The sequence below is a fragment of the Schistocerca serialis genome, chromosome 3 (assembly GCF_023864345.2).
Source record: "Schistocerca serialis cubense isolate TAMUIC-IGC-003099 chromosome 3, iqSchSeri2.2, whole genome shotgun sequence".
Lineage (NCBI taxonomy): Eukaryota > Metazoa > Arthropoda > Insecta > Orthoptera > Acrididae > Schistocerca > Schistocerca serialis.
Window position 1 is genome coordinate 157,026,642 of NC_064640.1, and position 144,179 is coordinate 157,170,820.

A 144,179-nucleotide genomic window follows, 5' to 3' on the forward strand; every position below is an offset into this window, starting at 1 on the left:
ATAGAATCATAGCAATTTTCATGTAGGTATTTAGACTCATAAATTATTTCTCTTCTGCGACATATGCAGGTATAATTTTACACGAATAACTGAAAACCATTGAGTAATCTCATGTAAAATGACAAACTCGGGCATGAAATGTTTATCAAAAGATGATGTGATCATTTTAGTATAGTCCAGATTTGGTAATACGCAGGATCGTTATTGATAAAAAGAACGACGAAGCTAATTGGAATAATATCGTCATGTTTTTCAATTCCTTTCAACTAACCAAGAATACATTGTTCGTTTAAATACAGTGGCCAAAGCATTTTAATGCGAGGAAATTACGCGTTTTTGTTTAATTCATATGTTCTGAAATAACTTTATCAACTTCAACGTGCTTCATTGTCGTATATCATAGCTCTCTACATCTACTTCAACTTCTACATAGATGTGATTCTTGAGTTTCTCAAGAATGTTTGTTGACTTTTAGGGCTTCCAGCAGGTTGAGAATGCAAGCGTTGTTTGCTAATTGAAGGATATGGGTCTTTGGCAGATAACTGCGACTTTCACTCAGTGCATGTTCAGCAAATGCGGAGTCAGAATTCTGCGACCTACAGCTGCATTCGTGTTCAGCCAGCCTAGTTGATATGCCTCTGCTACCTGACCAATGTAAAACTTGTCACAATCAGAAGAGGTAATTTTGTATACCTCACTGTTGGTTAATAACTCGTTCTTATCTTTGTTGTTGAAAATACACGGGGCTCTTGTGTTCTTAAAATAGTAGGAAAGCCTACATTTGCATGCTTTCAGTGCTTTGGCTGCAATCTGTATTACCTCTCCGAGTTATGGTAATGTTCACCATTTGTTGCACACATTGGATGGGGAAGCAGATGGGACATAGAGGAGGGGTATAATTTTCGGTTTCTTTTCTCCTAGGCAAGATGCGGTCATTAAGGAATGGACTGTAGCCATATCCTGTGGCAATGAATTCTATTGTATCTAAGTCTGCTTTAAAATCATCTGTGGACATGGAGACAGATATGAGACTGTTTACCATTGAGTGAAAAGCTGGATGTTTGTAAGCTATGGGGCGTTGTGAGCAAAAAGTTGTTACAGTGTCTCTAGTGGCAATTTTTCTATAAAATTTTAAATAATGTGTCTGTGTACTGATGTCAAAGGTGACATGTTATAAGTTTATGGATTTGTTGACAACCTCCTTTGTAAACTGAATAATTTTATGTTCGCTGTTTAGGTTTTTCATAAATGTGTAGAACTGCCTGGTAGCACCATTCCGCATTCACAGGACATCATCCACATATTTAAGTCTTACTTTGATATTTGAACTCAAAGGTTCTTTTTCCACAAAATGTTGTTCCAAATGGTTCATAAGAGTTTCAGCCAACAGTGGATTAAAAGGATATCCCATACCTAAGGAACATCAATATTATTCATTTTATCAGTGTTATTTAGACTGATCGCTCCCCATACGTTATCCACATTTATAAATATAAGGACGAAGACTGAACTTTACGTTCACGAATCAGCACTGTTTAAAAAAGCATTGCTCATACGAAACTTAACTTTCTCATTTCTCACTTAATATACAGCAACCTACGGATGAAGGGCAACAATCATATTCTATGTCTGTATATTTCGTAAAGCATTTGACACAGTGCACCACTGTAGATTGTTAACGAATTTACTAGCATCAGGAATCAGTCCACCGATATGTGATACGCTGGAAAAGATCTCAAATAACAGAACCCAGTATGTAGTTCTCGACAGCGTGTATTCATCAGACACAAGGATATCGTCAGTAATGCTCCAGGATAATCTGATAGGACCACTCTTATTCTCTATACACATAAATGGTTTCGCTGAAAAGTGGGCAGCTATCTGCGGTTTCCTGATGATGCCATGTTCCACGGTAAGGTGGCGAAAGTGAGTAACTGTGGGAAGACGCAAGCCGACTTTGACGAAGTTTTCAGTTGGTGTCAGTTATGGCAGCTAGCCCTAAATGTGGAAAAATGTGGGTTAATGCGGATAAGTAGCATGACTAAACCCGTAATGTTCGGATACAGTATCACTAGTGTCCTGCTGGACAGAGTCAAGTCGTTTAAATATTTCGGCATAACGCTGCAAAGGGATATCTGATGGAACGAGCGTGTGAGAACTATGGTAGGGTATGGTCGACTGCGTTTTATTGGGAGAATTGTAGGAAAGAGTGGTCTACATGAGAAGGAGACCCCAATAGAGTGCTGTTGTGACCTCATCTAGAGTACTGCACGAGTGTCGTATCCTACCAGATAAGGCTGAAGGAAGACATCGAAACGTTTGGGAGGGGGGCTGCTAGATTTGTTACCGGTAGATTTGAATAACACGTAAGAATTTGTCATGGTTCATTGATAGCGACCTCTATCCAGTGACAGTCAATCGTAGTTCGGTAGTACTACAGTGAGTATTCACACTATTAAAGAATCTCTCGCCAAGCTTAGAGCCCCAAATAACTGCAAAACGTCACAGGTGTCACCAGAATATAAGAAGGGTGAAAGAACGGACCCTCAATATTACAAACCAATGTCATTAACTTCTTTTTGGTACAGAATCCTTGAACTTATTGTTATTTAGGATATCAATTTTCTTGAGACTGAGAAGCTTATGTGCACAAATCTGCATAGCTTTACGAAAGCATCGCTCGTGCGAAATTCAGCTTGCTGTTTTCTCACAAGATATACTGCTAACTATGGAAGAAGGGCAACGGTGAAGTTTCATATATCTAGATTTCCGGAAATCATTTGACAAAGCCTCCCTGTACAGGTTGTCAACCGAATAACGAGCGTATGCAATAAGTTGACAGATATGATACTGGCTCGAAAACGTCTTAAATAATAGAACGCAGTTCGCTGTTCTCGACATAGAGTGTTCGTCAGAGACAAGCATATCGACAGGTGTAGCCCACGGAAAGGTGGCTTCGGTTTATTGGGAGAATTTTCGAAAGAGTGATTCACGTGTAAAGGAAACCGCGTATGGGGCGCTATTTTTACCTACTACTCGAGTTTTCGGGATACATACTAGGTCGGATCGACGGATTACATCGAAGAAATTGCAGCTAGTTTTGTCACCGATAGGTTCGTACAACACGTAAGTGTTACGGTGTTGTTGCAGAAACTCAAATCGAAATACATGCAGGGAACGCGACGTTCTTTTCAAGAGATGCTGTTGAGAAAGCATTTGAAGCTGACTGCACAACGATTCTACTGCCACCCACATTCAAAGTACATTGCGCCTAAGGACCACGAAGATAAGCTACGAGAACGTAGGGCGCATATTGATGTATAAAGTAGTCGGTTTTCCCTGGCTCTATTTCCGAGTAGGACAGAATAATAAACTACTAGTATCGGTACAGGGTACCCTTCATCACGCACCGTACAGTAGCTTGAGGAGTATCTATATAGATGTTGCTGTAGATGTAGAGATTTATGATAAAGGACAATGAAGATGTTGAAGCTGATAAATTTATTACAGAACATATGAGTTAATCTCGAATGTATTTTACATTAAACAAAAACGCGTAATTTTCTCGCAGTAAAATGATACGTCCCAGTATTTAAACGAATCAATGTAATTGTGGTTAGTTGGAAGCAAGTGCAAAACGAGATGATACAATTCCATTGAGCTACTACTAGGAATGCTTCAGTTTAATTGTATTTGATAAAATTTCGTTCTTTTTATCAATTACGATCATGCGTATTACTAAATTTGGACTATACTAAAATATCACGTGATCTTTAGATAAACATTTCATGCCTCAAGTTTGGCATTTTACATGAGATTACTCTATCAATTTCAATTATTCGTGTAATATTATACATGGATCTGTAGCAAAAGTCATACTTTGTGTGTATGAGTGTTTGTAGAATAAAACGATCTGCTTTAGCGAACGTCGAGTCAGTGTTCTGTCCAGTTATACTCAAGTGTACGTAATACAGTCAGTATTCCAATAATATATATTTCGTTTCTATCATTATCAAATAATCCGATCGTCCCCATGTGATTTCCATACTTTTTGAGCCATGGACAAAGGTGTTCGTGACCGTCGCATTACTTCGAAAGAAGAGGTACATGCCTGTTTACAGTCATCTTTAATTAGGCAAATATTTGCCAATTATTACCAAGAGGGAAGTGATAAGAAAAAGGCAATTGAACCTTGAAAGTTTCTGTATCAAGTGGAACAGAAAGGGCGAATCTCTTTATTAGTGAATGTGCGATAATTTTGTAAAATGAAGCAGTTTTCTCTGTAGTAGTAAAAAAAGTTATGATAAATGACACTGAATGATGTTGAAGGTGAGATAATTATTTCAGAAAAATAGCAGAAAATTCAAACGCATTAGATTTTGCGCTTAAACGTATAACGTTTCTCGCAGTCACATGGTTTGTACCAGCATTTAAATAAATCAGCGGAATAGTGCTTACTTCGAAAGCAAAGAGTAGAATGCCACATTACTGTTGCCATCAGCTCCTGTTAAGAAAATTGTTATAATGAGTTCTATAATACTTCGTTCATTTAATGAAAGTGGTTCAAATGGCTCTAAGCACTATGGGACTTAACATCTGAGGTAATCAGTACCCTAGACTTCGCAAAACTTAAACCTAACTAACCTAAGGCCATCACACACATCCATGCCCGAATCAGGATTGAAACCTGAGACCGTAGCAATACCGTGGCTCCGGCCTGAAGCGACTAGAACCGCTCGGTCACGGGTCACAGCGGCCGGCCCATTTTATCACTTCACATCAAATAGTACTAACAAGGCTGAATATTACTAACACAATGCTATATACTGCAATCACAGTCTTTCAATATATGTTTCGTGTCTCAAGTTGCCGGGTGCAAGTGCTTCTATTTGATGCCAGTTCGGCAATGATGATGATTAGGGCAACACAACACCCAGTCCCTGAGCGGAGAAAAAACTCCGAGAGAGCCGGGTATCGAACCCAGGTCCTAGCGACTGATGTTCTGCCGTGCTGACCACTCTGCTACCGAACGCGGACACACTGCTCAATAATATTCAATAATTCATATTAACTTATACATTCTTAGATCACAAATGAAACGTCACAACTATGGTGTTGACACATGGCAACTGAGTCGAAACAGACAAGAAACATATCTGTCTAAATAGTAACATGAATATGATTATGGTTCCATATCTGTAACTGTGTTTTTTGATTGTGTTTTTACGTGTGTGTGTCTGAAATCACGTCATCCAGCATGGGCTATAGCAGAAGAGAGATTAGCGACGGGTATGTAGGTTACGCGGAAGTATTTGACTAGAACTGAATTACTTTGGCGAAACAGTTGCAGTTTCGGAGCAATAGCCGACCGGAGTGGCCGAGCGGCTCTAGGCACTATAGTATGGAACCGCGCGACCGCTACGGTTGTAGGTTCGAATCCTGCCTCGGGCATGGCTGTTTGTGGGATGTCCTTAGGTTAGGTTTAAGTAGTTCTAAGTTATAGGGGACTGATGACCTCAGAAGTTAAGTCCCGTAGTCCTCAGAACCATTTTCGGAGGAATAATTTCGTTAGTGTTCATCGACAGTGTCCTCTGTCCAGTGATACTCATGTTTGTCTCTGTATTACTGCAGTGTGTATGTTAGTATTAGGCTTGTTGTCAGAGCTACTTAGCTCGATCGCTCCCCATACACTTTCCACATTTTTAAAGAAACGGAGGAACACGTTGGGGCTTTGGATTTGCATCGGATGATGAGATTCAGCCCTCAGTACAATTAGAATTCCTTACCCAAATCTTTACATATTATTACGACGAGGAAAATGATAAATGATGAATACATTTTTAAACTGGCCGTGGCAGTATAAAGATTGACCGAAGGGTCGTGTCATTTTATTAGAGATAAATGCAATAATTATGTGAAAAAAACGTAGTTTTCTTTGTGTGCCAGTCTGGCGTGGCAGTTGAAGCTAACAAAGCGAAAGGCAAGCTTTTAAATTTTACGTTAAAAAATATCGTTCAGACAGGAGAGTCGTACAAATGTACCTTCGCTTGAATGTCTAACAGACTCACGTACGGACGAAATACAAATAACTGTCCCTGGCCTAGGGAAACAACAGAGAGACTTGAAAGTAAATAGATCACCAGTATTGGATAGAATCCGAGATCTGTTTTGCGAAGAGTTCTCTACGGCATTGACCCCTTACCTACCTTGCTTTTTTGGGAATCACTCGCGCAACAAAAACTCACAAGCGACTACAAGAAGGGGCAGGTGATTCCAGTGTATAAGAAGGGTAAAATAACGGAGACGCAAAATTACAGGCCAATATCCCTAAATTCTGTTTGCTGCAAAATCCTTGAACACATTCTCTGTCGAATACAATAAATTTCCTTGAGACTGAGAACCGTATGTCCACGAATTAGCATGGTTTTAGAAGACATCGCTCGTGCTAAGCGAGGCTTGCCCTACTCTAACATCATATACAGCGTACTATGGATGAAGAGGGAACAGTGGATTCCACATATATATAGTTTTCCAGACAGCATTTCACCCAGTGCTCATTGCTGATTGTTAACGAAGTACGAGTACATGGAATAAGTTCACAGATATGTGAGTGGTGGGAGGTTTCTTAAATAACAGAATCCAATGTGTTGTACTCGACGCCGAGTGTTCATAAGAGACGCGGGAACTCAGGGTGGGCAGCAACCTATGGGTTTTTCCTCATGTTGCCTTGGTATATGGTAAGGTGTCGAAATTAAATGACTGTAGGAAGATACAAAATGACTCTGACGAAATTTCCACTTTGTGTGATGTATGGCAGCTAGTCGTAAATGTAGACAGATGTAAGTTAATGTGAATGAGTAGGAACATCAAGCGTGTAATGTTGGAATACATTATTACTAATGTCCAGCTTGAAACAGTCAAGTCGTTTAAATACCTGGGCAGAGCGATGTATGATGGAAGGAACATGTGAGAACTGTGGTGGGGAAGGCGAATCGTCGACTCGGTTTATTGGGAGAGTTTTGGAAAGATTGACTCACGTGTAAAGGATACCGCGCATAGGTCGTTGGTGCGACCTTATCTAGGGTACTACTTGAGAGTCTGGTAATTGGTGCGACCCAATCTAGAGCACTACTCAAGAGTTTGGTAATCGTACCTGGTGGGGCTGAAGAAAGATCTCGAAAGAATTCAGTGGAGGGACATTAAGTTCGTTACCGGTAGGTTCGATCACACGTAATTGCTAATGAGATGCCTTAGGAACTCAAATGAGTATCCCTGAATGGATTTTCCAGAACTGCTATTGAGAAAATTTAGAGAATAGAGATTTAAGCTTACTGCTGAGCGATTTTACTGCCGCGAACATACATTGCGCTTAAGGACCAGAAAGATAACATACGAGAAGTTTGTTCTCATACTGATTCATATAAACATTAATTTTTCCCTCGCTCTGTTTGCGAGTAGGTCAGATAAGGAAATGACTAGTAGTGGTAAAGGGAGCCCTCCGGAATGAACCGTACGGTGGCTTGAGGAGTATCTATGTAGATTTAGATGTAAAGAGTTGAAGATGAAAAAGTAATTTCAGAACTCGTTAGGTAATCTCATAGATGAAAGTTCCTGGCAGATTAAAACTGTGTGGTTCGCAGGAGAGCTTCTGTGAAGTTTGGAAAGTTGGGGACGAGGTACTGGCGGAAGCAAAGCTGTGAGAACGGGGCGTGAGTCGTGCTAGGGTAACTCAGTTGGCAGTTTGGCGCTAGCGGCCGTGCGAATCGGAGGTCCGATACTTCCGCCTGTGCGGCGTGTGGGAGTCTTTGTGTACTTGTGGACTTAGTCTGCGTGCGGGATAGTAACAACGATCATGGCGAACAAGTACAGGAAAACTACATTACGATTCTATTTCTGCAAAGACTACGAACGACCAATGGCTTTAGCAGTGGAACGATTCATTCGAGAGAAAGACATGATACCGCCAAACGATATTGTCGGAATTCACTTGTGAATCATTAGCCGCACGGTGTATGTTAAGATGGTAGATGACGCGGCGTGTGAGAGAATTCTTCAGGCGACAATAGCAGGTCTCCGATTTTGCCATGGTGACGGGAATGTCGGCACGATTACTGTAGTTCATGCTGGTCTGGGTGTACGGACAATTCGTATTTTTGAGCTGCTATTTGAGCTCTTCGCACGGTTGCTAGCGCCCCGATGTCGTATGTTAATTCGTAGCGTTCTCCCTCCAGAACAGACGACAGCGGGCGGATAGGTGAATGTGCAAACAGCTACTGGCGAATGCCGTGATGTGATAGCGCTGGCGGAGAAGTGCCGGCTTAAAGCGGCGATGGTGGCGGTTGAATTTGACAGTGCTTTTGATAAAGTGCGCCACAACTATCTGTACGCTATAATGGAACAAAAGGGATTTCCAGACCGTTTCACTGGCCTCATTAGAAGGATTTATGGGGGCGCACAATCCTTGGTATAGGTTAACGGGCGTATAGCAGGGCCCATTCAAGTTCGAGGATCAATTCGCCAGGGCTACCCCATTTCGATGTTGCTGTTCGCGATAGCGTTGGTACCATTAATTGGGAGGCTAACAAATTCTCTTTCTGGGATGGAACTACGGGGCTACACCTTCAAATGTCGTGCCTATGCGGACGACCTCCTGGTGCTCGTTCGTTCTGAGGTAGAGGTTAAGACGGTCCTTGAACTGTTGTTGGACCACAGTGTGACGGCGGGTAGTGCAGTGAACATGAACAAATCAGTGGCAATGCCGGGGCCTTACGCCGGAAGAAATCAGTCCGTTTCCTTATGTACATCGATTCCTCTATCTCGGCATAGACTTTACCTCATCTGTAAAACATTCTGCGGCAGTTAACACTTATGTGGTTTCTCGAATGGTGCATATTTCGCAGATCCTGCCCCTACCACTCACACTCGGACGTCGACTTCAATCAGCACTAGGCTATTTCGTGATGACTGGATCGCCCCTCAAGGTGCGATACGCAACGCTCACGCTCACGCTCCCAACGGACAAGTGGGGACTCGGACTCACGAATGTTCACTGCCGAGCGACGGCACCCCTTCTAGCCACGATGTACAAGCAACGGCGTAGCGGTGGTGATTCCCTTACATCCCGCCTACTGGATCTCCTCGTTCCAGCGTCCCTCACACCGCCGGTGGCGGTGGGCTACATTACGCCACATTTTGCGCATGTATCAACATTTATCGTGGAACTTAGTTATATCAGAGACGAGCTTCCGCGCGCGAGACCGCCATGCGCGAAGAATTTTTATGTTTGGCTGCTACGACGGATAAGTCGTAATGTCATTGAACTCCAACACATCAGCTTGCATTGGTCGAAGATTTGGAGACATGTGCACCAAAAATTCCTTCCCAACCTCATTTCGGGCACTGTGGTACTCTGTCGCCTGTAGCAAGTTCAACATCAACCAACGGCTCCATGCAATTGGACTAGTGGACACTCCACTATGCCCGAAATGTCGCCAAGTGGATGACGACCATCACCGCTTAGCTTTTATCGCGGTGAAGGACGTCTGGCTCCTGGGAAGACAGATGGTAGCTTGCTACCTCCGTGTGACCCTGCAACATATTACACCTGCTCCCTTATTACATCCGGAGGGTGACTACTTTCCGGCGACTAAATCACAGTCGATCATCTGGGTCAAAGGCTGGACGATAGCGTACGTCTATAGCGATGCTGCCAAGTCGCGACTTGACTTTTGCTATTTCTTGCAGCAAGCCCACAATGAGGTTCACAGATGGTCACACTATCGAAAAACCTTTGCCAACTATCTTCAGGCAGTCTTCCTCGACCCACCACGCAGTTGGGATGTGCCGGGTGCAATCGGTGTGCACATTTGACAGCTGATAATGAATCTCACGCTTCTCTCACCACTCAATATGTAATGCACATACTATACCATGAAATGATCTACATGTTCCTTTTAACAAAGTGATCTTTGTTGAAAATAAATTTAAAAAAAGTTGGTAGAGCACTTGCCCGCAAAAGGTAAAGGTCCCGAGTTCGAGTCTCGGTCCGCCACACAGTTTTAATCTGACAGGAATCTCATTTTGTAATCTCATACATATTCGATTTTATATAAAACGCATAATTCTCTCGCAGTAAAATGCTTTAATCTGGTATTTAGAAGATACAATAAAACCGTGCTTACTTGAAAAGAAAATGTAAAATGACATATTATTATTCCCATCAGCAGCTGTTAATTTTACAGTTTAAATGTGTTTGATAAAACTTCGTTCATTTTTTTCTATTCCGATCAACGATATTATCAAATCTGGACTGTATTGAAATGACCCCATTATCTTTCGATAAATATTTCAGGCAATATGTTTGTCATTTTACGTGAGATTACTTAATAATTTTCAATAATTCATATTAATTTATACTTGCTTATCTCTACACATGAAAAGTCACGCTAAATGTGTTGACACACAGCAATTCATTCGGAAAATAGAAATAGTTTATCTGTGATTCTTGACCATCCACTTCCAGTACCGCCTGTGGCAACGTCAAGACTGAAATTAACTCGACATCCACGGAAAAAAATCGGTCCATTAAGTTCCCGTTGGGCACTGTAGACCGGCAGTACACCCGTGGATATTTTGATAATAGTTTGTCTGTCTAAATAGTTACATGAATAGTACTATGATAATTTATTTGAATTTATTTAATGTGATTTTGTGTGTATGATTGATGTGTAATGAAATCATCTGTCTTGGGCAGTCGGAGTTAAGGCTAGTCGCTTGTATTTTAGAAACATATATTTGTCTAGTAGCGAATTATTTTGGTGAAAGTAAGGTAGCTTGGGAGGAAGCATTTCGTTAGTGTTCGTTGACAGTGGCCTCTGTCCAGTGATACTCAATCGTGCCTCAGTAGTAATATAGTGAGTATTACATTGGTTTTAACATTTCCAGTTAGTCCGATCCGTCACCATGAAGTTTCCGTACTTTTTGAGCCCATGAGAAAGACTTTCGTGGCCGTCGATTTACTTCTGACGAAGAGATACATGTCTTCGTGCAATCATCATTCCTTAGGCAAAACCTTCTCAGTATTTAGTACGAGGGAAGTGATAAAAGAAATAGACAGTTGAAGCTGTAACGTTTCTCTATAAAGTGGTGTACAGGGGCGAGTCCCGTTATTAGTGACACGCGCGATAATTTTGTGAAAAGACGCAGTTTTCGCTGAAATAATACTAAAAAGTAATGTGTGCAGGGAGGAGACCCCCAAGAGTGATCATTGCCGACAAAATTTTATTTAAATAAATTTTCAATGCATAATGTTCGGCCGTAGCCGGCTTGGGCATACTGTGGTGGAAGGTGCTGGCCGGAAGACCATGGTCGGCACGTTCCTGCCACGTGCTCCTCGGTCAGACTCAAGTCCCACGGGTTGGTTGCGCTGACGGGGGCACGCTACTAGCAAGGCGCGTTGGCGGAATCAATCCTCCAATCAGGAACTAATCGTGTGATCACGTGGGGACGCGGCCGGGAGCGGCGAGGGCGGCTTGGGAACAGCTCCGCACTCTCTTAGCTTCTGACCTCGGCCCCGAGTAGTCGCTCCTGTAGTCTCTGCCTCTCTGATGAGCAGACGGCAACCCCTCTTGGGGCTGCTCGGCCCTACGTAGGCACCACTGTACCATCATTACAAGAATAAACTGGGTCCATTCCACTCAATTAATTTTCATTTTACAACGCCCTCCGCTCCTGACTTCTATCCTGACGAACAAATGGTGTCAGAAGTGGGATGCGACCCACCTTACGGTTGTAAAATCAACTCATCAGTTGAGTATGAGTACTATGAAGGGGCCGAGTTTGAGCAATTAAGGGAAACTAGACCGAACGTGGCGAGGCTGCAGCGCGCCATGCACGTGCCAGCCGGTCGCCTGCGTTGCAAAACGTGCGTGGCCGCGCACTAGCGCGCCACAAGCGTGACGCATTTCGCCGCCGGACGCGAGCCGAGGAGGGTCCGCGATGCAGTCACGCTCGCCGCCGCCGCCGCCGCCGCTGTCCGTAGCTGCCACGGGTCACCGCCTGCGCCAGGGTCCGGGGTGCGGCCCTCGCGCCGCCCCGCCGTCGCAGCTGTCCGTGCTGTCGCCCGCCGCCTGCTGCGCCCACGCGTGATCAACGCGCCTGCCGCCGCTCGTCGACACCGCCGCCGTCCGTCGTCTGCACGCCACCAAATAATGTAAGTCGCTAGCGACGCTACGGTGGTGTAGATGCCCACACTATTGTAACATGCCGATCACCAGGCAGCAATCGGAGGCAGGAGCAGCCGAAGTGGATGAAGATCCCCTCTTGGCGCTGCAGTCTACATCTACATCTACATCTACATTGATACTCCGCAAGCCACCCAACGGTGTGTGGCGGAGGGCACCTTACGTGCCACTGTCATTACCTCCCTTTCCTGTTCCAGTCGCGTATGGTTCGCGGGAAGAACGACTGTCTGAAAGCCTCCGTGCGCGCTCTAATCTCTCTAATTTTACATTCGTGATCTCCTCGGGAAGTATAAGTAGGGGGAAGCAATATATTCGATACCTCATCCAGAAACGCATCCTCTCGAAACCTGGCGAGCAAGCTACACCGCGATGCAGAGCGCCTCTCTTGCAGAGTCTGCCACTTGAGTTTATTAAACATCTCCGTAACGCTATCACGGTTACCAAATAACCCAGTGACGAAACGCGCCGCTCTTCTTTGGATCTTCTCTATCTCCTCCGTCAACCCGACCTGGTACGGATCCCACACTGATGAGCAATACTCAAGTATAGGTCGAACGAGTGTTTTGTAAGCCACCTCCTTTGTTGATGGACTACATTTTCTAAGCACTCTCCCAATGAATCTCAACCTGGTACCCGCCTTACCAACAATTAGTTTTATATGATCATTCCACTTCAAATCGTTCCGTACGCATACTCCCAGATATTTTACTGAAGTAACTGCTACCAGTGTTTGTTCCGCTATCATATAATCATACAATAAAGGATCCTTCTTTCTATGTATTCGCAATACATTACATTTGTCTATGTTAAGGGTCAGTTGCCACTCCCTGCACCAAGTGCCTATCCGCTGCAGATCTTCCTGTATTTCGCTACAATTTTCTAATGCAGCAACTTCTCTGTATACTACAGCATCATCCTCGAAAAGCCGCATGGAACTTCCGACACTATCTACTAAGTCATTTATATATATTGTGAAAAGCAATGGTCCCATAACACTCCCCTGTGGCACGCCAGAGGTTACTTTAACGTCTGTAGACGTCTCTCCATTGATAACAACATTATCCAGTCGCGTATGGTTCGCGGGAAGAACGACTGTCTGAAAGCCTCCGTGCGCGCTCTAATCTCTCTAATTTTACATTCGTGATCTCCTCGGGAAGTATAAGTAGGGGGAAGCAATATATTCGATACCTCATCCAGAAACGCATCCTCTCGAAACCTGGCGAGCAAGCTACACCGCGATGCAGAGCGCCTCTCTTGCAGAGTCTGCCACTTGAGACTGCCACACAGAACAACAGTCCCAGTTAAATCAATTAATTCTGACTAACGCGGAGCTTAAGCAACAGATAGATGATCTTAAAATGGCTTCTCCGCAATCTAATGTTGCTAAGCCAGTGCTAGTGGAAGAACAGCCGAAGCAGGTGATTCCACCACTCACTAGTGCTGAATCACCTGTGGCAGTAGCCAACTTTACTTTGGTGCAGTAGCGTTTATTCCGGCGTTCGCTGGAAAGCCGCACGAGGATATTCAAACGCTTGTCCAGAATATCCAGGACATCGGAAAGCTTTGCGGTTGGCCAGATGAATTTCTCTTAAACGTGATGAAAATGAAACTCACCGGCGAAGCGCGGAACTACGTGCAGTCGGTCGAGAGCTTGAAAAATGCCCCTACCTTCCAGTCCCTTGCAACAGGGTTGATTGAAAGGTATACAGACAAACGTGGTACTAGTTACTATCGCGACTTGCTTTCCACCCTTAAGCAAAAAACGGGTGCAGATTTAGAAGCATTCGCGGACAGGATTCGAAGCGTCGCATGCCACACGTACGCACTAAGTGCCAGTTCTGCTCGTAACGAAGTTCTGTTGGAAGAATCAGAATGTCGTGCGATAGACGTGTTTATTCGTGGCATAAACCCTCAAATAGGGGGCGAAATCAAGGTAGCTTCCCCCCGCACCTTACACGAAACCGTGCGATTAGCACTCTTGAGAGAGGAGGCGAGCCGATTTGTGGCCGTCTCCGCGCGGCAAAGTGAGCCCCGACGTGTCTTTTCGAACGATACTAAGTGTGGGCGCTGTAATAGACAAGGACATGTGGCAGAGCAATGTCGCGTGCCATATTGTCATCAGCGCAGGAACATGGGCCACCAAAGCGTGCATTGTCCAAATAGTAGGCCACAACCGCCTGCAAATTCCAGGCGAAATGCAAACCAACCACAGAATTCGGGAAACGGCCGCGGGGCAGGAAGTGCCACCCCTCCCGGCCCCCGTTAAAAATAGTGACCCCCCTAGTTGATAAGGGAATCACGCAGGTGGCAAGCGTGGTTGTCGATGGTGTTAGAGGCCGCAAACCAATACGCGTGCTAATTGACACAGGCGCACAGATCAGCTTGGCATTTTTATCGAAGAGAGATAAAAGAACATTGCAACCGCCGCGGTACCATATCAGTGGTATTGGTCCCGGCATAGTGAAACCTGATGGTAGCTGTTGCGTTGAGTTCATGTTGGACTCCTCAGAATATGCTTTTACGATGGAGGTTGTACGAAACAGGCGCACGGATTACGACATCATCCTAGGAAGTGACTTTCTGCGTCATTTCCAGGGGGTTATTGACTACAGGTTAAATACCGTCCAATTCGGCGACAACGTGCACCGTTTTGGACGTGACTGCACGTTGCGGGCGAGCGGAGCTGGGAAAAAAGGATCCGTTTCCCAAGTTTCGGAGTCTCCCGTAACGATGCTAAAAGCCGATAATCCCGTGGAGATACCAGAAGGCACAGGAAAGATCCTTTGGGTGCCTGTCGGGATACGTGAATCCGAAGAGGTTCATTTCTTGGTAGACCCACTCTGCCAGAATGAAACTCTTGACTAGATGCAGGTCCACGTAAAACGTAGCCTGTGCAAAGCACAGCAAGTACAGAAAGAAAATTGCGTACCCGTGTGTTTAGACAATTTTAGTCACAAGCAAGCTTTAATACCGCGTGGTACAGTATTAGCCAGCTTACAGGTTATCACAGAAAATGAGTTGCCAATGAGAACCCCTTCTCTGAAAAAGAAAGAGACTGCTGCCGCCTCTCAACACCTTTTGACAATCACGTCACATCTGACAGATAAGTTTAAAGCTAAGCTTAGTCACCTCCCATTGCATGAACAAAAGCTACAATAAATGAAGTATTGAATGAGTATTCATGGTTGTTTGAAGACAGGAAATATTTACCAGCAACATATCTAATCCAACATGAGATTCCAACCGGAAATGCTAGGCCAATAGCTCAAAAAGGGTACCGAGTTCCCTATCATCTTCAGTCAGTGGTAGAGGAAACTATATAACAGCAACTAGAAGCAGGAATAATACAACCCTCTTCTAGTGCGTGGTCTAGCCCAATTGTAGTCGTTCCAAAGAAGTCTATAGACGGAGAAAAATCCTATCGCCTCTGTGTAGACATGCGAGCAGTAAACAAAGTTACTACTCCAGATCATTATCCATTACCCCGGATCGATGAAACACTCGATCGTCTGGGCAATTGCCGGTACTTCACAACATTAGACATGCGCAGTGGGTATCATCAAATTCCAATTGCTCCTGAAGATCGAGTTAAGACAGCTTTTGTAGTTCCTGGTGGCTTATATGAATTCTTAAGGATGCCTTTCGGGCTTCGCAACGCGCCAGCAACCTTTCAGCGATTTGCAGATCTGCTATTACGTGGGTTGAAACCTACTATGTGCCTTGTGCATCTTGATGATATAATTATATTTTCAAAATCCATTGCTGAACATGCTGAACATCTACGCAGTGTACTGTTGCGCTTGCAAAATGCTAATTTAAGCTTAAAATTAGAAAAATGTTCTTTTGCTCAATCACAAGTGCAGTATTTAGGTCATGTCATCAGTTCCAGCGGAGTCAAACCAGATCCACGATTAACTGAAGCAGTAGACACTTTTTCTATTCCAACAAATTTAAAGGAATTACAATCCTTCCTTGGCCTTGCAAATTATTACCGCCGTTTTGATAAAGATTATGCTACTATTACCAAACCACTTACTAAATTGTTGAAAAAGGATACTCCTTTTGTTTGGACGGATGAATGTTCGACCGCCTTTCAAACAGTGAAAACTATTTTAACTAGTTCACCTCTACTTGTTTACCCAGACTTCGCTGAACCTTTTATTTTATCTTGTGACGCATCTGATTTTGCTGTAGGATGTGTCCTAAGCCAAGTGCAAGATGGTGAGGAAAAACCCGTTGGGTATGCCTCTCGTCAACTGAATAAAGCAGAAACTAATTACAGTACTACAGAAAAGGAATTGCTTGCCCTTCTTTTTGGAATTAATTATTTTAGATATTACCTCTATGGTCGCAAGTTTACAGTTCTTACCGATCACTCTGCTCTGCAGTGGTTATTGAATCTTAAAGACCCTAGCAGCAAACTTATGCGCTGGGCCATGAAACTGTCAGAATATGATTTTGAAGTTCGGCACAAGCCTGGTCGGTTGCATCAAAATGCTGATGCGTTAAGTAGAAAAGTGCGTGTCATTGAATCAGATGAGGTATCAATTGAAGAGTTAAAAGAAGCCCAGCAGGTCGACGTTCAGTGTCAAAGATACGCCACCTTCCCAGAATTTGAAGTAATAGACGACCTTTTGTATCGAAGAACTCCACATGGGAATCGTTTGGTAATACCGGAATGCTTGCAGCAACGTATAATACGGCAATGCCATGATACCATCCAAGCATGTCACAGCGGAAAACGCGCTACGAACGCTCGAATTGCGACACGTTATTGGTGGCAATACCGACAACGTGACGTGGACAGGTATGTAAGATCTTGCCTGCCGTGTGCACAACGAGCACAAAATAGGCATCCGCGAGTGCCGCTGCAAACACTTCCTCAGGCATCTTCACCCTTCGAAATTCTTGCTTTAGATTTCCAAGGTCCTTTTCCACAGTCGCAACAAGGTAACAAATACATTTTGTCTGTTATTGATCACTTTTCACGTTATCTAATTTTGGTTCCCCTCCCCGACATGACAGCTGAAACTGTGGCGAGAGAATTTGTAAATCGTGTGATACTACCTTTTGGAAGTCCTGATGCCATTTTAACGGATCAAGGAACCAATTTCATGTCTGCTTTATTTGTACAAGTTTGTAAATTGCTAAGAATCAAAAAATGGCGTACAACTCCCTTCCATCCTAAAGCCAACGGTCGCGTTGAACGCGTACACCGTACAATTTGTAAAATGTTATCCTATTATGTTGCAAAAACGCACGCTGATTGGGACAGATATGTACCGTATATTTCTTCTACATACAACACCCGAATACATGAATCCACAGGGTATACCCCTTACGAAGCTGTGTTTGGACGGCCGATGAATTCGCCGTTCGAAATAGACAAACTACCTCAAGGTGTAGAAATAAAGGAAGTAAAAGGTTTAGCCCGCCGGCTAAAAGCGATCTGGTATAAGGTAAAGAGGAATAATATCAAAGCTACTAATAAACAGTTGCACAGGCAGAACAAAAATGCTGTTTTACCGACTTATCAGACAGGTGATTTAGTGTTACTACGAAACCCGGCAATCAAAAAGGGACGAACTAAAAAGTTCTCTCCCCGCTTTGAAGGCCCGTATCGGATTGTACAGTTGACCTCACCAGTCAATGCAGAACTGCAATTAACCGATCGTACGGTGATAGTGCACTTTGACCGCCTGCAACCTTACCACGGTAGGGCTGTGTCACCACAACAGGTCGCAGCCCCCGATCCGCCTGTGTCACCTCCACCTCAAGTAGAACAAAGACGAAAGAAAAAACGGAGGAGATTACCTCCACAGGGTTGTAGATACCCTTTGCGGAATCGACACCCTTATGGGTTGAGGTTGCGTCATTAATTACGCCTAGTTAGAGTTTTATGTTATGTTTTATTGCAGATTAGTTTAAGTCATTTTCTCCAGGGACTTGGAAGCAAGACGTGCTTGACCACCACGGAGTTCCCAGCCATTCTCAATTGTCAACTTCCAGTCCTGTCATGTATTTTTGCTCATTTTTATATGTATGATTATGTTTTATGTTTTGCAAGCAATGCCACGCATTAGACGTCACGCAACTGACTTGCCTCAAATGCAACCATTACACTTGGTGTTGGCAGAACCGCGGCTGCTAACTCCGAATGATGTTCTTCAATGTCCTCTATTGCCATCTATTTGGCAAACCAGTATATGTGGAGTATTTTTACTCCGAGCTTTTCTCAATACTTGTTACAATGACGTCTAGTGTATTGTACTATATGTCGTAGTCCTGTATTTGCTGCAGCTAATCGTAAGTAATCGGAACAGATAAAGCCAGGACTTGAAATGCATACGCCTCGTACGCTTTGTTTACGGGACCAGCTGTTGGCGGGGCAAAACATCAGCTGTCGCCTCCCCTCCTCCTCTTCAGCGCTGTCCCTTCTCCTCGCCAAGAACTGGCCAGCGGCCATCATTCCTTCTCAGCCAGTAACAGCGCTCCGCGCGATGACGTATCTTATCACCACGTGCGCTGCCGCCTCCAGCGTCTCAACACGCGGCGCGTCCTAGTAGTTACAAAAACAAACCGCAAATTACTGCCCTATCCTCCGTGTATGACAGACTACAATGCATTTACCATCATTTTATATAACTAACAGCCTTTTTAAAAAAAAAACACTTATTCTAGATAATTAGCAATTTCTAATTCATCGTTATTTCTGGTACACGCTAAGTGCGTGATATTTGTCGCTGCAGTAGCGGCCGGTCTCTCGCGGCTACACGCCGTCTCACATAACCGCTGACGTGCCGGTGCCTACTCCGCACCTACGCGTGCGCTGCGCGCTCGCTAACAGCTCCAGCTGGTTTCTTTCATGCAGCCGGAAGACACGGCAAACAAAATTCATTCAAACATCCCAATAAATCTTAACATAAATATTAAATAGATGTGATTCATTGTTTAAATTCTTTTCCTCGTTTTGTTTCACATTAGCTGGATAAATCACACGAAGTTCTTAACGATTTACATTATTCTGCATACCTTAGTCTGCCAATCCTATAACTGAAATTTCACTACTGCTTTGATTCATTGTGTAAGGTACAAACTACAGCCCTAACCCTCTTACGCATCGAACTGCCTTGGACAAGGCCAGATATGGGCAAACCAATGCAATGCCACGGATTTTTCACGCTACTGACGAGGCACAAATGACCAATCGTCCGGGCTGCCGTATATCGGTGGACGATTGTTCCTTGGTTGCTACGCAGTTACTTTTGCCCTCCCCATTTATTTTACTCTACCGCCGTGGTCATTGTTCTATCCTGTTTTCCTTCTTCTGTCGATGAGGAGGCCCCTACAACATGTTAGGTACCCTCTTCCGACAGTACCGGTCTTTTAATCTTACCACCATTTACACCGAGATATTGCTCTCCCTTGTTGCAGTCTTGCCCCAAAATATCGGCCGATGATCCATTGTGAGATACGTACTTTGCCTCTAATTAGCCGGTGATGTAAGCGCTATGGGAACTGTGCCTAGTTGTCCTTTCAGTTCAATTTGTTATCGTCAGTTTTAAAACTAACACACACGCAGCCTAGCAGCCAGCCCCAGGTGGCCAGTGTTACATGTTAACGTTGAGCGTTCCGACTACTTACAGCATTATTATTATACATCATTGTGTTTTTATTTACCTGTCAATATATGTCATTGTGTTTAATTATGTCATTATGCTAGCGCTAGTGATTTATAGTTCATGATTTTCATTTTATGTAGTGTTATGTGCTGCGCACACAAAAAGTGACGCTATTTATGCATGTATGCCCCGCCAACAGCTTCGTCCCATAGCAGGTAGAAAAATTTTTCCAGCGAGTTATGCTTAGTCTGTGCTGCGTAGTACTGCCTCCACGTTCAGCGTCTTTTTTGCTGACGCGTGATTGATCAGCGGATACTCGGTGTCGAATTACACCATTGTCTTGCCGCCTTGCTACCCCCACGGCTGCCAAACTGTTGGTTGCCTGCCGTGATTCTACTTCGTGGCCTTCTTCATCAGTAAGCGTGACTGAACGGGTCCATCGTCGCTACTTGCCAGGTAATTATTGCTACAACGTTGTACCCCCTCCGTCATCTCTGAATTACTCATCAAGTAAGCCAGGAAATTTTTACTTCTAGGGTCACTAATACTTACTCTCGCAGTCGACCGTTATCAACATTGGAAGCTGAAAGCAACCTCCGTTCAAATGGCTGTCAATTTATCATCCGCAATGGGCAGCATGTTAATCTCAATGGTTGTCGTCGTCGCCGTTAAGGCGCCTCCATTTCACGTCTACCCTTCCACATCTGGCGTGCTTTTTGGACGTCGTCACAATCTGGTGCATACTCCACATTATGGTATTGTGTTAGCTGATGTCAACCTAACATTATTAGAAGAGGAAGACCGTGCTTTATATGATACACCTCAGCAATTGTCAAAATATGAAACCTTCTTGACGCAGACGAAGGAACATGAGTTTCTCCGATCTTTGTGGGAAGTGACTAGAATTATTTCAACCCTTCGAAGTCAATTGAACAGTATTAGTGATGTAGTACCACTGCCTCGTTTCAAACGAGCCTGGTTGCCCGTTGGAGGTACATTATTAAAATCTGTCTTTGGGACTCCTGACGAAACAGACGCAAAACGCTGGGATTTGGACACACAGCAAGCGCTTTCGGAAACACAAGTTAATCACGAAGTGTTGGTACATCAACAGGTGCGCCTGACACAACTTGAGAATAACCTGTTAGCCACAACTAGACAAATACAAGTTGTAGCCGACAGATTAACACGACACTATGGTGCACTTGAACAATCCTTTAACCAAGAGTGGACTCATCTTCGCTCGGGATTACGTAATCTAACTATCACATTGGACATTATGAAGACCACGCAGATTCTTTTATTTAATATACACACAGCACAGTTACACGTGCACATGTTACACTCGGCCATTCAACTCGGACTGCAAGGAAAGCTCAGTCCACATCTGTTACCCTCAGAGCCCTTCTTGCACATGCTACACAATGTGTTGTCGCAAATTTTGGCCCCTAAACAAATGCTTTATGCCGTGCGGGAAAGCAACCTCCCCTTTTACTATGCTGCGTTGGAGGTCCGACTTAACCGTAATTCTGACGGTATTCGGATGCGAATGAGGTTACCAATCACGTGCGCAAATTGCGAATACGAGTGCTATCAAATATACACTTTTCCAGTCTCTTGGGCTACCCTTCATCACCATGTTGTTTGGCAGACTCAAGAATTTTTAATAGTTAGTCGGGATCGACAAACTCACGCCACTCTCACTCGCGCTGAACTATCCAGTTGCTTCCATACAACACATTACTTATGCTCCACGCTAATTTTACACACTAACACTACTGAGTGCGAGATGTCACTGTTTTTAGCTGAAACTACTACACCTCCATATCCTCGTGTTCTAGTCTCACTTCGCCAACCAATAATTCAGCCTGTTGGCAACAGTTTTCTGTTCGCTGTTCCACAGACTGTCACCGCCACCCTGGTGTGCCACCGTTCAATGTCAGAGACTGAATCGTACCGGATAACACTGAATAATAGTGGCCTAGTGTATAATAGTTCAAGATGTGACGTATACGCTGCTTCTATGAGGATATCAGCTCAATTGTACTCCACCTTTCATGTCACCATTCCCACATTTACCTTATACCTTCCTGAACTCTCTTTTAAAATCCATCACCATGAGAAGCTGAAGAATTTACCGAATACCAATGATTCAGATCTACTCCAATCGATCAATCATCTCCTTACCCAGGAACACAACCAAGTTGCTCTTGACCGAGTGGCCTCACATATTGCTGATTGGCACCAAACCAAGCGATTAACCACCGTTGTGTTACCCAGCGCTGGTTCGGTAATCATCGTTGTAAGGATTCTGATTATAGTATCCTGGATACTCTGTAAAAGAGGGTTTTGCAAATGTTTCACTTCCTTCCGAGAAGTAGTACCACCCCCACAACCTGAAGGTGAATATCACACCTGAAACTACCTGCCAACCTTGGTGCATGCGATCAGGCATGACCCCCCCTTAGAATTAAGTTGTAGTCTAGGTGTCAGGTCAATGAACTAATTTTGCAATGGATTTGTATTTCTATGTCAAGTCTATGGAATCACGATTTAACTGTCGAGATTTAACCCTCATGTAAGTCATTTTGTTTTCTCTTTAAATTTTTGTCATTTTGTAATGTTCTCATTCACCCACTTGGGCAATTACCATTGTAATCCTAGATTTAAGAACTCAAAGTAATATTACGGGGAAAAACCCCCTTGTGACTGTTAGGCCTGGGAGCATTCTCTCACCCCCACGAGGGTGGAGTGTTTCAGTGTGCTGTGCTCCGGTGCCCCTCATCATCGCCCGGGTACCCACCACCACTGATACCACCGACACACACTCACAGCATGGCGACGCCCCACTGCCGTCGCACCAACTTCACAAGTTTGTTATTCAAGAGCCTTCCTTCAGGCCCTTCAGGCCACTTTGTAACTTTTGCACATATTGATATCATTATGTTACGGGACCCTTCATAATGATCATATATTTTTTAAATGGAATAATCGATTAGAATAAGCTCATTCATTTTCATCCAGAGAGCCTTCTTCGGAAGGGGAAATGATGTGCAGGGAGGAGACCCCCAAGAGGGATCATTGCCGACAAAATTTTATTTAAATAAATTTTCAATGCATAATGTTCGGCCGTAGCCGGCTTGGGCATACTGTGGTGGAAGGTGCTGGCCGGAAGACCATGGTCGGCACATTCCTGCCACGTGCTCCTCGGTCAGACTCTAGTCCACGGGTTGGTTGCGCTGACGGGGGCACGCTACTAGCAAGGCGCGTTGGCGGAATCAATCCTCCAATCAGGGACTAATCGTGTGATCACGTGGGGACGCGGCCGGGAGCGGCGAGGGCGGATTGGGAACAGCTCCGCGCTCTCTTAGCTTCTGACCTCGGCCCCGAGTAGTCGCTCCTGTAGTCTCTGCCTCTCTGATGAGCAGACGGCAACCCCTCTTGGGGCTGCTCGGCCCTACGTAGGCACCACTGTACCATCATTACAAGAATAAACTGGGTCCATTCCACTCAATTAATTTTCATTTTGAAACGCCCTCCGCTCCTGACTTCTATCCTGACGAACAAATGACAAAAAACAGTGAATGATGGTCAACCTATTAAAGTAATTTCAGTAAAATAGCAAGCAATTCAAAGGTATTCCAGTTTACACTACAACGTATAACTTTTGCCGTAGTACAGTATTTAAATGAAACAGTGGAATCGTGCTTATTTCAAATCAGATAGTAGAATCACTCATTATTATTTCCATTAACTGCTTTTAATAAACTTGCTGTTTAAACGTGCTTTGTAAAACTTTGTTCATTTCATCACCTCACATCAAATTGTATTATCAAAACTGAGCATTACTAACACGGTTATATACAATGTAACCATAATTTATCGATAAACATTTCCTGTCCCAAGTTTGTCCTTTATTTAATGTGATTTTGTGTGTATGATTGTGTGTGTAATGAAATCATCTGTCTTGGGTAATCGGAGCTAAGGCTAATCGCTTTTATTTAAGAAACATATATCTGTCTAGTACTGAATTCGTTTAGTGAAAAAGTATGTTGTCCTACAGGACGAGTGTTAATCAGAGACAAGGGTATTCTCAGGAGTGTCCCCGGCAAGTATGATAGGGCCCCTTTTGTTTTCTATATTCCTTTTAAATCAGATTGCTCAATAATTCTCAAATAATTCAAATTAATTTATACATTCATAGAACACAGATGAATACTCACGCTAATTGTGTTGTCGAAACAGAGAAGTAACCTATCTAAGATGTTACAGGATTTTTATTATGGGCCCATACCTGTAACTGTCTTATGTGATTTTTTTATGTGTGTGTGTGTGTGTGTGTGTGAAAACAAGTCATCCGCCATATACAAAACTGTGACTATGTAGCAGTTTGCATTAATTAAATGAACCAAGTAAAAAAAAAAGGACAACATTATTTGATGAGACAACTACAAGAGGTATTAAACATGGAAACTAATACAAGTACAAGTTAGAAGAAAGACTTAACAATTGAAACTTAAGTTTATATGGATGACCTAGAGAATTTCAATAAAATAAACAACTTCATGAATACAGAAAAATAGGAATGCGTATGAGATAACAGTTTGGGAATTTATGAAAAACAGATATGATTATGTGAAGTTTAAGAGAGGGGAAGTGTCCTGTCATTAAGGATTGGATCAGGACTGTGAGCTGGATATTTGTTAATTTCTAGGGCTTCCAACAGGTTCCGTTTACGGGAGTTGTTTCCTAACTGAAGGACATGGGGCTTTGGCAGGTAGTTGCTACCCTCACTCAGTACATGCGCAGCAAATGCGAAGTCTGATTTCTGTAACCTACAGCTGCATTCGTGTTCAGCCAGCCAAGTTGAAATGCCTTTGCTGACTGACCAATGTAAAACTTGTCACCATCAGAAGGGTTATTTTGTATACCTCGCTGTTGGTTAATAACTGGTTCTTATCTTTGTTATTGAAAATACACAGGGCTCTTGTGTTCTTAAGGTAGTGGGAAACCCTACACATTCAGGCTTTCAGTGCTTTGGCTGCAATCTGTGATACCTCTCCGAGATATGGTAATGTACATCATTTGCTCCACACATTGGATGGGGAAGCAGATGGGACATAGAGGAGGGGTATAACTTACGGTTTCTTTTTTCCTAGGCAAGATGTGGTTATTAAGGAATGGACTGTAGCCATACCCCGTGGCAATAAATTCTATTGTATCTAAGTCTGCTTTAAAATCATCTGTTGACATGGAGACAGATATGAGACTGTTTACCATTGAGTGAAAAGCTGGATGTTTGTAAGCTATTTGGCGTTGTGAGCAAAAAGTTGTTACAGTGTCTCTATTCTTATACACAGGAATAACCTGCGCCTTTTTGTAGTCGTTTGTGACATTTTGTTCGGCGAGTGGTTCACAAAAAATGCAAGGTAGGTAAGAGGTCACTGCCGTAGAGTACTCTTTGTAAAATAGATCTCTGATTCTATCCAATACTGGTGATCTACTTACTTACGAATCTCTCAGTTGTTTCTCTACGCCAGGGATACTAATTATTATGTCGTCCCTTCCACGGAGAATATGTTCCATGATTTCTGAGTATATAGAAGTTAGGGATATTGGCCTGTAATTTAGTGGTTCCGGTCTTTTACCCTTTTTATACACTGGGATCACCTGCGCCTTTTTGTAGGCGCGTGTGGCTTTTTGTTGGGCGGTTGATTCACAAGAATTGCAAGGTAGGTAAGGGGTAAATGCCGTAGAGTATTCTTTGTAAAACAGGTCTCAGATTCTATCCGATACTGGTGATCTATTTCCTGCCGGCCGAAGTGGCCGTGCGGTTAAAGGCGCTGCAGTCTGGAAGCGCAAGACCGCTACGGTCGCAGGTTCGAATCCTGCCTCGGGCATGGATGTTTGTGATGTCCTTAGGTTAGTTAGGTTTAACTATTTCTATGTTCTTGGGGACTAATGACCTCAGCAGTTGAGTCCCATAGTGCTCAGAGCCATTCAACCCATTTTTTTTATCTATTTCCTTTCAAATCTCTCAGTAGTTTCCCTACGCCAGGGACACTTATTAGTATTTCGACCATACGGGAGTCTGTAAGACGGACAAGTGACGGTACGTTTGTAAGATCCTCCTGTGTGAACGATCTTTTTAACATAAAATTTAAAAGTTTGAATTTCGTTCTGCTAGCTTCAACTGCCACGCCAGACTGGCACTACAATGCAAATTACGTGTTTTAGCAAATTTATTGCATTTATCTCTAATAAAATGGCACTACTCTTCGGCCCGTTCTTATACATCCACGCCCAGTTTAAACTTTCTTCTGTATTTATCACTTTTCTCATCGTAATTATATGTAAAGGGCTGAGTAAGGAGTTCTAATAGTACCCAGGGCTGAACATCATTATTCGATAGAAATACACGGCTCCAACGTCTTCCTCCGTGACTTTAAGAATGTGGGAACTGAATGGAGAGCGATCGAGCTAAATAGGTCTGAAAACATGAATAATAGTAACATACCCACTGTCGTCATACTGAGACACGCTTGAGTATCACTCCACAGAGTTCACTGTCGATGAACACTAATGAAATTATTCTTGCGAAACTGCAACTGTTTCGCCAAAGTAATTCAGTTCTAGTCAAGTATTTGCGCCTAACGTACATACACGTCGGTAATATCTTTTCTGCTATAGCCTATGATGGATGAAGTGATTTCACACACGCACACACACACACACACACACACACACACACACACACACACGTAAAAACACAATCACAAAACACACTTACAGATATGGAACCATAATACTATTCATGTAACTATTTAGACAGATAAGTTTCTCGTGTGTTTCGACTCAGTTGACATGTGTCATCACGACTGGCGTGACATTTCATCTGTGATCTAAGAATATATAATTAATTTGAGTTATTGAATATTATTGAGCAATGTGTTGTGAAATGACAAACTTGAGACATGAAACGTATATTGAAAGTCTATGATTCCTGTGTACAATATTGTGTTAGTAATGTACGGTTTTGATAATACTATTTGATTTGAAGTGATGAAATGAACGAATTATTATAGAACTCATTTAAACAATTTTCTTAACAGCAGCTGATGGCAACAGTAATGTGTCATTCTACTCTTTGCTTTCATGTAAGCACTATTCCGCAGTTTTATTTAAATGCCGGTAGAAACCATGTGACTGCGACAAACGTTATACGTTTAAGCGTTAAATCTAATATGTTTGTATTTATTGCAATTTTTCTGAAATAATTATATCACCTTCAACATCATTCACTGTCATTTATCGTAATTACGCGTTTTTGTTTAACTCATATGTTTTGAAATAACTTTATCAGCTTCAACATGCTTCATTGTCCTATATCATAACACTCTACATCTACTTCAACATCTACATAGATGTGCTTCTTGAGTTTCTCAAGAATGTTTGTTAATTTCCAGGGCTTCCAACAGGTTCCGTTTACGGGAGGTTGTTTCCTAACTGAAGGACATGGGGCTTTGGCAGGTAGTTGCTACCCTCACTCAGTACATGCCCAGCAAATGCGGAGTCAGAATTCTGCAACCTACAGCTGCATTAGTGTTTTGCCAGCCTAGTTGATATGCCTCTGCTACCTGACCAATGTAAAACTGGTCACAATCAGAACAGGTAATTTTGTATACCTCACTGTTGGTTAATAACTCGTTCTTATCTTTGTTGTTGAAAATACACGGGGCTCTTGTGTTCTTAAAATAGTAGGAAAGCCTACATTTGCAGGCTTTCCCTGTTTTGGCTGCAATCTGTATTACCTATCCGAGATATGGTAATGTACACCATTTGTTGCACACATTGGATGGGGAAGCAGATGGGACATAGGGGAGGGGTATAATTTTCGGTTTCTTTTCTCCTAGGCAAGATGCGGTCATTAAGGAATGGACTGTGGCCATATCCTGTGGCAATGAATTCTATTGTATCTAAGTCTGCTTTAAAATCATCTGTTTACCATTGAGTGAAAAGCTGGATGTTTGTAAGCTATGGGGCGTTGTGAGCAAATCTGTTATTACAGTGTCTCTAGCGGCAATTTTTCTATAAATTTTTAAATAATGTGTCTGTGTACTGATGTCAAAGGTGAGATGTTATAAGTTTATGGATTTGTTGACAACCTCCTTTGTAAACTGAATATTTTTATGTTCACTGTTTAGGTTTTTCATAAATGTGTAGAACTGTCTTGTAGTACCATTCCGCATACACAGGACATCATTGCTTCGGGTGATGAGGTTCAGGCCTGCGTAAAATTATTATTCCTTACTCAGACCTTAACAAATTGTTATGACGAGAGATGTCATAAATATATAACAGATAATATATAACATACGTATATAATAAATTATCTTGACAATGAGAAACTTACGTTCACTAATCAGCACTGTTTTAAAAGCATTGCTCATACGACACTTAACTTTCTCATTTCTCACTTAATATACAGCAACCTACGGATGAAGGGCAACAATCATACTCTATGTACGTATATTTCGTAAAGCATTTGACACAGTGCACCACTGTAGATTGTTAACGAATTTACTAGCATCAGGAATCAGTCCACAGATATGTGCTACGCTGGAAAACATCTCAAATAATAGAACCCAGTATGTAGTTCTCGACAGCGTGTATTCTTCAGACACAAGGATATCGTCAGGAATGCTCCAGGATAATCTGATATGACCACTCTTATTCTCTATATACATAAATGGTTTGGCTGAAAAGTGGGCGGCTATCTACGGTTTGCTGATGATACCATGTTCTACGGTAAGGTGGCGAAAGTGAGTAACTGTGGGAAGACGCAAGATGACTTTGACGAAGTTTTCAATTGGTGTTAGTTATGGCAGCTAGCACTAAATGTGGAAAAATGTGGGTTAGCGCGGATAAGTAGCAAGATTAAACCCCTAATGTTCGGATAGAGTATTACTAGTGTCCTGCTGGACACAGTCAAGTCGTTTAAATATTTGGGCATAACGCTGCAAAGGGATATCAGGTGGAACGAGCGTGTGGGAACTATGGTAGGGTATGATCAACTTCGCTTTATTGGGAGAATTGTAGGACAGAGTGGTCTACATGAGAAGGAGACCCCAATAGAGTGCTGTTGTGACCTCATCTAGAGTACTACAAGAGTGTCGTATCCTACCAGATAAGACTGAAAGAAGACATCGAAACATTTGGGAGGGGGGCTGCTAGATTTGTTACCGGTAGGTTTGAATAACATGTAAGAATTTCGTCATGGTTCATTGATAGCGACCTCTATCCAGTGACAGTCAATCGTAGTTCGGTAGTACTGCAGTGAGTATTCACACTATTTAAGAGTCTCTCGCCAAGAATAGAGCCCCAAATAACAGCAAAACATCACAGGTGTCACCAGAATATAAGAAGGGTGAAAGAATGGACCCTCAAAATTACAAACCAATGTCATTAACTTCTTTTTGGTACGGAATCCTTGAACATATTGTTATTTAGGATAGCAATTTTCTTGAGACAGAGAAGCTTATGTGCAAAAATCTGCATAGTTTTACGAAAGCATTGCTCGTGCGAAATTCAGCTCGCTGGTTTCTCACAAGATATACTGCTAACTATGGATGAAGGGCAACGGTGAAGTTTCATATATCTAGATTTCCGGAAATCATTTGACAAAGCCTCCCTGTACAGGTTGTCAACCGAATAACGAGCGTATGCAATAAGTTCACAGATATGATACTGGCTCGAAAACGTCTTAAATAATAGAACGCAGTTCGTTGTTCTCGACATCGGGTGTTCGTCAGAGACAAGCATATCGACAGGTGTAGCCCACGGAAGCGTGACTTCGGTTTATTGTGAGAATTTTGGAAATAGTGATTCACGTGTAAAGCAAACCGCGCAGAGGGCGGTATTTTTCACTACTACTAGGTTCGTACAACACGTAAGTGTTACGGACATGTTTCAGAAACTCAAATCGGAATCCATGCAGGGATCGCGACGTTCTTTCCAAGAAATGCTGTTGAGAAAGTCTAGAGAACCAGCATTTTGAAGCTGACTGCACAACGATTCTACTGCCACCCACATTCAAAGTACATTGCGCCTAAGGACCACGAAGTTAAGCTACGAGAACTTAGAGCTCATACTGATGTGTAAAGTAGTCGTTTTTCGCTGGCTCTATTTCCGAGTAGGACAGAATAATAAACTACTAGTATCGGTACAGGGTACACTCCTTCACGCACCTTACAGTAGCCTTAGGAGTATCTATGTAGATGTTGAAATAGATGTAGAGATTTATGACAAAGGACAATGAAGATGTTGAAGCTGATAAATTTATTTCAGAACATAGGAGTTAATCTCGAATGTATTCGCCATTAACCAAAAACGCGTAATTTTCTCGCAGTAAAATGCTTTGTCCCAGTATTCAAACGAAACAATGTAATCGAGGTTAGTTGAAAGCAAGTGAAAAACGAGATTATAAGATTCCATTGAGCTACTACTAGGAATGCTTCAGTTTAATTTTATTTGATAAAACTTCGTTCTTTTTATCAATTACGATCATGTGTATTACCAAATTTGGACTATACTAAAATGATCACATGATCTTTAGATAAACATTTCATGCCTCAAGTTTGGCATTTTACATGAGATTTCTCTATTAATTTCAATTATTCGTGTAAAATTATACGTACATATGTAGCAAAAGAGAACTAATTTATCAGTCTAATTACCTACATGAAAATTGCTATGAATCAATATGTGAATTTGTTTTACGTTACTTAGTGTGTATGAGTGTTTGTAGAATAAAATGATCTGCCTTAGCGAACAGCGAGTCAGTGTTCTGTCCAGTTATACTCCAGTGTGCTTCACACAGTTAGTATTCCAATAATATATATTTCGTTTCTCTCATTATCAATTAATCCGATCGTCCCCATGTGATTTCCGTAATTTTTGAGCCATGGATAAAGACGTTCGTGACCGTTGCATTATTTCGAAAGAAGAGGTACATGCCTGTGTAAAGTCATCTTTAATTAGGCAAATATTTGCCAATTATTACCAAGATGGAAGTGATAAGAAAAACACAATTGAAGCCTGAAAGTATCTGTATAAAGTGGAACAGAAAGGTTGAATCTCTTAATTAGTGAATGTGCGATAATTTTGTACAATGAAGCAGTTTTCTCTGTAGTAGTAAAAAAAGTTATGATAAATGACAGTGATTTAATTATTTCAGAAAAATAGCAGTAAATTCAAACATATTAGATTTTACGCTTAAACGTATAACGTTTCTCGCAGTCACATGGTTTGTACCAGCATTTAAATAAAACAGCGGAATAGTGCTTACATGAGAGCAAAGAGTAGAATGACACATTACTGTTGCCATCAGCTGCTGTTAAGAAAATTGTTGTAATGAGTTCTATAATACTTAGTTCATTTTATAAAAATGGTTGAAATGGCTCTAAGCACTATGGGACTTAACATCTGAGGTCATCAGTACTGCCCGAATCAGGACTGAAACCTGAGACCGTAGCAATACCGTGGCTCCGGTCTGAAGCGACTAGAGCCGCTCGGTCACGGGTCACAACGGCCGGCCCATTTTATCACTTCACATCAAATAGTACTAACAAGGCTGAACATTACTAACACGATGCTGTACACTGCAATCACAGTCTTTCAATGTATGTTTCGTGCCTCAAGTTCGTCATATCACATCACACTGCTCAATAAAATTGTAAATGTCGTGTGACTAGGGCCTACCGTCGAGTAGACTAATCGCCGGGTGAAAGTGCTTCTATTTGATGCCAGTTCGGCGACTTGCGCGTCGATGGGGATGAAATGATGATAATTAGGGCAACACAACACCCAGTCCCTGAGAGGAGAAAAATCTCCGAGAGAGCCGGGTATCGAACCCGGGTCCTAGGGACTGACGTTCTGCCGTGCTGATCACTCAGCTAGCGAACGCGGACACACTGCTCAATAATATTCAATAATTCATATTAACTTATACATTCTTAGATCACAAATGAAACGTCACAACTATGGTGTTGACACATGGCAACTGAGTCGAAACAGACAAGAAACATATCTGTCTAAATAGTTACATGAATATTATTATGGTTCCATATCTGTAACTGTGTTTTTTGATTGTGTTTTTACGGGTGTGTGTCTGAAATCACGTCATCCAGCATGGGCTATAGCAGAAGAGAGATTAGCGACGGGTATATAGGTTACGCGGAAGTATTTTACTAGAACTGAATTACTTTGGCGAAACAGTTGCAGTTTCGGAGGAATAGCCGGCCAGAGTGGCCGAGCGGCTCTAGGCACTACAGTATGGAACCGCGCGAGCGCTACGGATGTAGGTTCGAATCCTGCCTCGGGCATGGCTGTTTGTGTGATGTCCTTAGGGTAGTTAGGTTTAAGTAGTTCTAAGTTATAGGGGACTGATGACCTCAGAAGTTAAGTCCCGTAGAGACATTTTCGGAGGAATAATTTCGTTAGTGTTCATCGCCAGTGACCTCTGTCCAGTGATACTCAAGTTTGTCTCAGTATTACTGCAGTGTGTATGTTAGTATTAGTCATGTTGTCTGAGTGACTTAGCTCGATCGCTCCCCATACACTTTCCACATTTTTAAAGAAACGGAGGAACACGTTGGGGCTTTGGATTTGCATCGGATGATGAGGTTCAGTCCTCAGTACAATTAGACTTCCTTACCCAAACCTTTACATATTATTATGACGAGAAAAATGATAAATAATGAATACATTTTTAAACTGGCCGTGGCAGTATAAAAATTGACAGAAGGGTCGTGTCATTTTATTAGAGATAAATGCAATAATTATGTGAAAAAACGTAGTTTTCTTTGTGTGCCAGTCTGGCGTGGCAGTTGAAGCTAGCAAAGCGAAAGGCATCTTTTAAATTTTACGTTCAAAAATGTAGTTCAGACAGGAGAATCGTACAGATGTACCTTCGCTTGAATGTCTTACAGACTCACGTATGGACGAAATACAAATAAGTGTCCCTGGCCTAGGGAAATAACAGAGAGACTTGAAAGTAAATAGATCACCAGTATTGGATAGAATCCGAGATCTGTTTTGCCAAGAGTACTCTACGGCATCGACCCCTTACCTACCTTGCATTTTTGGGAATCACTCGCGCAACAAAAACTCACAAGCGACTACAAAACGGGGCAGGTGATTCCAGTGTATAAGAAGGGGAAAACAACGGAGCCGCAAAATTACAGGCCAATATCCCTAAATTCTGTTTGCTGCAAAATCCTGGAACACATTCTCTGTCGAATACAATAAATTTCCTTGAGACTGAGAACCGTATGTCCACGAATTAGCATGGTTTTAGAAAACATCGCTCGTGCGAAGCGAGGCTTGCCCTTCTCTAACATCATATACAGCGTACTATGGGTGAAGAGGGAACAGTGGATTCCCCATATATATAGTTTTCCGGACAGCATTTCACTCAGTGCTCATTGCTGATTGTTAACGAAGTACGAGTACATGGAATACGTTCACAGATACGTGAGTGGTGGGAGGTTTCTTAAATAACAGAATCCAATGTGTTGTACTCGACGCCGAGTATTCATAAGAGACGCGGGAACTCAGGGTGGGCAGCAACCTATGGGTGTTTCCTCATGTTGCCTTGGTATATGGTAAGGTATTGAAATTAAATGACTGTAGGAAGATACAAGAAGACTCAGACGAAATTTCCACTTTGTGTGATGTATGGCAGCTAGTCCTAAATGTGAACAGATGTAAGTTAATGTGAATGAGTAGGAGCATCAAGGGTTTAATGTTGGAATACATTATGATTCATGTCCAGCTTGAAACAGTCAAGTCGTTTGAATACCTGGACAGAGCGATATATGATGTGAGAACTGTGGTGGGGAAGGCGAATCGTCGACTCGGTTTATTGGGAGAGTTTTGGAAAGATTGACTCACGTGTAATGGATACCGCGTATAGGTCGTTGGTGCGACCTTATCTAGGGTACTACTTGAGAGTCTGGTAATTGGTGCGACCCAATCTAGAGCACTACTCAAGAGTCTGGTAATTGTACCAGGTGGGACTGAAGAAAGATCTCGAAAGAATTCAGTGGAGGGACATTAAATTTGTTACCGGTATGTTCGATCACACGTAATTGCTAATGAGATGCCTTAGGAACTCAAATGAGTATCCCTGAATGGATTTTCTAGAACTGCTATTGAGAAAATTTAGAGAATAGAGATTTAAGCTTACTGCTGAGCGATTTTACTGCCGCGAACATACATTGCGCTTAAGGACCAGAAAGATAACATACGAGAAGTTTGTTCTCATACTGATTCATATAAACATTAATTTTTCCCTCGCTCTGTTTGCAAGTAGGTCAGATAAGGAAATGACTAGTAGTGGTAAAGTGTGCGCTCCGACATGAACCGTACGGTGGCTTGAGGAATACCTATGTAGATTTAGATGTAAAGAGTTGAAGATGAAAAAGTAATTTCAGAACTCGTTAGGTAATCTCATAGATGAAAGTTCCTGGCAGATTAAAACTGTGTTATACAGAGGAAACATTTCGTTAGCGTTCATTGAAAGTGACCTCTCTCCAGTGATACACAAGAGTGCTTCAGTAGTACTGCAGTCAGCATTCCAAAATTATTTATTTTATCAGTGTTATTTAGTGCGATCAATCTCCATGCGATTTTCGAATTTCTGGATCCCGGGGTCCTGTAAACTGCAAACACCATCTTTCGATAAACGTTTCAGGTCTCAAATTTGCCATTATTCAATAATTCAAATTGATTTACACATTCTTTGGTCACAGATGAAATGTCACGCTCATCGTGTTGTCACACGGCAATTCAGTCGAAACAGAGAAGTAACTTATCTGTCTAAACAGGTGCATGAATATTATTATTGTTCCATTTCTGTAAATATTATTGTGTGTGTGTGTGTGTGTGTGTGTGAAATCAATTCATCCGTCATAGGCAACAACACAAGTCGGACTAGCGACGTGTAGGTTAGGTAAAAGTGTTTGTCTAGTACTGAATTACTTTGGCGAAATAGTTGCAGGTTCCGAGGAAACATTTCCTCAATAGTCATCGACAGGGCCTCTGTTTGGAGATACTCAAGCGTATTTCAGTATTATTAAAGTGCGCATATTAATATTAAATGGAAAGCACTAGTTTGCTTTTGTTCTACAGTATTACTTTTATTGTGTTAGCCGGTTTTCAGATAACAGGCCATCTTCATACATTTAGTGAGTATTGTCACCAAAGAAGTTACAGCGTTTGTAAACAACACTGGAAGAGAAGGTACACATCTGCACTGAAGCAGAAACGTACAGCAAGTAACCTCTTTGACATTGTGATGGTAACGCAATGCAAAAAGTACAAAATTTGAACAGTAAGTAAATAAAAATAAAAGCAGAGTAGACAGGAAAAAACTTTAACACAGAGTAGAAACAGCATGCCTACGTAACAATCTATTATTAAACAAAAATAATAAAATAAAGTAAAATTAGTTCTTGACTAGCCTACCTCAGGAGATATAAATCATGGACTGTGATACATATACCAATTAAAAGAAGAAAGAATTATCAGTGTAACTACAGAATGTATAAGGAACTCAAACAATATCAATAAGATGAACAGAAATGATTGTATGCAGGAAAATGGATGAGTGTGAAGGAACATACTGTACATGCAAACTCTGAGAGTGTGGTGGTACTGCATTTGAAAAGGTAAAAAAGGCTGAACAGTAGACGAATACAAAAGGAGCAAACAGGAAAAACTTTAACATTATAGTCAAAGCTGTGCCTATGTAACAGTTTGCACTAATTAAATAAATCAAGTAAAATAAAAGCAATATTTGATGATTCCAGAATGAGATTTTCACTCTGCAGCGGAGTGTGCGCTGATATGAAACTTCCTGGCAGATTAAAACTGTGTGCCTGACCGAGACTCGAACTCGCGACCTTTGCCTCTCGCGGGCAAGTGCTCTACCAACTGAACTACCGAAGCACGACTCACGCCCCGTACTCACAGCTTTACTTCTGCCAGTATCTCGTCTCCTACCTTCCAAACTTTACAGAAGCTCTCCTGCGAACCTGGCAGAACTAGCACTCCTGAAAGAAAGGATATAGCGGAGACATGGCTTAGCCATAGCATGGGGGAGAGCTTCTGTAAAGTTTGGAAGGTAGGAGACGAGATACTGGCAAAAGTAAAGCTGTGAGTACCGGGCGCGCGTCGTGCTTCGGTAGCTCAGTTGGTAGAGCACTTGCCCGCGAAAGGCAAAGGTCCCGAATTCGAGTCTCGGTCGGGCACACAGTTTTAATCTGCCAGGAAGTTTCAATATTTGATGAGACAACTACAAGAGGTATTAAACATGGAAAGTATTACAAGTACCAGTTAGAAGAAAGACTTAACAATTGAAACTATAGTTTATATGGAAGACATAGACAATTTCAATAAAATAAAAGAACATCATGAATACAGGAAAATAGGAAATTGTATGAGCAAACAGGGTGGGAAGTAATGAAAGATAGATATGGCTATGGAGAGGGGAAGTGTTGAGCTGTGTCTGGTCATTTAGGATTAGATCACGACTGTGAGTTAGATGTTTGTTAATTTCCGGGGCTTCCAGCAGGTTGAGTTTATTGGCGTTGTTTGCTAAGTGAAGGTCTTGGCCCTCTGGTAGATAGCTGTGACCCTCACTCAGAAAATGTTCAGAAAATGAGGAGTCAGAATTCTACAACCTACAGCTGCATTCGTGTTCAGCCAGCCTAGTTGATATGCCTCTGCTGACTGACCAATGTAAAACTTGTCACACTCAGAACAGGTAATTTTGTATACCCCATTGTTGGTTAATATCTGGTTCTTATCTTTGCTATTGAAAATACACGGAGCTCTTGTGTTCTTAACACAGTAGGGAAGCGTGTACTTGCAAGCTTTCAGTGCTGTGGCTACAATCTGTGGTACCTCTCACAGATATGATAATGTACACCATTTGTTGCAGACAGTGGATGGTGAAGCAGAAGGGACATAAAGGAGGGGTTTAATTATCGGTTTATTTTTTACTAGGTAATATGTGGTCATTAAGAACTGAACTGTAGACATTTCCTGTGCCAATAAATTGTGTTATATCTAAGTCTGATTTACAATCAGCTGTGGACATGGAAACAGATATGAGGCTGTTTACCATTGAGTGACAAGCTGGATGTTTGTTAGCCTGCGTAAAATTATTATTCGTTACTCAAATCTTTACAAAATATTATGACGAGAGATTTGATAAATACATAAAAATAATATATAAAATATGTATATAATAAATTTTCTTGGGGATGAGAAACTGGCGTCCACGAATCAGCACGGTTATAAAAACAGCGCTCATACGAATCTTAGCTTGCTCACTTCTCACATTGTATACAGCAAAGTACGGATGAAGGGCAACAATCATATTCCATGTATCTATATTTCGGAAAGCATTTGACACAGTGCACCATTGTAGACTGTTAACGAATTTACTCGCATCAGGAATCAGTTCACAGATACGTGATTGGCTCGAAAACATCTCAAATCATAGAGCCCAATATGTACTTCTCGACGGATATCGTCAGGAGTGCCCCAGGATAATCTGATACGACCGCTCTTACTCGCTATATACATAAATGGTTTAGCTGACAAGTGGGCAGCTATCTGCGGTTTGCTGATGATGCCATGTTCTACGGTAAGGTGGCGAAAGTGAGTAACTGTGGGAAGACGCAAGACGACTTTGGCGAAGTTTTCAGTTGGTGTCATTTGTGGCAGCAGGCCCTAAATGTGGAAAAGTGTAGGTTAGTAGCAAGGTTAAACCTGTAATGTTCGGATACACTATTACTAGTGTCGTGCTGAACACAGTCGTTTAAATATTTGGGCATAACGCTGCAAAGGGATATCAGATGGAACGACGGTGTAAGAACTACGGTAGGGTATGGTCGACTTCGCTTTATTGGCAGAATTGTAGGAAAGAGTGGTCTACATGTAAAGGAGGCCGCAACAGGGTGCTCTTGTGACCTCATCTAGAGTACTGCATGAGTGTCGTATCCTACCAGATAAGACTCAAGGAAGACATCCAAGCCATTTCGAGGAGGGCTGCTAGATTTGTTACCGGTATGTTTGAATAACACGTAAGAAATTCGTCATGGTTCATTGATAGTGACCTCTATCCAGTGACAGTCTATCGTGGTTCGGTAGTACTACAGTGAGTATCAAAAAATTATTCACACTATTAAAGAATCTCTCGCCAAGCATAGAGCCCCAAGTGGCTGCATAAAGTCACACGTGTCACCAGAATATAAGATGGGTGAAAGAACGGACCCTCAAAGTAACAAACCAATGTCATTAACTTGTTTGTGGTGCAGAATCCTTGAACATATTCTTATTTCGAATATAAACCTTGTTGAGACTGGGTAGCTTATGTCCCGAAATCAGCATCGTTTTGAGAAAGCATCTCTCGTAAGAAATACAGCTTGCTCTTTTCTCAGAAGATATACTGCTAACTATAGACGAAGGGCAACGGGCGGGTTCCCTATACCTAGATTTCCGGAAATAATTTGACAAAGCCCCGCTGTAAAGGCTGTTACGGAATAACGAGCGTATGCATTAGGTTCACAGATATGTAACTGGCCCGAAGACTTCTTAAATAATAGAAACCAGTGTGTTGTTCTCGACATCGAGCGTTCATCAGAGACAAGGATATCGACAGGTGTAGCCCACGGAAGGGTGATATGACGGGGTTGGCATCGATCTGTAGATATTAGCTGATGATGCCGTGGTGTACGGTTAGGTTTCCAAGCTGAGTGACTGTAGGAAGATACAAGACGATTTAGACAATATTTCCAGTTGTATGATGAATAGCAGCTAGCCCTAAAATTATGAAAATGTAACTTAATGTAGATGAGTAGCAAGATCAGACCTGTATTGTTCGGATACAGGATTACTATTTTACACCAATACTTGTACTGCACACTGTCAAATCGCTTAGATACTGGACGTAACGTTGCAAAGCGATATGGGATGAAATGAGCATGTGAGAACTGTGGTAGGGTGAGCCAATTCAAGACTTCGGCTTATTGGGAGAATTTTGGATAGAGTGATTCACGTGTAAAGGAGAACGCTCATAGGGCGTTGGTGCGACCTACTTTTGAGTACTGCTCGTGTTTTCGGGATCCGTAGTAGGTTGGATCGAAGAATTCAATCGATAAAAGTGCAGCTACTTTGGTTACCGATGGGTGCGTACAACACGTAAGTGTTTCGGAGATGTTCCAAGAACTCAAATCGGAATCCATGCAGGGAACGCGACGTTCTTTTCGAGGAACGCTGTTGGGAAAGTCTTGAGAACCAGGATTTGAAGCTGCCCGCAGAACGATTGTACTGCTGCCAACATTCAAAGTAGATTAAGCGCAAGGACCATTAAGATAAGCTACGAGAAATTAGGGCTCATGTCGATGCATAAAGCAGTCGTTTTTTGCTGACTTTATTTCCGAATAGGACAGAAAAATAAACAACTAGTGGCGGTAAAGGTTACCCTCCGCCACGCACCGTACAGTACCTTGCGGAAAATCTATATAGACCTTGAAGTATATGAAGAGAGTTACGATAAAGGACAATGAAGCATGTTGAAGCTGATAAAGTTATTTCAGAACATATGAATTAAACAAAAACGCGTAATTTTCTCACAGTAAAATGCTTTGTCCCAGTATTTAAACGAAACAATTAAATCATGGTTACGTGAAAGCAAGTGAAAAACGAGATGATATAATTGCAGTCAGCTGCTGCTAGGAATTCTAACTCCGTTCTTTTTATCAATTATGATCAACCATTGTACCAAACCTGGAGTATACTAAAATGATCACATAATCTTTCGATAAACGATTCATGCCTCAAGTTTGTTATTTTACATGAGACTGTACAATGAATTTCAATAATTCGTGTTAAATTTTTCATGCATTTGTCGCAAAAGGGAAATAATTTACCAGTCTAAATACCTACATGAAAATTGCTATGATTCTATATGTGAATTTGTTTTACGTTACTTTGTGTGTATGAGTGTTTGTAAAATAAAACGATCTGCCTTGGCGAAAATCGGGTCAGTGTTCTGCCCAGCTATACTCAAGTGTGCTTCATACAGTCAGTATTCCAATAATATATACTCATTTCTATCATTTTCAAATAGTCCGATCGCCCCCATGTGATTTGCGTACTTTTTGAGCCATGGAGAAAGACGTTCGTGATCGTCGCATTATTTCGAAAGAAGAGATACATGCCTGCGTGCAGTCACCTTTAATTAGGCAAATATTTGCCAATTTTTACCAAGAGGGAAGTGATAAATGAAAAAGACATTTGAAGCTTGAACGTTTCTGTATAAAGTGGAACAGAGGGGCGAGTCTTTTATTGGTGAATGTTCGATAACTTTGTGAAATGACGTAGTTTTCTCTGTAGCAGTAACTAAAAAGATACGATAAATGACAGTGAATGATGTTAAAGGTGATATAATTATTTCAGAAAGAAATCATAAATTCAAACATAGTAGATTTTACGCTTAAATGGATAACGTTTCTCGCAGTCACGTGGTTTGTACCAGCATTTAAATAAAACAGCGGAGAAGTGCTTACATGAAAGCAAAGAGTAGAATGACACATTACTGTTGCCATCAGCTGCTATTAAGAAAGTTGTGTTTAAATCAGTTATATAATACTTCGTTCATTTTATCAAAAATGATTCATTTGGCTCTAAGCAGTTTGGGACTTACATCTGAGGTCATCAGTACCCTAGACGTCGAACAACGTAAACCTAACTAACCTAAGGCCATCACACACATCTATGCCCGGATCAGGATTCGAACCTCCGCCAGTAGCAGCAGCGTGGCTCGGGACTGAAGCCCTAGAACTGCTCGGTCACAGAGGCCGGGTCATTTTATCACTTCACATCAAATAGTACTATCAGAACTGAACATTACTAACACGATACTATACACTGCAATCACAGTCTTTCAATATATGTTTCGTGTCTCAAGTTCGTCATTTCACAACACACTGCTCAATAAAAATGCAAATGTCGTGTGGCTAGAGCCTCCCGTCGACTAGACCGTTCGCCGGGTGCAAGTGTTTCTATTTGATGCCAGTTCGGCGACTTGCGCGTCTATGGGGATGAAATGATGATGATTAAGGCAACTCAAAACCCAGTCCCTGAGCGGAGAAAATCTCCAAGTCAGCCGGGAATCGAACCCGGGCCCTGCGGATTGACGTTCTGCCGCGCTCACCACTCAGCTACCGGGGACGGACACATTGCTCAATAATATTCAGTAATTCAAATTAACTTATATATTGTTAGATCACAAGTGAAACGTCATGCCAATCGTGTTGACACATGGCAACTGAGTCGAAACAGACAAGAAACTTATCTGTCTAAATACTTACATGAATATTATTATGGTTCCATATCTGTAACTGTGTTTTGTGGTTGTGTTTTTACGTGTGTGTGTGAAATCACGTCATGCGTAATGAGCCACAGCAGAAGAGACATTAGCGGCGTGTATGTAGGTTAGGCGGAAGTATTTGACTAGAACTGAGTTAGTTTGGCGAAATAGTTGCAGTTCCGTAGGATTAATTTCGTTAGTGTTCATCGACAGTGACCTCTGTCCAGTGATACTCAAGCGTGTCTCAGTATTACTGCAATGTGTATATTAGTATTACTCACGTTGTCAGAACTATTTAGCTCGATCTCTCCCCATACAGTTTCCACATTTTTAAAGCCACGGAGGAAGACGTTGGGGCCGTAGATTTGCATCAGATGATGATGTGCAGCCCTCAGTACAATTAGGATTCCTTACCCGAATTTTTACATATTATTAAGACGAGAAAAATGATAAATAATATAAACTTTTTAAACTGGACGTGGCAGTTTTAAAAACGGACAGAAGGATCGTGTCATTTTATTTGTGAAAAATGCAATAATTTTGTGAAAAGACGTAGTTTTCTTTGTAGTGCCAGTCTGGCGTGGCAGTCGAAGCTAGCAAAACAAAAGGCGAACTTTTAAATTTTATGATCAAAAAATCTTTCGCACAGGAGAATCATACAAACGTACCTTCACTTGACCGTCTTACGGACTCCAGTATGTACGAAATACTAATAAGTGTCCCTGGCTTAGAGAAACAACTGAGAGATTTGAAAGTAAATAGATCACCAGTATTAGATAGAAATGGTTCAAATGGCTCTGAGCACTATGGGATTTAACATCTATGGTCATCAGTCCCCTAGAACTTAGAACTACTTAAAGCTAACTAACCTATGGACATCACACAACACCCAGCCATCACGAGGCTAGTAGATAGAATCCGAGATCTATCTTACAAAGAGTACTCTACGGCATTGACCCCTTACCTACCTTGCATTTTTTGTGAATCACACGCACAACGAAAAGTCACAAGCGACTACAAAAAGGCGGAGGTGATTCCAGTGTATAAGAAGGTTAAAAGAACGGAGCCGCAAAATTACAGGCTAATATCCCTAACTTCTGTTTATTGCAGAATCCTTGAACATATTCACGGCCAATAAATTAAATTATCTTGAGAATGAGAAGCGTATGTCCACGAATTAGAATGGTTTTAGAAAGCATCGCTCCCGCAAAGCGCAGCTTGCCCTTCTCTCACATCATATACAGCGTACTATGGGTGAAGGGGGGGACAGTGGATTCCGTACATATAGATTTTCGGAAAGCGTTTGACCCAGTGCTGCATTGCTAATTGTTAACGAATGTACGAGCATATGGAATAAGTTCACAGATATGTGAGTGACTTGGAGGTTTCTTATATAACATAATCCAATGTGTTGTCCTCGACACCGAGTGTTCATCAGAGACGCGAGTTACTCTGGACTCGCACACGGAGTATGATAGGACCGCTTATGCTCTCTATATACAGAAACCATTTGGCGGACAGGGTGGGTAGCAATCTATGGGAGTGTCCTCATGTTGCATTGGTGTATGTTATGGTGTCTAACTTACAAGAGGACTCAGACGAAATTTCCACTTTTGGTGATGTACGGCAGCTAGTCCTGAATGTGGAAAACTGTAAGTTAACGTAAATAAGTAGGAGCTCCAGGCGTGTAATGTTGGAATACATTATTACTAATGTCCAGCTTGAAACAGTCAAGTCGTTTAAATACCTGGACAGAGCGGTATATGATGAAAGGAACATGTGAGAAATGTGGGGAAGGCGAATCGTCGACTCGGTTTACTGGGAGAGTTTTGGATAGATTGACTCACGTGCAAAGGATACCGCGTACAGGTCGTTGGTGCGACCTTATCTAGAGTACTACTTGAGAGTCTGGTAATTGGTGCGACCCAATCTAGAGCACTACTCAAGAGTCTGGTAATCGTACCAGGTCGGACTGAAGAAAGATCTCGAAAGAATTCAGTGGAGGGACATTACATTTGTTACCGGTAGGTTCGATCACACGTCATTGCTAATGAGATGCCTTATGAACTCGAATGAGTATCCCTGAATGGATTTTCTCGAACTGCTATTGAGATAATTTAGAGAATAGAGATTTAAGCTTACTACCGAACGATTCTACTGCCGCCAACATACATTGCGCTTAAGGACCAGGAAGATAACATACGAGAAATTTGTTCCCATACTGATTCATATAAACATTAATTTTTCCCTCGCTCTATTTGCGAGTAGGTCAGATAAGGAAATGACTATTAGTGCTAAAGGGTGCCCACCGATATGAACCGTACGGTGGCTTGTGGAGTATCGTTGTAGATGTAGATGTACAGAGTTAAAGCTGATAAAATAGTTTCAGAACACGTTAGGTAATCTCATACATGAAAGTTCCTGGCAGATTAAAACTGTGTGGTTCTCAGGAGAGCTTCTGTGCAGTTTGGAATGTAGGAGACGTGGTACTGGTGGAAGTAAATCTGTGAGGACAGGGCGTGAGTCGTGCTTGGGTAGCTCAGTTGGTAGAGCACATGCCCGCGAAAGGTAAAGGTCCCGAGTTCGAGTCTTGGTCCGGCACACAGTTTTAATCTGACAGGAAGTTTCATATCAGCGCACACTCTGCTGCAGAGTGAAAATCTCATTCTGTAATCTCATACATATTCGATATTATATAAAACGTATTATTCTCTCACAGTAAAATGCTTTGATCTACTATTTAGAAGATAGCATAAAACCGTTCTTACTTGAAAAGAAAGGGCAAAAATACGTATTTTTATTCCCACCAGCAGCTGTTAATTTTGCAGTTTAAATGCGTTTCATAAAACTTGGTTCATTTTTTTTTTTTTGCTCCGATCAACGATATTATCAAATCTGAACTGTACTAAAATGATCACATAATCTTCCGATATAGATTTCCGGCAATATGTTTGTGATTTTACGTGAGATTACTTAATAATTTTCAATAGTTCATATTAATTTATACTTACTTATCTCTACACATGAAAAGTCACGCTATTTGTGTTGACACATTGCAATTCTTTCGGAAAATAGAAACAATTTATCCATCTAAATAGTTACATCAATATTATTAAGGAAGTTTAATTGAATTTGTTTAATATGATTTTGTGTGTATGATTGTGTGTGTAATGAAATCATCTGTCTGGGGCAATCGGAGTTAAGGCTAGTCGCTTGTATTTTAGAAACATATATTTGTCTAGCAGTCAATTATTTTGGTGAAAGGGAGACAGCTTCGGAGGAACTATTTCGTTAGTGTTCGCTGACAGTGGCCTGTGTCCAGTGATACTCAAGCGTGCCTCAGTAGTAATAGAGTGAGTATTGCTATAACATTGGTTTTTATCATTTCCAGTTAGTCCGATCCATCGCCATGACGTTTCCGTGCTTTTTGAGCCCAGGAGAAAGACATTCGTGGCTGTCGATTTACTTCTGACGAAGAGATACATGCCTTGGTGCAGTCATCGTTCTTTAGGCAAAACCTTTTCAGTATTTACTACGAGGGAAGAGATAAATGAAATAGACAATTGAAGCTGGAAAGTTTCGGTATGAAGTGGGCCACAGATGCGAGTCGCTTTATTAGTGATACGCGCGATAATTTTGTGAAAAGACGCAGTTTTTGCTGTAACAATACTAAAAAGTAATGACAAAAAACAGTGAATGATATTCAACCTATTAAAGTAATTTCAGAAAAATAGCCATAAATTCAAAGGTATTCCAGTTTACACTACAACGAGTAACTTTTGCTTCAGTACAGTATTTAAAAGAAACAGTGAAATGGTGCTTATTTCAAATCAAATAGTAGACTCACTCATTATTAGTGCCTTTAGCTGCTTTTAATGAAATTGCTGTTTGACTGTTCTTTGTAAAACTTCGTTCTTTTTTCACTTCACATCAAACTGTATTATCAAAACCGAGCATTAGTAACACGATTCTATACACTGCAAACATAATTTTTCGAATAACAGTTCGAGTCCCAAACTTGTCCTTTACTTAATGTGATTTGGAGTGTATGATTGTGTGTGTAATGAAATCACCTGTCTTGGGCAATCAGAGATAAGGCCAGTCGCTTGTTTTTTAGAAACATACATTTGTCTAATACTGAATAAATTTGGTGTAAAAGTATGTTGTCCTAGAGGGCGAGTGTTAAACAGAGACAAGGGTATTCTCAGGAGTGACCCCGGCAAGTGTGATAGGTCCACTTTTGTTCTCTATATTCCTTTTAAATCAGATTGCTCAATAATTTTCAAATAATTCAAATTAATTTATACAGTCATAGAACACAGATGAATATTCACGCTAATTGTGTTGTCGAAGCAGAGAAGTAACCTATCTAAGTAGTTACAGGAATTTTGTTATGGCTAAATACCTATAACTGTGTTATGTGATATTTTTTTATGTGTGTGTGTGTGTGTGTGTGTGTGTGTGTGTGTGTGTATGTGTGTGTGTGTGTGTGTATGTGTGTGTGAAAACAAGCCATCCGTCATATACAAAACTGTGACTATGTAGCAGTTTGCAATAATTAAACCAACCAAGTAAAAAAAAGAAAACACTCTTTGGTGAGAGAAATACAAGAGGTATTAAACATGGAAAGTAATACAAGTACCCGTTAGAAGAAAGCCTTAACAATTAAAGCTTAAGTTTATATGGATGACATAGACAACTTCAATAAAATAAAATAACTTCATGAATACAGAAAAATAGGAATGTGTATGAGCAAACAGGATGGGAGGTAATGAAAAATAGATATGGCTATCGAGAGGGGAAGTGTTGAGCTGTGTCTGGTCATTTAGGATTAGATCAGGACTGTGAGCTAGATGTTTGTTAATTTCTAGGGCTTCAAGCAGGTTGAGTTTACTGGCGTTGTTTGCTAATTGAAGGACATGGGGCTTTGGCAGGTAGCTGCGACCCTCACTCAGTACATGCTCAGAAAATGAGTCAGAATTCTGCAACTTACAGCTGCGTTCGTGTTCAGCCAGCCTAGTTGACATGCCTCTGCTGACTGATAAATGTAAAACTTGTCACAATCAGAACAGGTAATTTTGTGTACCTCACTGTTAGTTAATAACTGGTTCTTGTCTTTGTTATTGAAAATACTCTGGGCTCTTGTGTTCTTAATATAGTAGGAAAGCCTATACTTGCAGGCTTTCAGTGCTTTGGCTACAATCTGTGATACCTCTCCTAGATATGTTAATGTACACCATTTGTTGCAGACAGTGGATGGGGAAGCAGATGGGACATAGAGGAGGGGTATATTTTCGGTTTCTTTTTTCTTAGGCAAGATGCGGTCATTAAGGACTGGACTGTAGCCACTTCCTGTGGCAATAAATTCTGTTGTATCTAAGTCTGCTTTAACATCATCTGGGGACAAGGAGACAGATATGAGACTGTTTACCATTGAGTGAAAAGCTGGATGTTTGTAAGCTATGGCGCGTTGTGAGCAAAAAGTTATTACAGTGTCTCTAGTTGTAGTTTTTCTATAAATTTTTAACTAATGGGTCTGTGTACTGATGTCAATGGTGATACGTTATAAATTTATGGATTTGTTGACAATCTCCTTTGTACACTGAATATTTTTATGTTGACTGTTTAGGTATTTCAAAAATGTGTTGATCTGTCTTGTAGTACAATTCCGCATACACAGGACATCATCCACATATCTAAACCAGAATTTGTTACTTGCTCTCAAAGGTTCTTTTACCAGAAAATGTTGTTCGAAATGGTTCATAAATATTTCAGCCAACAGTGGACTACGAGCATATCCCATACCTAAGGAACATCAATATTAATCATTTTATCAGTGTTATTTAGACTGATCGCTCCCCATACGTTATCCACATTTTTAACGATATGGAGGAAGACGCTGGATGCTGTGGATTTGCTTCGGATGATGAGGTTCAGGACTGCGTAAATTTGTTATTCCTTACTCAAATCTTTACAACTTATTATGACGAGAGATGTGATAAATATATAACAAATAATATATAAAACATGCATGTAATATATTTTCTTGGGAATGAGAAACTGACGTCCACGAATCAGCACTGTTTTAAAAGCATCACTCATACGAAACTTATCTAGCTCACTTCTCACATGATATACAGCAACCTACGGATGAAGGGCAACAATCATATTCTATGTATGTATATTTCGGAAGGCATTTGACACAGTGCACCACTGTAGATTGTTAACGAATTTACTAGCATCAGGAATCAGTTCACGGGTATGTGATTGGCTCGAAAACATCGCAAGTAATAGAACCCAGTGTGTAGTTTTCGACGGCGTGTATTTGCATTCATCAGACACAAGGATATCGTCAGGAGTGCTCCAGGACAATCTGATACGACCGCTCTTATTCTCTATATACATATATGGTTTAGCTGACAAGTGGGCAGCTATCTGCGGTTTGCTGATGATGCCGTGTTGTACGCTAAGGTGGCGAAAGTGAGTAACTGTGAGAAGACACAAGACGCCGTAGACGACGTTTTCAATTGGTGTCATTTGTGGCAGCTAACCCTATATGTGGAAAAATGTGGGTTAGTGCGGATAAGTAGCAATAATAAACCTGTAATTTTCTGATACACTATTACTAGTGTCGTGCTGGACACAGTCGTTTAAATATTTGGGCATAACGCTGAAAAGGGATATCAGATGGAACGATCGTGTGAGAACTACGGTAGGGTATGGTCGACTTCGCTTTGTTGGCAGAATTGTAGGAAAGAGTTGTCTACATGTAAAGGAGACCGCAACAGGGTGCTGGTGTGACCTCATCAAGAGTACTGCATGAGTGTCGTATCCTACCAGAAAAGACTGAAGACATCGAAGCCATTTCGAGGAGGGTTGCTAGATTTGTTACCGGTAGGTTTTAATAACACGTAAGATTTTCTTCATGGTTCTTTGATTGAGACGTCTATCCAGTGACAGTCAATCGTGGTTCAGTAGTACTGCAGTGAGTATTAAAAAATTATTCGCACTATTAAAGAATCTCTCGCCAAGCATAGAGCCACAAATGACTGCAAAAAGTCACAGGTGTCACCAGGATATAAGAAGGGTGAAAGAACGGACCCTCAAAATTACAAACCAATGTCATTAACTCCTTTTTGGTACATAATCCTTGAACATATTCTTATTTCGAATATAAAACTTGTTGAGACAGAGTAGCTGGTTTTGAGAAGGCATCGCTAGTGAGAAATTCAGCTTGCTCTGTCTCAGATGATATACTGCTAACTATAGACGAAGGGCAACGGGCGGGTTCCATATATCTAGATTTCCGGAAATCATTTGACACAGAACCACTGTAAAGGGTGTTGAGAAATAACGAGCGTATGCAGTAGGTTCACAGATATGTAACTGGCCCGAACACTTCTTAAATAATAGAAAACAGTGAGTTGTTCTCGACATCGAGTGTTCGTCAGAGACAAGGATATCGACAGGTGTAGTCCACGGAAGTGTGATAGGAAGGGGTGGGCAGCAGTCTGCAGTTAATAGCTTATGGTGCCATGGTGTATTTAAGGCGTCAAAGTTGAGTAAATGAAGCAAGATACAAGACGACTTAGACAAAATTTCCAGTTGTATGATGAATGGCAGCTAGCCACAAATTTAGAAAAATGTAAGTTGATGTGAATAAGTAGAAGGATCAGACCTGTAGTGTTGGGATACAGGATTACTAGCGTACAGCATTACTTGTGCTGGACACAGTCAGCTCGTTTAAATATCTGGACGTAACGCTGCAAAGTGAAATGGCATTGAATGGTCGTGTCACAACTGTGGTACGTCAGTTGTAGACTTCGGTTTATTGGCAGAATTTTGGAAAGAGTGATTCACGTGTAAAGGAAACCGCGCATAGGGCGCTATTTTTACCTACTACTCGAGTTTTCGGGATCCATACTAGGTCGGATCGACGGATTACATCGAAGAAATTGCAGCGAGTTTTGTCACCGATAGGTTCGTACAACACGTAAGTGTTACGGTGATGTTGCAGAAACTCAAATCGGAATCCATGCAGGGATTCTTTTCAAGAATAGCTGTTGAGAAAGCATTTGAAGCTGACTGCACAACGATTCTACTGCCACCCACATTCAAAGTACATTGCGTCTAAGGACCACGAAGATAAGCTACGAGACCTTAGGGCTCATATTGATGTATAAAGTAGTCGTTTTTCGCTGGCTCTATTTCCGAGTAGGACAGAGAAATAAACTACTAGTATCGGTACAGGGTACTCTCCATAACGCACCGTACAGTAGCTTGAGGAGTATCTATGTAGATGTTGAAGTAGATGTAGAGATTTATGATAAAGGACAATGAAGATGTTGAAGCTGATAAATTTATTTCAGAACATATGAATTAATCTCTAATGTAATCGCCATTAAACAAAAACGCGTAATTTTCTCGCAGTAAAATGCTTTGTCCTAGTATTTAAACGAAACAATGTAATCGTGGTTAGTTGAAAGCAAGTGAAAAACGAGATGATATAATTGCAGTCAGCTGCTGCTAGGAATTCTAAATTCTTTCTTTTTATCAATTACGATCATGCGTATCACCAAATCTGGACTATACTAAAATGATCACATGATCTTTAGAAGAACATTTCATGCCTCAGGTTTGGCATTTTACATGAGATTACACTATAACTTCCAATTACTCGTGTAAAATTATACATACATATGTCACAAAAGAGAAAAAAATTAATCAGTCTAATTACCTACATGAAAATTGCTATGAATCTGTATGTGAATTTGTTTTACGTTACTTTGTGTGTATGAGTGTTTGTAGAATAAACCGATCTGCCGTAGAGATAATCGGGTTAGTGTTCTGTCCAGTTGTACTCAAGTGTGCTTCGTACAGTCAGTATTCCAATAACATATATTCGTTTCTATCATTTTCAAATAGTCCGATCGTCCCCATGTGATTTCCGTACTTTTCCATACATGGATAAAGACGTTCGTGACCGTCGCATTATTTCGAAAGGAGAGAAACATGCCTGGGTGCAGTCATCTTTAATTAGGCAAATATTTGCCAATTTTTACCTAGAGGGAAGTAGTAAACGAAAAAGACATTTGAAGCTTGAACGTATCTCCATAAAGTGGAACAGAGCGGGCGAGTCAATTTATTAGTGAATGTGCTATAATTTTGTGAAATGACGCAGTTTTCTCTGTAGTAGTAACTAAAAAGTTACGATAAATGACAGTGAATGATGTTAAACGTGATATAATTATTTCAGAAAAATAGCAGTAAATTCAAACTTTAGATTTTACGCTTAAACGTATAACGTTTCTCGCAGTCACGTGGTTTTTACCAGCATTTAAATGAAACAGTGGAATAGTGCTTACATGAAAGCAAAGAGTAGAATGACACATTACTGTTGCCATCAGCTGCTGTTAAGAAAATTGTTATAATGAGTTCTATAATACTTCGTTCATTTTATAAAAATGGTTGAAATGGCTCTAAGCACTATGGGACTTAACATCTGAGGCCATCAGTACCCAAGACTTCGCACAACTTAAACTTTTTTTTTAGTCATCGGTCTACTGACTTGTTTGATGCGTTCCGCCACGAATTCCTTTCCTGTGCTAACCTCTTCATCTCAGAGTAGCACTTGCAACCTACGTCCTCAATTATTTGCTTGACGTATTCCGATCTCTATCTTCTTCTACAGTTTTTGCCCTTTACAGCTCCCTCTAGTACCATGGAAGTCATTCCCTCATGTCTTAGCAGATGTCCTATCACGCTGTCCCTTCTCCTTATCAGTGTTTTCCACATATTCCTCTCCTCTCCGATTCAGCGTAGAACCTTCTCATTCCTTACCTTATCAGTCCACCTAATTTTCAACATTCGTCTATAGCACCACATCTCAAATGCTTCGATTCTGTTCCGGTTTTCCCACAGGCCATGATTCACTACCATACAATGCTGTACTCCAGACGTACATCCTCAGAAATTTCTTCCTCAAATTAAGGCCGGTATTTGATATTAGTAGACTTCTCTTGGCCAGAAATGCCTTTTTTGCCATAGCGAGTCTGCTCTTGATGTCCTCCTTGCTCCGTCCGTCATTGGTTATTTTACTGCCTAGGTAGCAGAATTCCTTAACTTCATTGACTTCGTGACCATCAATCCTGATGTTAGGTTTCTCGCTGTTCTCATTTCTACTACATCTCATTACCTTCGTCTTTCTCCGATTTACTCTCAAACCATACTGTGTACTCATTAGACTGTTCATTCCGTTCAGCAGATCATTTAATTCTTCTTCACTTTCACTCAGGATAGCAATGTCATCAGCGAATCGTATCATTGATATCCTTTCACCTTGTATTTTAATTCCACTCCTGAACCTTTCTTTTATTTCCATCATTGCTTCCTCGATGTACAGATTGAAGAGTAGAGGCGAAAGGCTACAGCCTTGTCTTACACCCTTCTTAATACGAGCACTTCGTTCTTGATCGTCCCTCTTGGTTGTTGTACATATTGTATATGACCCGTCTCTCTCTATAGCTTACCCCTACTTTCTTCAGAATCTCGAACAGATTGCAGCATTTTATATTGTCGAACGCTTTTTCCAGGTCGACAAATCCTATGAAAGTTTCTTGATTTTTCTTTAGCCGTGCTTCCATTATTAGCCGTAACGTCAGAATTGCCTCTCTCGTCCCTTTACTTTTCCTAAATCCAAACTGATCGTCACCAGCGCATTCTCAATTTTCTTTTCCATTCTTCTGTATATTATTCTTGCAAGCAGCTTCGATGCATGAGCTGTTAAGCTGATTGTGCGATAATTCTCGCACTTGTCAGCTCTTGCCGACTTCGGAATTGTGTGGATTATGCTTTTCCGAATGTCAGAAGGTATATCGCCAGACTCATATATTCTACACACCATCGTAAATAGTCGTTTTGTTGCCACTTCCCCCAATGATTTTAGAAATTCTGTTGGAATGTTATCTATCCCTTCTGCCTTATTTGACCGTAAATCCTCCAAAGCTCTTTTAAATTCCGATTCTAATACTGGATCCCCTCTCTCTTCTAAATCGACTCCTGTTTCTTCTTCTATCACATCAGACAAATCTTCACCCTCCTAGAGGCTTTCAGTGTATTCTTCCCACCTATCTGCTCTCTCCTCTGCATATAACAGTGGAATTCCCGTTGCACTCTTAATGTTACCACCGTTGCTTTTAATGTCACCAAAGGTTGTTTTGACTTTCCTGTATGCTGAGTCTGTCCTTCCGACAATCATATCTTTTTCGATGTCTTCACATTTTTCCTGCAGCCATTTCGTCTTAGCTTCCCTGCACTTCCTATGTATTTCTGTATTCCTGATTTTCCCGGAACATGTTTGTACTTCCTCCTTTCATCAATCAGCTGAAGTATTTCTTCTGTTACCCATGGTTTCTTCGCAACTACCTTCTTTGTACCTATGTTTTCCTTTCCAACTTCTGTGATGGACCTTTTTAGAGATGTCCATTCCTCTTCAACTGTACTGCCTACTAAGCTATTCCTTATTGCTGTATCTACAGCGTTACAGAACGTCAAGCGTATCTCGTCATTCCTTAGTACTTCCGTATCCCACTTCTTTGCGTATTGATTCTTCCTGACTAATGTCTTGAACTTCAGCCTACTCTTCATCACTTCCATATTGTGATCTGAGTCTATATCTGATCCTGGGTACGCCTTACAATCCAGTATCTGATTTCGGAATCTCTGTCTGACCATGATGTAATCTAATTGAAATCTTCCCGTATTTCCCGGCCTTTTCCAAGTATACCTCCACCTCTTGTGGTTCTTGAACAGGGTATTCGCTATTACTGGCTGAAACTTGTTACAGAACTCAATTAGTCATTCTCCTCTAACATTCCTTGTCCCAAGCCCATATTCTCCTGTAACCTTTTCTTCTACTCCTTCCCCTACAACTGCATTCCAGTCGCCCATGACTATTAGATTTTCGTCCCCCTTTACATACTGCATTACCCTTTCAATATCCTCATACACTTTCTCTATCTGTTCATCTCCAGCTTGCGACGTCGGCATGTATACCTGAACTATCGTTGTCGGTGTTGGTCTGCTGTCGATTCTGATTAGAACAACCCGGCCACTGAACTGTTCACAGTAACACACCTTCTGCCCTACCTTCCTATTCATAACGAATCCTACACCTGTTATACCATTTTCTGCTGCTGTTGATATTACCCGATACTCATCTGACCAGAAAGCCTTGTCTTCCTTCCACTTCACTTAAACCTAACTAACCTAAGGCCATCACACACATCCATGCCCGAATCAGAATTTAAACCTGCGACCGTAGCAATAGCGTGGCTCCGGCCTGACGCACCTAGAACCGCTCGGTCACAATGCCGTCCCATTTTATCACTTCACATCAAATAGTACTAACAAGACTGAACATTACTAACACTGTACTATACACTGCAATCACAGTCTTTCGATATATGTTTCGTGTCTCAAGTTCGTCATTACACATCACATTGCTCAATAAAAATGCAAATGTCGTGTGACTAGGGCCTCCCGTCGAGTGGACCGTTCGCCGGGTGCAAGTGCTTCTATTTGATGCCAGTTCGGCAACTTGCGCGTCGATGGGGATGAAATGATGATGATTACGGCAACAGATCACCCAGTCCCTGAGCGGAGAAAAATCTCCGAGAGAGCCGGGAATCGAACCCGGGCCCTAGGGATTGATGTTCTGCCGTGCTGACCACTCAGTTACCGAACGTGGACACACTGCTCAATAATATTCAATAAATCAAATTAACTTATATATTCTTAGGTCACAAATGGAACGTCACTCCAATCGTTTTGACACATGGCAACTGAGTCGAAACAGACAAGAAACGTATCTTTCTAAATAGTTACATTAATATTTTATGGTTCCTTATCTGTAACTGTGTTTTAGGATTGTGTTTTTACGTGTGTGTGTCTGAAATCACGTCATCCAGCATGGGCTATAGCAGTAGAGAGATTAGCGACGTGTATGAAGGTTAGGCAAAACTATTTGACTAGAACTGAATTACTTTGGCGAAATAGTTGCAGTTTCGGAGGAATAGCCGGCCGGAGTGGCCGAGCGGTTCTAGGGGCTACAGAATGGAACCGCGCGACTGCTATGGTCGCAGGTTCGAATCCAGCCTCGGGCATGGCTGTTTATGTGATGTCCTTAGGTTAGTTAGGTTTAAGTAGTTCTAAGTTCTATGGTTCTGATGACCTCAGAAGTTAAGTCCCATAGTTCTCAGTGCCATTTTCGGAGGAATAATTTCGTTAGTGTTTATCGACAATGACCTCTGTCCAGTGATACTCAAACTTGTCTCAGGAAGACGTTGGGGCCGTGGATTTGCATCAGATGATGAGATTCAACACTCAGTACAATTAGAATTCCTTACCCAGGTATTTGCATATTATGACGAGAAAAGTGATAAATGATGAATACATTTTAAACTGGACGTGGCAGTATAAAAATTGACCGAAGGGTCGTGTCACTTTATTAGAGATAAATGCAATAATTATGTGAAAAAACGTAGTTTTCTTTGTAGTGCCAGTCAAGCGTAGCAGTTGAAGCTAGCAAAACGGAAGACAAAATTTTAAATTTTACGTTAAAAATATCGTTCACACAGAGAATCGTACATACGTACCTTCACCTGACCGTCTTAAAGACTCACGTATTGACGAAATACTGATAAGTGTCCCTAGCGTAGAGAAACAACTGAAGGACTTGAAAGTAAATAGAGCACCAGTACCCGACAGAATCCGAGATCTGTTTTGCAAAGAGTACTCTACGGCGTTGACCCCTTACCTACCTTGCGTTTTTGGGAATCACTCGCGCAACAAAATCTCACAAGCGACTACAAAAATGCGCAGGTGATTCCAGTGTATAAGAAGGTAAAATAACAGAGCCGCTAAATTACGGGCCAATATCCCTAACTTCTGTTTGCTGCAAAATACTTGAACATATCCTCTGTCGAATACAATAAATTTCCTTCTGAGTGAGCGGCATACGTCCACAAATAATTAGCATGGTTTTAGAAAACATGGCTCCTGCGAAGCGTGGCTTGCCCTTGTCTCACATCATATACAGCGTACTATGGGTGAAGGGGGAACAGTGGAGTATATATATATATATATATATATATATATATATATATATATATTTCCGGAAAGTATTTCACTCAGTGCTCATTGCTGATTGTTAACGAAGGTACGAGCACATGGAATCAGTTCGCAGATATGTGAGTGAAGAAGGTTTCTTAAATAACAGAATCCAATGTGTTGTACTCGACACCGAGTGTTCATCAGGAACGCGGGTAACTCAGGAGTGGCCCACGGAGTGTGATAGGACCGCTGTTGCTCCCTATATACGTAAATCATGTGACGGACAGGGTAGGCAGCAACCTATGGGCATTTCCTCATGTTGCCTTGGTATGTGGTAAGGTGTCGAAATTAAATGACTGTAGGAAGATGCAAGAAGACTCAGACTAAATTTCCACTTTGTGTGATGTATGGCAGCTAGTCCTAAATGTGGACAGATGTAAGTTAATGTGGATGAGTAGGAGCATCAAGGGTTTAATGTTGCAATGCATTATTAATAATGTCCAGCTTGAAACATTCAAGTCGTTTAAATACCTAGGCAGAGCGAAATATGATGTGAGAACTGTGGTGGGGAAGGCGAATCGTCGACTCGGTTTATTGGGAGAGTTTTGGAAGGATCGACTCACGTGTAGTGGATACCGCGTATAGGGCGTTGGTGCGACCTTATCTAGAGTACTACTTGAGAGTCTGGTAATTGGTGTGGCCTAATGTAGAGCACTACTCGAGAGTCTGGTAATCGTACCAGGTGGGACTGAAGAAAGATCTCGAAAGAATTCAGTGGAGGGATATTAAATTTGTTACCGGTAGGTTCGAACACACGTAATTGCTAATGAGATGCCTTAGGAACTCAAATGAGTATTCCTGATGGATTTTCTAGAACTGCTATTGAGAAATTTTTGAGAATAGAAATTTAAGCTTACTGCCGAACGATTCTTCTGCAGCCAACATACATTGCGCTTAAGGACCAGAAAGATGACGTACAAGAAATTTGTTCTCATACTGATCCATATAAGCATTAATTTTTCTCTCGCTCTGTTTGCGAGTAGGTCAGATAAGGAAATGACTAGTAGTGGTAAGGTGTGCCCTCCGAAATGATCCGTACGATGGCTTGTGGAGTATCTATGTAAACGTAGATGTAAAGAATTGAAGATGATATGCCGGCCGGATTGGCCGAGCGGTTCTAGGCGCTTCAGTCCGGAACCGCGCGACCGTTACAGTCGCAGGTTCGAATCCTGCCTCGGGCATGGATGTGTGTGATGTCCTTAGTTTAGCTAGGTTTAAGTAGTCCTAAGTTCTAGGGGACTGATGACCACAGCAGTTAAGTACCATAGTGCTCAGAGCCATTTGAACCATTTTTTGAAGATGTTAAAGTAATTTCAGAACACGTTAAGTAATCTCATACATGAAAGTTTGTGGCAGATTAAAACTGTGTGGTTCGTAGGAGAGCTTCTGTGAAGTTTGGAAAGTAGGGGATGAGGCACTGGCGGAAGCAAAACTGTGAGAACGGGGCGTGAGTCGTGCTAGGGTAGCTCAGTTGGCAGTTCGGTGCTAGCGGCCGTGCGAATCGGAGGTCCGATACTTCCGCCTGTGCGGCGTGTGGGAGTGTTTGTGTACTTGTGGATTTAGTCTGCGCGCGGGATAGTAAAAACGATCATGGCGAACAAGTACAGGAAAACTACATTACGATTCAATTTCTGGAAAGACTACGAACGACCAAAGGCATTAGCAGTGGAACGATTCATTCCAGAGGAAGTCAAGTTACCGTCAAACCATATTGTCGGAATTCACTTGTCCATCATTATTCCCACGGTGTATGTTAAGATTGTAAATGACGCGGCTCCATCGAGCACACAATCTACGGCGACAACATTAGTTGAGACCGAACTCCCACCAAGCTCAACGATAGTACACGAAGCAGTTCCAGCTACTACGGATGCTGTTCCGTCTGGAACGCACTATGTGACGACAACATCAGCTTCGGCCGAACTCCCGCCAAGTACAACGATGGGACTCTAAACAATTCAAGTTCCTGCGGATGCTTTTCTGCCGCGCAGACGTGATTCCCTACAATCTGAGGACACGGAAGGAAGGTCACGCAAACAACGTTCCCCGAAAAGGAGGACACGGTGGCGTCGCACGTCCTCTCCTCGGGATGACTCTCCTTGCCCCGACGACGATGTGCCTGTGGACCAAGATGACACAACAGCCTCTACGCAACAGAATGATGCAATGGAAACTGTTGGATCAGTGTTGAAACACTGCAATTCATTCGGAAAATAGAAATAGTTTATCAGTGATTTCTGAGTTTATCCCGGCGTATTTGATAATCAATATATCCACGGGTGTACTGCCGGTCTACAGTGTCGGCGAATGATTCCAGTCCAGGCAGAGAGGCATTCTCACATCGGACGATAGCGAGAGTAAACCATCCACTTCCAGTACTACCTGTAGCAACGCCAAGACTGAAATTAACTCGACATCCACGGGAAAAATTCGGTCCATTAAGTGCCCGTTAGGCATTGTAGACCGGCAGTACTCCCGTGGATTTTTTGATAATAGTTTATCTGCAACTTCCTAGCAGATTAAAACTGTGTGCCCGACCGAGTCTCGAACTCGTGACCTTTGCCTTTCGCGGGCAAGTGCTCTACCATCTGAGCTACCGAAGCACGACTCACGCACGGTACTCACAGCTTTACTTCTGCCAGTATCTCGTCTCCTACCTTCCAAACTTTACAGAAGCTCTCCTGCGAGCCTTGCAGAACTAGCACTCCTGAAAGAAAGGATATAGCGGAGACACGGCTTAGCCACAGCCTGGGGGATGTTTCCAGAATGAGATTTTCACTCTGCAGCGGAGTGTGTGCTGATATGAAACTTCCTGGCGGATTAAAACAGTTCTAACACAGTCAGCCTTCGGCGGCGCAGCGGTTCGGGCGGTGTTTACGTCCCTGCCGCACGTCTGCGCGAGTGGTGTTTACGTTAAGTGAGTAGCGGTGTGTCGCGGTATACATAGAACGAATCATGGCCTTGTCGTTCCGCAAATCGACACTGAAATTTAGTTTTGTTAACGAATATGCTCTTCCGAAGGCTTACGAGATCGAACGTTATTTACGGGACGAGGTGAAAATCGAACCTGACGTTCTAGTTGGAATGCACTTATCTATAGTCAGCAGCGTGGTCTATGTCAAGCTCATCAATGAAGCGGCATGTGATGAACTACTACTTCGACACCGACAAGGACTTCGTTTCTGTCATTCGGACGGGAATGTTGGAGTGGTAACAGTTGAACACGCCGGCATGGGCCTCCGAACTATCCGCGTCTTTGAGCTTCCATTCGAAGTGCCAGAATAATTGGTGACAGACGCCCTGCGTCCTTACGGAACGGTCCTATCCCACGTGGCTGAAAAATGGGCGAGTTTCAAGACGTATCCTGTCCTCAATGGCATCAGACAAATACGGATCAAACTCCGAAAACACGTCCCGTCATACTTGTACATCGCCGGTTGTAGGGCGATTGTCATTTACGACGGACAACCGAGGACGTGCTCTGGATGTGGGAAGGAGGGACACATACGTTCTGAGTGTGCTGAACGAAGGTTATTACAGCTGCCACGGGATGATCCACCCCTCACGCCGCATCCGACTGTGCTCCCTATGACTTACGTCGCCGCATTACGCGATGACGTGAGCCGCGAGACAGACGCGTACCAGAACACACAGACAGCGGCGGATCGTTGCGAGCCACAGAAAGACGACGTTGCGCTGGACCGCCTGCAGCAGTCACAGGACGCCCTCTCTTCGGTTCCGCTTGCGGCCCCTTCAGATAAGGCACTTGGAGACGTCGGTAACACGGTTTGGACCGGATCTACGTTTCAAGGGCGTTAGCAATGTCGACGGTGGACGCAGAAATATGGCCGACAGCGTTTACAGATGACGCGGCATATATTTGTACCGTTAACCTTGATAGACAGCAGGTGTGGAGACGGAGAGGTAATTGGAAGATGAACGCCTCCCACCTACGAGATGCAGAATGCCGACGCATGGTGGAGGACGCGTGGCATGGCTGCCTCCGTCGACGAAATTCTTTCTGTTCTGTCCTGCAGTGGTGGATCGAGTGCGCGAAGCCAGCTTTACGGAGGACGTTAATAGGTTACGGGAAGGAGGTTTCTCAATGGCACCGCACGACCACTGAGTTTTACTTCACGGCTCTCCGGGAACTGTTAGCTCAACCACCTACACCAGAACACCAGACGCCCGTCCACCGAGTTAAGGCGAAGCTGGTACAACTTGCGACACAGAGGATGGCAGGTACGATGATACGTGCGAGGTCGCAGGATTTCCTGCCCAACGAGGTTCCCTCGATGCATTATGTGATAAAGGAAAGACGAAGAAGACGGAGGAATTTAATAAATGAGATCGATCTCGGCAATGGCCGTCGTTTTACAACACAAAGGGGCATAGCACAGGCGTTCACGGATCATTTTAGCAGATTCTATGCGAGCAACGGGGAGGGTCAGAGGGAGCTGGGGAACGTCCTGGAAGAGATCCCAGACGCGACGAGTATGAACGAGGAAGCGGACGGGTTATCTGAAATTACGTGTGAAGAGCTGGAGGAAGCGATTACACGAGGTGCTTGCAACAAGTCCCCAGGTCCAGACGGATTCCCGTTGGAATTTTACCGTGCCTTTGTGACCATTATGACACCGATGTGGCTATGTATGTTTAATGAGCTTCTGCGGCAAGAAGTACCGGTTCACATTCAATTCACGGAAGGGCTCATGATACCGATACCGGAGCCCCGTGGTGGCAAACGGCCTTGTGATTATCGCCCCTTGACCCTCCTTAATAGTGACTACAAGATCTTCATGCGCATCCTGGGAAGTCGTATCAAAAAGTCGCTGGAGAATCGAATACATGCCGACCAGACTTGCCTTGGCGGCATCAGTAATATCCACACAGCCTTGGGAGACTATCGTGACGTCGTCGCCCTCGCGGCTGCATGCCGCCTCCGGGGGGCGATTGTTGCAGTAGATTTCGATCATGCTTTTGATCGCGTGGATCATGTGTACCTCGCGGCGGTGATGAACAGGATGGGTGTCTCGCCATTATTGACCAATGTTGTGATGCGGCTGTTGCACGGCGCCAGATCAGCGATGGTGGTCAACGGAGGGAGAACTGAGTATTTTAAGATCTTAAGATCAGTGAGACAGGGTTGTCCCTCGTCGATCCTCCTTTATGCGATCGCCTTAGAACCGTGCCTCGCAGGCCTACGCCGCCGTCTTACCGGGATCTCCCTACGGCATTTGTCATTCAAATGCAGAGCATACGCGGATGATATTGTGTTCCTCGTACGGAATGAGAGGGAGACTCAAACAGCACTGGATTGGCTACAGACGTATGGGATGGCAGCTGGAAGTGTGGTCAACTACCGAAAATCACAATTCACGTATGTGGGGCGTGGACTAGAACCAGGAACGGAAGGACCCTTACTGCGGTGGAAACCCTCCGCTGTTTGGGTATCACCTTTCATAAGGAGACAGCGAGAACGGCTGCGGACAACTACCGAAAACTGTTACTCATACGACTAAACGCCCTACGGTCGATGGATATGCTGCAGCGAGTGTTACTCGTCAACCTTTATCTCGCGCCCATGATGTGCCACCTGACACACCTTCTCCCATTGACGCGCACGATGGCTATGAGGCTTCAAGCGGCTTTTGGGTACTATGTGTGCCTGGGACAACTCTTTAAGGTACAGTACAACACGCTTACCCTCCCAGCGCGAGAGGGGGGCGTTGGTTTAGTGAAAGTGCACGAGAAGGCGCGTGCCATGTATATTAATACTATGCTCAAACGGTGGCGCAACAGGAATCACTCGCTTACGGGGACGATCGTCGAAGAACTCGTACCAACATCGCATCTTCCTCCAGTCAGTGTCGGCCATATATCGCCCCCTTTAACGTATGTGCTCACGTTCATCGTGGAACACAGTTACGTTCGAGGGCATTTACCGACGATCCGACAGTCGACATCGAAGGACGTGTACCATCTGCTTCTTCGACAGATCGCCCGGAATAGGGTGGAACGCAAACATCCAGCTGTTAATTGGCACGTGGTGTGGCGCACGGTCCACAACCCCCACCTACCTACATCAGTCAGATCAACATGGTACATTGTTGTGAACCGAAAACGCAATACATTTGGCAGATTCACCCTTGTGTCAGCAATGCGGCGTGCTGGTTACGGACGACCATCGGCTGGTCTGCGGCAAGGCATTGGCTGTCTGGACTCTCGCAAGAAAGATAATTACGTTCATGCGGCGGACTATCTATACAGCTGTCTCTTCTGACATAGTATTTTTTCCAGAGGAAACGTATTTTCCGCGTCATAAGACGAACGCAGTGGTGTGGATCACAGGTATGACGGTCCATTACATCTATAGAGACACACGTACGAACTTACTGAACGTCCTGGATTACTGGCAATACTTGCAAGATGGACACACAAAACTATTACGGCTACTAAAGTACAAGGATTGGTATGCCAATTTCCTAGTAACGGTTTCTGCGGACCCGCCATATACTTGGGGTGTGCCGGGTGCGCAAAGATGAGCGGCGGTGCATTCGTTGTGAAACTGACCAAGTAATGTGAACGACTAAGAGCACTATGCGAGTATGAGACTTATGAAAAACACAGGCTTGAACTATTAGCCAATGGATATACTTCAAATTTTGTTTTCATATCTATAAATACTTTTCTTCAGGGTGCCGGAGATGGCCCCACTTTGATTTTGTTGTTATTTCATGCTGCATGGTAGGACGGCAGCAAGTTAAAAAAGAAAAAAAAAGATGGTAGAGCACTTGCCCGCGAAAGACAAAGGTCACGAGTTCGAGTCTCGGTCGGGCACACAGTTTTAATCTGCCAGGAAGTTTCATATCAGCGCACACTCCGCTGCAGAGTGCTAATCTCATTCTGGAATAGTTTATCTGTCTAAATAGTTACATCAATTGTATTAGGAAAGTTTATTTGAATTTATTTAATGTGATTTTGTGTGTATTATTGTGTGTGTAATGAAATCATCTGTCTTGGGCAATCGGAGTTAAGGCTAGTCGCTTGTATTTTAGAAACATATATTTGTCTAGTAGTGAATTATTTTGGTGAAAGTGAGGTAGCTTGGGAGGAAGCATTTCGTTAGTGTTCCTTGACAGTGGCCTCTGTCCAGTGATACTCTATCGTGCCTCAGTAGTAATACAGTGAGTATTACAATAACACTGGTTTTTATCATTTCCAGTTAGTCCGATCCGTCGCCATGAGGTTTCCGTACTCTTTGACACCATGAGAAAGACTTTCGTGGCCGTCGATTTACTTCTGACGAAGATATACATGTCTTGGTGCAATCATCATTCCTTGTTGACCTACAGGGCGAGTGTTAATCAGAGACAAGGGTATTCTCAGGTGTGTCTCCGGCAAGTATGATAGGGGCCCCTTTTGTTTTCTATATTGCTTTTAAATCACATTGCTCAATAATTTTCGAATAATTCAAATTAATTTACACATTCATAGAACACAGATAAATTCTCACGCTAATTGTGTTGTCGAAATAGAGTGTAGTTACAGGAGTTTTATTATGGATCCATATCTGTAACTGTCTTATGTGATTTTTTTATGTGTGTGTGTGTGTGTGTGTGTGTGTGTGTGTGTGTCTGTGAAAACAAGTCATCCGTCATATACAAAACTGTGACTATGTAGCAGTTTCCATTAATTAAATGAACCAAGTAAAAAAAGAAAACACTATTTGATGAGACAACTACAAGAGGTATTAAACATGGGAACTAATACAAGTACCAGTTAGAAGAAAGACTTAAGAATTGAAACTTAAGTTTATATGGATGACATAGAGAATTTTAATAAAATAAAATAACTTCATGAATACAGAAAAATAGGAATGTGTATGAGCAGACAGTGTGGGAAGCTATGAAAAACAGATATGATTATGTGACGTTTAAGAGAGGGGAAGTGTTGAGCTGTGTCCTGTCATTAAGGATTAGATCAGGACTGTGGGCTAGATGTATGTTAATTTCTAGGGCTTCCAGCAGGTTGAGTTTACGGGAGTTGTTTGCCAACTGAAGGACATGGGGCTTTGGCAGGTAGTTGCTACCCTCACTCAGTACACGCTCAGCAAATGCGTAGTCAGGATTCAGCAACCTACAGCTGCAATCGTGTTCAGCCAACCTAGTTGATGTGCCTCTGCTGACTGACCAATGTAAAACCTGTCACCATCAGAAGAGGTAATTTTGTATACCTCACTGTTGGTTAATAACTGGTTCTTATCTCTCTTATTGAAAATACACAGGGCTCTTGTGTTCTTAAAATAGTAGGAAAGCCTACACTTGGAGGCTTTCAGTGCTTTGGCTACAATCTGTGATACCTCTCCTATATATGGTAATGTACACCATTTGTTGCTGACAGTGGATGGGAAAGCAGATGGGACATAGAGGAGGGGTATATTTTCGGTATCTTTTTTCTTAGGCAAGATGTGGTCATTAAGGACTGGACTGTAGCCACTTCCTGTGGCAATAAATTCTATTGTATCTAAGTCTGCTTTAACATCATCTGTGGACATGGAGACAGATATGAGACTGTTTACCATTGAGTGAAAAGCTGAATGTTTGTAAGCTATGCTGCGTTGTGAGCAAGAAGTTATTACGGTGTCTCTAGTTGTAGTTCTTCTATAAATTTGTAACTAATGTGTCTCTGTACCGATGTCAATGGTGAGATGTTATAATTTTATGGATTTGATGACAACTTCCTTTGTAAACTGAATATTTTTATGTTGACTGTTTTGGTTTTTCAAAAATGTGTAGAGCTGTCTTGTAGTACCATTCCGCATACACAGAACATCATCCACATATCTAAACCAGAATTAGATATTTGCACTCAAAGGTTTTTTTTCCAGAAAATGTTTTTCGAAATCGTTAATAAATATTTTAGCCAACAGTGGACTAAAAGGAGATCCCATACCTAAAGAACATCAATATATTCATTTTATCAATGTTCCTTAGACTGATCGCTCCCCATACGTTATCCGAATTTTAAAATATATGGAGGAAGATGTTAGAGGTCGTGGATTTGCTTCGGATGTTGAGGTTCAGGCCTGCATAAAATTTTATCAGTGAAAATTGCAATAATTATGTGAAAAGACGTAGTTTTCTTTGTAGTGCCAGTCTGGCGTCGCAGTTGAAGCTAGCAGAACGAAAGGCGAACTTGCAAATTTTACGTAAAAAAAAATTGTTCACACAGGAGAATCGTACAAACGTACCCTCACTTGACCGTCTTACAGACACCCTATGGACGAAATACTGATTAGTGACCCTGGCGTAGGGAAACTACTGAGAGATTTGAAAGGAAATAGATCACCAGTATCGGATAGAATCTTAGATCTGTTTTACAAATAGTACTCTACGGCATTGACCCTTACCTACCTTGCAAATCTTGTGAGTCAATCGCTCAACAAAAAGTCACAAGCGACTACAAGAAGGCGCAGGTGATTCCAATGTATAAAAAGGGTAAAAGACCGGAACCACAAAATTACAGGTCAATATCCCTAATTTCGGTTTACTCCAAAATTCTTGTATATATTCTCCGTGGAATATAATAAAATTTCTTGAGACTGAGAAGCGTACGTCTACGAATTAGCATGGTTTTAGAAAGCATCGGTCGTGCGAAGGGGGAACAGCGGATTCCATATATTTATATAGATATCTGGAAAGAATTTGACCCATTGCTCATTGCTGATTGTTAACGAAGGTTCGAGCACATGGATTATGTTAACAGATATGTGAATGGCTGGGAGGATTCTTAAATAACAGAATCCAATGTGTTCTCCTCGATACCTAGCGTTCATCAGAGACGCAGGTTTCTCAGGAATGGTACGCGAACTGTGATAGGACCGCTGTTGCTCTCTATATACTGCGAGGATATCCCATACCTAAGGAACATCAATATTATTCATTTTATCAGTGTTATTTAGACTGATCGTTCCCCATACGTTATCCACATTTTTAAAGAAATGGAGGAAGACGTTAGAGGCCGTGGATTTGCTTCGGATGATGAGGTTCAGGCCTGCGTAAAATTATTATTCCTTACTCAAATCTTTACTAATTATTATGAGGAGAGATGTGATAAATATATAACAAATAATATACAAAATATGTATATAATAAATTTCCTTGGGAATGGGACACTTACGTTCACGAATCAGCACGGTTTTAAAAGCATCGCTCATACTAAAATTAGCTTGCTCATTTCTCACATGATATACAGCAACCTACGGACGAAGGGCAACAATCATATTCTATGTATGTATATTTCGGAAAGCATTTGACACAGTGCACCATTGTATACTGTTAACTAATTTACTAGCATCAGGAATCAGTTCACAGATATGTGATTGGTTATAAAACATCCCAAATAATAGAGCCCTATATGTAGTTCTGAACGGCGTGTATTCATCAGACACAAGGATATCGTCAGGAGTGCTGCAGGATAATCTGACACGACCGCTCTTATTCTCTATATACATAAATGGTTTAGCTGACAAGTGGGTAGCTGATGATGCCGTGTTGTAGGGTAAGTCCGCGCGGGATAGTCCAGCGGTCTGAGGCGCTGCTTTCATGGACTGTGCGGCTAGTCCTGGAGGAGGTTCGAGTCCTCCCTCGGTCATGGGTGTGTTTATGTTTGTCCTTAGAATAATTTAGGTTAAGTAGTGTGTAAGCTTAGGGACTGATGACCTTAGCAGTTATGTCCCATAAGCTTTCACACACATACATGTATGGTCAGGTGGCGGAAACGAGCAACTGTGGGAAGACGCAAGACGACTTTGACGAATTTTTCAGTTGGTCTCATTTCTGGCAGCTAGCCCTAAATGTGGAAAAATGTGGGTTAGTGCGGATAAGTAGCAAGATTAAACCTGTAATGTTCGGATACCGTATGACTAGTGTCTCGCTGGACACAGTCAAGTCGTTTAAATATTTGAGCGCAACGCTGCAAAGGGATATGAGATGGAACGAGCATGTGAGAACTATGGTAGGGTATGGTCGACTTTTGTTTATTGGGAGAATTGTGGAAAAGAGTGGTTTACATGTAAAGGAGACCGCAATAGGGTGCTGGTGTGACCTCATCTAGAGTACTGCACGAGTGTCGTATCCTACCAGGTAAGACTGAAGGAAGACATCGAAGCATTGGGGAGGAGGGCTGCTAGATTTTTTCTGTAGGTTTGAAAAACAAGTAAGAATTTCGTCAGTGTTCGTTGATAATGACCTCTATCCAGTGACAGTCTATCGTGCTCAGTAATACTACAGTGAGTATTAAAAAAGTATTCACATTATTAAATAATCTCTCGCCAAGCATAGAGCCTCAAGCGACTGTAAGAAGTCATAAGTGTCCCAGAATATAAGAAGGGTGAAAGAAGGGACCTTCAAAATTACAAACCAATGACATTAATTTCTTTTCGGTATAGAAGCCTTGAACATATTCTTATTTAGATTATCAATTTTCTTGAGACTGAGATGATTATGTCCACAAATGAGCATGGTTTTGAGAAAGCATCACTCGTGCGAAATTCAGCTTGCTCTTTTCTCACAAGATATACCGCTAACTACAGATGAAAGGCAACGGGCAGGTTCCATATATCTAGATTTCCGGAAAACATTTGACACAGCCCCTTTGTAAAGGCTGTTAACGCAATAACGAGCATATGCAGCAAGTTCACACATATGTGACTGGCTCGAATACTTCTTAAATAATAGAAGCCAGTGAGTTGTTCTCGACGTCGAGTGTTCGTCAGAGACAACGATATCGACAGGTGTAGCCAACGGAAGTGTGATAGTACGGGATGGGCAGCCATATGCAGTTATTACCCGATGATACCGTGCTGTACGGTAAGGTGTCCAAGTTGAGTGACTGTAGCAAGATGCAAGACGATTTAGACAAAATTTCCAGTTGTAAGACGGGTCGCAGCTAGCCCTAAATTTAGAAATGGTTTAAATGGCTCTGAGCAGTATGGGACCTAACATCTGAGGTCATCAGTCCCCTAGAACGTGGAACTACTTAAACCTAACTAACCTAAGGACAGCACACACGTCCATGCCCGAGGCAGGATTCGAACCTGCGACCATAGCGGTCACGCGGTTCCAGACTGAAGCGCCTGCAGCTGCTCGGCCACATAGGCCAGCCCTAAATTTAGAAAAATGTAAGTTAATTTGGATGAGTAGCAAGGTCAGACCTGTATTGTTGGGATACAGGATTCCTAGTGTACTGCATTACTTGTGCTGGAATCGTTTAAATATCTGGACGTCACGTTGCAAAGCGTAATGGGATGGAATGAGCATGTGAGATCTGTGGTAGGGTGAGCCAATTGTAGACTTCGGTTTATTGGGAGAATTTTGGAAAGAGTGATTCATATGTAAACGAAACCGCATATAGGGAGCTGGTGCGACCTATTTTTGAGTACTGCTCGAGCTTTAGGGATACGCACTAGGTCGGATCGGAGGATTACATCGCAGAAACTGCAGCTAGTTTTGTTACCGATAGGTTCGTACAACACGCAAGTGTTACGGAAATATTCCAGGAACTCAAATCGGAATTCATGCAGGGAAGACGACGTTCTTTTCGAGAAAGGGTCTTAAGAAAATCAGGGAACCTGCATTTGAAGCTGACTGCCGAATTATTCGACTGCCTCAACCTTACAAAGTACATTACGCGTAAGGACCACGAAGATAAGCTACGAGAAATTAGGGCTCATATTGATGTATCAAGCAGTCCTTTTTTTATTGGCTCTATTTCCGTGTAGGAGAGAAAAATAAACGACTAGTAGCGGTACAGGGTACCCTCCGATACGCACCGTACAGTAGCTTGAGGAGAATCTATGTAGATGTTGAAGCATATGCAGAGAGTTATGATAAAGGACAATGTAGCATGTTGAAACTGATAAATTCATTTCAGAACACATGAGTTAATCTCGAATATATTTGACATTAAAGAAAAACGCGTAATTTTCTCGCAGTAAAATGCTTTGTCCCAATATTTAAACAAAACAATGTAATCGTGGTTAGTTGAAAGCAAGTGAAAAACAAGATCATATAATTCCTTTCAGCTACTGCTAGGAATTCTGCAGTTTGATTGTATTTGATATAACTTCGTTCCTTTTATCAACTACGATCAAGCGTATAACCAAATCTGGACTATACTAAAATGATCACATAATCTTTCGATAATCATTTCATGCATCAAGTTTGTCATTTTACATGTCGTTACTCAATAACTTTCAATTATTCGTGAAAAATTATACATGCATATGTCGCAAAAGAGAAATAATTTATCAGTGTAAATACCTACATGAAGATTGCTTGGATTTTATATGTGAATTTTTTTTACGTTACTCTCTGTGTATGAGTGTGCGTAGAATGAAACGATCTACCTTAGCGAAAAGCGGGACTGTATTCTATCCAGTGATACTCAAACGTGCTTCAGTACTAATACAGCCAGTATTCCAATAACATATATTTTTGTTTCTATCATTTTCAAATAGTTCTATCGTCCCCATGTGATTTCAGTACTTTTTGAGCTATGGATAAATCGTGACCGTTGCATTATTTCGAAAGAAAGATACATGCCTGGGTGCAGTCATCTTTAATTAGGCATATATTTGCCAATTTTTACCTAGAGGGAAGTGGTAAATGAAAAAGACATTTGAAGCTTGAACGTATCTCCATAAAGTGGAACAGAGGGGGAGAGTCATTTTATTAGTGAATGTGCTATAATTTTGTGAAAAGACGCAGTTTTCTATGGAGCAGTAACTAAAAGGTTACGATAAATGACAGTAAATGATGTTAAAGGTGAAATAATTAGTTCAGAAATATAGCAATAAATTCAAACATATTAGATTTAACGCTTAAACGTTTAACGTTTCTCGCAGTCACATGATTTGTACCGGGATTTAAATTAAACTGCGGAATAGTGCTTACATGAAAGCAAAGAGTAGAATGACACATTACTGTTGCCATCAGCTGCTGTTAAGAAAATTGTTATAATGAGTTCTATAATACTTCGTTCATTTTATAAAAATGGTTGAAATGGCTCTAAGCACTATGGGACTTAACATCTGAGGTCATCAGTACCCTAGACTTCGCACAACTTAAACCTAACTAACCTAAGGCCATCACACACATCCATGCCCGAATCAGGATTCGAACATCCAACCATAGCAGCAGCGTGTCTCCGGACTGAAGCGCCTAGAACCGCTCGATCACGCCAGCCGGCCCATTTTATCATTTCACAAAAAATAGTACTATCAAAACTGAACATTACTAACAAGATACTATACACTGCAATCACAGTCTTTCAATATACGTTTCGTGTTCAAGTTCGTCATTTTCACATCACACAGCTCAATAAAAATATATATTATTTGATGCCAGTTCGGCGACTTGCGCGTCGATGGGGAAGAAATGATGATGATTAGGGCAACACAACACTCAGTCCCTGAGCGGAGAAAATTCTCCGAGAGAGCCGGGAATCGAACCCGGGCCCTAGGGACAGATGTTGTGCCGTGCTGACCACTCGGCTACCGAACGCGGACACACTGCTCAATAATATTCAATAGTTCAAATTAGCTAATATATTCTTAGATCACACATGAAACGTCACGCCAATCGTGTTGACACATGGCAACTGAGACGAAACAGACAAGAAATTTATCTATCTAAATAGTTACATGAATATTATTATGGTTCCATATCTGTAACTGTGTTTTTTGATCGTGTTTTTACGTGTGTGTGTGAAATCACGTCATCCAGCATGGGCTACAGCTGAAGAGAGATTAGCGACGTGTATGTAGGTCAGACGGAAGTATTTGACTAGAACTGAATTACTTTGGCGAAATAGTTGCACTTTCGGAGGAATAGCCGGCCGGAGTGGCCGAGCGGCTCTAGGCGCTACAGTATGGAACCGCGATTCCGCTATGGTCGCAGGTTCGAATCCTGCCTATGGCATGGCTGTTTGTGTGACGTCCTTATGTTAGTTAGGTTTAAGTAGTTCTAAGTTCTAGGGGACTGATGACGTCAGAAGTTAAGTCCCATAGTGCTCAGAGCCATTTTCGGAGGAACAATTTCGTTAGTATTCATCGACAGTGACCTCTGTCCAGTGATACTCAAGTTTGAATCAGTATTACTGCAATGTGTATGTTAGTATTACTCATGTTGTCATAGCTATTTAGCTCGATCGCTCCCCATACAGTTTCCACATTTTTAAAGAAACGTAGGAAGGGTTTGGGGCCGTGGATTTGCATCGGATGATGTTCAGCCCTCAGTACAATTACAATTCCTTACCCAAATCTTTACATACTATTACGATGAGAAAAATGTTAAATGATGAATACGTTTTATACTGGACGTGGCAGTATAAAAATGGATCGAAGGGTCGTGTCATTTTATTAGAGATAAATGCAATAATTACGCGAAAAAACGTAGTTTTCTTTGTAGTCCCAGTCTGGCGTGGCAGTTGAAACTATCTAAACGAAAGGCAAACTTTTAAATTTTACGTTCAAAAAATCGTTCACACAGGAGAATCGAACAAACGTACCTTCGCTTGACCGTCTTACAGACTCACGTGTGGACGAAATACTAATAAGTGTCCCTGGCGTAGAGAAACAACTGAGAGACTTGAAAGTAAACAGATCACCAGTACTGGATAGAATGCGAGATCCGTTTTACAAAGAGTACTCTACGGCATTGACCCCTTACCTACCTTGCATTTTTGGGAATCACTCGCGCAACAAAAACTCACAAGCGACTACAAAAAGGGGCAGGATGACTCCAGTGTATAAGAAGGGTAAAAGAACGGAGCCGCAAAATTACAGGCCAATATCCCTAACTTCTGTTTGCTGCAAAGTCCTTGAACACATTCTCTGTCGAATACAATAAATTTCCTTGAGACTGAGAAGCGTATGTGCACGAATTAGCGTGGTTTTAGAAAACATCGCTCCTGCGAAGCGCAGCTTGCCCTTCTCTCACATGATTTACAGCGTACTATGGGTGAAGGGGGAACAGTGGATTCCATATATATATATATATATATATATATATATATATATATATATATATATATATATATTTCCGGAAAGCATTTCCCCCGGTGCTCATTGCTGATTGTTAACGAAGTACGAGCACATGGAATAAGTTCACAGAAATGTGAGTGGGTGGGAGGTTTCCTAAATAACAGAATCCAATGTGTTGTACTCGGCACCGAGTGTTCATCAGAGACGCGGGTAACTCAGGAGCGGCCCACGCAGTGTGAGAGGACCGCTGTTAATCCCTATATACAGAAATCATTATGCGGACAGGGTGGGCAGCAACCTATGGGGCTCCCTGGCAGATTAAAACTGTGTGCACGACCGAGACTCGAACTCGGGACCTTTGCCTTTCGCGGGCAAGTGCTCTACCAACTGAGCTACCGAAGCACGACTCACGCTCGGTACTCACAGCTTTACTTCTGCCAGAAGTTTCATATCAGCGCACACTCCGCTGCAGGGTGAAAATCTCATTCTGGAACCTATGGGGGTTTCCTCATGTTGCCTTGGTATATGGTAAGGTGTCGAAATTAAATGACTGTAGGAAGATACAAGAAGACTCAGACGAAATTTCCACTTTGTGTGATGTATGGCAGCTAGTCCTAAATGTGGACAGAAGTAAGTTAATGTGAATGAGTAGGAGCATCAAGCGTGTAATGTTGGAATACATTATTACTAATGTCCAGCTTGAAACAGTCAAGTCGCTTAAACACATTGGCAGAGCGATATTGATGGAAGGAACATGTGATAACTGTGGTGGGGAAGGCGAATCGTCGACTCGGTTTGTTGGGAAAGTTTTGGAAAGATTGACTGACGTGTAAAGGATACCGCGCATAGGGCGTTGGTGCGACCTTATCTAGAGTACTACTTGAGAGTGCGATAATTGGTGCGACCCAATCTAGAGCACTACTCAAGAGTCTGGTAATCGTACCATAAGGGGTTTTTGAATCCCACCTGGTATAATTATCAGACTCTCGAGTAGTACTCTAGATTAGGTCGCACCAACTACCAGACTCTCAAGTAGCACTTTAGATAAGGTCGCACAAACGCCCTATACGCGTGAGTCAATCTTTCCAAAACTCTCCCAATAAACCGAGTTGATGATTCGCCTTCCCTACCACAGTTCTCACAGGCTCCCTCCATCATATATACCTCGGGCCAAGTATTTAAACGACTTGACTGTTTAAAGCTGGATATTAGTAACAATTTATTCGAACATTACACGCTTGATGCTATTATTCATTCACGTTATCTTACAGCTTTCCACATTTATTACTTGCTGCCATACATCACACCATGTTGAAATTTCACCTGAGTCTTTTTGTATCTTCCTACAATCATTTAACTTCGACACCTTACCATATCACAGGGCAACATGAGGAAACTCCCATAGATTGCTGCTCACCCTGTCCGCAAATGATTTATGTATATAGGGAGAAACAGCGGTCCGGTCACGCTTCGTGGGCCGCTCCAGAGTAACCCGCGTCCCTGATGAACACTCGGTGTCGAGGGCAACGCATTGGATTCTATTATTTAAGAAACATCCCACCCACTCACATGTCTGTAGACTTATTCCATGTGCTCGTACCTTCGTTAACTATCAGCAATGAGCACTGGGTGAAACGCACTCCGGAAATCTATATATATATATGGAATCCGCTGTTCCCCCTTCACCCACAGAACGCTGTATATCATGTGAGAGAAGGGCAAGCTGCCCTTAGCGCTAGCAATGCTTTCCAAAACCATACTAAATCGTGGACATATGCTTCTCAGTCTCAAGGAAATTTATTGTATTCCACGGAGAATGTGTTCAAGGATTTTGGAGCAAACAGAATTTAGGGAGATTGGCCTGTAATTTTGCCGCTCTGTTATTTTGCCCTTCTTATACACTGGAATCATCTGCCCCTTCTTGTAGTCGCTTGTGATTTTTTTTTTTGTGCGAGTGATTCACAAGAATTGCAAGGTAGGTAAGGGGTCAATGCCGTAGCGTACTCTTTGTAAAACAGATCTCAGATTCTATCCGATACTGGTGATCTATTTCCTTTCATATCTCTCAGTTGTTTCCCTACGTCAGGGATACTTATTAGTATTACGTCCATCCGGGAGTCCGTAAGACGGTCAAGTGAAGGTACGTTTGTATGATTCTCCTGTGTGAACGATTTTTTTGACGTAAAATTTAGAATTTGGTCTTTCGTTTTGCTAGCTTCAAATGTCACGCCAGACTGGCTCTACAAAGATAACTACGTCTTTTCACACAATTATTGCATTTTTCACTAATAAAATTACACGAACCTTCGGTCCTTTTTTATACTGCCATGTCCAGTTTAAACTGTTTTCATCATTTATCATTTTTCTCGTCGCAATAGTATGTAAAGATTTGGGTAAGGAATTTTAATTGTACTGAGGGCTGAACCTCATCATCCGATGCAAATCCACGGCCCTAACGTCTTCCTCCGTGCCTTTAAAAATGTGGAAACTGTAGGGGAGAGATCGAGCTAAATAGCTGACAACATGAGTAATACTAATATACACACTTCGGTAATACTGAGGCACGCTTGATTATCACTGGACAGAGGTCACTGTCGATGATCACTAACGAAATTATTCCTCCGAAACTGCAATTATCTCGCCAAAGAAAGTCAGTTCTATTCAAATACTTTCGCCTAACCTACATACACGTCGCTAATCTCTTTTCTGCTGAAGCCCATTGTGCATGACGTGATTTTACACACACGCGTAAAAACACAATTACAAAACACAGTTACAGATATGAAACCGTAATAATATTCGTGTAACTATTTAGACAGATAAGTTTCTTGTCTGTTTCGACTCAGTTGACATGAGTGAACAGGATTGGCGTGACGTTTTATTCATGATCTAAGAATATATAAGTTAATTTGAATTACTGAATATTATTGAGCAATGTGTCCGCCCCGGTAGCTGAGTCGTCAGCGCGGCAGAACGTCAATCCCCAGGACCCGGGTTTGATTCCCGACTGGCTCGGAGATTTTCTCCGCTCAGGGACAGAGTGTTGTGTTGCCCTAATCATCATCATTTCATCCCCAGCGACGCGCAAGCTGCCGAACTGGGATCAAATAGTAATTCTTGCACCCGGCGAACCGACTACTCGACGGGAGGTCCTAGACATACGACATTTACATTTTTATTGAGCAGTGTGATGTGAAAATGACGAACTTGAAAGACTGTGATTGCTGTGTGTAGTATCGTGTTAGTAATGTTCACTTTTGATAGTACTATTTGAAGTGAGGAGATAAAATGGGCCGGCCGCTGTGACCGAGCGGTTCTAGGCGCTTCAGTCCGGAGCCACACTGCTGCTACGGTCGGAGGTTCGAATCCTGATCCGGGCATGGATGCATGCGATGGCCTTAGGTTAGTTGCGTTTAAGTTGTTCCCAGAGTGCTTAGAGCCATATGAACCATTTTTGATAAATTGAACGAAGTATTATAAAACTCATTGAAACACAACATTCTTAACAGCAGCTGATGGCAACAATAATGTGTCATTCTACTCTTTGCTTTCATATAAGCACTATTCCGCTTGTTTATTTAAATGCTGGTACAAACCATGTGACTGCGAGAAACGTTATACGTTTAAGCTAAAATCTGATAGGTTTGAATAGATTGCTATTTTTCTGAAATAATTATATCACCTTTAACATCATACACTGTCATTTATCGTAACGTTTTAGTTACTGCTACAGAGAAAACTGCGTCATTTCACAAAATATCGCACATTCGCTAGTAAAAAGACTCGCCCCCTCTGTTCCACTTTATACAGAAACGATCACGCTTCAAACGTCTTTTTCATTTATCACTTCCCTCTTGGTAAAAATTGGCAAAAATTTGCCTAATAGGAGATGACTGCACCCAAGCATGTATCTCATCTTTCGAAATAATGCGACGGTCACGAACGTCTTTCTCCATGCCTCAAATAGTACGGAAACCACATGGGGACGATCGGACTGTTTGAAAATGATAGAAACGAACATATATTATTGGAATACTGACTGTATGAAGCACACTTGAGTATAACTGGAGAGAACACTGCCCCGCTTTTCGCTAAGGCAGATCGTTTCATTCTACACACACTCACACACACAAAGTAACGTAAAACAAATTCACATATAGAGTCATAGCAATTTTCATGTCGGTATTTACACTGATAAATTGTTTCTCTTTTGCGACGTATGGACGAATAATTTTACACGAATAATTGAAAATCATTTCGTAATCTCATGTAAAATGACAAACTTGAGGCATTAATTGTTTATCGAAAGATCATGTGATCATTTTAGTATACTCCAGATTTAGTAATACGGTTGATCGTAATTGATAAAAAGAAAGAATTTAGAATTCCTAGCAGCAGCTGACTGCAATTATATCATCTCGTTTTTCACTTGCTTTCAACTAACCACGATTAAATTGTTTCGTCTTGATGCTGGGACAAAGCATTTTACTGGGAGAAAATTACGCATTTATGTTTAATTCATATGTTCTGAAGTAACTTTATCAGCTTCAGTATGCTTCGTTGTACTTTATCATAACTCTCTACACCTACTTCAAGATCTGTATAGATTCTCCGCAAGCTACTGCACGGTGCGTGGCGGAGGGTACCCTGTAACGCTACTAGTTGTTAATTTTCTTGTTCGACTCGGAAATAAAGTCAGCAAAAAACGATGCTTTATGCATCAATATAAGCCCTAATTTCTCGTAGCTTATCTTCTTGGTCCTTACGCGTAATGTACTTTGAATGTTGGCGGCAGTAGAATCGTTCGGCAGTCAGCTTCAAATGCTGGTCTCTAACTTTTCTCAACAGCGTTTCTAGAAATGAACGTCGCCTTCCCTGCATGAATTCCGATTTGAGATCTTGGAACATCTCCGAAACACTTACGTGTTGTACGCACCCATCGGTAACCAAACTAGCTGCAATTTTTTCGATGTAACCCTTCGATCCAACCTAGTACGGATCCCGAAAACTCGAGCAGTAGTCAAAAATAAGTCGCACCAGCGCCCTATGTGCGTTCATCATTACACGTGAATCACTCTATCCAAAATTCTCCAGATAAACCGAAGTTTACAACTGGCTCACCCTACCACAGTTCTCACATGCTCATTTCATCCCATTTCGCTTAGCAACGTTACGTCCAGTATCTAAACGATTTGACAGTGTGGAGCACAAGTAATGCTGTACAATAGTAATCTTGTATCCGAACATTACAGGTCTGATCTTGCTACTCATCTACATTAAGTTACATTTTCATAAATTTAGAGCTAGCTGCTATTCATCATACAAGTGGAAATATTGTCTAAATCGTCTTGAAACTTGCTTCAGTCACTCAGCTTGTTCACCTAACCGTACACCACGGCATCATCAGCTAATAACTGCAAATCGATGCCCACCCCGTCCTATCACACTACCGTGGGATACACCTGTCGGCATCCTTGTCTCTGATGAATACTCGATGTCGAGAACAACACACTGGTTTCTATCATTTAAGAAGTGTTCGGGCCAGTTACATATCTGTGAACCTACTGCATACGCTCGTTATTCCGTAACAGCCTTTACAGCTGGGCTGTGTCATATGATTTCCGGAAATCTAGATATATGGAACCCGCCCGTTGCCCTTCGTCTATAGTTAGCAGTATATCTTCTGAGAAAAGAGCAAGCTGTATTTCTTACGAGAGATGCTTTCTCAAAACCAGGCTGATTTGTGGACATAAGCTTCTCAGTCACAACAAGTTTTTATTCCAAATATGAAAATGTTCCAGGATTCTGTACCAAAAAGAAGTTAATGACATTGGTTTGTAAATTTGAGGGTCCGTTCTTTCACCCTTCTTATATTCTGGTGACACCTGTGACTTTTTGCAGTCACTTGGGGCTCTATGCTTGGCGAGAGATTCTTTAATAGTGTGAATAATTTTTTAATACTCACTCTAGTACTACCGAACCACGATTGACAGTCACTGGATAGAGGTCACTATCAATGAACCATGACGAAAATCTTACGTGTTATTCAAACCTACCGGTGACAAATCTAGCAGCCCTCCTCCCAAATGCTTGGATGGCTTCCTTCGGTCTTATCTGGTACGATACGACACTCATGCAGTACTCTAGATGAGGTCACACCAGCACCCTATTGAGGTCTCCTTTACATGTAGACCAATCTTTCCTACGATTATCCCAATAAAGCGAAGTCGACTATACCTTACCATAAATCTCACACGCTCGTTCCATCTCATATCCCTTTGCAGCGTTATGCCCAAATATTTAAACGACTTAACTGTGTCCAGCAGGACTCTAGTAATACTGTATCCCAACATTACAGTTTTAATCTTGCTACTTATCCGCACCAACCCACATTTTTCCACATTTAGGGCTAGCTGCCATAGCTGACACCAGCTAAAAACTTCGTCTAAGTCATCTTGCGTCTTCCCACAGTATCTCATTTTCGCCAGCTTACCGTAGAATACGGCATCATCAGCAAACCGCAGATAGCTGCCCACTTGTCAGCTAAACCATTTATGTATACAGAGAACAAGAGCGGTCGTATCAGATTATCCTGGAGCACTCCTGACGATATCCTTTTGTCAGATGAATACACGCCGTCGAGAACTACGTACTGGGTTCTATTATTTGAGATGTTTTCGAGCTAATCACATATCTGTGGACTGGTTCCTGATGATAGTAAACTCGTTAACAATCTACGGTGCTGCACTGTGTCAAATTCTTTACGAAATACACATACATAGAATATGATTGTTGCCCTTCCTACGTAGGTTGCTGTGTATTATGTGAGAAATGAGCTAGCTAAGTTTCGTATGAGCGATGCTTTTAAAACCGTGCTGATTCGTGGACGTCAGTTTCTCACTCTCAAGAACTTTATTGTATATATATTTTATGTATTATTTGTTATATATGTATCACATCTCTCAGCTTAATAATTTGTAAAGATTGGAGTAAGGAATAATAATTTTACGCAGGCCTGAACCTCATCATCCGAAGCAAATGCACAGCCTCTGACGTCTTCTTCCATGTATTTAAAATGTGGGTAACGTATGGAGAGCGATTACTCTAAATAACACTGATAAAATGAATAATGTTGATGTTCCTTAAGTATGGGATATCCTCTTAATTCACTGTTGGCTGAAATATTTATGAACCATTTCGAACAACATTTTCTGGAAAAAGAACCTTTGAGTGTAAATATCTAATTCTGGTTTAGATATGTGGATGATGTCCTGTGTATGCGGAATGGTAGTACAAGACAGTTCAACACTTTTTGAAAAACCTAAACAGTCAACGTAAAAATATTCTGTTTACAAAGGAGGTTGTCAACAAATCCACAAACGTATAACATCTCACCACTGACATCAGTACACAGGCACATTATTTAAAAATTAATAGAGAGATTGCCACTAGAGACACTGTAACAACTTCTTGCTCACAACGCACCATAGCTTACAAACATCCAGCTTTTCACTCAATGGTAAACAGTCTCATATCTGTCTGCATGTCCACAGATGATTTTAAGGCAGGCTTCGATACAATAGAATTTATTGCCGCAGCATATGGTTACAGTCCATTCCTTAAAGACCGCATCTTGCCTAGAAACAATGAAAGCGAAATTTATACCCCTCCTGTATGACCCATGTGTTTCCCCATCCAACGTGTGCAACAAATGGTGTACATTATCATATCTCGGAGAGGCATCACAGATTGCAGCCAAATAACTGAAAGGATGCGAATGTAGTCTTTCCTTCTATTTTAAGAACGCAAGAGCCCCGTGTATTGTCAATAACAAAGATTACCACCAGTTATTAACCAACAGTGAGGTATACAAAATTACCTCTTCTGATTGTGACAAGTTTTAAATTGGTCAGTCAGCAGAGGCATATGAACTAGGCTGGCTGAACACGAATGCAGCTGTTGGTTGCAGAATATTGACTTCGCGTTTGCTGAGCATGTACTGACAGTGTCGCAACTGCCAGACAAAGCCCCATATCCTTAATGTAGCAAACAACGCCCTTAAACTCAACCTGTTGGAAGCCCTTGAAATTAACAAACATCTAGCTCACAGTCCTGACCTAATCCAAAATTACAGGACCGTGCTTAACACTTCCCCTCACTTAAACTTCGCATAACCATATCTGTTTTTCATTACTTCCCATAGTGTTTTCTCATACACATTCCTATTTTCTGTATTCATGAAGTTCTTTTATTTTATTGAAATTGTCTATGTCATCCATATAAAACTTTAGTTTCAATCGCTCAAACGAAACTTAGCTTGCTCCTTTCTCACATCATATACAGCAACCAAAGGATCAACGGCAACAACCATATTCTACGTATGTATAATTCGTAAAGCATGTGACACAGTGCACCACTGTAGATTGTTAACGCATTTACTAGCATCAGGAATCAGTCCACAGTCTTACAGACTGCCCTATGGACGAAATATTAATAAGTGTCCCTGGCGTAGAGAAACAACTGAGAGATTTGAAAGTAAATAGATCACCAGTAGCGGATAGAATTCGAAATCTGTTTTACAAAGAGTACTCTACGGCAATGACCTCTTACCTACCTTACATTTTCTGTGAATCAATGGCCCAACAAAAAGTCACAAGCGACTACAATAAGGTGCAGGTGATTCGAGTGTATAAGCTGGGTAAAATAACTGATCCGCAAATTTACATGGCATCATCCCTAACTTCTGTTTGCTGCAAAGTCCTTGAACATATTCTCTCTAGCATACAATAAATTTCCTTCAGACTGAGAAGCATATGTCCCCGAATTAGCATGGGTTTAGAAAGCATCGCTAGCGCTAAGAGCAGCTTGCCTTCCTCTCACATGATATACTGCGTACTATGGGTGAAGGGGGACAGCGGATTCCATATATATATATATGTAGATTTCCGGAAAGCGTTTCACAGAGTGCTCATTGCTGATTGTTAACGAAGGTACGAGCACATGTAATAAGTTCACAGATATGTGAGTGGGTGGGAGGTTTCTTAAATATCAGAATGCAATGCGTTGCCCTCGACAACGAATGTACATCAGGGACGCGGGTTACTCAGGAGCGGCCCACGGGGTGTGAGAGGACCGCTGTTGCTCCCTATATACATAAATCATTAGGCGGACTGGGTGGGCAGCAATCTATGGGAGTTTCCTCATGTTGCCCTGGTATATGGTAAGGTGTCGACGTTAAATGACTGTAGGAAGATACAAAAAGACTCAGACGAAATTTCCACTTTGTGTGATGTATGGCACCAAGCCCTAAATGTGGAATGCTGTAAGGTGATGTGAATAAGTAATAGCTTAAAGCGTGTAATGTTCGAATACATTATTACTAATGTCCAGCTTGTAAGAGCCAAGTCGTTTAAATACCTGGGATGAGCGATATATGACGGGGGGGAGCCTGTGATAACTGTGGTGGGGAAGGCGATTCGTCGACTCGGTTTATTGGGAGAGTTTTGAAAAGATTGACTCACGTGTAATTGATAGCGCGTATAGGGCGTTGGTGAGACCTCGTCTTAAGTACTACATGAGGGTCTGGCAGTTGGTGCGACCTAATCTACAGTACTAATCGAGAGTCTGGTAATCATACCAGGTGGGATTGAAGAAAGAATTCAGTGGAGGGCTATTAAATTAGTTACCGGTAGTGTCGAACACTCGTAATTACTAATGAGATGCCTTAGGAACACAAATGAGTGTCCCTGAATGGATTTTCTAGAACTGCTATTGAGAAAATTTAGACCATAGAGATTTAAGCTTACTGCCGAACGATTTTACTGATGCCAACATACATTGCGCTTAAGGACCAGGAAGATAACATACGAGAAATCTGTTGTCATACTGATTCATATAAACATTCATTTTTCCCTCGCTCTGTTTGCGAGTAGGTCAGATAAGGAAATGACTAGTAATGGTAAAGTGTTCCCTCCGAAATGAACCGTACGGTGGCTTGTGGAGCATCTATGTAGATGTAGATGTAAAGAGTTGAAGATGATAAAGTAATTTCAGAACACGATAGGTAATCTCATAGATGAAAGTTCCTGGCAGATTAAAACTGTGTGGTTCGCAGGAGAGCTTCTGTGAAGTTTGGAAAGTAGGGCACGAGGTACTGGCGGAAGTAAAGCTGTGAGGAGGGGGCGTGAGCCGTGCTTGGGTAGCTATGTTTGTAGAGCACTTGCCCGCGAAAGGTAAAGGTCCCGAGTTCGAGTCTCGGTCCGGCACAACGTTAAAATATGACAGGGAGATTCATATCAGCGCACACTCCGCTGCAGAGTGAAAATCTCATTCTGTAATCTCATACATATTCCATATTATATAAAACGCATAATTCTATCGCAGTAAAATGCTTTGTTCCAGTATTTGGAAGATACAATAAAACCGTGCATACTTGAAAAGAAGGTGTAAAAAGGCATATTATTATTCCCACCAGCAGCTGTTAATTTTTCAGTTTAAATGTGTTTGATAAAACTTCGTTCATTTTTTTCTTTTCCGATCAACGATATTATCAAATCTGAACTGTACTAAAATTATCCCATCATCTTTCGATAAATATTTCAGGCAGTATGTTTGTCATTTTACGTGACATTTCTTAATAATTTTCAATAATTCATATTAATTTATAGTTGCTTATCTCTACACAGTAAAAATCACGCTAATTGTGTTGACACACTGCAATTCATTCGGATAATAGAAATAGTTTATCTGTCTAAATAGTTACATGAACAGCACTATGAATGTTTATTTGAATTTATTTACTGTAATTTTGTGTGTGTGATTGTGTGTGTAATGAAATCACCTGTCTTTGGCAATCGGAGTTAAGGCTAGTCGCTTGTATTTTAGAAACATATATTTGACTAGAAGTGAAATATTTTGGTGAAAGTGAGGCAGCTTCGGTGGAATCATTTCGTTAGTGTTCGTTGACAGTGGCCACTGTCCAGTGATGCTCAGTCGTGCCTCTGTAGTAATACAGTGAGTATTACAATAACATTGGTTTTTATCATATCCAGTTAGTCCGATCCGTCGCCATTAGGTTTCCGTACTTTTTGAGCCCAGGAGAAAGACTTCCGTGGCCGTCGATTTGCTTCTGGCGAAGAGATACATGCCTTGGTGCAATCATCATTCCTTAGGCAAAACCTTGTCAGTATTTAGTACGAGGGAAGAGATAAATGAAATGGACACTTGAAGCTGGAACGTTTCTGTATGAAGTCGGGCACAGGGGAGAGTCGCTTTATTAGTGATACACGCGATAATTTTGTGAAAAGACGCAGTTTTCGCTGAAATAATACTAGAAAGTAATGACAAAAACAATGAAATATGATCAACCTATTAAAATAATTTCAGAAAAATAGCAATAAAATCAAAGGTATTCCAGTTTACACTACAACGAACAACTTTTTCCGCAGTACAGTATTTAAATGAAACGATGCAATCGAGCTTATTTCAAATCAAATAGTAGACTCATAAATAGTGCCATTAGCTGCTTTTAATGAACTTGCTGTTTGAATGTACTTTGTGAAACTTCGTCCTTTTTTCACTTCACATCAAATTGTATTATCAAAACCGAGCATTAGTAACACGATTCTATACACTGCAACCATAATTTTTCGATTAACATTTCGGTCCCAAGATTGACCAGTATGTAATGTGATTTGGTGTGTATGATTGTGTGTGTAATGAAATCATCCGTCTTGGGCAATCAGAGATAAGGATAGTAGCTTGTATTTTAGAAACATACATTTGTCTAATACTGAATAAATTTGGTGTAAGGCTACGTTGTTCTAGAGGGCGAGTGTTAATTAGAGACAAGGGTATTCTCAGGAGTGTCCCCGACAAGTATGTTAGGGACCACTTTTGTTCTCTATATTCCTTTTAAATCAGATTGCTCAATAAGTTCAAATAATTCAAATTAATTTATACATTCATAGAACACAGATAAATACTCACGCTAATTGTGTTGTCGAAACAGAGAAGTAACCTATCTAAGTAGTTACACGAATTTTATTATATATCCACTCCTTGAACTGTGTTTTGGATTGTTTTTTTATGTGTCTGTGTGTGTGTGTGAGAGAGAGAGAAACGAGCCATTCGTCAAATACAATACTGTGAATATGTAGCAGTTTGCATTAATTAAATGAACCAAGTAAAAAAAATTGTTTCGAGCACACGTAATTGCCAATGAGATGCCTTACGAACTCAAATGAGTGTCCCTGAATGGATTTTGTAGAACTGCTATTGAGAAAATATTGCCGAACGATTCTGCTGCCGCCAACATAGATTGCGCTTAAGGACCAGGAAGTTAACATACGAGAAATTTGTTGTCATACTGATTCATATAAACATTAATTTTTCCCTCGCTCTATTTGCGAGTAGGTCAGATAAGGAAATGACTAGTAGTGGCAAAGGGTACCCTCCGAAATGAACCGTACGGTGGCTTGTGGAGTATCTATGTAGATGTAGATGTAAAGAGTTGAAGCTGATAAAGTAATTTCAGAACACATTAGGTAATCTCATACATATTCGATATTACATAATACGCATGATTCTCTCGCAGTACAATGCTTTGATCCAGTGTTTAGAAGATACAATAAAACCGTGCCTACTTGAAAATAATGTGTAAAAAGACGTATTATTATTCCCATTAGCAGCTGTTAATTTTGCAGTTTACATGCGATTCGTAAAATTTCATTAGTTGTTTTTCTATTCCGATCAACGGTATTATCAATTCTGAACTGCACTAAAATGATCCCATAATCTTTCGATAAATATTTCAGGCAATACGTTTGTCATTTTACGTGAGATTACTTAATAATTTTCAATAATTCATATTAATTTATACTTGCTTATCTCTACACATGAAAAGTCACGCTAATTGTGTTGACACACTGCAATTCATTCGGAAAATAGATATAATTTATCTGTCTAAATATTTAGATTAATAATAAATTTAGATTAAGAATGTTTATTTGAATTGATTTAATGTGATTTTGTGCGTGTGATTGTGTGAGTACTGAAATCATCTGCCTTTGTCAGTCGGAGTTAACTCTAGTCGCCTTAATTTTAGAAACATATATTTATCTAGTAGGGAATTATTTTGGTGAAAACGAGGCAGCTCCGGAGGAAGTATTTCGTTAGTGTTCGCTGACAGTTTCCTCTGTCCAGTGATACTCAATCGTGCCTCAGTAGTAATACAGTGAGTATTACAATAACATTGGTTTTTATCATTGCTAGTTAGTCCGATCCGTCGCCATGAGGTTTCCGTTCTTCTTGAGCCCAGGAGAAAGACATCCGTGGCCGTCCATTTGTTTCTGACGAAGAGAATCATGCCTTGCTGCAATCGTCATTCTTTAGGCCAAACCTTGTCAGTATTTACTACGAGGGAAGTGATAAATGAAATAGACACTTGAAACTGGAACGTGGGGCACAGGGGCGCGTCGCTTTATTAGTGATATACGCGATAATTTTGTGAAAAGACGCAGTTTTCGCTGTAATAATACTAAAAAGTAATGACAAAAAACAATGAAAGGTGTTGAACCTATTAAAGTTATTTCAGAAAAATAGCAGAAAATTCATTGGTATTCCAGTTTACACTACAACGAATAACATTTGCCGCAGTACAGTATTTAAATGAAACAGTGGAATCGAGCTTAATTCAAATAAGATAGTAGGATCACTCATGATTATTTCCATTAACTGCTTTTAATAAACTTGCTGTTTTAACGTGCTTTATAAAACTTCGCTCATTTTATCACTTCTCAACAAGTTGTATTATCAAAACTGAGCATTACTAACACGATTCTATACACTGTTACAATAATTTTTCGATTAACATTTCGTGTCCCAAGTTTGTCCTTTATTTAATGTGATTTTGTGTGTATGATTGTGTGTGTAATGAAATCATCTGTCTTGGGCAATCGGAGCTTAGGCAAGTCGCTTGTACTTTAGAAACATATATTTGTCTAGTACTGAATTCGTTTGGTGAAAGTGTATGTTATCATAGTGGGCGAGTGTATGTCAGAGAGAAGGATATTCTCAGAAGTGCCCCCGGCAAGTGTGACAGGGCCGCTTTTGTCCTTCTATTCCTTTTAGATCAGATTGCTCAATAATTTTCAAATAATTCAAATTAATTTATACATTCATAGAACGCAGAAGAATACTCACGCTAAATGTGTTATCGAAACAAAGAAGTAACGTATCGAAGTAGTTACAGGAATTTTATTATGGGTCCATACCTGGAACTGTGTTATGTGATTGTTTTTTATGTGTGTGTGTATGTGTGTGTGTGTGTGTTAAGACAAGCCATCAGTCATGCAAATAACTGTGACTATGTAGCAGTTTGCATTAATTAAATGAAGGAACTATAGAAACCACTTTTTATGAGACAACTACAAGATGTATTAAACAAAGAAAGTAATACAAGTACCTGTTAGAAGAAAGCCTTGACGATCGAAACTATAGTTCATGTGGATGACATAGACAATTTCAATAAAATAAAAGAACGTCATGAATACAGAAAAATAGGAATGTGTATGAGCAAACAATGTGGGAAGCAATGAGAAACAGATATGATTGTGGGAAGTTTAAGAGAGGGAAAGTGTTGAGCTGTGTCCTGTCATTAAGGATTACATCAGGACTGTGAGCTAGATGTTTGTTAATTTCTAGGGCTTCCAGCAGGTTGAGTTTGCGGGAGTTGTTTGCTAATTGAAGGATATGGGGCTTTGGCAGGTAGTTGCGACCCTCACTCAGTACATGCTCAGCAAATGCGGAGTCAGAATTCTGCAACCTACAGGTGAATTCGTGTTCAGCCAGCCTAGTTGATATGCCTCAGCTAACTGACCAATGAAAAACTTGTCACAATCAGAAGAGGTAATTTTGTATGCCTCGCTGTTGGTTAATAACTGGTTCTTATCTTTGTTATTGAAAATACACGGGGCTCTTGTGCTCTTAAAATAGTAGGAAAGCCTACATTTGCAGGCTTTCAGGGCTTTGGCTACAATCTGTGATACCTCTCCGAGATATGATAATGTGCACCGTTTGTTGCACACATAGGATGGGGAAGCCGATGGGACATAGAGGAGAGGTATAATTTTCGGTTTCTATTTTCCTATTCAAGATGCGGTCATTAAGGAACTGTAGCCATATACTGTGGCAATAAATTCTATTGTATCTAAGTCTGCTTCAAAATCATCTGTTGACATAGAGACAGATATGAGACTGTTGAAAAGCTAGATGTTTGTAAGCTATGCGGCGTTGTGAGCAAGAAGTTGTTACAGTGTCTCTAGTTGTAGTATTTCTATACATTTTTAAATAATGTGTCTGTGTACTGATATCAATGGTGAGATGTTATAAGTTTACGGATTTTTTGACAACCTCTTTTGTAAACTGAATCTTTTTATGTTGACTGTTTAGGTTTTTCAAAAATGTGTTGAACTGTCTTGTAGTACCATTCCGCATACACAGGACATCTCCACATATCTAAACCAGAGTTTGATACTTGCACTCAAAGGTTCTTTTTCCAGAAAATGTTGTTCGAAATGGTTCATAAATATTTCAGCCAACAGTGGACTAAGAGGATATCCCATACCTAAGGAACATCAATATTAATCATTTTATCAGTGTTATTTAGACTGATCGCTCCCCATACGTTATCCACATTTTTAAAGATATGGAGGAAGACGTTGGAGGCCGTGGATTTGATTCGGATGATGAGATTCAGGGCTGCGTAAAATAATTGTTCCTTTTTCTAATCCTTACAAATTAATATGACGAGAGATGTGATAAATATATAAAAATAATATATAAAATATGTATACAATAAATTTTCTTGAGAATGAGAAACTGACGTCCACGAATCAGCACGGTTCTAAAAGCATCGCTCATACGAAATTTAGCTTGCTCACGTCTCACATGACATACAGCAATATACGGATGAAGGGCAACAATCATATTCAAGTTATGTATATTTCGGAAAGCATTTGACACAGTGCACCACTGTAGATTGTTAACGAATTTACTAGCATCAGGAATCAGTTCACAGATACGTGATTGGCTCGAAAACATCTCAAATAATAGAACCCAGTATGTAGTTTTCGACGGCGTGTATTCATCTGACACAAGGATATCGTCATGGGTGCTCCAGGATAATCTGATACGACCGCTCTTGTTCTCTATATACACAAATGGTTTAGCTGACAAGTGGGCAGCTATCTGCGGTATGCCGATGATGCCGTGTTCTACGGTAAGCTGGCGAAGATGAGTAACTGTGGGAAGATGCAAAACGACTTAGACGAAGCTTTCTGTTGGTGTCATTTGTGGCAGCTGGCCTTAAATGTGGCAAAATGTGGGTTAGCGCGGATAAGTAGCAAGATTAAACCTGTAATGCTTGGATACAGTATTACTAGTGTCCTCCTGGACACAGTCAAACCGTTTAAATATCTGGGCGTAACGCTGCAAAGGGATATCAGGTGGAACGAGCGTGTGGGAACTATGGTGGGGTATGGTAGACTTCGCTTTATTGGGAGAATTGTAGGAAAGAGTGGTCTACATGTAAAGAAGACCGCAATAGGATGCTGGTGTGACCTCATATAGTGCACTGCATGAGTGTCGTATCCTACCAGATAAGACTGAAGGAAGACATCCAAGCATTTGGGTGGAGGGCTGCTAGATTTGTTACCGGTAGGTTTGAATAAGACGTAAGATTTTTGTCATGGTTCATTGATAGTGACCTCTATCCAGTGACAGTCAATCGTGGTTCGGTAGTGCTAGAGTGAGTATTAAAAAATTATTCGCACTATTAAAGAATCTCTCGCCAAGCATAGAGCCCCAAGTGACTGCAAAAAGTCACAGGTGTCACCAGAATATAAGACGGGTGAAGAACGGAACCTCAAAATACAAACCAATGACATTAACTTCTTTTTGGTACAGAATCCTGGAACATATTCTTATTTCGAATATAAAACTTGTCGAGACAGAGTAGCTTATGTCCGGAAATCAGCATGGTTTTGAGAAAGCATCGCTAGTGAGAATTTCAGCTTGCTCTGTCTCTGATGATATACTGCTAACTATAGACGAAGGGCAACGGGCGGGTTCCATATATCTAGATTTCCGGAAATCATTTGACACAGAACCACTGTAAATATGTTAAGGAATAACGAGCGTATGCAGTAGGTTCACAGATATGTAACTGGCCCGAAGACTTCTTAAATAATAGAAAACAGTGAGTTGATCTCGACATCGAGTGTTCGTCAGAGACAAGGATATCGACAGGTGTAGCCCACGGAAGTGTGATAGGGATTGGTGGGCAGCAGTCTGCAGTTAATAGCTTATGATGCCATGGTGCATTGTAAGGTGTCAAAGTTGAGTAAATGATGTATGATACAAGACGACTTAGACAAAATTTCCAGTTGTGTAATGAATGGCAGCTAGCCACAAATTTAGAAAAATGTAAGTTGATGTGAATAAGGAGAAGGATCAGACCTGTAGTGTTGGGATACAGGACTACTAGCGTACAGTATTACTTGTGGTGGACACAGTCAGCTCGTTTAAATATCTGGACGTAACGCTGCAAAGCGAAATGGCATTAAACGATCGTGTCACAACTGTGGTACGTCAGTTGTAGACTTCAGTTTATTGGGAGAATTTTGGATAGAGTAATTCACGTGTAAAGGAAACCGCGAATAGGGCGCTATTTTTACCTACTACTCGAGTTTTCGGGATACATACTAGGTCGGATCGACGGATTACATCGAAGAAATTGCAGCGAGTTTTGTCACCGATAGGTTCGTACAACACGTAAGTGTTATGGTGATGTTGCAGAAACTCAAATCGGAATCCATGCAGGGAACGCGACGTTCTTTTCAAGAAATGCTGTTGAGAAAGCATTTGAAGCTGACTGCACAACAGTTCTACTGCCACCCACATTCATAGTACATTGCGCCTAAGGACCACGAAGATAAGCTACGACAACTTAGGGCTCATATTAATGTATAAAGTAGTCGTTTTTCGCTGGCTCTATTTCCGAGTAGGACAGAAAAATAAACTACTAGTATCGGTACAGGGTACCCTTCATCACGCACCGTACAGTAGCTTGAGGAGTATCTATGTAGATGTTGAATTAGATGCAGAGATTTATGATAAAGGACAATGAATATGTTGAAGCTGATAAATTTATTTCAGAACATAAGAGTTAATCTCGAATGTATTCGCCATTAAACAAAAGCGCGTAATTTTCTCGCAGTAAAATGCTTTGTCCCAGTATTTAAACGAAACAATGTAATCGTGGTTAGTTGAAAGCAAGTGAAAAACGAGATGACATAATTCCATTCAGCTACTACTAGGAATTCTGCAGTTTAATTTTTTTTTGATAAAACTTCGTTCTTTTTATCAATGACGATCATGCGTATTATCAAATCTGGACTATACTAAAATGATCGCATGATCTTTAGAAGAACATTTCATGCCTAAAGTTTGGCATTTTACATGAGATTACACTATAACTTTCAATTACTCGTGTAAAATTATACATGCATATGTCGCAAAAGAGAACAAATTTATCAGTGTAATTACCTACATGAAAATTGCTATGAATCTGTATGTGAATTTGTTTTACGTTACTTTGTGTGTATGAGTGTTTGTAGAATAAAACGATCTGCCGTAGAGAAAATCGGGTTAGTGTTCTGTCCAGTTATGCTCAAGTGTGCTTCATACAGTCAGTATTCCAATAATATATATTCGTTTCTATCATTTTCAAATAGTCCGATCGTCCCCATGTGATTTCCGTACTTTTCCAGCCATGGATAAAGACGTTCGTGACCGTCGCATTATTTCGAAAGAAGAGATACATGCCTGGGTGCAGTCATCTTTAATTAGGCAAATATTTGCCAATTTTCACCTAGAGGGAAGTGGTAAATGAAAAAGACATTTGAAGCTTGAACGCATATCCATAAAGTGGAACATAGGGGGTGAGTCATTTTATTAGTGAATGTGCTATAATTTTGTGAAATGACGCAGTTTTCTCAGTAGTAGTAACTAAAAAGTTACGATAAATGACAGTGAATGATGTTAAATGTGATATAATTATTTCAGAAAAATAGCAATAAATTCAAACATATTAGATTTTACGCTTAAACGTATAAGTCTACTGACTGGTTTGATGCGGCCCGCCACGAATTCCTTTCCTGTGCTAACCTCTTCATCTCAGAGTAGCACTTGCAACCTATGTCCTCAATTATTTGCTAGACGTATTCCGATCTCTATCTTCCTTTACAGTTTTTGCTCTCTACAGCTCCCTCTAGTACCATGGAAGTCATTCCCTCATGTCTTAGCAGATGTCCTATCGCCCTGTCCCTTCTCCTTATCAGTGTTTTCCACATACTCCTTTCCTCTCCGATTCTGCGTAGAACCTCTTCATTCCTCACCTTATCAGTCCACCTAATTTTCAACATTCTGTTCCGGTTTTCCCACAGTCCTTGTTTCACTACCATACAATGCTGTACTCCAGACGCACATCCTCAGAAATTTCTTACTCAAATTAAGGCTGGTATTTTATATTAGTAGACTTCTCTTGGCCAGACCGAGCGAGGTGGCGCAGTGGTTAGCACACTGGACTCGCATTCGGGAGGACGACGGTTCAATCCCGTCTCCGGCCATCTTGATTTAGGTTTTCCGTGATTTCCCTAAATCGTTTCAGGCGAATGCCGAGATGGTTCCTTTGAAAGGGCACGGCCGATTTCCTTCCCAATCCTTCCCTAACCCGAGCTTGCGCTCCGTCTCTAATGACCTCGTTGTCGACAGGACGTTAAACACTAACCACCACCACCACCACCTTGGCCAGAAATGCCTTTTTTGCCATAGCGAGTCTGCTTTTGACGTCCTCCTTGCTCCGTCCGTCATTGGTTATTTTACTGCCTAGGTAGCAGAATTCCTTAACTTCATTGACTGCGTGACCATCAGTCCTGCTGTTAAGTTTCTCGCTGTTCTCATTTCTACTACTTCTCATTACCTTCGTCTTTCTCCGATTTACTCTCAAACCGTGCTGTGTACGAATTAGACTGTTCATTCCGTTCAGCAGATCATTTAATTCTTCTTCACTTTCACTCAGGATAGCAATGTCATCAGCGAATCGTGTCATTGATATCCTTTCACCTAGTATTTTAATTCCACTCCTGAACCTATCTTTTATTTCCATCATTGCTTCCTCGATGTACAGATTGAAGAGTGGAGGCGAAAGGCTACAGCCTTGTCTTACACCCTTCTTAATACGAGCACTTCGTTCTTGATCGTCCACTCTTATTATTCCCTCTTGGTTGTTGTACATATTGCATATGACCTGTGTCTCCCTATAGCTTACCCCTACTTTTTTCAGAATCTCGAACGGCTTGCACCATATTATATTGTCGAACGCTTTTTCCAGGTCGACAAATCCTGTGAAAGTGTCTTGATTTTTCTTTAGCCTTGCTTCCATTATTAGCCGTAACGTCAGAATTGCCTCTCTCGTCCCTTTACTTTTCCTAAAGCCAAACTGATCGTCACCTAGCGCATTCTCAATTTTCTTTTCCATTCTTCTGTGTATTATTCTTGTAAGCAGCTTCGATGCATGAGCTGTTAAGCTGATTGTGCGATAATTCTCGCACTTGTCAGCTCTTGCCGTCTTCGGAATTGTGTGGATTATGCTTTTCCGAAAGTCAGATGGTATATCGCCAGACTCATATATTCTACACACCAACGTGAATAGTCGTTTTGTTGCCACTTCCCCTAATGATTTTAGAAATTCTGATGGAATGTTATCTATCCCTTCTGCCTCCAAAGCTCTTTTAAATTCCGATTCTAATACTGGATCCCCTCTCTCTTCTAAATCGACTCGTGTTTCTTCTTCTATCACATCAGACAAATCTTCACCATCATAGAGGCTATCAATGTATTCTTTCCACCTATCTGCTCTCTCCTCTGCATATAACAGTGGAATTCCCGCTGCACTCTTAATATTACCACCGTAGCTTTTAATGTCACCAAAGGTTGTTTTGACTTTCCTGTATGCTGAGTCTGTCCTTCCGACAATCATATCTTTTTCGATGTCTTCACATTTTTCCTGCAGCCATTTCGTCTTAGCTTCCCTGCACTTCCTATTTATTTCATTCCTCAGCGACTTGTATTTCTGTATTCCTGATTTTCCCGGAACATGTTTGTACTTCCTCCTTTCATCAATCAGCTGAAGTATTTCTTCTGTTACCCATGGTTTCTTCGCAACTACCTTCTTTGTACCTATGTTTTCCTTTCCAACTTCTGTGATGGCCCTTTTAAGAGATGTCCATTCCTCTCCAACTGTACTACCCACTGCGCTATTCCTTATTGCTGTATCTACAGCGTTAGAGAACTTCAAACGTATCTCGTCATTCCTTAGTACTTCCGTATCCCACTTCTTTGCGTATTGATTCTTCCTGACTAATGTCTTGAACTTCAGCCTACTCTTCATCACTACTATATTGTGATCTGAGTCTATATCTGATCCTGGGTACGCCTTACAATCCAGTATCTGATTTCGGAATCTCTGTCTGACCATGATGTAATCTAATTGAAATCTTCCCGTATCTCCCGGCCTTTTCCAAGTATAACTCCTCCTCTTGTGATTCTTGAACAGGGTATTCGCTATTACTGGCTGAAACTTGTTACAGAACTCAATTAGTCTTTCTCCTCTTTCATTACTTGTCCCAAGCCCATATTATCCTGTAACCTTTTCTTCTACTCCTTCCCCTACAACTGCATTCCAGTCGCCCATGAGTGTTAGATTTTCGTCCCCCTTTATATACTGCATTACCCTTTCAATATCCTCGTACACTTTCTCTATCTGTTCATCTTCAGCTTTCGACGTCGGCATGTATACCTGAACTATCGTTGTCGGTGTTGGTCTGCTGTCCATTCTGATTAGAACAACCCGGTTACTGAACTGTTCACAGTAACACACCCTTTACCCTACCTTCCTATTCATAACGAGTCCTACACCTGTTATCCCATTTTCTGCTGCTGTTGATATTACCCGATACTCATCTGACCAGAAATCCTTGTCTTCCTTCCACATCACTTAAACCTAACTAACCTAAGGTCATCACACACATCCATGCCCGAATCAGAATTCAAACCTGCGACCGTAGCATAGCGTGGCTCCGACCTGAAGCGCCTAGAATCGCTCGGTCACACGGCCGTCTCATTTTATCACTTCACATCAAATAGTACTAACAAGACTGAACATTACTAACACTCAACTATACACTGCAATCACAGTCATTCAATATATGTTTCGTGTCTCAAGTTCGTCATTTCACATCACACTGCTCAATAAAAATGCAAATGTCGTGTGACTAGGGCCTCCCGTCGAGTAGACCGTTCGCCGGATACTTGTGCTACTATTTGATGCCAGTTCGGCGACACATGGCAACTGAGTCGAAACAGACAAGAAACGTATCTTTCTAAATCGTTACATGAATATTTTATGGTTCCATATATGTAACTGTGTTTTAGGATCGTGTTTTTACGTGTGCGTGTGTGAAATCACGTCATCCAGCATGGGCTATAGCAGTAGAGCGATTAGCGACGTGTATGTAGGTTAGGCGAAACTATTTGACTAGAACTGAATTCCTTTGGCGAAATAGTTGCGGTTTCGGAGGAATAGCCGGCCGGAGTGGCCGAGCGGTTCTAGGGGCTACAGAATGGAACCGCGCGACTGCTATGGTCGCAGGTTCGAATCCAGCCTCGGGCATGGCTGTTTGTGTGATGTCCTTAGGTTAGTAAGGTTTAAGTAGTTCTAAGTTCTAGGGTACTGATGACCTCAGTGCCATTTTCGGAGGAATAATTTCGTTAGTGTTTATCGACAATGACCTCTGTCCAGTGATACTTAAACTTGTCTCAGGAAGACGTTGGGGCCGTGGATTTGCATCAGATGATGAGATTCAACACTCAGCACAATTAGAATTCCTTACCCAAATCTTTACATATTATTACGACGAGAAAAATGATAGATAATGAATACATTTTAAACTGGACGTGGCAGTATTAAAATTGACCGAAGGGTCGTGTCATTTTATTAGAGATAAATGCAATATTTATGTGAGAAAACGTAGTTTTCTTTGTAGTGCCAGTCTAGCGTAGCAGTTGAAGCTAGCAAAACGGAAGTCAAATTTTAAATTTTACGTTAAAAATATCGTTCACACAGAGAATCGTACAAATGTACTCTCACCTGACCGTCTTAAAGACTCATGTATTGACGAAATACTAATAAGTGTCCCTGGCGTAGAGAAACAACTGAGAACTTGAAAGTAAATAGATCACCAGTACCCGATAGAATCCGAAATCTGTTTTGCAAAGAGTACTCTACGGCATTGACCCCTTACCTACCTTGCATTTTTGGGAAACACTCGCGCAACAAAATCTCACAAGCGACTACAAAAATGCACAGGTGATTCCAGCGTATAAGAAGGGTAAAATAACAGAGCCGCTAAATTACGGGACAATATCCCTAACTTCTGTTTGCTGAAAAATCCTTGAACATTTTCTCTGTCGAATACAATAAATTTCATTCTGACTGAGCGGCATACGTCCACGAATTAGCATGGTTTTAGAAAACATGGCTCCTGCGAAGCTTGGCTTGCCCTTCTCTCACATCATATACAGCGTACTATGGGTGAAGGGGGAACCGTGGAGTCCATATATATATATAAATTTCCGGAAAGCATTTCACTCAGTGCTCATTGCTGATTGTTAACGAAGGTACGAGCACATGGAATCAGTTCACAGATATGTGAGTGGAGGGTGGTTTCTTAAATAACAGAATCCAATGTGTTGTACTCGACACCGAGTGTTCATCAGGAACGCGGGTAACTCAGGAGTGGCCCACGGAGTGTGATAGGACCGCTGTTGCTCCCTATATACATAAGTAATTTGGCGGACAGGGTAGGCAGCAACCTATAGGCATTTCTTCATGTTGCCTTGGTATATGGTAAGGTGTCGAAATGAAATGACTGTAGGAAGATACAAGAAGACTCAGTCGAAATTTCCACTTTGTGTGATGTATGGCAGCTAGTCCTAAATGTGGACAGATGTAAGTTAATGTGAATGAGTAGGAGCATCAAGGGTTTAATGTTTGAATACATTATTAATAATGTCCAGCTTGAAACAGTCAAGTCGTTTAAATACCTGGGCAGAGTGATATATGATGTGAGAACTGTGGTGGGGAAGACGAATCGTCGACTCGGTTTATTGGGAGAGTTTTGGAAGGATCGACTCACGTGTAAAGGATACCGCGCATAGGGCGTTGGTGCGACCTTATCTAGAGTACTACTTGAGAGTCTGGTAATTGGTGCGACCTAATTTAGAGCACTACTCGAGAGTCTGGTAATCGTACCAGGTGGGACTAAAGAAAGATCTCGAAAGAATTCAGTAGGTGGTGGCGTACAGAGTATACACAACCGGACGGCGTTAGGTTTGAATATGGAAAGATGGGAGCGACAGACAAATATGATGAAAATGCACACAACTTTTCAACATTTAAACATTATGATATAACAGATGAATTTAAGTTCTCTGCTAACAAGTATGATGCTGTTATTATTAACAAAATTATTACGTATGTCTATCGGATTAACGTAAGAGTGGAGCGACTGACATTAGATGATAGGGCTAACAAGAAAATATTTGAAGACCAAGGTGCATTAGAAAAAGTTAGATTAGCTTGTACCAATACTCTTGGACCTTTTAGTTTGAAACCAGACAGATCATCCGGAGTACCATGGAGGAAATATGGTAGGCGTAATGCCTTTAAATTTGTTACTCATTCCAAACCAAAATGGTGCGCAGAAATTGGAAATTGCTAATGAGATGCCTTAGGAACTCAAATGAGTATCCCTGAATGGATTTTCTACAACTGCTATTGAGAAATTTTTGAGATTAGAGATTTAAGCTTACTGCCGAACGATTCTTCTGCAGCCAACATACATTGCGCTTAAGGACCAGAAAGATGACGTACGAGAAATTTGTTGTCATACTGATTCATATAAACGTTAATTTGTCTCTCGCTCTGTTTGCGAGTAGGTCAGATAAGGAAATGACTATTAGTGGTAAAGTGTGCCCTCCGAAATGATCCGTACGATGGCTTGTGGAGTATCTATGTAGACGTAGATGTAAAGAGTTGAAGATGATAAGCCGGCCTGATTGGCCGAGCGGCTCTAGGCGCTTGAGTCCGGAACCGCGCGACCGCTACGGTCGCAGGTTCGAATCCTGCCTCGGCCATGGATGTGTGTGATGTCCTTAGGTTAGCTAGGTTTAAGTAGTTCTAAGTTCTAGGGGACTGATGACCACAGCAGTTAAGTACCTTAGTGCTCAGGGCCATTCGAACCATTTTTTGAATATGATAAAGTAATTTCAGAACACGTTAAGTAATCTCATACATGAAAGTTCCTGGCAGATTAAAACTGTGTGGTTCGCAGGAGAGCTTCTGTGAAGTTTGGAAAGTAGGGGACGAGGCACTGGAGGAAGCAAAGCTGTGAGAACGAGGCGTGAGTCGTGCTAGGGTAGCTCAGTTGGCAGTTCGGCGCTAGCGGGCGTGCGAATCGGAGGTCCGATACTTCCGCCTGTGCGGCGTGTGGGAGTGTTTGTTTACTTGTGGACTTAGTTTGCGCGCGGGATAGTAACAACGATCATGGCGAACAAGTACAGGAAAATTACATTACGATTCAATTTCTGGAAAGACTACGAACGACCAAAGGCATTAGCAGTGGACCGATTCATTCGAGAGGAAGTCAAGTTACCGCCAAACCATACTGTCGGAATTCACTTGTCTATCAATATTCCCACGGTGTATGTTAAGACTGTAAATGTCGCGGCGTGTGAGAGAATTCTTCAGGCGACAAAAGCAGGTCTCCAAGTTTGCTATGGTGACAGGAATGTCGGCACGGTTACTGTAGACCATGCTGGTCTGGGTGTACGAACAATACGTATTTTTGAGCTGCCATTTGAGCTCCCGGCTGACGAAGTTATCGAGGCTTTTAAGCCATACGGCACGGTCCATGGTCACACGGCAGAACGCTGGACACAATTCGCCACGTACCCCGTTCTTAACGGAGTGCGACAGATCACTATTGATCTTCATAAGCATGTACCGTCCTATCTGACAACTGGTGGTTGTCGAGCGGTGGTGATTTACGATGGTCAGCCACGTACATGTTCTGGGTGTGGCCAGGAGGGACACCTCAGGTCGAACTGTATGCAACGTTGGATTAAGCAACTGCCTTCAGATGTGCGGGAGCCGTCGCCGTCGATGACAGTACTACCAAGCACCTATGCCAAACCCTCCCTGCGTCCGCTGATGACCGAAAGGACACAGCCCCGATGGAAGATCAAGATGGCACTCTCCGAAACCTCGTAGCAGACGTCGGGGTGACAGAGGGTGCTGCTCCATCGAGCATACAATCTACGGCGACAACATTAGTTGAGACCGAACACCCACCAAACTCAACGATAGTACACGAAGCAGTTCCAGCTACTACGGATGCTGTTCCGTCTGGAACGCACTCTGTGACGACAACATCAGCTTCGGCCGAACTCCCGCCAAGTACAACGATGGGACTGGAAACAATTCAAGTTCCTGCGGATGCTTCTCTGCCGCGCAGACGTGATTCCCTACAATCTGAGGACACGGAAGGAAGGTCACGCAAACAACGTTCCCCGAAAAGGAGGAAACGGCGGCGTCGCACGACCTCTCCTCGGGATGACTCTCTTTGACCCGACGACGATGTGCCTGTGGCTCAAGATGACACAACAGCCTCTGCGCAACAGGATGATGCAATGGAAACTGTTGGCTCAGTGTCGAAACACTGCAATTCATTCGGAAAATAGAAATAGTTTATCAGTGATTCTTGAGTTTCTCCCGGCGAATTTGATAATCAATATATCCACGGGTGTACTGCCGGTCTACAGTGACGGCGAATGATTCCAGTCCAGGTAGAGAGGCATTCTCATATCGGACGATAGCGAGAGTAAACCATCCACTTCCAGTACTCCCTGTAGCAACGCCAAGCTTGAAATTAACTCGACATCCACGGGAAAAATTCGGTCCATTAAGTGCCCGTTAGACATTGTAGACCGGCAGTATTCCCGTGCATATTTTGATAATAGTTTATCTGTCTAAATAGTTACATGAATAGTACTAGGAAAGTTTATTTGAATTTATTTAATGTGATTTTGTGTGTATGATTGTGTGTGTAATGAAATCATCTGTCTTGGGCAATCGGAGTTAAGGCTAGTCGCTTGTATTTTAGAAACACATATTTGTCTAGTAGTGAATTATTTTGGTGAAAGTGAGGTAGCTTGGGCGGAGGCATTTCGTTACTGTTCGTTGACAGTGGCCTCTGTCCAGTGATACTCTATCGTGCCTAAGTAGTAATACAGTGAGTATTACAATAACATTGGTTTTTATCATTTCCAGTTAGTCCGATCTGTCGCTATGAAGTTTCCGTACTTTTTGACCCCATGAGAAAGACTTTCGTGGCCGTCGATTTACTTCTGACGAAGAGATACATGTCTTGGTGCAATCATCATTCCTTGTTGTCCTAGAGGGCGAGCGTTAATCAGAGACAAGGGTATACTCAGGTGTGTCCCCGGCATGTATGATATGGCCCCCTTATGTTTTCTATATTGCTTTTAAATCACATTGCTCAATAATTTTCGAATAATTCAAATTAATTTACACATTCATAGAACACAGATAAATTCTCACACTAATTGTGTTGTCGAAACAGAGAAGTAACCTATCTATGTAGTTACAGGAATTTTATTATGGATCCATACCTGCAACTGTCTTATGTGATTTTTTTATGTGTGTGTATGTGTGTGTGAAAACAAGTCATCCGTCATATACAAAACTGTGACTATGTAGCACTTTGCATTAAACATGGGAAGTAATACAAGTACCAGTTGGAAGAAAGACTTAACAATTGAAACTTAAGTTTATATGGATGACATAGAGAATTTTAATAAAATAAAATAACTTCATGAATACTGAAAAATAGGAATGTGTATGAGCAAACAGTGTGGGAAGTTATGAAAAACAGATATGATTATGTGACGTTTAAGAGAGGGGAAGTGATGAGCTGTGTCCTGTCATTAAGGATTAGATCAGGACTGTGAGCTAGATGTTTGTTAATTTCTAGGGCTTCCAGCAGGTTGAGTTTACAGGAGTTGTTTGCTAACTGAAGGACATGGGGCTTTGGCAGGTAGTTGCTACCCTCACTCAGTACACGCTCAGCAAATGCGTAGTCAGGATTCTGTACCCTACAGCTGCAATCGTGTTCAGCCAACCTAGTTGATGTGCCTCTGCTGACTGACCAATGTAAAACCTGTCACCATCAGAAGAGGTAATTTTGTATACCTCACTGTTGGTTAATAACTGGTTCTTATCTCTCTTATTGAAGATACACACGGCTCTTGTGTTCTTAAAATAGTAGGAAAGCCTACACTTGCAGGCTTTCAGTGCTTTGGCTACAATCTGTGATACCTCTCCTATATATGGTAATGTACACCATTTGTTGCTGACAGTGGATGGGGAAGCAGATGGGACATAGAGGAGGGGTATATTTTCGGTTTCTTTTTTCTTAGGCAAGATGTGGTCATTAAGTACTGGACTGTAGCCACTTCCTGTGGCAATAAATTCTATTGTATCTAAGTGTGCTTTAACATCATCTGTGGACATGGAGACAGATATGAGACTGTTTACCATTGAGTGAAACGCTGAATGTTTGTAAGCTATGGCGCGTTGTGAGCAAAAAGTTATTACAGTGTCTCTAGACAGAGATGTTATAATTGTATGGATTTGATGACAAGTTCCTTTGTAAACTGAATATTTTTATGTTGACTGTTTTGGTTTTTCAAAAATGTGTAGAACGGTCTTGTAGTACCATTCCGCATACACAGGACATCATCCACATATCTAAACCAGTGTTAGATATTTGCACTGAAAGGTTTTTTTTCCAGAAAATGTTTTTCAAAATCGTTCATAAATATTTCAGCCAACAGTGGACTAAAAGGAGATCCCATACCTAAGGAACACCAATATTATTCATTTTATCAATGTTCTTCAGACTGATCGCTCCCCATACGTTATCCGCATTTTTAAATATATGGAGGAAGATATTAGAGGTCGTGGATTTGCTTCGGATGATGAGGTTCGGGCCTGCGTAAAATTTTATCATTGAAAAGTGCAATAATTATGTGAAAAGACGTAGTTTTCTTTGTAGTGCCAGTCTGGCGTGGCAGTTGAAGCTAGCAGAACGAAAGACGCACTTCTAAATTTTACGTCAAAAAAAATTGTTCACACAGGAGAATCGTACAAACGTACCCTCACCTAACCCTCTTACAGACTCCCGTATGGACGAAATACTAATAAGTGACCCTGGCGTAGGGAAACTACTGAGAGATTTGAAAGGAAATAGATCACCACTATCGGATAGAATCTTAGATCTGTTTTACAAAGAGTACTCTACGGCATTGACCCCTTACCTACTTTGCAATTCTTTTGATTCAATCGCTCAACAAAAAGTCACAAGCGACTACAAAAAGGCGCAGGTGATTCCAATGTATAAAAAGGGTAAAAGACCGGAACCACAAAATTATAGGCCAATATCCCTAACTTCTGTTTACTCCAAAATCCTTGTACATATTCTTCGTGGAATATAACAAATTTTCTTGAGACTGAGAAGCGTATGTCTACGTATTAGCATGGTTTTAGAAAGCATCGGTCTTGCGAAGGGGGAACAGCGGATTCCATATTTATATAGATATCTGGAAAGAATTCGACCCATTGCTCATTGCTGATTGTTAACGAAGGTTCGATCACGTGGATTAAGTTAACAGATACGTGAATGGCTGGGAGGATTCTTAAATAACAGAATCCAATGTGTTCTCCTCGATATCTAGCGTTCATCAGAGACGCAGGTTACTCAGGAATGGCCCGCGAACTGTGATGGGACCGCTGTTGCTCTCTATATACTACGAGGATATCCCATACCTAAGGAACATCAACATTATTCATTTTATCAGTGTTATTTAGACTGATCACTCCCCATACGTTATCCACATTTTTAAAGATTTGGAGGAAGACGTTAGAAGCCGTGGAGTTGCTTCGGATGATGAGGTTCAGGCCTGCGTAAAATTATTATTCCTTACTCACATCTTTACTAATTATTATGACGAGAGATGTGATAAATATATAACAAATAATGTATAAAATATGTATTTAATAAATTTTCTTGGGAATGAGAAACTTACGTTCACGAATCAGCACGGTTTTAAAAGCATCACTCATACGAAAATTAGCTTGCTCATTTCTCACATGATATACAGCAACCTACGGACGAAGGGCAACAATCATATTCTATGTATGTATATTTCGGAAAGCATTTGACACAGTGCACCATTGTATACTGTTAACTAATTTACTAGCATCAGGAATCAGTTCACAGATATGTGATTGGCTATAAAACATCCCAAATAATAGAGCCCTATATGTAGTTCTGAACGGCGTGTATTCATCAGACACAAGGATATCGTCAGGAGTGCTGCAGGATAATCTGACACGACCGCTCTTATTCTCTATATACATAAATGGTTTAGCTGACAAGTGGGCAGCTGATGTTGCCGTGTTGTTGGGTAAGTCCGCGCGGGATAGTCCAGCGGTCTAAGGCGCTGCAGTCATGGACTGTGCGGCTACTCCTGGAGGAGGTTCGAGTCCTCTCTCGGGCATGGGTGTGTTTATGTTTGTCCTTAGAATAATTTAGATTAAGTAGTGTGTAAGCTTAGGGACTGATGACCTTAGCAGTTATGTCCCATAAGCTTTCACACACATACATGTATGGTCAGGTGGCGGAAACGAGCAACTGTGGGAAGACGCAAGACGACTTTGGCGAATTTTTCAGTTGGTCTGATTCCTGGCAGCTAGCCCTGAATGTGGAAAAATGTGGGTTAGTGCGGATAAGTAGCAAGATTAAACCTGTAATGTTCGGATACCGTATGACTAGTGTCTCGCTGGTCACAGTCAAGTCGTTTAAATATTTGAGCGCAACGCTGCAAAGGGATATGAGATTGAACGAGCATGTGAGAACTATGGTAGGGAATGGTCGACTTTTGTTTATTGGGAGAATTGTGGAAAAGAGTGGTTTACATGTAAAGGAGACCGCAATAGGGTGCTGGTGTGACCTCATCTAGAGTACTGCACGAGTGTCGTATCCTACCAGGTAATACTGAAGGAAGACATCGAAGCATTGGGGAGGAGGGCTGCTAGATTTTTTTCTGTAGGTTTGAAAAACAAGTAAGAATTTCGTCAGTGTTCGTTGATAATGACCTCTATCCAGTGACAGTCTATCGTGCTCAGTAATACTACAGTGAGTATTAAAAAAGTATTCACATTATTAAATAATCTCTCGCCAAGCATAGAGTCAAAAGCGACTGCAAGAAGTCATAAGTGTCCCAGAAAATAAGAAGGGTGAAAGAAGGGACCTTCAAAATTACAAACCAATGACATTACCTTCTTTTTGGTACAGAAGCCTTGAACATATTCTTATTAAGATTCTCAATTTTCTTGAGACTGAGATGATTATGTCCACAAATGAGCATGGTTTTGAGAAAGCATCACTCGTGCGAAATTCAGCTTGCTCTTTTCTCACAAGATACACCGCTAACTATAGATGAAAGGCAACGGGCAGGTTCCATATATCTAGATTTCCGGAAAACATTTGACACAGCCCCTTTGTAAAGGCTGTTAACGCAATAACGAGCATATGCAGCAAGTTCACACATATGTGACTGGCTCGAAGACTTCTTAAATAATAGAACCCAGTGAGTTGTTCTCGACGTCGAGTGTTCGTCAGAGACAACGATATCGACAGGTGTAGCCCACGGAAGTGTGATAGTACGGGATGGGCAGCCATATGCAGTTATTAGCTGATGATACCGTGCTGTACGGTAAGGTGTCCACGTTGAGTGACTGTAGCAAGATGCAAGACGAGTTAGACAAAATTTCCAGTTGTAAGACGGGTGGCAGCTAGCCCTAAATTTAGAAATGGTTTAAATGGCTCTGAGCAGTATGGGACCTAACATCTGAGGTCATCAGTCCCCTAGAACGTGGAACTACTTAAACCTAACTAACCTATGGACAGCACACTCGTCCATTCCCGAGGCAGGATTCGAACCTGCGACCTTAGCGGTCACGCGGTTCCAGACTGAAGCGCCTGCAGCTGCTCGGCCACATAGGCCAGCCCATAATTTAGAAAAATGTAAGTTAATGTGGATGAGTAGCAAGGTCAGACCTGTAATGTTGGGATACGGGATTACTAGTGTACTGCATTACTTGTGCTGGAATCGTTTAAATATCTGGACGTCACGTTGCAAAGCGTAATGGGATGGAATGAGCATGTGAGATCTGTGGTAGGGTGAGCCAATTGTAGACTTCGGTTTATTGGGAGAATTTTGGAAAGAGTGATTCACATGTAAACGAAACCGCATATAGGGAGCTGGTGCGACCTATTTTTGAGTACTGCTCGAGCTTTAGGGATACGCACTAGGTCGGAACGGAGGATTACATCGCAGAAACTGCAGCTAGTTTTGTTAACGATAGGTTCGTACAACACGCAAGTGTTACGGAAATATTCCAGGGACTCAAATCGGAGTCCATGCAGGGAAGACGACGTTCTTTTCGAGAAAGGGTCTTAAGAAAATCAGGGAACCTGCATTTGAAGCTGACTGCCGAATTATTCTACTGCCGCAACCTTAAAAAGTACATTACGCGTAAGGACTACGAAGATAAGCTACGAGAAATTAGGGCTCATATTGATGTATCAATCAGTCCTTTTTTTATTGGCTCTATTTCCGTGTAGGAGAGAAAAATAAACGACTAGTAGCGGTACAGGGTACCCTCCGATACGCACCGTACAGTAGCTTGAGGAGAATCTATGTAGATGTTGAAGCATATGCAGAGAGTTATGATAAAGGACAATGTAGCATGTTGAAACTGATAAATTCATTTCAGAACACATGAGTTAATCTCGAATATATTTGACATTAAAGAAAAACGCGTAATTTTCTCGCAGTAAAATGCTTTGTCCCAATATTTAAACAAAACAATGTAATCGTGGTTAGTTGAAAGCAAGTGAAAAACAAGATGATACAATTCCATTCAGCTACTGCTAGGAATTCTGCAGTTTATTTGTATTTGATAAACCTTCGTTCTTTTTATCAACTACGATCAACCGTATAACCAAATCTGGACTATACTAAAATGATCACATAATCTTTCGATAATCATTTCATGCATCAAGTTTGTCATTTTACATGTCGTTACTCAATAACTTTCAATTATTCGTGAAAAATTATACATGCATATGTCGCAAAAGAGAAATAATTTATCAGTGTAAATACCTACATGAAGATTGCTTGGATTTTATATGTGAATTTTTTTTACGTTACTTTGTGTGTATGAGTGTGTGTAGAATGAAACGATCTACCGCAGCGAAAAGCGGGACTGTATTCTATCCAGTGATACTCAAACGTGCTTCAGTACTAATACAGTCAGTATTCCAATAACATATATTTTTGTTTCTATCATTTTCAAATAGTTCTATCGTCCCCATGTGATTTCAGTACTTTTTGAGCTATGGACAAATCGTGACCGTTGCATTATTTCGAAAGAAGGGATACATGCCTGGATGCAGTCATCTTTAATTAGGCATATATTTCCCAATTTTTACCTAGAGGGAAGTGGTAAATGAAAAAGACATTTGAAGCTTGTACGTATCTCCATAAAGTGGAACAGAGGGGGAGATGGCTGGCTCTGAGCACTATGGGACTTAACAGCTATGGTCATCAGTCCCCTAGAACTTAGAACTACTTAAACCTAACTAACCTAAGGACAGCACACAACACCCAGCCATCACGAGGCAGAGAAAACCCCTGACCCCGCCGGGAATCGAACCCGGGAACCCGAGCGTGGGAAGCGAGAACGCTACCGCACGACCACGAGATGCGGGCAACAGAGGGGGAGAGTCATTTTATTAGTGAATGTGCTATAATTTTGTGAAATGACGTAGTTTTCAATGGAGCAGTAACTAAAAAGTTACGATAAAAGACAGTGAATGATGTTAAAGGTGAAATAATTAGTTCAGAAATATAGCAATAAATTCAAACATATTAGATTTAGCGCTTAAACGTATAACGTTTCTCGCAGTCACATGATTTGTACCGGGATTTAAATAAAACTGCGGAATAGTGCTTACATGAAAGCAAAGAGTAGAATGACACATTACTGTTGCCATCAGCTGCTGTTAAGAAAATTGTTATAATGAGTTATATAATACTTCGTTCAATTTATAAAAATGGTTGAAATGGCTCTAAGCACTATGGGACTTAACATCTGAGGTCATCAGTACCCTAGACTTCGCACAACTTAAACCAAACTAACCTAAGGCCATCACACACATCCATGCCCGAATCAGGATTCGAACATGCAACCATAGCAGCAGCGTGTCTCCGGACTGAAGCGCCTAGAACCTCTCGATCACGCCAGCCGGCCCATTTTATCACTTTACATCAAATAGTACTATCAAAACTGAACATTACTAACAAGATACTATACACTGCAATCACAGTCTTTCAATATACGTTTCGTGTTCAAGTTCGTCATTTTCACATCACACAGCTCAATAAAAATATATATTATTTGATGCCAGTTCGGCGACTTGTGCGTCGATGGGGATGAAATGATGATGATTAGGGCAACACAACACCCAGTCCCAGAGCGGAGAAAATCTCCAAGCCATCCGAGAATCGAACGTGGGCCCTGTCGATTGACGTTCTGCCGCGCTGACCACTCAGCTACCGGTGGCGGACACATTGCCCAGTAATACTCAGTAATTCAAATTAACTTACACGTTCTTAGATCACAAATGAAACGTCACGCCAATCGTGTTGACACATGGCAACTGAGTCGAAACAGACAAGAACGTTATCTGTGTAAATAGTTACATGAATATTATTATGTTTACATATCTGTACCAGTGTTTTGTGACTGTGTTTTTACGTGTGTGTGTGAAATCACGTCATCCATCAGGGGCTACAGCAGAACAGAGATCAGCGACGTGTATGTAGGTTAGGCGGAAGTACTTGACTAGAACTGAATTACTTTCGCGAGGAATAATTTCGTTAGTGTTCATCGACAGTGACCTCTGTCCAGTGATACTCAAGTCTGTCTCAGTATTACTGCAGTGTGTATATTTGTATTACTCATGTTGTCAGAGCTATTTAGCTCGAGCGCTCCCCATACAGTTTCCACATTTTTAAAGCCACGGAGGAAGACGTTGGGGCCGTGGTTTTGCATCAGATGATGATGTTCAGCCCTCAGTATAATTAGAATTCCTTACCCAAATATTTACATATTATTACAACGAGAAAAATGATAAATGTTGAAAACATTTTAAACTGGACGTGGCAGTAAAAAAACGCACCGAACGGTCGTGTCATTTTATTAGTGAAAAATGCAAAAATTTTGTGAAAAGACGTTGATTTCTTTGTAGTGCCAGTCTGGCGTGGCAGCTGAAGCTAGCAAAACAAAAGGCGAACTTTTAAATTTTACTTTAAAAGAAACGTTCACACAGGAGAATCGTACAAACGTTCCTTCATTTGACCGTGTTACACTGGATTCCGTATAGATTTCCGGAAAGCATTTCACCCAGTGCTCATTGCTGATTGTTAACGGAGGTACGAGATCATGGAATAAGTTCACAGACATCTGAGTGGGTGGGAGGTTTCTTAAATAACAGAATCCAATGCGTTGCCCTCGACACCGAGTGTTCAACAGAGACGCGAGTTACTCAGGAGCGGCCCACGGAGTGTGATAGGACCGCTTTTGCTCCCTATATGCATAAATCATTTGGCGGACAGGATGGCCAGCATTCGATGGGAGTTTCCTCATGTTGCCTTGCTATATGGTAAGGTGTCGAAGTTAAATGTCTGTAAGAAGATACAAAACGCCTCAGACGAAATTTCCACTTTGTGAGACGTATGGCAGCAAGTCCTAAATGTGGAAAGAGGTAAGTTAATGTGAATGAGTAGGAGTATCAAGCGTGTAATGTTCGAATACATTCTTACTGATGTCCAGCTTGAAACAGTCAAGTCGTTTGAATACCTGGGCAGAGCGGTATATGATGTGAGAACTGTGGTGGGGAAGGCGAATCGTCGACTCGGTTTATTGGGAGAGTTTTGGAAGGATCGACTCACGTGTAAAGGATACCGCGTATAGGGCGTTGGTTCGATCTAATCTAGAGTACTACTCGAGAGTCTGGAAATCGTACCAGGTCGGACTGAAGAAAGATCTCGAAAGAATTCAGTGGAGGGACATTAAATTCGTTACCGGTAGGTTCGATCACACGTAATTGCTAATGAGATGCCTTAGGAACTCAAATGAGTGTCCCTGAATGGAATTTCTAGAACTGCTATTGAGAAAATTTTGAGAATAGACATTTAAGCTTACTGCCGAACGATTCTACTGCCGACAACATACATTGCGCTTAAGGACCAGGAAGATAACATACGAGAAATTTGTTCTCATACTGATTCATATAAACATTAATTTTCCGTTCGCTCTGTTTTCGAGTAGGTCACATAAGGAAATAGCTAGTTGTGGAAAAGGGTGCCCTCCGGAATGAACGGTACGGTGGTTTGTGGAGTATCTATGTAGATGTAGATGTAAAGAGTTGAAGCTGATAAAGTAATTTCGGAACACGTTAGGTAATCTCATACACGAAACTTCCTGGCAGATTAAAACTGTGTGGTACGCAGGAGAGCTTCTGTGAAGTTTGGAAAGTAGGAGACGAGGTACTGCCGGAAGTAACGCTGTGAGGGCGGGCTGTGAGTCGTGTTTGGGTGGCTCAGTTGACACCGGCACGGTAGCTCAGCGTGTTCGGTCAGAGAGCTGGTTCGCCTCTGTAATAAAAAAACTGAGTGACAGAATGAACAACGAACTTAAACGGATGTCATGTGACGTGCGCAACGACAAAACACAACGATAAAAAATACATAAAATGGTATAGCACTTACCCGCGAAAGCCTAAGGTCCCGAGTTCGGGTCTCGGTCCGGCACACAGTTTTAATCCGTCAGGAAGCTTCATATCAGCGCACACACCGCTGTAGAATGAAAATCTCATTCTGTAATCTCATACATATTCGATATTACATGCTTTGATAAAATATTTGGAAGATACAATAAAACCGTGCTTACTCGAAAAGAAAGTGTAAAACGACATATTATTATTCCCATCAGCAGCTGTTAATTTTGTAGTTTAAATGTGTTTGATAAAACTTCGTTCAATTTTTTTCCAATTCCGATAAACGATATTATCAGTTCTGAACTGTACTAAAATTAACCCATAATCTTAAGACAAAAAATTTCAGGCCACATGTTTCTCATTTTACGTGAGATTACTTAATAATTTTCAATAATTCATATTAATTTGCACTTGCTCATCTCTACACATAAAAAGTCACGCTAAATGAGTTGACACACTGCAATTCATTCGGAAAATAAAAATTATTTATGTGTCTAAATATTTAAATTAATATTGTTAAGAATGTTTATTTGAATTTATTTAATGTGATTTTGTGTGTTTGATTGAGTGTGTAATGAAATCATCTGTCTTTGGCAATCGGAGTTATCTCTAGTCGCTTGTATTTTAGAAACATATATTTGTCTAGTAGGGAATAATTTTGCTGAAAGTGAAGTAGCTTCGAAGGAAGTATTTCGTTAGTGTTCGTGGACAGTGGTCTCTGTCCGGTGATACTCTATCGTGCCTCAGTAGTAATACAGTGAGTATTACAATAACATTGGTTTTTATCATTACCAGTTATTCCGATCCGTGGCCATGAGGTTTCCGTACTTTTTGGACCCAGGAGGAACACATCCGTAGCCGTCCATTTGCCTCTGCCAAGAGATACATTCTTTGGTGCCATCATCATTCCTTAGGCAAAACCTTGTTAGTATTTAGTAAGAGGGAAGTGATAAAAGAAATAGGCACTTGAAGGTGGAACGTTTCTGCATAAAGTGGGATACAGGGGCAAGTCCTGTTATTAGTGATACGCGCGATAATTTTGTGAAAAGACGCAGTTTTCGCTGTAATAATACTAAAAAGTAATGACAAAAAACAATGAAAGATTCGTTCATTTTATCATTTAACATCAAATTGTATTATCAAAACTGAGCATTACTAACACAATTCTACACACTGCAACCATAATTTTTCGATGAACATTTCGTATCACAAGTTTGTCCTTTATTTAATGTGATTTTGTGTGTATGATTGTGTGTGTAATGAAATCATCTGTCATGGGCAATCGGAGCTAAGGCTAGTAGCTTGTTTTTTAGAAACATATATTTGTCGAGTACTGAATTCGTTTGGTGAAAGAGTATGTTGTCCTAGAGGGCGAGTGTGAAACTGAGACAAGAGTATTCTCAGCAGTGCCCCCGGCAAGTGTGTTAGGGCCCCTTTTGTTTTCTATATTCCTTTTAAATAAGTTTCAAATAATTCAAATTAATTTATACATTCATAGAACACAGATGAATGCTCACACTAGTTGTGTCGTCGAAACAAAGAAATAACGTATTTAAGTAGTTACAGGAATTTTATTATGGGTCCATAACTGGAACTGTGTTATGTGTTTTTTATGTGCGTGTGTGTTTGTGTGTGTGTGTGTGTGTGCGTGTGTGTGTGTGTGTGTGTGTGTCTGTGTGTGAAAACAAGCCATCCGTCATATGCAAAACAGTGACTATGTAGCAGTTTGCATTAATTAAATGAACCCGTTAAAAAAATATACACTATTTGATGAGACAACTACATAGAAAGTAATACAAGTACCAGCTAGAAGAAAGCCTTAACAACTGAAACTCCGGTTTATATGGATGACATACACAATATCAATGAAATAAAAGAACTTCTTGAATAAAGAAAAAATAGGAATGTGTATGAGCAAACAGTGTGGGAACTAATGAAAAACAGATATGATTATGTGAAGTTTAAGAGAGGGGAAGTGTTGAGCTGGGTCCTGTCATTTCCGATTAAATAAGGACTGTGAGCTAGATGTTTGTTAATTTCCAGGGCTTCCAACAGGTTGAGTTTATGGGCGTTGTTTGCTAAATGAAGGATATGGGGCTTTGGCGAGTAGTTGCGACCCTCACTCAGTACATGCTCAGCAAATGCGGAGACAGAATTCTCCAACCTACAGCTGCATTCGTGTTCAGCCAATCTATTTGATATGCCTCTGCTGACTGACCAATTGAAAACTTGTAACAATCAGAAGAGGTAATTTTGTATACCTCGCTGTTGATTAATAATTGGTTCTTATCTTTGTTATTGAAAATACACGGGGCTCTTGTGTTCTTAAAATAGTAGGAAAGCCTACACATTCAGGCTTTCAGTGCTTTGGCTGCAATCTGTGATACCTCTCCGAGATATGGTAATGTACACCATTTGTTCCACACATTGGATGGGGAAGCAGATGGGACATAGAGGAGGGGTATAACTTACGGTTTCTTTTCTCCTAGGCAAGATGTGGTTATTAAGGAATGGACAGTAGCCATATCCTGTGGCAATGAATTCTATTGTATCTAAGTCTGCTTTAAAATCATCTGTGGACATGGAGACAGATATGAGACTGTTTACCATTGAGTGAAAAGCCGGATGTTTGTAAGCTATGGGGCGTTGTGAGCTAAAAGTTGTTACAGTGTCTCTATTCTTATACACAGGAATCACCTGCGCCTTTTTGTAGTCGTTTGTGACTTTTTTTTGTTCGGCGAGTGGTTCACAAAAAATGCAAGGTAGGTAAGGGGTCACTGCCATAGAGTACTCTTTGTAAAATAGATCTCTGATTCTATCCAATACTGGTGATCTACTTACTTACAAATCTCTCAGTTGTTTCTCTACGCCAGGGATACTAATTATTTATCGTCCCTTCCACGGAGAATATGTTCCAGGATTTCTGAGTATACAGAAGTTAGGGATATTGGCCTGTAATTTTGTGGTTCCGGTCTTCTACCCTTTTTATACACTGGAATCACCTGCGCCTTTTTGTAGGAGCGTGTGCCTTTCTTGTTGGGCGGTTGATTCACAAGAATTGCAAGGTAGGTAAGGGGTAAATGCCGTAGAGTACTCTTTGTAAAACGGGTCTCAGATTCTATCCGATACTGGTGATCTATTTCCTTTCAAATCTCTCAGTAGTTTCCCTACGCCAGGGACACTTATTAGTATTTCGTCCATACGGGAGTCTCTAAGACGGACAAGTGACGGTACGTTTGTACGATCCTCCTGTGTGAACGATTTTTTTGAACATAAAATTTAAAAGTTTGAATTTCGTTCTGCTAGCTTCAACTGCCACGCCAGACTGACACTACAAAGCAAATTACGTGTTTTAGCAAAATTATTGCATTTATCTCTAATAAAATGGCACAACTCTTCGGCCCGTTCTTATACATCCACGCCCAGTTTAAACTTTCTTCTGTATTTATCACTTTTCTCATCGTAATTATATGTAAAGGGCTGAGTAAGGAGTTCTAATTGTACCCAGGGCTGAACCTCATTATTCGATAGAAATACACGGCGCCAACGTCTTCCTCCGTGGCTTTAAGAATGTGGGAACTGAATGGAGAGCGATCGAGCTAAATAGCTCTGACAACATGAATAATAGTAACATACCCACTGTAGACATACTGAGACACGCTTGAGTATCACTGAACAGAGTTCACTATCGATGAACACTGATGAAATTATTCTTGCGAAACTGCAACTGTTTCGCCAAAGTAATTCAGTTCTAGTCAAGTACTTACGCCTAACGTACATACACGTCGGTAATATCTTTTCTGCTATAGCCTATGATGGATGAAGTGATTTCACACACACACACACGTAAAAACACAATTACAAAACACAGTTACAGATATGGAACCGTAATACTATTCAAGTAACTATTTAGACAGGTAAGTTTCTCGTGTGTTTCGACTCAGTTGACACGTGTCAACACGACTGGCGTGACATTTCATCTGTGATCTAAGAATACATAATTAATTTGAGTTATTGAATATTATTGAGCAATGTGATGTGAAATGACAAACTTGAGACATGAAACGTATATTCAAAGTCTATGTTTCCTGTGTACAATAATGTGTTAGTAATGTACGGTTTTGATAACACTATTAGATTTGAAGTGATGAAATGAACGAAGTATTATAGAACTCATTTAAACAATTTTCTTAACAGCAGCTGATGGCAACAGTAATGTGTCATTCTACTCTTTGCTTTCATGTAAGCACTATTCCGCAGTTTTATTTAAATGCCGGTACAAACCATGTGACTGCGACAAACGTTATACGTTTAAGCGTTAAATCTAATATGTTTGAATTTATTGCAATTTTTCTGAAATAATTATATCACCTTCAGCATCATTCACTGTCATTTATCGTAATTTTTTGGTTACTGCTACAGAGAAAACTGCGTCATTTCACAAAATTATCGCACAACAAATAAAAACACACGCCCCCTCTGTTGCACTTTATACAGAAACGTTCAAGCTTCAAATGTCTTTTTCAATTATCGGTTCCCTCTCAGTAAAAATTGGCAAATATATGCCTAATAAAAAAGATGGCAGGACCCAGGCATGTATCTCTCTTTCGAAATAATGCGACAGTCGCGAATGTATTTGTCCATTGCTCAAAAAGTGCGGAAATTACATGGGGACGGATGTGACTATTTGAAAATGGTAGAAACTAATATATATTGCTGGTACTGACTGCATTAGTACTGAAGCAAGATGGAGTATTACTGGACACAACACTGACACGCTTTTAGCTAATGCAGATCGCTAGATCGTACAACCACTCATAGACACAAAGTAACGTAAAACAAATTCACACATAGAATCATAGCAATTTTCATGTAGGTATTTAGACTCATAAATTATTTCTCTTCTGCGACATATGCAGGTATAATTTTACACGAATAACTGAAAACCATTGAGTAATCTCATGTAAAATGACAAACTCGGGCATGAAATGTTTATCAAAAGATGATGTGATCATTTTAGTATAGTCCAGATTTGGTAATACGCAGGATCGTTATTGATAAAAAGAACGACGAAGCTAATTGGAATAATATCGTCATGTTTTTCAATTCCTTTCAACTAACCAAGAATACATTGTTCGTTTAAATACAGTGGCCAAAGCATTTTAATGCGAGGAAATTACGCGTTTTTGTTTAATTCATATGTTCTGAAATAACTTTATCAACTTCAACGTGCTTCATTGTCGTATATCAAAACTCTCTACATCTACTTCAACTTCTACATAGATGTGATTCTTGAGTTTCTCAAGAATGTTTGTTGATTTTTAGGGCTTCCAGCAGGTTGAGAATGCAAGCGTTGTTTGCTAATTGAAAGATATGGGTCTTTGGCAGATAACTGCGACTTTCACTCAGTGCATGTTCAGCAAATGCGGAGTCAGAATTCTGCAACCTACAGCTGCATTCGTGTTCAGCCAGCCTAGTTGATATGCCTCTGCTACCTGACCAATGTAAAACTTGTCACAATCAGAAGAGGTAATTTTGTATACCTCACTGTTGGTTAATAACTCGTTCTTATCTTTGTTGTTGAAAATACACGGGGCTCTTGTGTTCTTAAAATAGTAGGAAAGCCTACATTTGCATGCTTTCAGTGCTTTGGCTGCAATCTGTATTACCTCTCCGAGTTATGGTAATGTTCACCATTTGTTGCACACATTGGATGGGGAAGCAGATGGGACATAGAGGAGGGGTATAATTTTCGGTTTCTTTTCTCCTAGGCAAGATGCGGTCATTAAGGAATGGACTGTAGCCATATCCTGTGGCAATGAATTCTATTGTATCTAAGTCTGCTTTAAAATCATCTGTGGGCATGGAGATAGATATGAGACTGTTTACCATTGAGTGAAAAGCTGGATGTTTGTAAGCTATGGGGCGTTGTGAGCAAAAAGTTGTTACAGTGTCTCTAGTGGCAATTTTTCTATAAAATTTTAAATAATGTGTCTGTGTACTGATGTCAAAGGTGACATGTTATAAGTTTATGGATTTGTTGACAACCTCCTTTGTAAACTGAATAATTTTATGTTCGCTGTTTAGGTTTTTCATAAATGTGTAGAACTGCCTGGTAGCACCATTCCGCATTCACAGGACATCATCCACATATTTAAGTCTTACTTTGATATTTGAACTCAAAGGTTCTTTTTCCACAAAATGTTGTTCCAAATGGTTCATAAGAGTTTCAGCCAACAGTGGATTAAAAGGATATCCCATACCTAAGGAACATCAATATTATTCATTTTATCAGTGTTATTTAGACTGATCGCTCCCCATACGTTATCCACATTTATAAATATAAGGACGAAGACTGAACCTTACGTTCACGAATCAGCACTGTTTAAAAAAGCATTGCTCATACGAAACTTAACTTTCTCATTTCTCACTTAATATACAGCAACCTACGGATGAAGGGCAACAATCATATTCTATGTCTGTATATTTCGTAAAGCATTTGACACAGTGCACCACTGTAGATTGTTAACGAATTTACTAGCATCAGGAATCAGTCCACCGATATGTGATACGCTGGAAAAGATCTCAAATAATAGAACCCAATATGTAGTTCTCGACAGCGTGTATTCATCAGACACAAGGATATCGTCAGTAATGCTCCAGGATAATCTGATAGGACCACTCTTATTCTCTATACACATAAATGGTTTCGCTGAAAAGTGGGCAGCTATCTGCGGTTTCCTGATGATGCCATGTTCCACGGTAAGGTGGCGAAAGTGAGTAACTGTGGGAAGACGCAAGCCGACTTTGACGAAGTTTTCAGTTGGTGTCAGTTATGGCAGCTAGCCCTAAATGTGGAAAAATGTGGGTTAGTGCGGATAAGTAGCATGACTAAACCCGTAATGTTCGGATACAGTATCACTAGTGTCCTGCTGGACAGAGTCAAGTCGTTTAAATATTTCGGCATAACGCTGCAAAGGGATATCTGATGGAACGAGCGTGTGAGAACTATGGTAGGGTATGGTCGACTGCGTTTTATTGGGAGAATTGTAGGAAAGAGTGGTCTACATGAGAAGGAGACCCCAATAGAGTGCTGTTGTGACCTCATCTAGAGTACTGCACGAGTGTCGTATCCTACCAGATAAGGCTGAAGGAAGACATCGAAACGTTTGGGAGGGGGGCTGCTAGATTTGTTACCGGTAGATTTGAATAACACGTAAGAATTTGTCATGGTTCATTGATAGCGACCTATTTCCAGTGACAGTCAATCGTAGTTCGGTAGTACTACAGTGAGTATTCACACTATTAAAGAATCTCTCGCCAAGCTTAGAGCCCCAAATAACTGCAAAACGTCACAGGTGTCACCAGAATATAAGAAGGGTGAAAGAACGGACCCTCAATATTACAAACCAATGTCATTAACTTCTTTTTGGTACAGAATCCTTGAACTTATTGTTATTTAGGATATCAATTTTCTTGAGACTGAGAAGCTTATGTGCACAAATCTGCATAGCTTTACGAAAGCATCGCTCGTGCGAAATTCAGCTTGCTGTTTTCTCACAAGATATACTGCTAACTAAGGATGAAGGGCCACGGTGAAGTTTCATATATCTAGATTTCCGGAAATCATTTGACAAAGCCTCCCTGTACAGGTTGTCAACCGAATAACGAGCGTATGCAATAAGTTCACAGATATGATACTGGCTCGAAAACGTCTTAAATAATAGAACGCAGTTCGCTGTTCTCGACATAGAGTGTTCGTCAGAGACAAGCATATCGACAGGTGTAGCCCACGGAAAGGTGGCTTCGGTTTATTGGGAGAATTTTCGAAAGAGTGATTCACGTGTAAAGGAAACCGCGTATGGGGCGCTATTTTTACCTACTACTCGAGTTTTCGGGATACATACTAGGTCGGATCGACGGATTACATCGAAGAAATTGCAGCTAGTTTTGTCACCGATAGGTTCGTACAACACGTAAGTGTTACGGTGTTGTTGCAGAAACTCAAATCGAAATACATGCAGGGAACGCGACGTTCTTTTCAAGAGATGCTGTTGAGAAAGCATTTGAAGCTGACTGCACAACGATTCTACTGCCACCCACATTCAAAGTACATTGCGCCTAAGGACCACGAAGATAAGCTACGAGAACGTAGGGCGCATATTGATGTATAAAGTAGTCGGTTTTCCCTGGCTCTATTTCCGAGTAGGACAGAATAATAAACTACTAGTATCGGTACAGGGTACCCTTCATCACGCACCGTACAGTAGCTTGAGGAGTATCTATATAGATGTTGCAGTAGATGTAGAGATTTATGATAAAGGACAATGAAGATGTTGAAGCTGATAAATTTATTTCAGAACATATGAGTTAATCTCGAATGTATTTTACATTAAACAAAAACGCGTAATTTTCTCGCAGTAAAATGATACGTCCCAGAATTTAAACGAATCAATGTAATTGTGGTTAGTTGGAAGCAAGTGCAAAACGAGATGATACAATTCCATTGAGCTACTACTAGGAATGCTTCAGTTTAATTGTATTTGATAAAATTTCGTTCTTTTTATCAATTACGATCATGCGTATTACTAAATTTGGACTATACTAAAATATCACGTGATCTTTAGATAAACATTTCATGCCTCAAGTTTGGCATTTTACATGAGATTACTCTATCAATTTCAATTATTCGTGTAAAATTATACATGGATATGTAGCAAAAGTCATACTTTGTGTGTATGAGTGTTTGTAGAATAAAACGATCTGCTTTAGCGAACGTCGAGTCAGTGTTCTGTCCAGTTATACTCAAGTGTACGTAATACAGTCAGTATTCCAATAATATATATTTCGTTTCTATCATTATCAAATAATCCGATCGTCCCCATGTGATTTCCATACTTTTTGAGCCATGGACATAGGTGTTCGTGACCGTCGCATTACTTCGAAAGAAGAGGTACATGCCTGTTTACAGTCATCTTTAATTAGGCAAATATTTGCCAATTATTACCAAGAGGGAAGTGATAAGAAAAAGGCAATTGAACCTTGAAAGTTTCTGTATCAAGTGGAACAGAAAGGGCGAATCTCTTTATTAGTGAATGTGCGATAATTTTGTAAAATGAAGCAGTTTTCTCTGTAGTAGTAAAAAAAGTTATGATAAATGACACTGAATGATGTTGAAGGTGAGATAATTATTTCAGAAAAATAGCAGAAAATTCAAACGCATTAGATTTTGCGCTTAAACGTATAACGTTTCTCGCAGTCACATGGTTTGTACCAGCATTTAAATAAATCAGCGGAATAGTGCTTACTTCGAAAGCAAAGAGTAGAATGCCACATTACTGTTGCCATCAGCTCCTGTTAAGAAAATTGTTATAATGAGTTCTATAATACTTCGTTCATTTAATGAAAGTGGTTCAAATGGCTCTAAGCACTATGGGACTTAACATCTGAGGTAATCAGTACCCTAGACTTCGCAAAACTTAAACCTAACTAACCTAAGGCCATCACACACAGCCATGCCCGAATCAGGATTGAAACCTGAGACCGTAGCAATACCGTGGCTCCGGCCTGAAGCGACTAGAACCGCTCGCTCACGGGTCACAGCGGCCGGCCCATTTTATCACTTCACATCAAATAGTACTAACAAGGCTGAACATTACTAACACAATGCTATATACTGCAATCACAGTCTTTCAATATATGTTTCGTGTCTCAAGTTGCCGGGTGCAAGTGCTTCTATTTGATGCCAGTTCGGCAATGATGATGATTAGGGCAACACAACACCCAGTCCCTGAGCGGAGAAAAAACTCCGAGAGAGCCGGGTATCGAACCCGGGTCCTAGCGACTGATGTTCTGCCGTGCTGACCACTCTGCTACCGAACGCGGACACACTGCTCAATAATATTCAATAATTCATATTAACTTATACATTCTTAGATCACAAATGAAACGTCACAACTATGGTGTTGACACATGGCAACTGAGTCGAAACAGACAAGAAACATATCTGTCTAAATAGTAACATGAATATGATTATGGTTCCATATCTGTAACTGTGTTTTTTGATTGTGTTTTTACGTGTGTGTGTCTGAAATCACGTCATCCAGCATGGGCTATAGCAGAAGAGAGATTAGCGACGGGTATGTAGGTTACGCGGATGTATTTGACTAGAACTGAATTACTTTGGCGAAACAGTTGCAGTTTCGGAGCAATAGCCGACCGGAGTGGCCGAGCGGCTATAGGCACTACAGTATGGAACCGCGCGACCGCTACGGTTGTAGGTTCGAATCCTGCCTCGGGCATGGCTGTTTGTGGGATGTCCTTAGGTTAGGTTTAAGTAGTTCTAAGATATAGGGGACTGATGACCTCAGAAGTTAAGTCCCGTAGTCCTCAGAGCCATTTTCGGAGGAATAATTTCGTTAGTGTTCATCGACAGTGTCCTCTGTCCAGTGATACTCATGTTTGTCTCTGTATTACTGCAGTGTGTATGTTAGTATTAGGCTTGTTGTCAGAGCTACTTAGCTCGATCGCTCCCCATACACTTTCCACATTTTTAAAGAAACGGAGGAACACGTTGGGGCTTTGGATTTGCATCGGATGATGAGATTCAGCCCTCAGTACAATTATAATTCCTTACCCAAATCTTTACATATTATTACGACGAGGAAAATGATAAATGATGAATACATTTTTAAACTGGCCGTGGCAGTATAAAGATTGACCGAAGGGTCGTGTCATTTTATTAGAGATAAATGCAATAATTATGTGAAAAAAACGTAGTTTTCTTTGTGTGCCAGTCTGGCGTGGCAGTTGAAGCTAACAAAGCGAAAGGCAAGCTTTTAAATTTTACGTTCAAAAATATCGTTCAGACAGGAGAGTCGTACAAATGTACCTTCGCTTGAATGTCTTACAGACTCACGTACGGACGAAATACAAATAATTGTCCCTGGCCTAGGGAAACAACAGAGAGACTTGAAAGTAAATAGATCACCAGTATTGGATAGAATCCGAGATCTGTTTTGCGAAGAGTTCTCTACGGCATTGACCCCTTACCTACCTTGCTTTTTTGGGAATCACTCGCGCAACAAAAACTCACAAGCGACTACAAGAAGGGGCAGGTGATTCCAGTGTATAAGAAGGGTAAAATAACGGAGACGCAAAATTACAGGCCAATATCCCTAAATTCTGTTTGCTGCAAAATCCTTGAACACATTCTCTGTCGAATACAATAAATTTCCTTGAGACTGAGAACCGTATGTCCACGAATTAGCATGGTTTTAGAAGACATCGCTCGTGCTAAGCGAGGCTTGCCCTACTCTAACATCATATACAGCGTACTATGGGTGAAGAGGGAACAGTGGATTCCACATATATATAGTTTTCCAGACAGCATTTCACCCAGTGCTCATTGCTGATTGTTAACGAAGTACGAGTACATGGAATAAGTTCACAGATATGTGAGTGGGTGGGAGGTTTCTTAAATAACAGAATCCAATGTGTTGTACTCGACGCCGAGTGTTCATAAGAGACGCGGGAACTCAGGGTGGGCAGCAACCTATGGGTTTTTCCTCATGTTGCCTTGGTATATGGTAAGGTGTCGAAATTAAATGACTGTAGGAAGGTACAAAATGACTCTGACGAAATTTCCACTTTGTGTGATGTATGGCAGCTAGTCGTAAATGTAGACAGATGTAAGTTAATGTGAATGAGTAGGAACATCAAGCGTGTAATGTTGGAATACATTATTACTAATGTCCAGCTTGAAACAGTCAAGTCGTTTAAATACCTGGGCAGAGCGATGTATGATGGAAGGAACATGTGAGAACTGTGGTGGGGAAGGCGAATCGTCGACTCGGTTTATTGGGAGAGTTTTGGAAAGATTGACTCACGTGTAAAGGATACCGCACATAGGTCGTTGGTGCGACCTTATCTAGGGTACTACTTGAGAGTCTGGAAATTGGTGCGACCCAATCTAGAGCACTACTCAAGAGTCTGGTAATCGTACCTGGTGGGGCTGAAGAAAGATCTCGAAAGAATTCAGTGGAGGGACATTAAGTTCGTTACCGGTAGGTTCGATCACACGTAATTGCTAATGAGATGCCTTAGGAACTCAAATGAGTATCCCTGAATGGATTTTCTAGAACTGCTATTGAGAAAATTTAGAGAATAGAGATTTAAGCTTACTGCTGAGCGATTTTACTGCCGCGAACATACATTGCGCTTAAGGACCAGAAAGATAACATACGAGAAGTTTGTTCTCATACTGATTCATATAAACATTAATTTTTCCCTCGCTCTGTTTGCGAGTAGGTCAGATAAGGAAATGACTAGTAGTGGTAAAGGGAGCCCTCCGGAATGAACCGTACGGTGGCTTGAAGAGTATCTATGTAGATTTAGATGTAAAGAGTTGAAGATGAAAAAGTAATTTCAGAACTCGTTAGGTAATCTCATAGATGAAAGTTCCTGGCAGATTAAAACTGTGTGGTTCGCAGGAGAGCTTCTGTGAAGTTTGGAAAGTTGGGGACGAGGTACTGGCGGAAGCAAAGCTGTGAGATCGGGGCGTGAGTCGTGCTAGGGTAACTCAGTTGGCAGTTTGGCGCTAGCGGCCGTGCGAATCGGAGGTCCGATACTTCCGCCTGTGCGGCGTGTGGGAGTCTTTGTGTACTTGTGGACTTAGTCTGCGTGCGGGATAGTAACAACGATCATGGCGAACAAGTACAGGAAAACTACATTACGATTCTATTTCTGCAAAGACTACGAACGACCAATGGCTTTAGCAGTGGAACGATTCATTCGAGAGAAAGACATGATACCGCCAAACGATATTGTCGGAATTCACTTGTGAATCATTAGCCGCACGGTGTATGTTAAGATGGTAGATGACGCGGCGTGTGAGAGAATTCTTCAGGCGACAATAGCAGGTCTCCGATTTTGCCATGGTGACGGGAATGTCGGCACGATTACTGTAGGTCATGCTGGTCTGGGTGTACGGACAATTCGTATTTTTGAGCTGCTATTTGAGCTCTTCGCACGGTTGCTAGCGCCCCGATGTCGTATGTTAATTCGTAGCGTTCTCCCTCCAGAACAGACGACAGCGGGCGGATAGGTGAATGTGCAAACAGCTACTGGCGAATGCCGTGATGTGATAGCGCTGGCGGAGAAGTGCCGGCTTAAAGCGGCGATGGTGGCGGTTGAATTTGACAGTGCTTTTGATAAAGTGCGCCACAACTATCTGTACGCTATAATGGAACAAAAGGGATTTCCAGACCGTTTCACTGGCCTCATTAGAAGGATTTATGGGGGCGCACAATCCTTGGTACAGGTTAACGGGCGTATAGCAGGGCCCATTCAAGTTCGAGGATCAATTCGCCAGGGCTACCCCATTTCGATGTTGCTGTTCGCGATAGCGTTGGTACCATTAATTGGGAGGCTAACAAATTCTCTTTCTGGGATGGAACTACGGGGCTACACCTTCAAATGTCGTGCCTATGCGGACGACCTCCTGCTGCTCGTTCGTTCTGAGGTAGAGGTTAAGACGGTCCTTGAACTGTTGTTGGACCACAGTGTGACGGCGGGTAGTGCAGTGAACATGAACAAATCAGTGGCAATGCCGGGGCCTTACGCCGGAAGAAATCAGTCCGTTTCCTCATGTACAACGATTCCTCTATCTCGGCATAGACTTTACCTCATCTGTAAAACATTCTGCGGCAGTTAACTACCGACGTATTTTACAGACAACACGTACCATGGTCCGACAACAGCTACTACGGCGCCTTGATCCTTTGCAGTGAGTCGAGTATCTGAACACTTATGTGGTTTCTCGAATGGTGCATATTTCGCAGATCCTGCCCCTACCACTCACACTCGGACGTCGACTTCAATCAGCACTAGGCTATTTTGTGATGACTGGATCGCCCCTCAAGGTGCGATACGCAACGCTCACGCTCCCAACGGACAAGGAGGGACTCGGACTCACGAATGTTCACTGCCGAGCGACGGCACTCCTTCTAGCCACGATGTACAAGCAACGGCGTAGCGGTGGCGATTCCCTTACATCCCGCCTACTGGATCTCCTCGTTCCAGCGTCCCTCACACCGCCGGTGGCGGTGGGCTACATTACGCCACATTTTGCGCATGTATCAACATTTATCGTGGAACTTAGTTATATCAGAGACGAGCTACCGCGCGCGAGACCGCCATGCGCGAAGAATTTTTATGTTTGGCTGCTACGACGGATAAGTCGTAATGTCATTGAACTCCAACACCCCAGCTTGCATTGGTCGAAGATTTGGAGACATGTGCACCAAAAATTCCTTCCCAACCACATTTCGGGCACTGTGGTACTCTGTCGCCTGTAGCAAGTTCAACATCAACCAACGGCTCCATGCAATTGGACTAGTGGACACTCCACTATGCCCGAAATGTCGCCAAGTGGATGACGACCATCACCGCTTAGCTTTTATCGCGGTGAAGGACGTCTGGCTCCTGGGAAGACAGATGGTAGCTTGCTACCTCCGTGTGACCCTGCAACATATTACACCTGCTCCCTTATTACATCCGGAGGGTGACTACTTTCCGGCGACTAAATCACAGTCGATCATCTGGGTCAAAGGCTGGACGATAGCGTACGTCTATAGCGATGCTGCCAAGTCGCGACTTGACTTTTGCTATTTCTTGCAGCAAGCCCACAATGAGGTTCACAGATGGTCACACTATCGAAAAACCTTTGCCAACTATCTTCAGGCAGTCTTCCTCGACCCACCACGCAGTTGGGATGTGCCGGGTGCAATCGGTGTGCACATTTGACAGCTGATAATGAATCTCACGCTTCTCTCACCACTCAATATGTAATGCACATACTATACCATGAAATGATCTACATGTTCCTTTTAACAAAGTGATCTTTGTTGAAAATAAATTTAAAAAAAGTTGGTAGAGCACTTGCCCGCAAAAGGTAAAGGTCCCGAGTTCGAGTCTCGGTCCGCCACACAGTTTTAATCTGACAGGAAGTTTCATATCAGCGCACACTCCGCTGCAGAGTGAAAATCTCATTTTGTAATCTCATACATATTCGATTTTATATAAAACGCGTAATTCTCTCGCAGTAAAATGCTTTAATCTGGTATTTAGAAGATACAATAAAACCGTGCTTACTTGAAAAGAAAATGTAAAATGACATATTATTATTCCCATCAGCAGCTGTTAATTTTACAGTTTAAATGTGTTTGATAAAACTTCGTTCATTTTTTTCTATTCCGATCAACGATATTATCAAATCTGGACTGTATTGAAATGACCCCATTATCTTTCGATAAATATTTCAGGCAATATGTTTGTCATTTTACGTGAGATTACTTAATAATTTTCAATAATTCATATTAATTTATACTTGCTTATCTCTACACATGAAAAGTCACGCTAAATGTGTTGACACACAGCAATTCATTCGGAAAATAGAAATAGTTTATCTGTGATTCTTGACCATCCACTTCCAGTACCGCCTGTGGCAACGTCAAGACTGAAATTAACTCGACATCCACGGAAAAAAATCGGTCCATTAAGTTCCCGTTGGGCACTGTAGACCGGCAGTACACCCGTGGATATTTTGATAATAGTTTGTCTGTCTAAATAGTTACATGAATAGTACTATGATAATTTATTTGAATTTATTTAATGTGATTTTGTGTGTATGATTGATGTGTAATGAAATCATCTGTCTTGGGCAGTCGGAGTTAAGGCTAGTCGCTTGTATTTTAGAAACATATATTTGTCTAGTAGTGAATTATTTTGGTGAAAGTAAGGTAGCTTGGGAGGAAGCATTTCGTTAGTGTTCGTTGACAGTGGCCTCTGTCCAGTGATACTCAATCGTGCCTCAGTAGTAATATAGTGAGTATTACATTGGTTTTAACATTTCCAGTTAGTCCGATCCGTCACCATGAAGTTTCCGTACTTTTTGAGCCCATGAGAAAGACTTTCGTGGCCGTCGATTTACTTCTGACGAAGAGATACATGTCTTCGTGCAATCATCATTCCTTAGGCAAAACCTTCTCAGTATTTAGTACGAGGGAAGTGATAAAAGAAATAGACAGTTGAAGCTGTAACGTTTCTCTATAAAGTGGTGTACAGGGGCGAGTCCCGTTATTAGTGACACGCGCGATAATTTTGTGAAAAGACGCAGTTTTCGCTGAAATAATACTAAAAAGTAATGTGTGCAGGGAGGAGACCCCCAAGAGTGATCATTGCCGACAAAATTTTATTTAAATAAATTTTCAATGCATAATGTTCGGCCGTAGCCGGCTTGGGCATACTGTGGTGGAAGGTGCTGGCCGGAAGACCATGGTCGGCACGTTCCTGCCACGTGCTCCTCGGTCAGACTCAAGTCCCACGGGTTGGTTGCGCTGACGGGGGCACGCTACTAGCAAGGCGCGTTGGCGGAATCAATCCTCCAATCAGGAACTAATCGTGTGATCACGTGGGGACGCGGCCGGGAGCGGCGAGGGCGGCTTGGGAACAGCTCCGCGCTCTCTTAGCTTCTGACCTCGGCCCCGAGTAGTCGCTCCTGTAGTCTCTGCCTCTCTGATGAGCAGACGGCAACCCCTCTTGGGGCTGCTCGGCCCTACGTAGGCACCACTGTACCATCATTACAAGAATAAACTGGGTCCATTCCACTCAATTAATTTTCATTTTACAACGCCCTCCGCTCCTGACTTCTATCCTGACGAACAAATGGTGTCAGAAGTGGGATGCGACCCACCTTACGGTTGTAAAATCAACTCATCAGTTGAGTATGAGTACTATGAAGGGGCCGAGTTTGAGCAATTAAGGGAAACTAGACCGAACGTGGCGAGGCTGCAGCGCGCCATGCACGTGCCAGCCGGTCGCCTGCGTTGCAAAACGTGCGTGGCCGCGCACTAGCGCGCCACAAGCGTGACGCATTTCGCCGCCGGACGCGAGCCGAGGAGGGTCCGCGATGCAGTCACGCTCGCCGCCGCCGCCGCCGCCGCTGTCCGTAGCTGCCACGGGTCACCGCCTGCGCCAGGGTCCGGGGTGCGGCCCTCGCGCCGCCCCGCCGTCGCAGCTGTCCGTGCTGTCGCCCGCCGCCTGCTGCGCCCACGCGTGATCAACGCGCCTGCCGCCGCTCGTCGACACCGCCGCCGTCCGTCGTCTGCACGCCACCAAATAATGTAAGTCGCTAGCGACGCTACGGTGGTGTAGATGCCCACACTATTGTAACATGCCGATCACCAGGCAGCAATCGGAGGCAGGAGCAGCCGAAGTGGATGAAGATCCCCTCTTGGCGCTGCAGTCCCAGTTAAATCAATTAATTCTGACTAACGCGGAGCTTAAGCAACAGATAGATGATCTTAAAATGGCTTCTCCGCAATCTAATGTTGCTAAGCCAGTGCTAGTGGAAGAACAGCCGAAGCAGGTGATTCCACCACTCACTAGTGCTGAATCACCTGTGGCAGTAGCCAACTTTACTTTGGTGCAGTAGCGTTTATTCCGGCGTTCGCTGGAAAGCCGCACGAGGATATTCAAACGCTTGTCCAGAATATCCAGGACATCGGAAAGCTTTGCGGTTGGCCAGATGAATTTCTCTTAAACGTGATGAAAATGAAACTCACCGGCGAAGCGCGGAACTACGTGCAGTCGGTCGAGAGCTTGAAAAATGCCCCTACCTTCCAGTCCCTTGCAACAGGGTTGATTGAAAGGTATACAGACAAACGTGGTACTAGTTACTATCGCGACTTGCTTTCCACCCTTAAGCAAAAAACGGGTGCAGATTTAGAAGCATTCGCGGACAGGATTCGAAGCGTCGCATGCCACACGTACGCACTAAGTGCCAGTTCTGCTCGTAACGAAGTTCTGTTGGAAGAATCAGAATGTCGTGCGATAGACGTGTTTATTCGTGGCATAAACCCTCAAATAGGGGGCGAAATCAAGGTAGCTTCCCCCCGCACCTTACACGAAACCGTGCGATTAGCACTCTTGAGAGAGGAGGCGAGCCGATTTGTGGCCGTCTCCGCGCGGCAAAGTGAGCCCCGACGTGTCTTTTCGAACGATACTAAGTGTGGGCGCTGTAATAGACAAGGACATGTGGCAGAGCAATGTCGCGTGCCATATTGTCATCAGCGCAGGAACATGGGCCACCAAAGCGTGCATTGTCCAAATAGTAGGCCACAACCGCCTGCAAATTCCAGGCGAAATGCAAACCAACCACAGAATTCGGGAAACGGCCGCGGGGCAGGAAGTGCCACCCCTCCCGGCCCCCGTTAAAAATAGTGACCCCCCTAGTTGATAAGGGAATCACGCAGGTGGCAAGCGTGGTTGTCGATGGTGTTAGAGGCCGCAAACCAATACGCGTGCTAATTGACACAGGCGCACAGATCAGCTTGGCATTTTTATCGAAGAGAGATAAAAGAACATTGCAACCGCCGCGGTACCATATCAGTGGTATTGGTCCCGGCATAGTGAAACCTGATGGTAGCTGTTGCGTTGAGTTCATGTTGGACTCCTCAGAATATGCTTTTACGATGGAGGTTGTACGAAACAGGCGCACGGATTACGACATCATCCTAGGAAGTGACTGCACGTTGCGGGCGAGCGGAGCTGGGAAAAAAGGATCCGTTTCCCAAGTTTCGGAGTCTCCCGTAACGATGCTAAAAGCCGATAATCCCGTGGAGATACCAGAAGGCACAGGAAAGATCCTTTGGGTGCCTGTCGGGATACGTGAATCCGAAGAGGTTCATTTCTTGGTAGACCCACTCTGCCAGAATGAAACTCTTGACTAGATGCAGGTCCACGTAAAACGTAGCCTGTGCAAAGCACAGCAAGTACAGAAAGAAAATTGCGTACCCGTGTGTTTAGACAATTTTAGTCACAAGCAAGCTTTAATACCGCGTGGTACAGTATTAGCCAGCTTACAGGTTATCACAGAAAATGAGTTGCCAATGAGAACCCCTTCTCTGAAAAAGAAAGAGACTGCTGCCGCCTCTCAACACCTTTTGACAATCACGTCACATCTGACAGATAAGTTTAAAGCTAAGCTTAGTCACCTCCCATTGCATGAACAAAAGCTACAATAAATGAAGTATTGAATGAGTATTCATGGTTGTTTGAAGACAGGAAATATTTACCAGCAACAGATCTAATCCAACATGAGATTCCAACCGGAAATGCTAGGCCAATAGCTCAAAAAGGGTACCGAGTTCCCTATCATCTTCAGTCAGTGGTAGAGGATACTATATAACAGCAACTAGAAGCAGGAATAATACAACCCTCTTCTAGTGCGTGGTCTAGCCCAATTGTAGTCGTTCCAAAGAAGTCTATAGACGGAGAAAAATCCTATCGCCTCTGTGTAGACATGCGAGCAGTAAACAAAGTTACTACTCCAGATCATTATCCATTACCCCGGATCGATGAAACACTCGATCGTCTGGGCAATTGCCGGTACTTCACAACATTAGACATGCGCAGTGGGTATCATCAAATTCCAATTGCTCCTGAAGATCGAGTTAAGACAGCTTTTGTAGTTCCTGGTGGCTTATATGAATTCTTAAGGATGCCTTTCGGGCTTCGCAACGCGCCAGCAACCTTTCAGCGATTTGCAGATCTGCTATTACGTGGGTTGAAACCTACTATGTGCCTTGTGCATCTTGATGATATAATTATATTTTCAAAATCCATTGCTGAACATGCTGAACATCTACGCAGTGTACTGTTGCGCTTGCAAAATGCTAATTTAAGCTTAAAATTAGAAAAATGTTCTTTTGCTCAATCACAAGTGCAGTATTTAGGTCATGTCATCAGTTCCAGCGGAGTCAAACCAGATCCACGATTAACTGAAGCAGTAGACACTTTTTCTATTCCAACAAATTTAAAGGAATTACAATCCTTCCTTGGCCTTGCAAATTATTACCGCCGTTTTGATAAAGATTATGCTACTATTACCAAACCACTTACTAAATTGTTGAAAAAGGATACTCCTTTTGTTTGGACGGATGAATGTTCGACCGCCTTTCAAACAGTGAAAACTATTTTAACTAGTTCACCTCTACTTGTTTACCCAGACTTCGCTGAACCTTTTATTTTATCTTGTGACGCATCTGATTTTGCTGTAGGATGTGTCCTAAGCCAAGTGCAAGATGGTGAGGAAAAACCCGTTGGGTATGCCTCTCGTCAACTGAATAAAGCAGAAACTAATTACAGTACTACAGAAAAGGAATTGCTTGCCCTTCTTTTTGGAATTAATTATTTTAGATATTACCTCTATGGTCGCAAGTTTACAGTTCTTACCGATCACTCTGCTCTGCAGTGGTTATTGAATCTTAAAGACCCTAGCAGCAAACTTATGCGCTGGGCCATGAAACTGTCAGAATATGATTTTGAAGTTCGGCACAAGCCTGGTCGGTTGCATCAAAATGCTGATGCGTTAAGTAGAAAAGTGCGTGTCATTGAATCAGATGAGGTATCAATTGAAGAGTTAAAAGAAGCCCAGCAGGTCGACGTTCAATGTCAAAGATACGCCACCTTCCCAGAATTTGAAGTAATAGACGACCTTTTGTATCGAAGAACTCCACATGGGAATCGTTTGGTAATACCGGAATGCTTGCAGCAACGTATAATACGGCAATGCCATGATACCATCCAAGCATGTCACGGCGGAAAACGCGCTACGAACGCTCGAATTGCGACACGTTATTGGTGGCAATACCGACAACGTGACGTGGACAGGTATGTAAGATCTTGCCTGCCGTGTGCACAACGAGCACAAAATAGGCATCCGCGAGTGCCGCTGCAAACACTTCCACAGGCATCTTCACCCTTCGAAATTCTTGCTTTGGATTTCCAAGGTCCTTTTCCACAGTCGCAACAAGGTAACAAATACATTTTGTCTGTTATTGATCACTTTTCACGTTATCTAATTTTGGTTCCCCTCCCCGACATGACAGCTGAAACTGTGGCGAGAGAATTTGTAAATCGTGTGATACTACCTTTTGGAAGTCCTGATGCCATTTTAACGGATCAAGGAACCAATTTCATGTCTGCTTTATTTGTACAAGTTTGTAAATTGCTAAGAATCACAAAATGGCGTACAACTCCCTTCCATCCTAAAGCCAACGGTCGCGTTGAACGCGTACACCGTACAATTTGTAAAATGTTATCCTATTATGTTGCAAAAATGCACGCTGATTGGGACAGATATGTACCGTATATTTCTTCTGCATACAACACCCGAATACATGAATCCACAGGGTATACCCCTTACGAAGCTGTGTTTGGACGGCCGATGAATTCGCCGTTCGAAATAGACAAACTACCTCAAGGTGTAGAATTAAAGGAAGTAAAAGGTTTAGCCCGCCGGCTAAAAGCGATCTGGTATAAGGTAAAGAGGAATAATATCAAAGCTACTAATAAACAGTTGCACAGGCAGAACAAAAATGCTGTTTTACCGACTTATCAGACAGGTGATTTAGTGTTACTACGAAACCCGGCAATCAAAAAGGGACGAACTAAAAAGTTCTCTCCCCGCTTTGAAGGCCCGTATCGGATTGTACAGTTGACCTCACCAGTCAATGCAGAACTGCAATTAACCGATCGTACGGTGATAGTGCACTTTGACCGCCTGCAACCTTACCACGGTAGGGCTGTGTCACCACAACAGAACGCAGCCCCCGATCCGCCTGTGTCACCTCCACCTCAAGTAGAACAAAGACGAAAGAAAAAACGGAGGAGATTACCTCCACAGGGTTGTAGATACCCTTTGCGGAATCGACACCCTTATGGGTCGAGGTTGCGTGATTAATTACGCCTAGTTAGAGTTTTATGTTATGTTTTATTGCAGATTAGTTTAAGCCATTTTCTCCAGGGACTTGGAAGCAAGACGTGCCTGACCACCACGGAGTTCCCAGCCATTCTCAATTGTCAACTTCCAGTCCTGTCATGTATTTTTGCTCATTTTTATATGTATGATTATGTTTTATGTTTTGCAAGCAATGCCACGCATTAGACGTCACGCAACTGACTTGCCTCAAATGCAACCATTACACTTGGTGTTGGCAGAACCGCGGCTGCTAACTCCGAATGATGTTCTTCAATGTCCTCTATTGCCATCTATTTGGCAAACCAGTATATGTGGAGTACTTTTACTCCGAGCTTTTCTCAATACTTGTTACGATGACGTCTAGTGTATTGTACTATATGTCGTAGTTCTGTATTTGCTGCAGCTAATCGTAAGTAATCGGAACAGATAAAGCCAGGACTTGAAATGCATACGCCTCGTACGCTTTGTTTACGGGACCAGCTGTTGGCGGGGCAAAACATCAGCTGTCGCCTCCCCTCCTCCTCTTCAGCGCTGTCCCTTCTCCTCGCCAAGAACTGGCCAGCGGCCATCATTCCTTCTCAGCCAGTAACAGCGCTCCGCGCGATGACGTATCTTATCACCACGTGCGCTGCCGCCTCCAGCGTCTCAACACGCGGGGCGTCCTAGTAGTTACAAAAACAAACCGCAAATTACTGCCCTATCCTCCGTGTATGACAGACTACAATGCATTTACCATCATTTTATATAACTAACAGCCTTTTTTAAAAAAAACACTTATTCTAGATAATTAGCAATTTCTAATTCATCGTTATTTCTGGTACACGCTAAGCGCGTGATATTTGTCGCTGCAGTAGCGGCCGGTCTCTCGCGGCTACACGCCGTCTCACATAACCGCTGACGTGCCGGTGCCTACTCCGCACCTACGCGTGCGCTGCGCGCTCGCTAACAGCTCCAGCTGGTTTCTTTCATGCAGCCGGAAGACACGGCAAACAAAATTCATTCAAACATCCCAATAAATCTTAACATAAATATTAAATAGATGTGATTCATTGTTTAAATTCTTTTCCTCGTTTTGTTTCACATTAGCTGGATAAATCACACGAAGTTCTTAACGATTTACATTATTCTGCATACCTTAGTCTGCCAATCCTATAACTGAAATTTCACTACTGTTTTGATTCATTGTGTAAGCTACAAACTACAGCCCTAACCCTCTTACACATCGAACTGCCTTGGACAAGGCCAGATATGGGCAAACCAATGCAATGCCACGGATTTTTCACGCTACTGACGAGGCACAAACGACCAATCGTCCGGGCTGCCGTATATCGGTGGACGATTGTTCCTTGGTTGCTACGCAGTTACTTTTGCCCTCCCCATTTATTTTACTCTACCGCCGTGGTCATTGTTCTATCCTGTTTTCCTTCTTCTGTCGATGAGGAGGCCCCTACAACATGTTAGGTACCCTCTTCCGACAGTACCGGTCTTTTAATCTTACCACCATTTACACCGAGATATTGCTCTCCCTTGTTGCAGTCTTGCCCCAAAATATCGGCCGATGATCCATTGTGAGATACGTACTTTGCCTCTAATTAGCCGGTGATGTAAGCGCTATGGGAACTGTGCCTAGTTGTCCTTTCAGTTCAATTTGTTATCGTCAGTTTTAAAACTAACACACACGCAGCCTAGCAGCCAGCCCCAGGTGGCCAGTGTTACATGTTAACGTTGAGCGTTCCGACTACTTACAGCATTATTATTATACATCATTGTGTTTTTATTTACCTGTCAATATATGTCATTGTGTTTAATTATGTCATTATGCTAGCGCTAGTGATTTATAGTTCATGATTTCCATTTTATGTAGTGTTATGTACTGCGCGCACAAAAAGTGACGCTATTTATGCATGTATGCCCCGCCAACAGCTTCGTCCCATAGCAGGTAGAAAAATTTTTCCAGCGAGTTACGCTTAGTCTGCGCTGCGTAGTACTGCCTCCACGTTCAGCGTCTTTTTTGCTGACGCGTGATTGATCAGCGGATACTCGGTGTCGAATTACACCATTGTCTTGCCGCCTTGCTACCCCCACGGCTGCCAAACTGTTGGTTGCCTGCCGTGATTCTACTTCGTGGCCTTCTTCATCAGTAAGCGTGACTGAACGGGTCCATCGTCGCTACTTGCCAGGTAATTATTGCTACAACGTTGTACCCCCTCCGTCATCTCTGAATTACTCATCAAGTAAGCCAGGAAATTTTTACTTCTAGGGTCACTAATACTTACTCTCGCAGTCGACCGTTATCAACATTGGAAGCTGAAAGCAACCTCCGTTCAAATGGCTGTCAATTTATCATCCGCAATGGGCAGCATGTTAATCTCAATGGTTGTCGTCGTCGCCGTTAAGGCGCCTCCATTTCACGTCTACCCTTCCACATCTGGCGTGCTTTTTGGACGTCGTCACAATCTGGTGCATACTCCACATTATGGTATTGTGTTAGCTGATGTCAACCTAACATTATTAGAAGAGGAAGACCGTGCTTTATATGATACACCTCAGCAATTGTCAAAATATGAAACCTTCTTGACGCAGACGAAGGAACATGAGTTTCTCCGATCTTTGTGGGAAGTGACTAGAATTATTTCAACCCTTCGAAGTCAATTGAACAGTATTAGTGATGTAGTACCACTGCCTCGTTTCAAACGAGCCTGGTTGCCCGTTGGAGGTACATAATTAAAATCTGTCTTTGGGACTCCTGACGAAACAGACGCAAAACGCTGGGATTTGGACACACAGCAAGCGCTTTCGGAAACACAAGTTAATCACGAAGTGTTGGTACATCAACAGGTGCGCCTGACACAACTTGAGAATAACCTGTTAGCCACAACTAGACAAATACAAGTTGTAGCCGACAGATTAACACGACACTATGGTGCACTTGAACAATCCTTTAACCAAGAGTGGACTCATCTTCGCTCGGGATTACGTAATCTAACTATCACATTGGACATTATGAAGACCACGCAGATTCTTTTATTTAATATTCACACAGCACAGTTACACGTGCACATGTTACACTCGGCCATTCAACTCGGACTGCAAGGAAAGCTCAGTCCACATCTGTTACCCTCAGAGCCCTTCTTGCACATGCTACACAATGTGTCGTCGCAAATTTTGGCCCCTAAACAAATGCTTTATGCCGTGCGGGAAAGCAACCTCCCCTTTTACTATGCTGCGTTGGAGGTCCGACTTAACCGTAATTCTGACGGTATTCGGATGCGAATGAGGTTACCAATCACGTGCGCAAATTGCGAATACGAGTGCTATCAAATATACACTTTTCCAGTCTCTTGGGCTACCCTTCATCACCATGTTGTTTGGCAGATTCAAGAATTTTTAATAGTTAGTCGGGATCGACAAACTCACGCCACTCTCACTCGCGCTGAACTATCCAGTTGCTTCCATACAACACATTACTTATGCTCCACGCTAATTTTACACACTAACACTACTGAGTGCGAGATGTCACTGTTTTTAGCTGAAACTACTACACCTCCATGTCCTCGTGTTCTAGTCTCACTTCGCCAACCAATAATTCAGCCTGTTGGCAACAGTTTTCTGTTCGCTGTTCCACAGACTGTCACCGCCACCCTGGTGTGCCACCGTTCAATGTCAGAGACTGAATCGTACCGGATAACACTGAATAATAGTGGCCTAGTGTATAATAGTTCAAGATGTGACGTATACGCTGCTTCTATGAGGATATCAGCTCATTTGTACTCCACCTTTCATGTCACCATTCCCACATTTACCTTATACCTTCCTGAACTCTCTTTTAAAATCCATCACCATGAGAAGCTGAAGAATTTACCGAATACCAATGATTCAGATCTACTCCAATCGATCAATCATCTCCTTACCCAGGAACACAACCAAGTTGCTCTTGACCGAGTGGCCTCACATATTGCTGATTGGCACCAAACCAAGCGATTAACCACCGTTGTGTTACCCAGCGCTGGTTCGGTAATCATCATTGTAAGGATTCTGATTATAGTATCCTGGATACTCTGTAAAAGAGGGTTTTGCAAATGTTTCACTTCCTTCCGAGAAGTAGTACCACCCCCACAACCTGAAGGTGAATATCACACCTGAAACTACCTGCCAACCTTGGTGCATGCGATCAGGCATGACCCCCCCTTAGAATTAAGTTGTAGTCTAGGTGTCAGGTCAATGAACTAATTTTGCAATGGATTTGTATTTCTATGTCAAGTCTATGGAATCACGATTTAACTGTCGAGATTTAACCCTCATGTAAGTCATTTTGTTTTCTCTTTAAATTTTTGTCATTTTGTAATGTTCTCATTCACCCACTTGGGCAATTACCATTGTAATCCTAGATTTAAGAACTCAAAGTAATATTACGGGGAAAAACCCCCTTGTGACTGTTAGGCCTGGGAGCATTCTCTCACCCCCACGAGGGTGGAGTGTTTCAGTGTGCTGTGCTCCGGTGCCCCTCATCATCGCCTGGGTACCCACCACCACTGATACCGCCGACACACACTCACAGCATGGCGCCGCCCCACTGCCGTCGCACCAACTTCACAAGTTTGTTATTCAAGAGCCTTCCTTCAGGCCCTTCAGGCCACTTTGTAACTTTTGCACATATTGATATCATTATGTTACGGGACCCTTCATAATGATCATATATTTTTTAAATGGAATAATCGATTAGAATAAGCTCATTCATTTTCATCCAGAGAGCCTTCTTTGGAAGGGGAAATGTTGTGCAGGGAGGAGACCCCCAAGAGGGATCATTGCCGACAAAATTTTATTTAAATAAATTTTCAATGCATAATGTTCGGCCGTAGCCGGCTTGGGCATACTGTGGTGGAAGGTGCTGGCCGGAAGACCATGGTCGGCACATTCCTGCCACGTGCTCCTCGGTCAGACTCTAGTCCACGGGTTGGTTGCGCTGACGGGGGCACGCTACTAGCAAGGCGCGTTGGCGGAATCAATCCTCCAATCAGGGACTAATCGTGTGATCACGTGGGGACGCGGCCGGGAGCGGCGAGGGCGGATTGGGAACAGCTCCGCGCTCTCTTAGCTTCTGACCTCGGCCCCGAGTAGTCGCTCCTGTAGTCTCTGCCTCTCTGATGAGCAGACGGCAACCCCTCTTGGGGCTGCTCGGCCCTACGTAGGCACCACTGTACCATCATTACAAGAATAAACTGGGTCCATTCCACTCAATTAATTTTCATATTGAAACGCCCTCCGCTCCTGACTTCTATCCTGACGAACAAATGACAAAAAACAGTGAATGATGGTCAACCTATTAAAGTAATTTCAGTAAAATAGCAAGCAATTCAAAGGTATTCCAGTTTACACTACAACGTATAACTTTTGCCGTAGTACAGTATTTAAATGAAACAGTGGAATCGTGCTTATTTCAAATCAGATAGTAGAATCACTCATTATTATTTCCATTAACTGCTTTTAATAAACTTGCTGTTTAAACGTGCTTTGTAAAACTTTGTTCATTTCATCACCTCACATCAAATTGTATTATCAAAACTGAGCATTACTAACACGGTTATATACAATGTAACCATAATTTATCGATAAACATTTCCTGTCCCAAGTTTGTCCTTTATTTAATGTGATTTTGTGTGTATGATTGTGTGTGTAATGAAATCATCTGTCTTGGGTAATCGGAGCTAAGGCTAATCGGTTTTATTTAAGAAACATATATCTGTCTAGTACTGAATTCGTTTAGTGAAAAAGTATGTTGTCCTACAGGACGAGTGTTAATCAGAGACAAGGGTATTCTCAGGAGTGTCCCCGGCAAGTATGATAGGGCCCCTTTTGTTTTCTATATTCCTTTTAAATCAGATTGCTCAATAATTCTCAAATAATTCAAATTAATTTATACATTCATAGAACACAGATGAATACTCACGCTAATTGTGTTGTCGAAACAGAGAAGTAACCTATCTAAGTTGTTACAGGATTTTTATTATGGGCCCATACCTGTAACTGTCTTATGTGATTTTTTTATGTGTGTGTGTGTGTGTGTGTGTGAAAACAAGTCATCCGCCATGTACAAAACTGTGACTATGTAGCAGTTTGCATTAATTAAATGAACCAAGTAAAAAAAAAAGGACAACATTATTTGATGAGACAACTACAAGAGGTATTAAACATCGAAACTAATACAAGTACAAGTTAGAAGAAAGACTTAACAATTGAAACTTAAGTTTATATGGATGACCTAGAGAATTTCAATAAAATAAACAACTTCATGAATACAGAAAAATAGGAATGCGTATGAGATAACAGTTTGGGAATTTATGAAAAACAGATATGATTATGTGAAGTTGAAGAGAGGGGAAGTGTCCTGTCATTAAGGATTGGATCAGGACTGTGAGCTGGATGTTTGTTAATTTCTAGGGCTTCCAACAGGTTCCGTTTACGGGAGTTGTTTCCTAACTGAAGGACATGGGGCTTTGGCAGGTAGTTGCTACCCTCACTCAGTACATGCGCAGCAAATGCGAAGTCTGATTTCTGTAACCTACAGCTGCATTCGTGTTCAGCCAGCCAAGTTGAAATGCCTTTGCTGACTGACCAATGTAAAACTTGTCACCATCAGAAGGGTTATTTTGTATACCTCGCTGTTGGTTAATAACTGGTTCTTATCTTTGTTATTGAAAATACACAGGGCTCTTGTGTTCTTAAGGTAGTGGGAAACCCTACACATTCAGGCTTTCAGTGCTTTGGCTGCAATCTGTGATACCTCTCCGAGATATGGTAATGTACATCATTTCCTCCACACATTGGATGGGGAAGCAGATGGGACATAGAGGAGGGATATAACTTACGGTTTCTTTTTTCCTAGGCAAGATGTGGTTATTAAGGAATGGACTGTAGCCATACCCCGTGGCAATAAATTCTATTGTATCTAAGTCTGCTTTAAAATCATCTGTTGACATGGAGACAGATATGAGACTGTTTACCATTGAGTGAAAAGCTGGATGTTTGTAAGCTATTTGGCGTTGTGAGCAAAAGGTTGTTACAGCGTCTCTATTCTTATACACAGGAATCACCTGCGCCTTTTTGTAGTCGTTTGTGACTTTTTGTTCGGCGAGTGGTTCACAAAAAATGCAAGGTAGGTAAGAGGTCACTGCCGTAGAGTACTCTTTGTAAAATAGATCTCTGATTCTATCCAGTACTGGTGATCTACTTACTTACGAATCTCTCAGTTGTTTCTCTACGCCAGGGATACTAATTATTATGTCGTCCCTTCCACGGAGAATATGTTCCATGATTTCTGAGTATATAGAAGTTAGGGATATTGGCCTCTAATTTAGTGGTTCCGGTCTTTTACCCTTTTTATACACTGGGATCACCTGCGCCTTTTTGTAGGCGCGTGTGGCTTTTTGTTGGGCGGTTGATTCACAAGAATTGCAAGGTAGGTAAGGGGTAAATGCCGTAGAGTATTTTTTGTAAAACGGGTCTCAGATTCTATCCGATACTGGTGATCTATTTCCTGCCGGCCGAAGTGGCCGTGCGGTTAAAGGCGCTGCAGTCTGGAAGCGCAAGACCGCTACGGTCGCAGGTTCGAATCCTGCCTCGGGCATGGATGTTTGTGATGTCCTTAGGTTAGTTAGGTTTAACTATTTCTATGTTCTTGGGGACTAATGACCTCAGCAGTTGAGTCCCATAGTGCTCAGAGCCATTCAACCCATTTTTTTTTATCTATTTCCTTTCAAATCTCTCAGTAGTTTCCCTACGCCAGGGACACTTATTAGTATTTCGACCATACGGGAGTCTGTAAGACGGACAAGTGACGGTACGTTTGTAAGATCCTCCTGTGTGAACGATTTGTTTTAACATAAAATTTAAAAGTTTGAATTTCGTTCTGCTAGCTTCAACTGCCACGCCAGACTGGCACTACAATGCAAATTACGTGTTTTAGCAAATTTATTGCATTTATCTCTAATAAAATGGCACTACTCTTCGGCCCGTTCTTATACATCCACGCCCAGTTTAAACTTTCTTCTGTATTTATCACTTTTCTCATCGTAATTATATGTAAAGGGCTGAGTAAGGAGTTCTAATAGTACCCAGGGCTGAACCTCATTATTCGATAGAAATACACGGCTCCAACGTCTTCCTCCGTGGCTTTAAGAATGTGGGAACTGAATGGAGAGCGATCGAGCTAAATAGGTCTGAAAACATGAATAATAGTAACATACCCACTGTCGTCATACTGAGACACGCTTGAGTATCACTCAACAGAGTTCACTGTCGATGAAATTATTCTTGCGAAACTGCAACTGTTTCGCCAAAGTAATTCAGTTCTAGTCAAGTATTTGCGCCTAACGTACATACACGTCGGTAATATCTTTTCTGCTATAGCCTATGATGGATGAAGTGATTTCACACACGCACACGCACACACACACACACACACACACACACACACACACACACACACACACACACACACGTAAAAACACAATCACAAAACACACTTACAGATATGGAACCATAATACTATTCATGTAACTATTTAGACAGATAAGTTTCTCGTGTGTTTCGACTCAGTTGACATGTGTCATCACGACTGGCGTGACATTTCATCTGTGATCTAAGAATATATAATTAATTTGAGTTATTGAATATTATTGAGCAATGTGTTGTGAAATGACAAACTTGAGACATGAAACGTATATTGAAAGTCTATGATTCCTGTGTACAATATTGTGTTAGTAATGTACGGTTTTGATAATACTATTTGATTTGAAGTGATGAAATGAACGAATTATTATAGAACTCATTTAAACAATTTAACAGCAGCTGATGGCAACAGTAATGTGTCATTCTACTCTTTGCTTTCATGTAAGCACTATTCCGCAGTTTTATTTAAATGCCGGTAGAAACCATGTGACTGCGACAAACGTTATACGTTTAAGCGTTAAATCTAATATGTTTGTATTTATTGCAATTTTTCTGAAATAATTATATCACCTTCAACATCATTCACTGTCATTTATCGTAATTACGCGTTTTTGTTTAACTCATATGTTTTGAAATAACTTTATCAGCTTCAACATGCTTCATTGTCCTATATCATAACTCTCTACATCTACTTCAACATCTACATAGATGTGCTTCTTGAGTTTCTCAAGAATGTTTGTTAATTTCCAGGGCTTCCAACAGGTTCCGTTTACGGGAGTTGTTTCCTAACTGAAGGACATGGGGCTTTGGCAGGTAGTTGCTACCCTCACTCAGTACATGCCCAGCAAATGCGGAGTCAGAATTCTGCAACCTACAGCTGCATTCGTGTTTTGCCAGCCTAGTTGATATGCCTCTGCTACCTGACCAATGTAAAACTGGTCACAATCAGAACAGGTAATTTTGTATACCTCACTGTTGGTTAATAACTCGTTCTTATCTTTGTTGTTGAAAATACACGGGGCTCTTGTGTTCTTAAAATAGTAGGAAAGCCTACATTTGCAGGCTTTCCCTGTTTTGGCTGCAATCTGTATTACCTCTCCGAGATATGGTAATGTACACCATTTGTTGCACACATTGGATGGGGAAGCAGATGGGACACAGGGGAGGGGTATAATTTTCGGTTTCTTTTCTCCTAGGCAAGATGCGGTCATTAAGGAATGGACTGTGGCCATATCCTGTGGCAATGAATTCTATTGTATCTAAGTCTGCTTTAAAATCATCTGTTTACCATTGAGTGAAAAGCTGGATGTTTGTAAGCTATGGGGCGTTGTGAGCAAATCTGTTATTACAGTGTCTCTAGCGGCAATTTTTCTATAAATTTTTAAATAATGTGTCTGTGTACTGATGTCAAAGGTGAGATGTTATAAGTTTATGGATTTGTTGACAACCTCCTTTGTAAACTGAATATTTTTATGTTCACTGTTTAGGTTTTTCATAAATGTGTAGAACTGTCTTGTAGTACCATTCCGCATACACAGGACATCATCCACATATCTAAGCCTGAATTTGATATTTGAACTCAAAGGTTCCTTTTCCACAAAATGTTGTTCGAAATGGTTCATAAATATTTCAGCCAACAGTGGATTAAAAGGATATCCCATACCTAAGGAACATCAATACTATTCATTTCATCAGTGTTATTTAGACTGATTGCTCCCCATATGTTATCCACATTTTTAAATTTAAGGACGAAGACGTTAGAGGCTGTGGATTTGCTTCGGGTGATGAGGTTCAGGCCTGCGTAAAATTATTATTCCTTACTCAGACCTTCACAAATTATTATGACGAGAGATGTCATAAATATATAACAAATAATATATAACGTATGTGTATAATAAATTATCTTGACAATGAGAAACTTACGTTCACGAATCAGCACTGTTTTAAAAGCATTGCTCATACGACACTTAACTTTCTCATTTCTCACTTAATATACAGCAACCTACGGATGAAGGGCAACAATCATACTCTATGTACGTATATTTCGTAAAGCATTTGACACAGTGCACCACTGTAGATTGTTAACGAATTTACTAGCATCAGGAATCAGTCCACAGATATGTGCTACGCTGGAAAACATCTCAAATAATAGAACCCAGTATGTAGTTCTCGACAGCGTGTATTCTTCAGACACAAGGATATCGTCAGGAATGCTCCAGGATAATCTGATATGACCACTCTTATTCTCTATATACATAAATGGTTTGGCTGAAAAGTGGGCGGCTATCTACGGTTTGCTGATGATACCATGTTCTACGGTAAGGTGGCGAAAGTGAGTAACTGTGGGAAGACGCAAGACGACTTTGACGAAGTTTTCAATTGGTGTTAGTTATGGCAGCTAGCACTAAATGTGGAAAAATGTGGGTTAGCGCGGATAAGTAGCAAGATTAAACCCCTAATGTTCGGATAGAGTATTACTAGTGTCCTGCTGGACACAGTCAAGTCGTTTAAATATTTGGGCATAACGCTGCAAAGGGATATCAGGTGGAACGAGCGTGTGGGAACTATGGTAGGGTATGATCAACTTCGCTTTATTGGGAGAATTGTAGGACAGAGTGGTCTACATGAGAAGGAGACCCCAATAGAGTGCTGTTGTGACCTCATCTAGAGTACTGCACGAGTGTCGTATCCTACCAGATAAGACTGAAACAAGACATCGAAACATTTGGGAGGGGGGCTGCTAGATTTGTTACCGGTAGGTTTGAATAACATGTAAGAATTTCGTCATGGTTCATTGATAGCGACCTCTATCCAGTGACAGTCAATCGTAGTTCGGTAGTACTGCAGTGAGTATTCACACTATTTAAGAGTCTCTCGCCAAGAATAGAGCCCCAAATAACAGCAAAACATCACAGGTGTCACCAGAATATAAGAAGGGTGAAAGAATGGACCCTCAAAATTACAAACCAATGTCATTAACTTCTTTTTGGTACGGAATCCTTGAACATATTGTTATTTAGGATAGCAATTTTCTTGAGACAGAGAAGCTTCTGTGCACAAATCTGCATAGTTTTACGAAAGCATCGCTCGTGCGAAATTCAGCTCGCTGGTTTCTCACAAGATATACTGCTAACTATTGATGAAGGGCAACGGTGAAGTTTCATATATCTAGATTTCCGGAAATCATTTGACAAAGCCTCCCTGTACAGGTTGTCAACCGAATAACGAGCGTATGCAATAAGTTCACAGATATGATACTGGCTCGAAAACGTCTTAAATAATAGAACGCAGTTCGTTGTTCTCGACATCGGGTGTTCGTCAGAGACAAGCATATCGACAGGTGTAGCCCACGGAAGTGTGACTTCGGTTTATTGGGAGAATTTTGGAAATAGTGATTCACGTGTAAAGCAAACCGCGCAGAGTGCGGTATTTTTCACTACTACTAGGTTCGTACAACACGTAAGTGTTACGGACATGTTTCAGAAACTCAAATCGGAATCCATGCAGGGATCGCGACGTTCTTTCCAAGAAATGCTGTTGAGAAAGTCTAGAGAACCAGCATTTTGAAGCTGACTGCACAACGATTCTACTGCCACCCACATTCAAAGTACATTGCGCCTAAGGACCACGAAGTTAAGCTACGAGAACTTAGGGCTCATACTGATGTGTAAAGTAGTCGTTTTTCGCTGGCTCTATTTCCGAGTAGGACAGAATAATAAACTACTAGTATCGGTACAGGGTACACTCCTTCACGCACCTTACAGTAGCCTTAGGAGTATCTATGTAGATGTTGAAATAGATGTAGAGATTTATGACAAAGGACAATGAAGATGTTGAAGCTGATAAATTTATTTCAGAACATAGGAGTTAATCTCGAATGTATTCGCCATTAACCAAAAACGCGTAATTTTCTCGCAGTAAAATGCTTTGTCCCAGTATTCAAACGAAACAATGTAATCGAGGTTAGTTGAAAGCAAGTGAAAAACGAGATTATAAGATTCCATTGAGCTACTACTAGGAATGCTTCAGTTTAATTTTATTTGATAAAACTTCGTTCTTTTTATCAATTACGATCATGTGTATTACCAAATTTGGACTATACTAAAATGATCACATGATCTTTAGATAAACATTTCATGCCTCAAGTTTGGCATTTTACATGAGATTTCTCTATTAATTTCAATTATTCGTGTAAAATTATACGTACATATGTAGCAAAAGAGAACTAATTTATCAGTCTAATTACCTACATGAAAATTGCTATGAATCAATATGTGAATTTGTTTTACGTTACTTAGTGTGTATGAGTGTTTGTAGAATAAAATGATCTGCCTTAGCGAACAGCGAGTCAGTGTTCTGTCCAGTTATACTCCAGTGTGCTACACAGTTAGTATTCCAATAATATATATTTCGTTTCTCTCATTATCAATTAATCCGATCGTCCCCATGTGATTTCCGTAATTTTTGAGCCATGGATAAAGACGTTCGTGACCGTCGCATTATTTCGAAAGAAGAGGTACATGCCTGTGTAAAGTCATCTTTAATTAGGCAAATATTTGCCAATTATTACCAAGATGGAAGTGATAAGAAAAACACAATTGAAGCCTGAAAGTATCTGTATAAAGTGGAACAGAAAGGTTGAATCTCTTAATTAGTGAATGTGCGATAATTTTGTAAAATGAAGCAGTTTTCTCTGTAGTAGTAAAAAAAGTTATGATAAATGACAGTGATTTAATTATTTCAGAAAAATAGCAGTAAATTCAAACATATTAGATTTTACGCTTAAACGTATAACGTTTCTCGCAGTCACATGGTTTGTACCAGCATTTAAATAAAACAGCGGAATAGTGCTTACATGAGAGCAAAGAGTAGAATGACACATTACTGTTGCCATCAGCTGCTGTTAAGAAAATTGTTGTAATGAGTTCTATAATAGTTCATTTTATAAAAATGGTTGACATGGCTCTAAGCGCTATGGGACTTAACATCTGAGGTCATCAGTACTGCCCGAATCAGGACTGAAACCTGAGACCGTAGCAATACCGTGGCTCCGGTCTGAAGCGACTAGAGCCGCTCGGTCACGGGTCACAACGGCCGGCCCATTTTATCACTTCACATCAAATAGTACTAACAAGGCTGAACATTACTAACACGATGCTGTACACTGCAATCACAGTCTTTCAATGTATGTTTCGTGTCTCAAGTTC